Source organism: Anastrepha obliqua, chromosome 5 (assembly GCF_027943255.1).
Source record: "Anastrepha obliqua isolate idAnaObli1 chromosome 5, idAnaObli1_1.0, whole genome shotgun sequence".
Taxonomy (NCBI): Eukaryota; Metazoa; Arthropoda; class Insecta; order Diptera; family Tephritidae; genus Anastrepha; species Anastrepha obliqua.
The window spans coordinates 127,143,501-127,287,679 of record NC_072896.1 but is presented as its reverse complement, the minus strand read 5'-3'; the positions used below and the strand labels follow the sequence as shown (position 1 = coordinate 127,287,679).

General features: G+C 37.9%; 2 protein-coding genes across 2 annotated transcripts; one reads left to right on the top strand and one right to left on the bottom strand.

Annotated features, from left to right (window-relative positions):
* The first annotated feature begins 35,399 nt into the window (after positions 1–35,399).
* LOC129248981 (uncharacterized) lies at positions 35,400–134,924 on the top strand. The gene is made up of 4 exons (XM_054888583.1): positions 35,400–36,309; positions 77,932–80,232; positions 110,976–111,035; positions 131,494–134,924. The coding sequence occupies exons 1-4, from the start codon at positions 35,400–35,402 to the stop codon at positions 133,059–133,061; spliced, it is 4,839 nt and encodes a 1,612-aa protein (XP_054744558.1). The 3' UTR covers positions 133,062–134,924.
* On the bottom strand, positions 58,458–60,548 carry LOC129248483 (endothelin-converting enzyme 1). The gene has a single exon (XM_054888042.1). It carries the CDS (start codon positions 60,546–60,548, stop codon positions 58,458–58,460), a length of 2,091 nt encoding a protein of 696 aa, XP_054744017.1.
* Positions 134,925–144,179: the final 9,255 nt, after the last annotated feature.

Genomic DNA, 144,179 nt, shown 5'->3' with positions numbered 1-144,179 from the left:
ATTAAAACCAAAGGGAAGTTCAATTGTGGAGCTTTAAACCAACTTTGCTGTTCATTTTGGTAAATTGAAAGTAGAATTTTACTAAAAATTCAGATATAGGAGAACAAATTAAATTGAAGGTACGAGGGGCGCCTTTTATATTTCGTGATTTGGCAACCCTGGTGTTGCAATCTGGCAACTGATAGCTGTATCGCAAAGTTTGACCTTTTTTGGCTTTTACGTACTCAGAACGTTTTGAAATACCAGCGCTATTTGTGTTGTTCACAGTAACTTAAAGATTCATCTCGGTCCAAAAATGGAATTAAATCGTGAACATTTTCGTGCGATTATTTTTTACAACTTTCGACGTGGATTAACTCAGCAACATTGCATGCATGAACTTAATTCATTTTTTGGCGATGAAGCTCCATCAAGGACCAGTGTTTATCGATGGTATGGTGAATTCAATCGTGGTCGTAGTTCACTCCAAGACGAATATCGTGAAGGTCGTCCAAAATCAATTGTTGTTCCGAAAACCATTGATGCTGTGCGCGAACTGATATTGCAAGATCGTCATGTGACCTATCGTGAGATTGAGACAATCTTAGGCATTAGTGGGACCAGCATACATTCAATATTGCATAAATATTTGACTGTCAAAAAAATTTGTTCGCGTTGGATCCGACACAATTTGTCAATCGCTCAAAAAAAGGCTCGTGTCGATTGGTCGAAACACGTTTATGACATCGTGACAGGTGATGAATTATGGATTTACGTGTATGAGCCCGAAAGTAAACAGCAGTCGACTGTATGGGTGTTTCAAGATGAGCCAAATCCAACAAAAGTTGTTCGCGCACGAAGCAGTTCCAAGCAAATGGTCGCCTGTTTTTTCGAAAAAACTGGACATGTCGCAACCGTACCACCAGAACAAAGCAGAACAGTAAATTCTGAGTGGTACACAACCATTTGTTTGCCAGTTGTCTTCCAAGAAATTAGGAAAACTAATCGCCAAAGACGGATCACTCTTCACCAGGACAATGCGAGCTCTCACACATCGGCTCAAACAACTGCATTTTTGAGCACCCAAAACATCAAATTAATGGGTCATCCGAGGTATAGCCCTGACTTGGCACCGAATGACTTCTTTTTATTCCCGTACGTAAAAAACAAACTGAGAGGTCAACGTTTTTCGACACCTGAAGAAGCGGTTGCGGCATTCAGAATGCATGTTTTGGAGGTACCTCATTCAGAGTGGCAAAAGTGCTTCGACAACGCATGCAAAAGTGTATAGATCTTCATGGAGAATATTTTGAAAAACAATAAAGTGATTTTCGATGATTAAAATTTGTTTTTGTTCTCTAATCCCGAAATATAAAAGACATCCCTCGTATATGGATTCATATGAATGTAAGTGCCTATAATAAATTAAATAACATTTTTTTTAAAGCACTGGAAAAATCTAATTTCACACAAAAACTTTATTTGAAGATATCAACAAATCCGATACCAACAGAAAATAGTGCCTTCATCCTTCAAAAGGAATTAATCCCTACAAGAAGAGTAATACGAACCTCCGGGAGTGATTAGTTTTGGCCTGATTCTTTAAGAATTTTTGGCTGTTTCTTTTTTGTTTTGTCCAAAATCGACCGAACGAGCCCAGTAACAAGAAATCGCGGCTTATCGCCCAAATAGAAAAATGTTCATTGGGAGTAACATGTGGCTATCGCTATCTATGCGGAGACCATCCCGATTTTATGAACTCTTCTTCTTGATTGGCGCCATAATCGAATCTACGATTTTGGCCAATTTTAAAAAAGGCGCCAGTCGCTTCTTTCACCAGGTGAAATCAAGTCTTTCTTTACCTGATCTTTCCAACGCAGAGGACGACTTTCTTTTTCTTTTCATCCATTCCGATGACATGAGCCAGCCAACGATGCAGCTGGATCTTAATTAGCAGTTTTATGTCATGTCGGTCTAGGGCTCATACGGCTCATTGTTCCATCGCCTACGATATTCGCCGTCGCCAACGGGCAAAGGTCCAAAAATATTCCGCGGAATCTTTTTCTCAACCACTCCAAGCGTCACTTCATCGGATGTTGTCATCGTCCACGCTTCTGCGCCATCCGTTAGGACGGGTATGACGAGAGCCTTGTAGAGTGTTAGTTTTGTTCGTCGAGAGAGGACTTTCCTACTCAATTGCCTTATTATTCCAAAGTAGCACTTTGTAGTAAGAGAGAGTCTTCGTTGGATTTCAAGGCCGACATTGTAGACCGAGTGTGAGTTCTTCTTTGAATTTTCTTTGAAAATATAAAGAGGTGTTGAGTGTTGATATTTTTTAAGTTGAAGGATCTTGGGTGTTGAGTATTTCCTTTATTTTGTTGAAAAACCAAAGTGGACTCTGTACTCATTATGGGAGTTTGTTTGAAATTGCACTGGTTTATCTCTTTCCGCATGAGGAAAGTCTTTCCAAGTTACCCACTCTTGCCACACTACCTGACGGGGGGCTCGCAACGCATATGTATAAACCAGGAGCTTTACTATACAGATCAACCACCTATCGGCTGCAATACTACTGAACTTTCCGTAGCTTTAAAAAAGCACACAGCATTCAAGCAAAAATTCCGACGGAACTTAGATACCTGCAATAATACATTTTCCTATATTATCTGTTGTAGTTACGCATGTGTATGTATATCATTTCTGCATGAAAATACTATTTCGAATAAATTTTCAACGAGCTTTTCAAAAATCTGGTAATATTTTTCCATAATAATGGACTATTACCAAAAAAAAAAAAACATAAAACTTACGCGTACTTTGCTAGAGGAATTCGAGTTAGCGGGTGTACCTGACGTTTGTTTGTATGCACCCACAGGCGCTCGAAGAGTGCAGGCACTTGCAACACCATAATCCACAACGTGGAAATGATACCTGCGCACTTGGATTTTGTTTTTATGGAGTCGCAATCGAGTTGTAATATTTGTATGTGTGTGTTGATACGAGTAGCATTGTCATAATTGATCGCACCTCAACATTTCTCAATAGCACAAGGTATTCTTTATGTTATGGTTGTTATTGTTGTACTTTTTAATAAAGCAAATATGCCAACAATAAAAACAATTAAATAAGCCAAAGTAAAGGGCTGGGAGTAAGACAAGGCGTAAATTGCAACAGCCTTCTCCTTCGTCTTCCGCATCTGAGGCGAGTTGCGATTTGCGCGTTGCGAGTGGCTCTGTGCTCAGTTCATTGGCAGTGCCTACACCTTATATTCATATTCACACGTACATATGTATGGTATATTTATATCAGAGTTACATGCATAGTTATATTTGTGATTATTTTCATTGTGACTGGAGGATCAGCGGCTGGTGTTTGCTCCTTTACAATTGCAAGCTGCGATGCGGCCAATTGTTGAATTTCAGCACCAACCACCAGTCAACCAGGCAGACAACCAATTTTCCACCACAACGAACGCCACGAGGTGAGAAATGAGATTTTAATCGGACTTGTCTGATTTCAAATGAGCTTTAATGGGGGAACCTATTTAACGCTTTTTATTACTATGCTTTGTTGTCTTTATCGTTTTGTATTGTTGTTATTATGCTTTCCTTTTACTCATAGGTGCATCCTCTACGAGTACTCCCACACCCGTTCACTCACACTATTGGATTCGCTTTGCGCCTTTTCTGCGCAAATTTACATTACACCCCAACTTTCCACTTGTGTGCTATGCATTTGACTTATTTAAAAGGAGAGTCGGTTGAGAGAAAAAAGTTACTTGGAGGTGTTAAAACTCATTCCAGTCTCAAATGATAGTCAATACTTCAAAGTTGGAAAAAAAATTGTTTTACTTTTAAGAGTTTCTAGTGGGTCAATGAGTGTTTTGGGAATTTTTCAGCTATTAAATGTGATCTGTGATAAAAACTAGAACTCTCGCTTTATTTCTTTTCAAAATTTATATTATTTGTAATTGGTGCTTACAACCTGTTTTAGTGTTAAGCCGAGTTCCTCCTACTATGGCGTGTGGCTAAATAGTAAAGTAAAATATTTTTTATGAGTAGCTTTTACATGACAGAATTACACTCGGAGGATTGTCTTTGCCTGCCGAGGGGCGATGGCTCGCTATTATTAGAAAACACTTTTTTCAAATTTTGGTGTCTTATGTACGTAGACCCCAACTTACGCACTTCCGAATATGAATTTTTTTTAGATTTCAACTTCAGATTTCATAATTATTGGAAATTTACAAGTTTTCCAATTTTTAAGTTTCAAACTCAACAATTCATACCAGAACGAAGTTAGGTAGTCACTTCCCAAGCACAAACGTGAAGTAACGGAACATAATGCAGATCATATTTTTGGTTTTCAATAACCAAAAGGAGCCAAAACTATTTTAGCAAAGCAGTCGCGCTCGTCCTCTTTGACTTAACTCATCGCCAGCATACGCAATGCAAAACCGCCAAGTGAATCTCCACAATTGTCTTCCATCATTTCATTCATGGTTGCATTACTAACCATCATTACTTGTGCATCGCTCGCATTGAGTACTCGTTTATGTGTGCGATTGGTAGTGCCAGCATCCCGGCTGGGACCGCACACTTAGTTGCCGTTGCCGTTGCCATTGCCATTAACGCTTTAATAATAACTATATGCTTGTTGAACGCAAATCACGATAAGCACAGAAACCCGCTGCTAAGCGACGAAACCGTAATAGCCACCCATATTCCGCATAGTGTCCTCCGGCACTTGAGCTCCGGGCACTGATAGCAGTCCATTGAAGAGGCATTCACGCAACCAACGAGAGTAACAGCCACAAAAAATAAAAGCAATGGGCCTAAAAACGTTTCAAATGGAGCTAAATAGCCGCGTGTGGCTGTCCAATATGGTACATCTGCCAGGGTGTGAAGTGCAGAGTGCGCGCGTACCATTACCTGCACAGGCCTACAAATTCGCATATGCTTACTTATCTACATAAGTAGGTGCCTAAGTGAAGCCCGTTTTGTTTAGGCCCAGATAAGCGTGTGCACATGCGCGTGTTGCCAAATGCATGAAACGCGTACAAAAGCGAAAATATCCGCAATTATCAACACGCAGCGCAAATATCCCTAGGCTTTGACTTCCAGTTGCGCTTCGTTGCAGCACACATTCCCTTTTTTGCATACACATATGTAGATATTCATAGGTAGCTCGCCACTACAGATATTTAGTGTACATACATACACACACCCATACATACATCAAAACATGCCTGCATAACATAAATTTTCGCCAGCGAAGAAGTCTCCCACCGCTGACTTTTTGGCACTTGGTGTTTTCCTTGTGCAAAAACCAGGGCAATAAACATACATACGTGCGCATGCATACCTATAGTATACATATTGAGACAAATACGTTGTGTGAGCTTTTGTTATCTGTTGTGCTTCTGTGTTGATCAGTTTGCATTCTTTCGAGTTTTCTCGCCAGCGATGAAACGATTTTTTTTTTATATTTGTTTATTTATTTTCAACTAATAATATTAAGTACTACAATAAACAATAGTATTAGTATAGTAATGATGTGTCGTACAATGTCTCTAGACGAGCTCTCAAGTACGTATGTATATCATATGATGTCGAGTAACTTTTCCTTAGTATTGAAATTAATTTTGTTTTAACTTAGAAGTTATTAAAATATTTTATATCCTTGATGCAGGGAAAAAGGGAACAAAAACGATGCATACATTAATGTTTATAATAAAAGGCTCAAAAGTAGTAAAAGAAGGTAGTCAGACTAGAAAGGTGGTATGAGTTAGTGTTGCGTGTCATTTGTTAACCACCAGCAGTTTTTAATGGTAAGGGTGGATTCGATTTTGTCCCAGCTTAAAATATATGTATCATAACGTTTATTATTTGCATTAAGTGTTTTTGATGTGATTATTTTATTGTTCGCTCTTCTGAATATGTGATATATTATTGGCGTGTGGTTTTCGTTTTGTATAAAGCCTTTTTTGTCGAGGTATAAGAAGGATTCGGGAGGTGGAAATCTATTAGAAATAGCTAGTGAAAAATAATCGTCGCTTTCGTAGTAAAACGCTCTTATTAATATGCTATTGGTATTGTATAGGCAACGCCGGATATGTTTTCTTATTAAATTTATAATATGATAATCAATTCTGGGCACTTTCGCTGTGTTATAAAGCTTTGAGTTCGAGATGTACCTATTTGGTATAGTTACTATTTTGTGATCAGTATAAGGAAGTACATGATCGTAGTATTCTTCTCTCAAGCTTCCTTAGTCGTTCCATATATGAGGGTGAAATGTTGTACCAAATTTAGCAACCATATGTGAGTATCGAGCTTGATACATTAATATTTTGACTTTCTTGTGTAGTAGTTTCGATGAACACATTTTTTTATAGATATGGAAAGCTCTTGCGGTCTTCTCGACTTGGAGGTTAATGTGATCGTTATAGTATAAAAATTGATCAAGGTGGATACCGATATATTTGACTCTCTCAGTGGTTTGAATAGGGATTCTGGTTTCGTTAGATATTATATTTAGATTTTTCCATTTTTTTCTGATATTTGAGTTGTATCTTTTTATGGGTGGACCAAACAAAATGATTTTGCATTTCTTGGTATTTATTTTAAGATGCCAGTGTGTTGTAAAATCTTCTACAATATTGTATTTCAGTTCCAGATTTCTGTTAATATCCTCTATTGATCTGTCTGGATGGTAAATGACAATATCATCAGCAAAGGCTATGATGTTGTCTATTTTATGCAGCAAGTCAAGTATAAAGAGATTGAAAAGAACTGGGGCATTTACTGTCCCTTGTTGCAAACTATTTGCTATATTAAATTCGCGCTTACTTTTCATATTATTTATATGTACTGAACATTTTTTTATTGACAGCATATTATAAATGAGAATGGCGAGGTGAACCGGGAATTTATAGCCTATGAGTTTAGACATCAGGCCTTCGATCCACACTTTGTCGAAAGCTTTTTCAATGTCTAAGAAGCAAGCTCCTGTGACATGTTTTTTATTTCAGCTCCAGTTAATTTCGGAGGCCAAATGGTTAATTGCATCTATATTTAAAACCAAATTGCTTAGAATTCACTAAGTTGTTGGTTTTAGTGACTCTATTTATATTTATGTTGATTACGACCTCAAAAACTTTACTAATGTTTGGTAACAAGCTATTTGATCGGAGATTTTTCAAACAGTTTTTGTCTTTTTTTGGTATCACGATCAGTTTAGCCGTTTAGCTGTTTTCCAAATAGGAGGAAATAGGCATTATTCAACATGTTGTTGAATAGTGTGCAATATTCTGAAATTAGTTCTTGGGATAAGTTTTTCACAATGATGTTAGGTATTTGGTCTAAGCCTGAGGACAGTTTACTTTTATGATTGGAAAATATATCTGAGAGATCATCGAAACGAATAAAGAAGTTGCCTGTTTGTTGTGCGGTTAAATTATTGGCTTGTGTGATGGCATCAAATCTTGTTTTGGTTGCTCGAAAGCTGTTGAATAAAGTTTTTGTTTCTAAAAACTTATTGAAGCATTCTTGCACCAGTAAGTGAACGAGATTGTCAGGTTTGCACTGTTTTGAAGAATGAATTGCTTCAAAATGAAGCCCACTATATCGGGTACATCTTCACTATTTTTGATGCAGTAGTTGCCTGTTGTAAAATTTTTTTCTAATATAGCAGATTGCAATCGAGGCCAGCTTTTTGAAGTATATCTGATGAGTTAAAAGGAACATTTATGTGACTAATTGAGTTGTCGTTTATTAGAAAAGTTCGTTTAATTACTGAAAATTTTGAGGGGTCAGTATTCTTAAGGGAAATAAGTGTGTGTTCGAGTTGATTATTAAATTGAATCTTTATATAGTCATTAATTAATTTTTTGATAAGTTTTAGTTTTGTTTTTTCTTGTTGGGGAAAGTTAGGAGGGAGGTATATTTGTAGACGGCTGTGTTTTTTGATGTTAGTAAGAATTCTACTTTTTTCTTTCAGTAGTGTTTTTATGATAGGTAGGTTTACAAGAGTATTGGTAGGATTTTTTGTCTTAACTTTTGGTACATTTTTTTCTACAGCTGCTAAAATAATTTTATTTAGCTTAAGCAAGTGAAGATCAATTTCGGAATTAGTTAAGTTTCTCTTGTTTGGTGCCAAAATCTCTTTCTGAAGCTGTGTGTTCAAAGTATTTCGAAATTTTTTCCAATTGGTTTTTTTATAGTCCAATGTTCTTTGGATTGGATTGCCTGCCAAGTTAAGATAGAATGTGCCATCGCTACGGGTAGCGTTGATTTCGATGGCGCAATGGTCGCTATCATAGTCGATGCATTTTAAACAGTTAATTATATCATTGACCTTCTGAATATCTATTCTATGATCAGCAATACAAATATCTAGGAAGGAGTGGGTCCTTTCATAAGACGGGGTAAAGCCAATCTTTTAAAGCGTTGCCTTTAGTATTGTTTTGCGTGTTTCCCCAGTCCGAGTGCTTACTATTAAGGTCGCCTGCTAATATGTAGTAATGATCTGGGTTTTGAAGGTCAAGAGCTTCAAATATTACATTAAGTTCTGATTTGAATGCATCGTTGTTGTTTCCTGATGGATAATAAGCTGCAATTAGATACATGATATTATTCGAGGGCATATGCATTTTAATTATACAAGCTTCTAAATAAGAGAAGGAGTCTACTCTATAATTAGAAACTTTGGCAAATTTCATATTTTCTTTAATTAAAATCGCAGTTCCTCCACCTGTCGTTCTACTAGATCTATCTCTCCTTATTAAATTATATCCATTAAATTTTAGCATGTGCTTTGCGTTTAGTTTGGTTTCGTTCAGCAAAACTATGTCTGGATTGTTATCTGTTAAGAACTTACTTAATTCTATTCTTCTATTTATATTAATAATTGAGTTAACATTAATGGAAATTATTTTTAAATGCGATTGCGAATTCATACTGAGTCTACTAGACTACATATTTCATCGATTCGTGCAGTTTGTATTTCGAGCTGCTTCTGAAGAGCCATAATTTGCCTACTTAGAGATAACATTGTATTTTTTAATTCTAGCAGTATTAAACTTTGATTGTTAGTAGGACTATTTGCCCCAATATTTCCTTTAATTACGTCGGCATAGGTAAAATTAGGGGTAGTGAATTTTCCAGTGGTGCTTGCCTTAGCAGCAATGAGGTTATGTTTTCTTAATCTAATTTTCTGCTGCAGTTCTTTGTATCGGTCGCAGCCTTTGTAAGATGCTGGGTGCCCAAACTTCTTGCATAAGACACATTACACATTTTCCCTCTCCGTCAAGGTTCCGCTTGAGGAAGAACAGTCTTCGGTTTTATGTGTTCCGCTACATTTGACACATCTTGGTGGTGGGTTACAATTAGCTGCACTATGGAAGAAGCTTTTGGCAATTCCTGCATTGAGTTATCTCAGGCCTACGTAAGTTTTCCCATTTAATGCAGTTGTATAAAATGGTTTTAATTTGTTTCAATTCGTTAACATTGCTTTCCGCACTTATTTGAACCATAAAAATTGGTAGTTTTATTTTTTGTTGTGTTGAGTTTTTAGTAGTGAATTGTGTTACTTTGAGGATTTCAAGGTTATCGTGTTGATAGTTGCAAAGTTCACTCAAAATGTCTTTGGTGTGGGTGTTACTGTTTAGTCTTTTAATTAATATAGTTTTTGGTTTCAAAAATTTAGGCGTATATGAGTAGAATTTCACTTTAGATTTTTCTAAGTATCCTCGAACTCTTTCATAGTCGGCGATGTTTTTTAGGTAAAGTGCTAATTTGTTTTGTTTATATTCTTTAATTGTGAATTGTGTTATCCTTAAACCATCTTATATTAGTTCTATAATTTTTTGGATTCTATATCAAATGTATTTATAGGGGGAATATTTTTACTATTTTATTTGTGTTTGACATTTGTGTTTGTTTTTATTTCACTGTCATTGTTTATATTAGTAGAGGCAACTGGATTTGTAATTGACTTTGCACTTGTTGGTGTAACGGTGGTATTATTTGGTGTATCACCAGTTTTTATTTGTTCACTTATTTCGTTGTTTAGATTGTTGGTATGCAAGTACTGCTCAAATTTTTCTATCACTTCATTACACTCTTCTAGTTCATTGTCTAGAATAGCATAGTAATTGTTTTTGCTATGTTTTGACATTGTGTCCTCTATCACGTTGTCATTTTTTCTTTTTCTATTAAAGTCACTGCTTGCAGAGTTTTTAGCATTTTTAAATGCAAATTCAAGCGCATTGCGCTCACACATCATTTATGAAACCACTGACGAATGGTTTTAATCCACATCTAGCACTCCCGAAAACAAATTAATCGAATTAATCTTATGCTTAGAAATTCGCACGGGCTAATTGAATATTTTTCTCAGCAGTACGTGTTGATCATGAGACCGCATTCGGCAAAAAACTCTGAAAAATTCAGCGATGAAACGAGTTTATGTTTTTGTGCCTGCCTTAAATTTATATAATCAGCAGAGCTAATTAGACTATATGTAAAGTACCTCTACATGAGTCAAGGCAAAAGATATAGAATTTTCTTATTAATAATATCCAGTGGCTTGTATTTTAAATGGATTCTGTTTTTCTGAAATTTCCACATAACAACTAGCACTTATCCAGATTTTTTTAATGCATTTTATTAGGCTTGATGAAATTTTTTTTTCGAGATGCACTGTGAATGGTCTATAATTATATTTAAAAAAAATCGGGAACCACTCTAAACGAAATTCTTTAACTATTAGCTTTTCAGCGGAAAATACCACCACACAGGTAAAAGTATTTATAAAGGGTGGTTAAGTTTCAAAGGCCGATGTTGATTTTGAATAAAATACAATTTTTTTAGGAAATTATTGTCGTTCCTCTTTATTATGATAATATTGGTATGGTTCAATTACGTATGGAACATGTATGGCCTCGGCGGCATACCTCAATCCGATGGTCCAAATTTTCGATGACGCTGAGGCATACTTGAGGTTCTATGCCGTTAATGTGCCGAATTCTCTTCCTTTAGCTCTTGAATTGTTGCTGGCTTATCGACGTATATCTTTTCTTTCAAATAACCCGAAATATCGGCCCTAGAAATTTAACCACCCTTTATAACATTGACTACCAATACCGATTGTATCAACATTTCAGGTGGACGGCATCTCCGATCTAAAAAGTGGACACACTGGAGTGTGAGTTCCCCACAAAATGGTTGATGGGTTGTAGTTTATTATTTCTAACATTTGAAAGTATACAGTTAGCTGTATTTTAGCAAAGCCGATTTTACTCTTCGAATTCATACAGCAAGTCCTCGGAAGTTGATGCGCACCGAGTTTATACAGATTTAAAAAATTAATTGGGTGAAATTTACCCAAGTGCGTAGTTCGCGTACTATTTTTGCATATACAGTCAATGTCAAAAGAAAGTGAACCCCATATATTAACAAGTCTAGGACACTATCATCGTCATCAAAATCAATTATTTCACCACCTCGTTTTCGCTAAATGCCGACTTCTAGACCACATTGCCATTATTGCTCTAAACGAAAATCACTCCTTATAGAAATGGAATCAAAAAAGGGAAAAATTCTCCTCTAACAAAACTGAGCTAAATATATGTACGTACATATTTTCAGCGTCAAAGGAAAGTGTGCACCAAGTTTTGACTATTTATTTATAAATTTTAATTATTTTATACAAAAATGTAGTTCTTAGTATTACAAAAACATATAACAAATTTTATGAATTTGCTTTTTTTCGTTTTCTTACTACTATATTTTTAGTTTATATGGTCTTTGAAGTCCAAGATAGTTTTCCGATATTTTTCTTTTCTTTAAAACGCAAAGTCTATTTTTGCTAAACATTTTTTTATGTGAATAAAATCCAAGCATGTTAGTTGAATTCAATTAAACATTTCATTTTAAATTTCTTTTATCTAAATTCTTAAAAAACAAAATGTAAATAAAAACTTTAACTCTCTTTGTAGAAAAATGTTTATGAATTGGGGTGAAACCTTTACCTCGTTTATTGGCGCGTAAACCTTTTTTGAGTGTTTGACCAAACTCCTCCTCCTATTAGTGGCGTGTGACTTGATGATGTTCCACAAATGGAGGGGTCTACAGTTTCAAGCCGACTCCCAACGGCAAATATTTTTTATGAGGAGATTTTTCATGGTAGAAATACACTCGGAGGTTTGCCATTGCCTGCCGCGATTTGAAAAAACTTTTTCTTCATTTTGGTGTTTCACCGAGATTAGAACCTACGTTCTGTCTGAACTCCGAATGGTAGTCACGCACTTACCCTACGGCTGCGGCGGCCGCTTGCGTCAAAAAATAGGTATGTATACCGAATGTTATTCTTTATAGGGTTGTTATAATACATTATCACCCAAGCCCCGATATCGAATACTGATGGCCGACATTAGAAGAATATGGCACAGAAGCGGAAATCAATAGGCCTTAATTCAAAAAAACCGGTATGAGTGGGTTTTTACTGAGCAGGCAATCTTCAGGCAGACATATATGCCATCGAGATATTTGTGAGGGAATGTTTTCGTAGGAAAATGAGAGGAACCCCCATTTACATGCTTTCCGATAGTCAAGCGGCTTTGATGGCCTTCTATTAACCATAATCACCTCAAAAATAGTAAATGACTGCCTGAACCTTCTTAACGCACTAGGAAACTTCAAAACAATATTATTGGGTTCCTCGACATGAGGGATATGAGGGAAATGAAACTGCTGATCATTTAGCAAAATAGAGACAAGCATGTGTTGAATTGGTTGAATTGATAGAGCACTTCGTTCATTTTCCCGTCAGCATAATCGGTCTAGTAAGCAACCAATTCGTGCCTTATTGATCGTTTCCGAACTAATTTTACTTTTCTCGATTCAAAACCAACCACAAGGCAAAGAAATGTGCGCTCCGAAGGGAATATTGCTGGTGTAGCGCGAAGTGTTGAAGAAGACGCGGACAGTCGATTTGTCGTCGTTGTCAGCTTGTTGGCCTTTGGCGTTCGACCACGTGGAACATTTTACGTAAGAATAAAAATAGTCCAAAATTGAATCATGTAACTCGTAGCTAGTCTTATTTAAAGATGGCATTAGCAGATGCTTTTATTGGCCAGGCACTCATTATATTATTAAATATGTTTGCCTTAATAAGAAACCCAGAAAATGTGCTTATCCTCCAGACTGCCCTTAGTGGAATTGCTTCTTAGTGTACTCGAACATATTCATGCATCTCTTTAAATAAAAAAAAATGTTTTCAAGCCACTTACTCTTAACCGCGTGATATACTACAATCGTAACATTATATCTCTAATATTGCCCTGGTATCTGTGGCTGATATCAAAGACCTTGAAATCATTTTTGGCTTTAATTTTTCATTCTCAAGTCTTATCAATTATATTGTCTGAAAATCATACTCGATATAGGGCTTTGTTAGACGTAACAGTTCAACTTTCTCAGACCCTTACATAAAGAAATTTCTGCTTAGCGCGTTTGTTCGATCTTGGTTGGAATATGCTTCGCTTATTTGGAGCCCTTTTTAACGAGTTTGCCATTACAAACGGGTACAAATGATATTTTTTAAATATGTTCTAAGATTTAAATTTTTCGGTCCCATTTCCCTCTTATAGTTCCCGCTTGTTATTAATTGGATTAAAGTCGCTTGAGTGTAGAAAGTCAATTCTATCGATTTCTTTTGTGTTTCATTTAGTTCAAGGTGACTTTCTTATTCCGGCGAGAACTTTACGAAGCTCCAACCCTTTTTATCTCAAGATATTCAAATCGAATTCCGAGTCCAATGCATCTATTGCTCGGCTCTGTGCGAATTTAATGAGATCTCGAATGCACTAAGTCAATAGTCAGTAAGAACTTTTGTGATTTTTGACTAAATTAAATAATAAATAAGGAAATAAAGAATAAATAAAAAAGGCTGCCTTTCCAACAATATTTCTGTTTTGTGTTATCATTTTAAGTTCCAATATAAATAGCGGAAAATTGGCTCTAAAATGACATTTTTGACAAATAATAAATTTATGAAGAAACGCTAATAATACAACAGGGCTATAATACAGTGTTGCAATTATGTTCGCAGATGTTTCGTGTTAATATTTCAGAACTACGTATTTCGCTACGGCGGAAGCAAAGTTCTACACCTTCTACTAGTGCAGGTATTTGTTAAATACGATTTCCATGATTTCCAAATTAAAGCATAAAACTCAAAATTTATAATAACAAATTCCGAACCTGACCGATCGAGCTTATTCTGCTCTTTCATTTGAATTGTAAGCCCTTGACACTTTTTCTTCCACAATTTCGTTTCCACTCACTCAGTTATTGTTCGAATCCTGGGCAGCACTTGCCAACCTAATTGGAAATATATACCCATGTAGGCTTACATCCAAACATACATATGTATGCTTATGTATTACGAGGAGGGATTTGGGAGGTTCGAATCCCTAGAGTATTAGCAATAGAAAGCAACAACTAAGCCAGAATGGAATAAAGAAAGAAGTTTGCGATGGAGTTTGAATGCATGAAGAAGCTTTGAAAGATATTTTTGCATGGATAACAGCTGCGCTAACAGAATGGAGCACACATACAGATTCAGCGGGGCACACACACTTCGGAAGCAATTTTAATGGCATTCTTGCATGCAAACTCTTATGTGCCATATGCACACTCACATACACACACTCACGCACACATAAACACTTGCATGGCTGTGCACTTTACATCCTGATAAAGAGGAGAAATTTTATGAAAGTTTATTTGCTTCTTTCAACTTAGGAAAAAATACTTTTCTTGTCAACTCGAGTGTGAGAAGCGCACAAATACGAACACCATTTGTCACGCAGGACTATGTATGTGCATATGTATGTATGCAAAATTTCTATACAGACATTTATGTGTTGGTACTTAGTTCGTATGTTTCGAATGTGCATATGACTAGCACAATAGCCCTATGTGCAGGTGCGTATGTATGTGCGTATGCAATTTTTACGAAGCACCTATTGTTATTATAACACATACTTTCTATATCTCCCTCCACTGCCTGCTTACTTATTTAAGTACGTACATAAAAACTCTTTTTTAAACATACATACATACGTACATACATACACACTTACTATATTGCATGTAATGGGCTGGACATAACCAAATGCTTTCAAATTCAAAATTATTCTTCTCTTTTCAATCTAAAATGCTCTCTCCTTCTACTTTTATGAATAGGGGAGCAGACTAAAAAACTCACAACGACGTGCATAAAATTATAGTATAGTATACCGGCGAGAGCTATGCCCTGCTCCTGCGTAGGACATGCGCTCAAAACTGTCCAATAAAATTACGTTGCTCTCAAAATTTCATAACGCAATGTAAATAATTCTCCCTAACCACGCCGTTAAAGGAGGAGTTTTCTTTCAAAAATTTACATGCAATTCTTAGTCATAAATGGAAATGGGAAATACTCGTACAACGACAACTTTTTAAGCACATAACGGAACTGCAATCTTTGTGAGGTGGAAAAAACGCATACACACGAGGGAGCTTACACAAGCATACACTTGCAATAGTACCTAATAACCTATGTGTGTGTATGTATGTACTTGTAGAATGAAATTCATAAATTTTAAATGAAAGAAATATTGAAAAATGCAATTACAAAAATGAAAAAAAAAGAAAGAACGACGTTGGAAAATTTCACATCGTCGGTGAAATGCAAAAATGATATTAATTTTTAGTTAGGCACTACATATTTTAGAATAAAATAGGTAAACTCAGCACGCACTGTGCTATGCCAACTGCCCTCATGTAAGTGAAGTTTTTTGGTATGCAATTATAACCGTAAATATTTATTTAGAAGGAAGTGCTCAAAACGTACTCACTGGCTGGGTTAGAATGGCGACGAAGAGGCTCAAAGTCCATCTATAGTACTTTCGTTCCCCTACTGCTCTGATAGCTAGACGCTAATCGATGCGCTTCTCGGTGGAACAGTTTGTTAAGAGTCAGCTTGAAAGCCACAAGACATCTGAAATAAGCATTTGACATATTAAATAGCCATCCATGTAGGTAACATATAACGAATTCAAGCAATATTGCTTCGCCATATTTTTTCAGACCTTTGACTTGATCTGACAGCACTGCGCTACGTTCTTCATTTTACCTTTGAGCTAGTCACCTTAGCTACCTGATTTATCTTATCTGAACCAATCATTTTGCAACATCCGACAGCAGGAGTTCATTAGAGGCCACTTTTAATACAGAAGTTGAAATTTACTATTGTTTAGGTCTTTTTGTATATCGAAAAAGCGAATTCTGGTAAATGAATGTCACATAGCAGAAAATTTAAAAGAACGTACGTGTTTTAATTTGAATTTATGAATTGGCAGAATTCTCTCATCACTATATAATTTCTCTTTCTCCCTGGCTCAGTAAACACCTAAATGATTTAAACCGAGTCCAACAAAGCACGCCACTCATTTCTTTCATACTCTAACTGAAAACGACGTAGGAGACCAAAGTCTCCTTTTCCACTTGATGTAACAGGCGTCTGTAATCTGTTACATCTACATATTCTAAGTATCGCACCCTAAATACAAAAGGGTCACAACTCAAAATTTTCCACACTCGAGCTTGACTTGTTTACAGTAGCACAGAAAATAAACTATTTGACATATCACGCTGAAATTTGCCATGTAAGCTTATAACAGTCCTACCAAAAAACAAAAAATTTATTTTTGCCATATGTCATCCGCGGGCCGTTTTATTGATAACGTCTCGTTCATATTTGAGCAGAAGTACATTTTGAGTTGTGACCCTTTTGTATTTAGGGTGCGATATATCTATTATGGTCATGTTACTTAAAGTTCAAATATTCATCGTTGCACCGTCTGCGATGCGCGCCATCAGGAAGACGTGGAGTAGTTAGTGCATTTTCTTTGAGTAGGAGCGAAACCAATTAATTTTTGGAGCTCGACAAAATTCAATTAATTCTTCGTCGACGGTATTTAAGGATCGAGAAATGTGAGCCTTTACAGATGTGGATCGTTTTGTTGGCAAGAACAAGTACTGAGTGGCTATGACAATCTTTCTATATAACATTAGACCCATACTTTTGCATGAACACGTTTGTGGGTCTTGGTTATTCTATTCATATGTTGGGGTTTCGAATTGGACGTACATTTGAAGTGTTGAAGAATTGGTAGCAGTAGTGGTCAACATTTGTTCATGCAGAGGCACCTTCTTTATTAAGGACCAGACAAACCTGGTACATCATGTCTTCAAATCCTAGTTCAAACAACTTTTACCATGACACTTGTTTTAACCACAAATGTAGATGAAAAACTGAAAAAAGGTAGACTCGGAACTTTGTCATTGCCTGCTGAAGGCAATTATAAGCTTCTTCTATACGGAAACTAGTTACGTAGACGGTGCAGCAGAAGGGAATAAATATAATCTCTTTCTAATTACCATAACAAGGAAGGTGAGCCTTGTTATTCAACAATTACGCCCATATTCCATGCCAAATTTCATCGAATTATATTAATTTTTGGTTCGAGGTTTCGAGCGCACGGCCAGATAGACAGACATGGTTACATCGATTTCTCTTATCATTCAAACAGTTTGGATATCTTTCTCGATTACTTTATGTATAAAAATATGAATAAATAAATATTTACATATTAGTAAGCTCAAGCATGTACAGGGTGACTCGTCTAATAAAACTGAATTTGAAATATGGACTATGCCAAGAGCAAGGATTGAAAGAGTAATGGAAAGTGATGTCGTTGGTCTGAGTTGGCTCGTGCGGAAAAGTCAAGATCTTTGTGAACCAAACAGGAAATTAGCGACATTTCTCCTAAATCTTAGCAGAAAGGACCTGAGAGTACTGGTGGGTGTAATCACAGGGCACAACGCCTATGGTCGGCATATGGCTACCATTGAAATCATTGGCGATCCAATATGCCTATCCTGTTGTAAAAATGAGGACACTGCAGAGCATTTTCTCCGTAGCTTCCCGGCGTTTTCTAAAATCAGACTTAGGCTGATGAGACCTAATCAGACTAAGGCTACTAAGTATAGATAAAGTTTATACTCTTCCTCTTCCGGACCTCGCGGAAGACTGACCTCAAATTAATTTTTCCATCTTACCATCCATAGAGAAAGTGATTGGACTTGTCCAACTCCACACAAATCTAATCTATTCTAGGACCACTACGCCCAAGGCAAAAAGTCGAAACAAGTCACCAACAAAAAAAGTGTTCTGCTCATGGATTCAATACAGTGTAGAATGTAACAGCAAAGTTGGGATTACAAAGATTCTGTAATCTTATCTGAAAATCTGTAATTCAAGGAAATCGCTAGTCGGACCAGCATACACATGAGCACTTATGCCACGTCCAGGAACTTAGGATTAGAAAAAATACTTTTTGGAACTATTTACTGACGTATAATTATAACTATTTTAATTCCATCTTCGAAATTCTCGAATCTAAAAAATGTGAAGCACTTCAGCTTTGTGATATGGCAGATCACAAAAAATATTTAATCGTCTTCTCCTTACGTTTTTATTTCATGTAGCTGGTCCACCCTGTATATTATATGGTGCATCTTTGAACGGGAAAAATCATTAAAAAAATAAGAAAAATAAAAAAAATCTATATCTTCAAACATAACTAAATAAATGTGAAATAAAGTTTTGCAACCACCACTTAACGGCCAAGTATTGAAGTTCGCATTTCATTTGCATGCCCAAGGATACATACTCAAATTCATAGGCATGTCTGTATGTGTGCTGTACGTTTGTGTATAATTACTCACTTAAGCTTATCCACAAGAACTATACAGCCCATGCAAAATTGGAGTTAAAGGACCCAAACTTATTTCCTATCTGCGTGTGTGTGTGCATGCGTGTGCCAGTGGTGAAATGCTCATTGTATAGACATGTAACAACACATTTATGTTCACATACATACATAAATATCCGTACAATTTATAGTATAGAAAATACAATATATGTAGAGCTATGAAAACAAAACTGCGACGACTAACAGCAGTCGTGATTTGATGTTGGTAATCAATGAATTAAAGCGATAGTGGCATCGGCGAAGACTTACAGCTACCCGGAAAAGCAACGAATTTTACCAAAAACAGTGGACGCACAAGCGAGCAAAGGAAACTACAAGTAGAAGTTGCTTTAAGATGTTTTATGTTTTACACCAGAAACAGACCGCGACCACAACAAAAGCACAAAAGTATAGAATCGATGAAGTAAAAATAAGAAGAAATTAAGAAGAACTGCGCTAATGCGAGGCAAAATAGGAAAAACAGAAGCGAAGAGGGTGTAAATAGTGCGACGACGACAACTTTAATGAGCAGAAATTAGCAAAGAATAAAGCTGCAACAATGTTTACAACGGCAGCATTGACAACGGCAACAGCAACAGCTAAGGTGGTGGCGGTGGCCTGTGGCTTTGCCGCTAGTGTGGAAGTCGCAATGAAACTCGAGACACTTTTGAAGCTATGTGTGCTGGACGCAATGCAAAAAGCAAATACCAGATGCATTCCCGACGACAGCGAGAGAGTGAGAGAGAGAGAGAGTTAACATGATGATTTTCTCGGCTTCGGTGCGGTGTTAACTCGAACGGTGGGATGCTGGGGGCCGCTGAGAGCCAAATGAATTACACAAAAAACTGACGACTCACAGAATTCTCACAAACTATGTGTCGATTGGTTGGTGGGCAGGTTTTGTTAGAAGGCACAGTGATGAGAATCTACGCTTCAGAAGTTAACTTTTAAAAACGCAGTTTTTAATAATAAAATATGTGAAAATAAATTTTCAACCAACGTCTTCTCCTGACACTCAACGCGCTCTCGTTCATTTACTGCCTGCAATGCTGACGATACTGGTGATTTTCAGCGATTCGAACTGCTGCTTCAGCGCATCAAAACAACACTTCGCTTGGAGTCTTTGCTCCACTGTCATGCGCCATACGTTGTGTGCTCCCGCGCAGCTCAGCTCGCGCTGATTGGCTGCACTGCCGGTTGGAGGCATTGTTTATCACATTGAAAGCATTGGCGTTGGTGGTGTGCTCTCACAGTTGGGGAGGAAAGTGAAATAGCCGCAGTCGCTTGCAGGTGCGCGCACATATAAATACATCCGTACATAATACGAGCCCACATAGTGCAAGCGTGTGTGTGACAGCTGCCGTTCACACATTTCCCCAGTTTGATGAGCGCGTAAACCATTTTGAATAATTAGACTTTGGTCATGTTTTTGCAATGCCGATAATGAGAGCGTTTATGGGCTTGTGGTTGTGCTCTCGAAAGCGTGTGGAACGTATCTTCGTAAGCTGCACTCTTTGTTCTTTTCGCTTCTACATCATTTATATTGCTTCTAGACTTGGCGTTTTGTTTTGCTGTTGTTTTTTGTTGTACGTTGTTGCTTTGCCGTTTGGCACCAGCGTTGCCTGTCGTGTACATTGCAGTGTTTTTTGCAACATTGCAGTCGCGATTTTGTGTTGCATACATTTAGTTTGTTTGTTAAACCGATTCGATACGATTTTATATGGTACGGTTTATTGAATTTATTAACTATTCTGCAAATTTGAACTCGAAAGCGTTACTTTGCCGGTAGAAAAGTGCATACAATGAGTACGTAGAATCTTGATTAGGTCGTATGGTCGTAGTGCGTTTGAAGTAGTGAGCGGCACTCAATAACTGCTGATAGTCATTCAAAAAAGCCGCAGAAAACTGGAGAAATAAAATACGAAAAACAAAAAATATACTGTTTTATTATTCTTACTTTATATTGGAAAAGCAAAACCCAAAAACATTCCTTTTAATTGTTTTAATCCGTATCTTAACAAATTTGTAAAATAATTCAAAAGGATCAACTAATTCGTCATTTATTTTTTTTTTCTTAATTTAGTCAAGTAAGGACCTTAGCAATCTTATTTATTTCCACCTATGCGTGTATTTTTACAGCATTTTCTCACAACTGACAAATGTTGGTAGTTACATACATATTTATTTATGCATGTATGTATGCGTATAACTACGTTTCTGAAGTTCAATTGCTTCACCACCTCACAGAGATGCACTTTTGCCGTACTCTTTAAGAGCTCAAAAGCAGAAGAAATCTGTTACATTTAAGTACTACAGAAGTTACCTGCTGAGCATCTTGTATCTGTATGGCACAGCCGCATATATCTGGGTTCAAATCTCACGGCACGTATTGGGCATCAAAATGTTGGTAAATGTTTTCTCTAAAAGCTTTTAGGCAGGGAATTGCTCACTTTTAAATGCATTCTGCCATCAAAACTATTCTATTAAAAATCATCCAAAAATAAAATAAAATCATCGTAAATCAAAAAAATATAAGGTTATCAGAAAAGTCTTGCGGTATTTTTATTGAATTTTCAATTGTTCATAAAATTGGTTATTTATATTTTATATTTATTCATAAAATCGGTTTATTTCTGACAACCTTATATATATTTTCGTTTTTTTCCTGTTAATTAAAAAAAGGAAAAAGAAATCCATTATTTTTTCGGTAGGCGGCTGTAGTGTCGATGCCTCGCAAAGTAACGATCAAACAATTTAAAGGTTTTGCTCGTTGTCAAGGTACCGTTTCGCACTAAAAAAATAGTTTGCTGTTTTTTGTTTGTTCCATTCAGTTGTTAATTACAGCCAATTACCGCAATTATGTTTCGTCGATTCGGATCGGACATATTTGATGTTAAAGAAAATGCCACAGAAATAGTCGAAATTGACGGGTATGTTAGTAGACGTAGCATCGCCCAGGACCTAAGGACCTATCATAAAAAAGTTTTAAGCATTTGCGCAAACATTTTACGCACAAATTATGGATTTCTTTTCCCTAAAATAATATTTTCATAGTAAAACTGGACATATGTACATAGATTTGACAATTGCAATGTAAATAAGAGTGCCTAAGTAAAAAATATATTTTCGTCCTGCTTCTGTTCCTGTTATTTTTAATGATCAAAATGCTAAATTTGACATAACTATGAAAGTTTTGTTGGTTTGTTCGGTTTTAAATAACGAAAAAAATTAATTATCTTAGACCTTCAACTATTTTAAGGGATAGTTATGGCGGCTGCCGTAGCTAAATGCGTTAGTGCGTGACTACCATTCGGGAGGTCATAGGTTTGAATCTTTGTGCATGAAACAGCAAAACGATCGAGTGTATTTCTGCCATGAAAAAGCTCCTCATAAAAAATCATCTACCCTTGGGGTGTGACATTAAACTATAGGACGTTTCATTTGTTAAACAATATCAAGACGCACCCCACAAATAGGATATATTGGTTATAAAGCCACTAGCTTCATGTTGAAAGGAGCCTGACCAAAATTCATAGTAAAGCCAATGCTACAGTTATGCTTTTTATACTCCAATTCATCAAAAATTTATCTCAACTCACGAATTCATGCAGAATGGTGTCTTCTCTAATGTTTGGCACTACGTATAATAAAGCTATTCTAATACTATTGCTCTCATATGACAGCAGTAAACAAAGAAAAATTATTAGGTTGCTCCTTTAAAAACCGCTCCGAAATTTGAGATTTCAATGTAAGTGGAAGTGTTTCCCGATTTTAATTTATCTGGCCAGTTTATACTTACATACACTACCTTCCCCCCTTTCTGAAAGCGCAACTGAATGAGGAACTAGCTCTGGAAACGTAGTCGATATGGAAACACTCAGCCTCATACAGAACTGCCAAAATTATGCTAAGAACTTGGAATACGAAAACTACAAACTTTATTTCATCACTTTCTAAAAAAGACTCCAAAATATTGGTTGGAGTACTGAAGAGGCAATGTCTTACCCGCAACCAATATGGGATTAGTTCAGAGCTATGCGTGAAACGAATGCTAGGAGTGCTTCGGAACACCCACATTTCCTGTGCCCTGTTCTTTGTAGGACTGGACAAATGTGCCTAGGACCAACATATACCCTATATTTTTCATCCTTGAGAGATATTGCTGAACGGCTTGTTAAAACTCGCGCACAGGTGCATTAAGAATTACATACAAAAAAAAATTCTACTCCAAATACGTAGCAATGACAAAACAAGGGACCGTAAAGGTTTAAGTCAGATCTTTTTACAGATCTGCCAGCACTACCTAACCTAACCTATGAGCAAATAAAACCGGGTTGGATTAGGTACGAAAATTAGTACGCGAGGCGTTTATTACCACTTCTATTTGGAATTGCAATTACGTGGTATGTGCAACTAAGAATTGAGCTGCTATGAAAAGTGTCGATATGTGACATTTAATATTAAAATATTTTTTTATTAAGTTTTAAGTTTTTTTGCCTAGTACAACTAGTTGCAAAATATTAAAAAAATACTATGGAAATAAATGAACTACATAGTTTTCTTTTGCTTTAACTGACCAGGCCTTAAGCCTTAAGCCAGGTGCTTAAGCCATCTTTTCCATTTATTTGTGTCAACAATCATAGACATCGATAAGACAAAATATATGCTGACGACAAGAAGAACAGTGGATCCAGACATTATAACACTGAATATTGCAAATAATCCCTTGCAAAGAGTTGATAAAATAAAGTATTTGGGAATAATAATTGATGATAAGCTAAAATTCGATGAGCACTTGAAATATACAGAGGCGAAACTAGGTAAAAAGATAGGTATTATGTTCCGCTCATGTAAATTTATCAGCAAGAAATACAAAATTATGGTGTATAGATCAATGATTGAGCCTCACTTCATTTACTGTCCGACAATTCTATTTACGTTCACCGACACTCAAATCTCGAATCTACAAAAGAAACAAAATAAAGCGATGCGTTTTATTTTAAGAAAACGATACGACACGCCAATTCTAGAAATGCTTAGAGAATTGAATTGGCTCAGTGTGAAACAACTAGTGACATACTACACTTTGAAATTCATACATAATATAAAATTAGGCAATCTACCTGGATATCTAAGTAATAGAATGATATACAACAGTGAAATTCACAACTACCAAACAAGGAACAGAAATAATTTTCACGTCCCAATAGCCAGAAATGAATTGGACAGGAGGAGCTTATACTGTAGAGGAGTTAGAGCATATAATGAATTACCTGTACACTTAAAAAACTGTGAGAGTCCAGAAATATTTAAGAAACTTTTATATGAGTATTCTAAGCTTTCCATAGCATTTAGATAGTTAGAAATATATAATTGAAATTTATTGTGCCAATAATACCCATCTTATATACTTGAAGTTTGTTCAGTATATACTTTATATCTTTTAGTAGTTTTAATGTAATTTTGCCAATATTATCTAGGTCTATAAGACCGTAATAAATAAATAAATAAATAAATAAAATCTCGTTTCTGGTAAATAGTCGTGACGGCATACGCATATATATATACCACCATATATATATATATATATATAAATATATATATAAATATATATATATATATATATATATATATAAATATATATATATATATATATATATATATAATTGGCGCGTACACCCTTTTTGGGTGTTGGGCCGAGCTCCTCCTCCTATTTGTGGCGTGCATCTCGATGTTGTTCCACAAATGGAGGGATCTACAGTTTCAAGCCGACTCCGAACGGCAGATATTTTTATGAGGAGCTTTTTCATGGCAGAAATACACTCGTAGGTTTGCCATTGCCTGCCGAGGGGCGACCGCTATTAGAAAAATGTTTTTCTTAATTTTGGTGTTTCACCGAGATTCGAACCTACGTCCTCTCTGTGAATACCGAATGGTAGTCACGCACCTACCCATTCGACTACGGCGGCCGCCGTTACGCCGTTACGGCATACGCATAAGCCAATACATATTTCTATATTTTAATTCAAGCTTCGCATGCCCAAGTACTTTGCTGTATTTGAGTACGGAATTTGTGTCCCATTTCTGTATATATGTAGGATGGAATTGTATTTTGTTGTATGTAAAGTTTACATGCGCAGCCTTTGTGTCGTCAAGTCCATTAAAACGTTTTGAACTTCAATTTTTGTCAAATCTCTCACGTTTTTAAAACGGTTCTGATGTGTTTAAAAATTATTACTATTTTTATTTTTTTCTTGTTCACGCCACTCGGGAGCATAGGGCCTCGACAAGACTCTTCCATTGTACACGAATCTGTGCTGTTATTTGTGCGCCGTCCCATATGGTGTCGACGTCTGCTAGCTCGCGCAAAATCGACCTTCTCCAAGTACTCTTTGGCCGAGCGCGACCTCTTCTCCCTTGCGGGTTCCAGTCAAGTGCCATTCTCATGATGCTATCTGGTGGTTTTCTAAGCGTGTGAACTATCCATTGCCACTTTCTGCATTTGATTTGCCATAGGATGGGTCCCTCATTCACTCATTCACATCTCCGCAGCGCAGTTTTGCTGATGGTGTTCAGCAAAATTTTATTATCTAAATCCAATTATATTTATTTCTTTGCAACTTTCTATAAACACCTACTATTCAATACTCTTTTTATATTTTTGCGAATTTGACTATCAAATAAAATAAAAAATAAAAATGGCTTATTAGTATCTTTCCGTATATACCAGTATACTACTTGTGCAACGCTTCTAAAAGCTGAATACGAATCGTTAATAAAAAATATAAAAAATAAAAAATTTCATTTGATGGCTGCTCTAACTTAGAAGATGGTGCCTACATCTACTCTTCGCATATGCCATATATCTATACATATGTACATATGTACGTATGTGTGCGTATATGATATTTGCTCATAGCACTGTATGTATGTATGTGCATGTATAAGTGTGTGTGTAACATAAATTCTGATTGCAAGCACACATACAGCGGCACATTTGTGTGTGAAGGAGCACATATTCGCAATTGAAATTTTTTAGTGCTTTGCTGTCACTTTCATTAAATTCTCGAATGCTGTCAATACCACTGAGTTGTTGCTGTTGTTGTTCCCGTAGCTTCATATTGTATTGTTGCTGCTTCAGCAAAGGCCATTAAAAGTATTGCGCTGCTACATTGCTTGTCCTTCTCAAAGCGATCCTCTCCCAGCATTTTTTCCACGTAGCAAAGCCTTCTCTCCCACAGTTTTTACTTTTAGCCAACAAATTGCTCCCCACAATAATACAAAAAAAAAAAACAGAAAAAAACGTTGCAAAATATAAAACGATTGGAAACTGAAAAGTACTCGATACAAGCAGCAGAAAAACAAAGAATGAACAGCAAAACCAAAATCCTCCCATTGCTTCATTGTTCCATAGCAAATTGGGCCGGTGCCGGAGTCGCGTTGTGCGGCTGCCTCATTTTTTCAACGGCCAACCGGCTGTAGTGGGTTAGTGTGGGCTTTTTCATGATTATTGTTGTTGTGTACGTTGATTTTCGCAGGCGACTGTGCACAAAGTCGTCGCGTTTTTTGTTCTTTCGCCTTGTTGGTCAGTCGAGTGTCGGAAGTCAATCAAAAAGCGCGATGTCACATACAATTTCTTAGGCGATGGTGAATTGATGAGCGCGAAATGAGCGCGAAACGCACTTTGATTCATTTGAAAATGCCGCATACGCGAGTTTAAACGGCGGCGTGCCAAGCAGAAGCCGCAGACGCGAAATAAAAACAAACAAAAATAAAAGCAAGCAGAAAGAAACTAACAACTGAATACTTAACTGCAGTTCGGATAAATCGGCAAGGATTACCGAGATACCAGCATTCCTGCACACAGCCATACATGCTTAGGCTATTACATATATGTATGTGTGTGCGTTCATAACATTCGATAAGTTTTCATTTGATTTTTTGTGAAAATCAGACCATTGATATGGAAGTAACGCGGCGGTAATGTTTTATCGGTACACTTCACAACTACTTGCACAATTTACATACACACATATACGCGTGTTTGAGTGTTCGCGCCACTTAGGAATTGTGAAGAAAAATTTAGTGAGTGCTAATCTTCATTCGGGACGTATTTGTTTGTGTTAAAGCCTATAACAGTGAACAGCATTGCCGACGGTATTTGCAGTGGAAAATGTATATAAACATTTGGAAGTCTTACACGGCGTATACGTATAATATCCGCCTAAGTCAGTGAATGGTGGAGAAATTACGGGAACTTGTGGAATTTTCGCAAATTTATAAATTTTGGAAAGAAAGGTAAGTTTTCATTTATTTTTTTGTGGCTCTGAAAAGTATTTTAAAAGAGCTTTCACTTGAATGGAAATGTTTGTTTCGTTTTTCACATTACACTCTGCTCTATTTGGGAGCCTTCGTGAAATTTGTGTAAATAAAATTTAAATAAAAAATAGTTTAAAAAAACTAAAAAACACGCTTTTATTGCTAATCGAACTAAAAAGTAGAAAATAAATTTTAATGACAAAGGGACCTATAATGAAGTAATAGCAAATCGAACGAGCGTGGGATGCATTTTGCTTCACTTTCATAACCCTCTGTACATACATAGGTAGTTGCCAATAGAATGATTATAATATTTACTATATCAAGCATCCCACGCTTTTAACTCTAATTTGAATTACTCTATTTGTATCTTAATTTTTGTTATAATTCTGTTCTGAGGTAGTTGACTATGACTGATATATATACTATTACACAACCGCACACTAAATGCAAACCTCAATGGTTGTGTGGAAACTAAAAATTCCCAATTTTTGTTTAAAAAAATACCCAATTCATGTTTCTACCGGTGTGGCAATATTAGCAAATGTTATAAAAAATGCACATTTTTCAGCGCTCTCACGAGAAAAAGAGTTTCCCATCTAGTCATCTATGTTGTGTGTTCCGAGTCGATCAGATTTTTAGAAGCCAGTGAAAATTAAGCTCAAAGATTCCGTTACATACATACAACCCGAGCTAATAAAAGTGTGTTAATTATTCTATTTGTATCTTCATTTTTGTTATAATTTTGTTCTGAGGTAGTTGACTATGACTGATCGTTCGATTTGCTATTACTTCATTATAGGTCTCTTTGTCATTAAAATTTATTTTCTATTATACTTTTTAGTTCGATTAGCAAAAAAGCGTGTTTTTTAGTTTCTTTAAACTATTTTTTTTATTATGAATGAAAATTATTGTTATCATTGCAGTCAGTGAATAAATGATTCCATATATTCGTGTTATATTTAATTCCTTTCTTATCGACTGTGATAAAGAAGTAATCGGGATGAAGAACTTATTTCGTGGAGGGAGCCTGAGAAACTGATTTACAAGAATAAATAAAGATTTTTATTTTACAATCAAATTCACCTTACTTTTTGCCCACAGTAAAAAAAAGAAAATATTAATCCTGGCAATTCTAATAAGGATAATGGAAAACTTTGATCAAATTATTGCATTGTCATCGCTCCTTGATAGGTGTGCAAAATTTCAAGTCGATCAGATTTTTAGAAGCCAGTGAAAATTAAGCTCAAAAATTCCGTTACATACATACATACATACATACATACATACATACATGCATACATACAACCCGACCTAATAAAAGTGTGTTAAAAAATATTCTTCAAGAAACTTTTATGAATTAGAAATAAAGAATGCAATGCATTTCACCATTTTTTTTTAAGATCTAGTGCCATAAAGAACAGCAGAACTTCCAATTTAGATAATGTGCATATGAGCATAGTAGTTACTTTGTTTTTGCTTGACAAATGAAAATTTTATTTTAGAACATATTTGTACGCAAGATATAATAACATTACCGACGTATACTTGTACTTATGTCAATTTAAGGCAAAACAGATATATGTACTCTATTATTTGAATGAAAAACTTAGCCCTATCTTCCTAGGTAGTTCACTAGACACGTATATTTTTTTAATTTTTTTCTTACGCATAGGGAAGTTTTTGTTTCTTTGAAAATTATAACAATCCTGCGTTATTCTTGTGAAATTAATTATTAGGAGCGCAACTTAGTTGCTGTTGTTTGTCAATAGATGCCGCCAGCAGTGTGTGCTAGTCGATTCTAACATAACCTAAGCTTAGATATTTGGTAAACAAACTGCTTCGACACATTAGTGATTTTGTTTTGCTATCACATACTTTTGGTTTTGTGAAAATGTCTGATTTTGTGCCAAATAATCGTCATTTGCGGGAAGCGTTGATTTTCCTCTTTCATTCGAAAAAACGACGGCTAAAGCGCATTGAGAGCTACAAAAAGTTTATGGAGATGCTGCTTTAAGTGAAACAACGTGCCGAGATTGGCTCCATCGCTTCAAAGACGGTGATTTTAATGTTGACGACCGTCCGCGTGAAGGAAGGCCAAAAACCTTCCAAGACTCTGAATTGGAGGCATTGCTCAATGAGGATCCGTGTCAAACGCAAGAAGAGCTTGCTTCAGTATTAGAAGTTACCCGCCAACCCATTTCCAAGCGATTGCATGCTTAGGAAATGATTCAGAAAGAAGGGACTTGGGTTTCTTATGAGTTAAAACCAAGGGATGTTGAATGTCGTTTGTCGCCTGTAAACAACTGCTCCAGCGGCAAAAAAGGAAGGGGTTTCTTCATCGCATCGTGACGGCCCGGTCATTCTTCTATGCCGTCGCCTCGGCCGAATATTCACGCTGCGAAGGTATGAATTTGGTGGGACCAAAATGATGTTATTTATTATGAACTGTTAAAACCAAGCGAAACCAACACTGGGGATCGGTATCGACTTCAATTGATGCGATTGAGCCGAGCACTGCACGAGAAACGGCCGCAATAAGCGGAGAGGCGTGAAAGTGGTTCTACAGCATGACAACGCTCGGCCTCACGTTGCCAAACCCGTTAAAACCTACCTGGAAACACTGTAATGGGAAATCCTACCTCAACCGCCATATTCTCCAGATATTACGCCGTCCGATTATCACCTGTTCCGATCGATGCCACATGGTCTAGCTGACCGGCATATGAAGACATCAAAAAAGGGCTTGGTTCGTGGATAGCCTCAAAAGATGAACAGTTTTACCGCGACGGTATACGAGATCTACCATAAATATGGGAAAAAGTAGTAGCCAGCGATGAACAATACTTTCAATGATTCGCTTGAAACCATTTTCTCAGAAAAAAGTTGTACTTTCATCAAAAAAACAGCGAGAACTTAGTTACACACCTAGTATTAAAATGAAACAAAAACAGAAGTTTACTTTCCATTGGGGAAACTAGTGTGAAAAAACTCGACAACGTTGATTTGAATGAACTCAAATGAAAGTTTCTACTCTCTCAAAATATTTCTTTTATACAAGTATGTAAGTATATATGTATTATGTTGTATAATATTTTCTCTTTATTAATTCATTTTAGCATTATTGTATGTATATTGATGCCACAAAGCAGTTTAACTCAGTTCGTCACAATCTCATCGAAAATGAGCTTCAAACAAGACCTCGATTTGCCTTTCTTAAGCTATACTTTTACGAGTACCTGTGTCTATCGGCAGAACTCATTTTTTATATTTTTTCACTGGTCTATGTTAAATACTCGTCGCAATTCGGATTGTTTTTGAGCGCACTAAGAATTCGTAAGTGGAAAATTTTAACTTCTAATTAGAACCAACTTTTCCAATCGCACTTGCTCTCACTCCCGTCACCACTCCTTAATTAATGCTTACATCTTTTTTGGTTATTCAGCAGGGCTCCCGCTCCGATTTGTGGTGCGCGTCCCGATATTTTTCCACAAATGGAGGATCCTACAATTGTATGCCGCCTTTGAATGCCAAATGGTATTTTATGAGAATCTTTTTCTTGCCACAGATACACTTGAAGGTTTGTCATTGCCAGCAGAGCGGGCGGCCGCTACTAGAAAAAGCATTTCTTCCATTTTGGTGCTTCGTGCCCACAGCCGGTTTCCAACATTTGTACTACTGACCACTAAATGTTTTGGCTACGGCGAGCGCTGATCGATCCTTGCCTTGTGAGATATTATGATGAATTTATGTTTCATCCACATTTACAAGACACCTTCTTCACAGCTTGTGGGTATCCTCAGCTTCTTACACCCAAAAATTTAGGCAGAACCTAAATCTGTAATCCATGTGATAAGCCTGTAATCTCTTTAAATTAAGGCACCTTCATGTCATACCGTGGATTTTATTTTCATTTTTGTTATGGTAAATTCAGCTGGACGACCAGAGAGTTCTGCGCCACTTGGGCTGGTACAACTGCATTGACATCGAGCAAACCAGTCCCCACTGAACCATTACAACCTTCCCTTTTTTAATTGATGGTGAAGAACAATAATATATATTTTCCATGCTTTAGACTGTTTTACGAAAAAATAAGACACGCCACTCACTTTTTCCGTTGTCTGTACGTTGGTGTGCGTTGTGAAAGATGCTTCTTGGCAGCAAGAACACTTTGAATACCACGAACTGTAGTCAATAATAAATGAGTTTTTATAGATTCGATTTTTTGTATAGATTTATTGGTGGTTTGCACTTCGGTTTTACGGTATTTTGTGCCCTCTACTCACTATAGTACCACATCCGAACCCAGTTCTCTTATTAAATTCAAGATAGAGCTGGGTTGGATTGAGCGTATGTGCCTTTTCTCCTGCTGCAAATGGCAAAAATGACTTAACCATCTTCGCGCTATAACGCTGCATTCAAGTAAAAGGTGCATTGGAGTCTCCAGAAACGACAAGCGTCAGTGGACCATATCCCGATCATGTGCAGATGATTGCGCAGTCCGCAATGGCCTGTGAGAATACCCTTGAGCATTCTCAGTTTATCCTTGGAGAGAGTTATGAGATTTTTAAACCTCTTTTGGTTGTACCCCGCCCCCCCCCAGTAAGGACTTTGCTTGACGTATCTCCATAGTTTGGTGCCAGCTAATCTCCTTTAGTCTTAGCTCTTCACTCTTAAGCTGCTTAAGCTGTTCCACACAAAGGAAGAGCTCGGGTCCTATTAACGACGAGGTCGCAGCCCCTCTTACCAATGCGTCCGCTAATTCGTTCCCCGTTATTCCCCTGTGTTCTAGGACCCAAATTAGCCGGATACGATTGTACATACCTAACAGATACAGTACACACCTAAGTATAGATTGGAACAAAACTAAATTACCATTGGGTCAAAGAAAAATAAACTCAACTTATAGTCGAATCGTAATTGTGGGTTCGGCTGCGCGGGCATTGATCGTATCCTACTGGTGGGGTGCACAGACATTTTATATTGTATGCATTAAGGCTTTTGACATTTGGTATTTTGACTTTTCGAAATTATTCGGACTGGGCATACGAATTTACAAAAAAATTAAAATGAAACATTGAACTCTCATTGCGAGTTAGTCCGCATATTTATATGTATTTCCGCTCATCTCTCAAACTCACGAGTGAGCGCACACCGAATAGCATTTCGATTTTTACTGACAAGAATTAGATTAATTGCTTAACCTGCTTAAGTTATACGATTTGTTCGGAAACCACAATGCTTAAAACGCGTAGCTTGGCGTTCCAGCTTTATTTCGTTCAGAAAATCACTCCAAAATATAAGCAAAAACTTGTTTATGAAATGCGCTACAAATTCTGGGCTCAACATTCATCTTCTCCTTCATAGTTCTTCTGCTTGTGATTTGTGTCATTTCGCTCCACCGTACCACATTAGCGTCGGTAAAAGTACAAAAGCTTTTCGTGCGGTTGTCTTAATGGGCGGCAATTGCTTTTGACATGCAAACAACATCAGTATCCAAGTGATAACATCGAAATGTACAAAGTTATCATTTTCCGTTCCGTCGTCAGTTGCTCGCTCGTATTTTAATGTATTTTGCATGCATTACAAACACAAACAAAAGGAGAAAACAAACCGTATCAGCGCCTTAATTTGCGTTTGTTCTTGGAACAAAATTTAAATGATACAAACTGATAGGCGGCTAGTGCATTTTTCTATGGGAGCGGAGCAAGTATCACAAGTAAGTAACAAGTATCTACTACTCGTAGATACATAAATTTTTGCGTGCACACTCATGCTTACATACATGCCGATGCATATTTGTGCCAATTGTTTATAAAAACTTGGATGGTAATTTTAGTTGTCTGATTTGCGAAAATTATTTCATTTGGCTGGGTCAGCGGAAGCACTACAAGAGGGGGAGGGGAGTGAGAGTAAGATTTCTAGGGAACTATTTCCAGATAGCGATGTATTTGTATGTAATATTATATCTATAAGTAATTCGTAGTAGATATTCGCTCTCAATACATATTAGGGAAAATTTTCGAAAATTATGAGGAAATGTTTGGTTTAATTTTGATTTTGATTTTTGATCGAGTCCAATGAAATAGACAATTTAAGAGTCGATTCTTAATTTAAAACTAAAAACTAGAAGTGTTTCTGTATTTCCTCAATTTGAAGTTGAGCAAAAAACCTAAAAATAAAAACAGAAAGATTTTCAAAGTTATTTGTATCTGTAGCACAATAAAATTAATTTGATCAAATTTTAATATAATTTCATTTAATTTCAACGCCTATGGTTGAATTTAGGATACCAATTATAGTTACTGTATATTTATTTCAGAATTTACCATTTGGGGGCGCGTAGGTTCGAAGCTTAGTGAAGGAAACCTCAAGATTATAGATATTATAATGTATTATAAAATTATTTTTGCCATGAAAAAGCTCTTAGTAAAAAATCATTTGCCGTTCGGAGTCGGCTTGAAACTGTAGGTCCCTCCATTTGTAAAACAACATCAAGACACACAACACAAACAGGAAGAGAAGCTTGGCCAAACACCTAAAATAAGTGTACGCGCCAACTATTTGTTTATTTATTTTTTATTTGTAGGTATAATGATTTCACCAGCTGGTGCGAATGATGAATTCAAAGGAATCAATCAAATAACTGCATATGTGTGGATTTTTGAAAAACATGACTCCAATACTTTCTGTCAAGCACTAAATTTTTTCCATAACGCTCCAGCTAATTTTCCTTGGTGAATGGTTGAAAAGATTCGGAGGTTCTGGGCCGATATCAAGAGGCATTCGCGTATTCTCAGGCTGTTTCCTTGCATTCCGGTTACCAATGACTCCTACAACTCGGTGGATTTACACCTTGACAAACCTCAAATTTCCACTTAGAAAGGACCTGGAAAATGGTTTAGTATTTTATGAAAATGAAGTCAGTATATATACCGACGGTTCTAATCTCGACCATTAAATGGAAGTTGGTCTCTATTCGGATACCATCAGTATATTTTTCCGCTCACCTGTTCATTGCAACGTATTCCAAGCTGAAGTTTTGGCGACTAAAGGCCTTTTAGCGCTAAACAAAGACGCAACACAGTCAGAAATATCTACATATATTCCAATAGTCATACAGCTCTGAAATCGCCTCAATCATGGAAGCACTCTTCGAAAACAGTAGTAGAGTTTTGTGAACAATAAAAAATAACTGCACAGTTCTTCTCTATAACTCTACTCAGGGTGCTTATTCAATTATATGTATCTAAATAGTCGTATATTTATATGTATAGTGCAACTCCCATAGCCCAGCCCTATTTTAATCAAAATTTAAAATCTTGTAATTATCAAAATTTCATATCCACTTATGTAAAAAACGAATTTACTTTTGTGTAATTTTTAGTAGCACAAGTTGAAAAGGCAAATTTACCTACCAGTAAAAAGGTACAGATATTTAGTTTAATCTTGCGCTGGGCATCATTTTGGGCTTATTTTGACTGGCCATGACAAAAGCAGCAGATTGAGTAGCATTTGTGGATTTGTAAAAATATTTCAAACAGCAGTTTAACACCAATTACAATTACAATTATCTGCGAGGCGCGCTACAAATCGTAGAAATTCACCTGCTCAGTGATCTTTTCATCTCTGTGCGTTACAAAGGCAGTCCACTTAACAAATTAAGCTTTCATCAACTCGTTAAAGCCGAGAAGAAAATTATCAGCATTCATTTATGGTGAATTTCGTTCTTTTTTTTACTTTGTTTTTCAGTGAAACAAATGCGAGTTGGGCATAACAATAACAAAATCTCGCAAACAAATCACCATCGGTGCATGGGTCAACATAATAATCTAAAAGCGCATCTGTACGCCAAACCAAAGCAACGAAAATGGTCAGTCTTGTATGTGAGTAGCTAAGCAGCTAAGCAGTTAAGCTGTTGAGCTGTTGATCGGTTGCGCGGCCAAGGGACCCAGCAGCAACAGACAGTTGCGCGCAAAGCGAAAAAACCCATAAATCAAAATAAAGCGATCGTTGACGAACCACAGCGCCACTGCTTCGTTTCTCTATTACTCGTACGTCACTTCTCGGCTGCGTGCTTGACTTCTTTAGCGACGCACGCACTGCCAGCGGCATCGTCACTTTTCACACAAGGCAACGCAACGCAACGCAACACAATACAACACGACACAACAACACACAACAACACAAAAAACAAATAATCAACTAGAGTTGGAAACGCAACAACATTCAAATGCCACTACTGTTGGCAATTCCCGGTCCAGAGCGTACGCTGCCTCTAATGGCAGTGGCGACAAGTGCCGCCATAATGCCCGAAGTTGAGGTGGCAACATCGCCAGCACAAATCGACTCGATGATGGCTGAAACAACACCCAGTGCTCTCAATCATACCTTACCAATCAAACAGCAATCAAATACAGACATTTCAGCAAACGCACCGACAGTAACAGCTAAAGCAATAACAGCAACAACAGCAGCAACAGCAATAGCTAGCGCAATGCTTACGGCAATGGGTCCAGCGAGTGCGATGATAAGAACAGCAGCAACTACAGGTGTTAATAGCCAAATTACAGTTAAGAGCTGTGGCGTTTCCTCGCCACATCATCACTCAACAGATGGCGTTGTTAGCAGCAATTATGTAGTAAATGAAATTGCCACCGGCAGCAGCAAGGCCAGCGAAGCCGTCATATCCAGTGCCTTGATTGCGCTTGGCGGCTGTTATGACGGCGTGTCCGACACTCTATCAAATCAACACCGACACCGGCATTTGAATGGCGATAGCCACCAAGGCGGCAACGGCAGCACCAACAGCAGCAGCAACGGCGACAAAGTTAATTGTTGCGCTTCGGGCCGATTCTCTCCTCCGCCCACCAACAGTGATAAGCGAATTGCCACTCCGGCTACCGTTTTGAATGGTTATTCTTCGCCCACTCGCCACCAAGAGAATGAATCATCAATTAGCGCTGATAGAGTGACGACAGCGCCGTTGCAATATTATCCGCAAATTCACGTCAAACAGGAATTCCTTCAAACAGACGACTATCGAGATGAAGCAGAGGCTGCGGCTGCGGCTGTGGCCAAAGGAGAAGAGGAGGCAAATGATAACGACGAGAACGCAACACAGGCAGCTCCACTCAGACAAGGTATGGTAATATGTTTAGTTGGATGGCATGTTTTTAAGTGTGTGTGTGTCTGTGTATTTTACTGTGGAGATGCACTTTATATCGTCGCTAAACGTTAGAAACAAAACATGGCACCGAAACTTTAATCAAAAGATTTCATATCTCCTATTTTTTCAAAGTAAACAAAACTGATAGAATGAAGATAATCAATAATAAGAACAATTTAAAAAAAATTTCGAAACCCACAATTATTTAATGACACTAGTCACTTAGCAGAATTAATTTTAAGTAAAATGATGCTCGAATTCCCTTTTTTTAATTTTTTTACAATAAAATTTTGTTTAGGACAGATTTTTTCTCTATTTTTGTTTTCATTAATAGCTGAGACTATATTCAGTAATCGCTAAAAGTTTCATAGTAGGAATTTAAACAACTTTTCGAGTTATATTAATGAAAAAATAAGAAAAACTCTGAGAGAGATGTTTTTTGGAAAATCACAAAAAAAAATCTGTGCCCAATTAATTACAGCAAAAAAAAATTTTTTTCAAAGATATATTTCACCCAAATAATGAATAACAATGTTAGAAAGAACCGAAACTCTTACTTTCACCTTAAAAAAAAACCTAAAAGAAATTGTTCAACATTAAATAAATAAATTTAAAAATGTTAAAAAGCCAAAAATAATTTACTCTTAAAAATACTAAAATAAATTTTTTTACATAGAATGAATTAAAAAAAACATCAAAAATATATTTGACGCAAAAAGATTATAAAAGTGTTAAAAAGAACCGAAAATATTTTACTTCAAAAAAGTCTAAAACAAAAATTTTTACGTACAATAAACTAAACAAACTTTCAGAAGTATATTTGAGCCAAAACATTTATAAAAATATTAAAAAGAACCGATAATATTTCATTTTCAAAAAACCTAAAACAAAATTTTCAACATTGAATAAATTTGCAAAAACACTTTTTTCAAAATTAATTTCACCAAAAAAAAAGTATAAAAACGTTAAAAAGGACCAAAAATATTTCGGTTTAAAAAAAATTATATTTACATTTTTTTTAATTTGTTCTGTTACTTCTTATTATTCTCAAGCCTACAAATAAACCAATTTTCAGAAAAATGTACGACAATATTCAAAACACATGGATGAGCTTATATAGAATCGCTCTTATGTACGATAATATGAGAAATTTAAAAAGATTTAGAACAAAATATTGTTTTTAAGAATAATGATCAGTGGTCATTGGAGGATGGTTCCATGAGTAAAAGTCCACGCAAGTGGGGAAAGTTACTGATCGCCATTCACTTGGGAGTGGCCAGGACGATTCTTCTGCATATGGTTCAAGCAGCTCACAACGTCCGGGATTAGCCCACGTATCCTCTGGGTAGCTTCCGAACACCCGTTCGGGAGTGAGCTAACGTGAGAAGGCGAAGCATTCCAGGATAGCTGGTTGTGCGCTGGGCTTACGACCCGCCACTTAAAAATCCCCCCAATGAAAAGAACTGCAAAGCCTCGGATGAGAACTGCCTTTATTGATGACGAGCCCTGCAAACGAAATAAGGAATATGATTTGAGGGCATGCACCCGGAATGTCCGATCCCTTAATGGGGAAGGTGCCTCTTCCCGGCTGGTTGATGTTCTCGTGAGAGTAAAGGTTGACATCACTGCCATCCAAGAGATGCGATGGACGGGGCAAGGTAAGAAAACCATAGGACCTTGCGACGTCTACTACAGCTGCCATGTAAAGGAGCGCAAATTCGGCGTCGGATTTGTTGTGGGAGAGAGACTTCATCGCCAAGTATTATCGCTCACTCCGGTGAACGAGCGTCTTGCAATAATCCGCATCAAAGCGCGGTTTTTTAACATCTCGCTAATTTGCGCCCACGCCCCGACGGAAGAGAAGGACGATACGACCAAAGACTCCTTCTATGAGCGCTTGGAACTTCCTATGAGCGCTGCCCCCGCCACGACATAAAAATCGTGCTAGGCGACCTCAACGCCAGGGTGGGCAAGGAGGGAATTTTTGGTCCCACAGTCGAAAAATTCAGCCTGCACAACGAAACATCCGGTAACGGACAGAGGCTGATCGACTTCGCCGGGGCCCGAAACATGGTAGTCTCCACCACCAGATTCCAGCATAAAAAGATACGCCAAGCTACCTGGCTGTCTCCTGATCGAAAAACGCGAAACCAGATCGATCATGTTGTGATAGATGGAAGACACGCTTCTAGTTTATTAGATGTACGTATGATCCGAGGACCCAACATCGACTCGGATCATTACCTTATTGCAGCCAAACTGCGCGCCCGCCTCTGTGCAGCAAAAAACGTACATCTACCTACGCAAAGAATGTTCAACATCGAAATGCTGCAACAGACAGCCAGAAGATTCGCCACTTGACTCTCACTCCTGCTCTCAGAGAGCACTGCCCAACAAACCGGCATGCACGAGCAATGGAGCAACATTTCTCGTTCCCTACGTACCGCCGCCGAAGAAGAAATCGGATACCGGCGAGCCCGAAAAAAGAGTTGGTACGACGAGGAATGTCATGCTGCCGCTGAAAGAAAGGATGCCGCCTATAGAGCCACGCTGCGATCGGGCGCGACGCGAGCCATGTGGGATCACTACAGAGAGCTAAAAAAGGAAGAGAGACGTATTATCGGAAAGAAGAAACGAGAGGCCGAAATACGTGAGTGCGAAGAGCTTGAGATGCTGGCCAACAGGAACAACGCCCGAAAATTCTGTCAGAAAGTTCGGCGGCTTACAGAAGGTTTCAAGACAGGGGTATTTTCCTGTAAGAACAAAGACGGCGAACTGGTGACTGACGTACAGAGCAATCTTAAATTATGGAGGGAACACTTCTCGAACCTGTTAAACGGTGACAGCTGCGCATGTCATAGAGAATGTGAAGATCCCGATACCCCAATCGTTGACGACGGAATTGTCGTTCTGTTACCCGACCATGACGAGGTGAGAATAGCAATATCGCGGCTAAAGAACAACAAAGCCGCAGGCGCCGACGGAGCTGGTAAGGTGCATGCATCAGCTTCTATGCAAAATATGGTCGGATGAAAGCATGCCTGCCGATTGGAATTTAAGTGTGCTCTGCCCAATCCATAAGAAGGGCGATCCTGCAATCTGTGTCAAAATAATTATCGCCTATAAGGTTCTAGCGAGCGTATTGTGTGAAAGGCTGAAGCCCACCGTCAACCAACTGATTGGACCTTATCAGTGTGGCTTTAGACCTGGAAAGTCTACCATCGACCAAATATTTAAAATACGCCAAATATTGGAAAATACCCATGAAAGGAGAATCGACCACACCATCTTTTCGTCGATTTCAAAGCTGCATTCGACAGTACGGACAGCAGCGCCATCAGAATTGGGAAGGACCTCTCCGAGCCGTTTTATACCAAATGAGGTTTCAGACAGGGTGACTCGCTGTCGTGTGACTTCTTTAACCTGATGTTGGAGAGCATCGTACGAGCCGCAGAACTTAATCGCTCAGGCACAATATTTTATAAGAGCGTACAATTGTTGGTGTATGCCGATGATGTCGATATCATCGGCCTTAACAACCGCGCTGTTAGTTCTGCCTTCTCCAAACTGGATAAAGAGGCAAAGCGAATGGGTTTGGTGGTGAAAGAGGACAAAAGGAAGTACCTCCTGTCTTCAAACAAACAGTCGGCGCACTCGCGTATCGGCACCCACGTCACTTACTTTACTTACTTAGGTGGCCATAACAACCCGTTACCGAGTTACGGCCGACCTCACTAGCTCTCTCCAGGCGCCTCTGCTCCGCGCGCGCCTTCTCCAATTCTGTATACCAAGCGAGCATAGGGTTTCCTCCACTTGGTCTTTCCACCGGAGCAATGGTCTTCCTCTTCGTCGGCTCCCTTGGACTTCGCCCTCAAACACCTTCCTTGCTGGAGCTTCTTCATCCATACGCACGACATGCCCTAGCCAACGCAGGCGTTGGATGGCGATGCGTTGAACTACGTCAATTTCGGCGTAGAGCTCATACAGCTCGTGGTTCATTCTTGAACGGTAGTCTTCGCCAACGCGCACAGGACCGAAGATCTTACGAAGAACTTTTCTCTCGAACACCCCAAGAGCGGCTGCATCGCTTTGTGACACTACCCATGCCTCTGCGCCATAAAGCAACACGTGTATGATGAGCGTCTTCTAAAGTGTTAGTTTGGTCATGCGAGAGAGGGCTCGACTACTCAATTGCTTACTTAGCCCATAGTAACACCTATTAGCAAGAGTGATTCTCCGTTTGATCTCCAGGCTGATATCGTTGTTGCTGTTAACGGCAGTGCCAAGATAAACAAACTCTGGCACAACTTCGAAAGTATAGTTGTCCGCAATGACGTGCGTTCCTACACGCCGTGTGTTCCGCGTTGTAGACAACATATACTTCGTTTTACCCTCGTTCACTGCCAGACCCACTCGTGATGATTCCTTCTCGATAGCAGAAAACGCAGCCGTGACATCTCGCTTACAGCGGCCGATAATGTCAATGTCATCAGCGTACGCAAGGAGCTGGACACATTTGTAAAAAATAGTGCCATTACGATGCACATCTGCTTTTCGGAGCACCGCTTCCATCACGAAGTTGAAGAGGTTGCATGACAGTGGATCGCCTTGTCTGAAACCTCGAAATACTGAATGGCTCGGAGAGGTTATTTCCTACCTTGACGGAGCTGGTTGTGTTGCTCAACGTCATTCTGCAAAGCCGTATGAGCTTCGCTGGTATACCGAACTCAGACATGGTGGCGTACAGGCAATCCCTTATCGGGCTATCGAACGCAGCTTTATAGTCGACAAAGAGATGATGGGTGTCGACTTGCTTTTCATGGGTCTTTTCCAGGATTTGGCGTAATGTGAAAATCTGGTCGATGGTGGACTTACCATTTCTGAAGCCGCACTGATAAGGCCCGATCAGTGTGTTGGCAAACGGCTTAAGTCTTCCACATAGGACGCTAGACAGGACCTTGTAGGCGATGGTTAGAAGACTGATGCCCCGGTAGTTGGTGCAGATCGTCGGGTCACCCTTCTTCAGTACAGGACAAAGGACACTGAGATTCCAATCGTCGGGCATGCTTTCTGCTAGCCATATTTTGCAGATGAGCTGATGCATGCTCCCTATCAGCACATCGCCGCCAGTCTTGAACAATTCAGCGGGCAAGCCGTCAGCGCCAGCCGCTTTGTTATTCTTGAGCCGCTGAATGGCAACTCTGACTTCGGCATGACTAGGTGGTGGAACGTCCAAATTATCGTCGATTGGCGGTATCGGGTCATCTTCTACTGGGTCGGAATTGTGTGCGTCATCGCCAGCAAGTAAATTGCAGAAGTGTTCCCTCCATATGCTCAGTGTGGACTGTGTATCCATAACCAGATTTCCGTTTTTATCTTTGCAGGCTGATGCTCCGGTCTTGAAACCTTGTGTCAGACGCTTGACTTGTTGGTAGAATTTTCGAGCATCATTCCTGCCCCAGTACTCCTCTAGCAGCTCACGCTCACGCTTCTCCTGTTCTCGTTTCTTGCGTCTGAAGAGGCGCCTCTCTTCCGATCTCTTTTCCCTGTAGTTATCTCGCACGGCCCGCGTTGCAGCTGACTGCAGAGTTCTTTTGTAAGCTGCATTCTTCGCTGCAGTAGCTTCGCGACACTCTTCGTCGTACCATTGGTTTTGTTTAGGTGGGCGTTGAAACCCAATGGTTTTTTCAGCGGCAGCTCGCATAGAGCGGGATATATGTGCCCAAAGTCCGCCTGCGTCTGCAGGTAGAGAATCGTGGAGGAGCAACTCCGAGAGGTGAGCGGAATAAGTTTCGGCGGTCCGTTGTGATAGCAGCTTAGCGACGTCTAGCTTTCGTTGCGTAGTGGGGCGCACGTTCTTCGCATTGCATAACCGCATGCGTATCTTGGCTGCGACAAGATAGTGGTCAGAGTCGATGTTCACTCCACGGAACGTTCGCACATCCTGCACACATGAAGCATGCCTTCCGTCGATCACAACATGATCAATTTGGTTGCACGTTCTTTGATCAGGGGACAGCCAGGTGGCCTTATGGATGTTGAGGTGTTGGAATCTGGTGCTACTAACTACCATGTTTCGCGCCGCAGCGAAGTCGATCAACCTTAGACCATTGTTCGATGAGGTCTCGTGGAGGCTGAACTGACCGACGGTGGGATTGAAGACAGATTCTCGCCCAACCTTTGCGTTGAAGTCCCCGAGTACGATCTTCACGTCGTGGGCTGGGAGCGGTCATATACTTGCTCGAGTCTCGCATAGAAATTGTCTTTGATGGCATCGTCCTTTTCCTCCGTTGGGGCGTGCGCGCAAATCAGGCTTATGTTGAAGAACCGTGCCTTGATACGGATTGTGGCTAGCCTATCGCTCACAGGTGTGAACCTAGAGACGTGGAACCGAAGCCTCCCGCTTACAACAAATCCGCATCCTAATTCGCGCCGCTCCGCATGGCAGCTGTAGTAGATATCGCAGCCTGCTTGCTTAGAGCAGCCTTGTCCTGTCCATCTTATCTCCTGGATGGCGGTGATATCAGCCTTAATTTTTTCGAGGGCTTCCGCCAACTGGATAGAGGCACCTTCCCTATTTGGGGTTCGGACATTCCAGGTGCATATCCGTAAATCGTAGTCCGGTTTTCGTTTGCGATGGTCGTCAACGTTGAGGGGTTCATTATCCGAGGCTATTGCGGTCTTCACTGGTTGTGTTTTGTTTTCCGTGGCGGGTCCCAAACCCACCGCACAACCCAAATTTAATGTCTTGGGGGGGCATTCGTCTCACACATTCGTTCACTGCCCGGCGGGTGCTCAGCAGCTATCCAGGATGGCCAAGAAAAGACAGGATCAAATCCAGGGGGCTGTGTGTCGACTTGGATAAAGCAAGTGACAAGGATAGGTCCCTGGAGTTTGCCATGTTAAACCCAGTCAAGGCCGTTGCCTTGTATTGCTAAATCCCATACATCCCACGTCACTGTAGACAGTTATAATTTCGAGGTTGTAAAAGACTTCGTTTATTTAGGAACCAGCATTAACACCGATAACAATGTCAGCCTTGAAATCCAACGTGGAATCTCTCTTGCCAACAAGTGCTACTTTGGACTAAGTAGGCAACTGAGCAGTAAAGTCCTCTCTCGACGAACAAAACTCTCTACAAGACTCTCATCATGCCCGTCCTAACGTATGGCGCAGAAGCGTGGACGATGACAACATCCGATGAAGCGACGCTTGGAGTGTTCGAGAGAAAGATTCTGCGTAAGATTTTTGGACCTTTGCCCGTTGGCAACGGCGAATATCGCAGACGATGGAACGATGAGCTGTATGAGCCTTACGACGACATAGACATAGCGCAGCGAATAAAGATCCAGCGGCTCCGTTGACTGGGTCATGTCGTCCGAATGGATACAAACGCTCCGGCTTTGAAAGTATTCGATGCGGTACCAGCTGGTGGTAGCAGAGGAAGAGGGTGGCCGCCTCTGCGTTGGAGAGATCAGGTGGAAAAGGTCTTGGCTGCACTTGGTGTGTCCAATTGGCACCGGTTAGCACGAGAAAGAAACGACTGGCGCGCTTTGTTAAACTCGGCCAAAATCGCGTAAGCAGTTATCGCGCCAATTAAGAAGAAGAAGATCAGTGGTTACAAGTGTCCTATTGAAAGGAACATTTCCAAATATAAGAACTCAGCATTAATCCTGCTTATATCGCTCCATTAATGCATTTGGAGCAAAAAGTCAATCCTTAATACATTAACTACTCTTTTTTTTTCTTTTAATATCTACTTTGCAGACTAACCTGCAGGAGTTGTGGAGATGAAGAAGTCGGTACAACACCTCCTCTGTGAATGCCCTGCACAGAAGCCGTGCCAAATGCTGGTATCAAAATGGGCTGTAGGGCCACCGAGTGTCTAGCCTATTTAATATCTACTCGTACATGAGTTCGAGTTCAATAATTCACCTTATTCCAAATTCTGGTTATGGAAATTCTGTTGAAGAAAATTACAAAGGCAAATTAACAGCAGTGTTTGAGGCAAGTCAGGTTGCATTGCCCGCCACTAAATTCTAGATTGATGGAAAAACCCAATAGCACAGTGCACAATTAAATGTAAATGACCCGACATATATGCGTCGCTGTTGCTGTGTTACCATAATATTATAATTTGCAAATGCCATTATGCTAAATCATCTGCACTAATGTGAATCCGTAATTTACTATACATTTTCATATCGAAAAATCATATGGAAAAATAAAATAGAAGTTGTAGTACTCATAAGCCCTTACCGTAGAATAAATAAAAAAAATTTAAAAAAAATAAAAAAATCTAATATTAAAAATAAGAGGGATTCCTTCCTCTCCCTGTGCTCCCAGCTGGTACCGCATCGAATACTATCAAAGCCGGAGCGTTTATATCCCTTTGGACGGCATAACCCAGCCTACGACACTCGCCGTCGCCAACGTGCAAAGATCTGAAAATTTTCCGTACAATCTTTCTCTCAAACACTCCAAGCGTCGCTTCATCGGATGTTGTCATCGTCTACGCTTCTGCGCCATACGTTAGGACGGGCATGATGAGAGCCTTACAAAGTGTTATTTAGTAAATAATAATCGCTACCCATATAATTCAGAGTTCCTTAAGTTTAAGTAAAAATCACTTGCACTCACTCATATGTATTTAAGTCAAAAGTGAATAATATCCCAGCTATTGATGCCATACCAACAAATGTCTATGAATTTATCCAATCAATACTTATTTGCAACACCTCTAAAAGCCGTGACAATAATAACACCAATAAACATATGCTCGAAGGATAAGTGTGTGGTAGTGGTAGTACAACGGCAATGAAGATCAAGGCAATAAAAAATTCATCATAACAAAGGAACGTTCAAATTTCAATAATCGATGGAAAACAAGATGTTTCCTCAATCGCCAATCGTTCTACACACATTTCGTATGATTCTGTGCGTATGTGTGTATGTGTGTAAGTTCGACAAAAAAGCCATTTATATGAACCACTAAAGACTTGTGAGCCAACACTCGTGTCATTTTTTAGGAAATTGTTCTTCACGTACGTACTTATCCAGAAATCCCTGCGCTTCTCAGACACATTTGCACGCTCCATCCGCTTCGGCTTGTTTTTTACCCTGCCAATATGTACGTACAAGCACAAGTTAACATATGCACCCCTTTAATTTGTGGGCTCGAACAGCCTTTTCAGGCAACACGAAGTGTTTGACAACCCTTTCAATCTTCATAAATGTTGCCAATGTTGTTGCGACATTAACTCCTTCTGCCCCTTCTGTTTATCTAATACGCGCACACACAAGCAAACACCCATGCCCTACTAGATGAACTGAGGCGATTTTATTGGTCTCCATCAACAACAAAATTAAGCTTTTGTTGACACTACCCGCACTCGGTGAATGCTCCTGGCACGGTCCGGCATTTCCTTTGGTTGCCTCGGCGCAGTGTTTATCAAAATGCTGGTATCATCTGTGTCGGCATTAGATTTGGGAAATCTCTGACTTGGGGCTGCAAAGAAACAGGTCGTTTATTTGCCACCAAGTTTGTTGCACAGCTAACGACAAGTGAAATTGAAATCTTTTAAACGCATAAAAAATTGAAAATCTCATAAGCACTGCTCCTTGGGCAAATGGCGCAAGAGCTGGCCACTTTTTTATTTCATGAACACGTAAGGAAGTAAAAGGGTTAAGTTGTTTATGAGAGTGTGGAGAACGACCCGTTTATCTACATACATACTCATATGCTTTTATACACACATACACATATACATATATATTTCTGCCGGAATAAGCGGCGCGTGGTCGGATTGTGCAATCTGTTGCTATGAAAAGTTGTTAACAGTTTGTAAATACCTCGTTTTTCACTTTAACACTTACTTTGGCAATTTACGATTTCGCACACAAATGTACCAAATCTATGTAAAGATGTATGTGTGTGGGTGTAGATACTTGGGAGGTCAATGTGCGTAAACCCATTTAGCTATGTGACAATTTAGCAGAAAAAACAGGTATCGGGTGTAGATATCAGTTGAAAACAGAAGTTGCATGCAGCTGGTCCCACTTCTTAAGTCTTTCCTTTAAAATTGTTGGCTAAATGCCCATTTAAATAGCAAAAGCGTAAAGAAATCTAAATTTTTAAAATCAATAAAAAATCCATGGAACACTAAACCTGTCATTTCAAACGCTCATAGAAGTCGGCAAGTTAGCCAGCTTTTATGTAAAAAAATGTTAATTTTACTTCCTGGTAGGTTCGTTCCTTGGGACTGTGGTGGAATTTAATGTACGAAAAAGTGTTCAGAGTTAATCTTAGCAAGATTCTCCTAGCTAAGAGGAATAACAAGTTTATGTTAGACCGCGAACTGACAGCCAGCAAGCAAATTTGGAGAATTCTATATGACAAAAATATGCCGATGAAACTAAAATAGAAAATTTGTAAAACTGTTGTCCGACCTGCAATGTCGTATACTCCGTTAAGCAAGATGCAGCGTTGGTCATTTGGCGTAACAAAACTGGACAAATAAAGCAATAAACACATTAGAGGTAGCTGGCCTGTAGCTGCTTTTATTGAAAAATTGAGGAAAAATCGCTTGCGCTATTAAGATCAGATTATCATGGAACAAAGAAATTGGTAACTCAGCCGCTTCCAACAAAGAGCGAGCACCGCCGGGCTCGAACAGACTTTTCAGGCAACACGAAGTGTTTGACAACCCTTTCAATCTTCATAAATGTTGCCAATGTTGTTGCGACATTAACTCCTTCTGCCCCTTCTGTTTATCTAATACGCGCACACACAAGCAAACACCCATGCCCTACTAGATGAACTGAGGCGATTTTATTGGTCTCCATCAACAACAAAATTAAGCTTTTGTTGACACTACCCGCACTCGGTGAATGCTCCTGGCACGGTCCGGCATTTCCTTTGGTTGCCTCGGCGCAGTGTTTATCAAAATGCTGGTATCATCTGTGTCGGCATTATATTTGGGAAATCTCTGACTTGGGGCATTAAAAATGATATGCGGCGAAACGATATCAACGAAGGGACAACCCAACACTTTGTACCTTAGAGATCGCTTACGAAAAGGGCTGACCCCAACTGGCGAGACAGAAGAAGAAATAGTCAAATATTACTAATGCGATCTTGAGTCAAGTGTACATATTCACATGTTTACTGGGTTGCTTTAGACGTTACGTGGAGTTTAATGAACTTTAGTGAAATATATTAAAGAAATACAAAAACGACCTATCTCGATAGCAGCAAGGGATTAAAGTTTCCTGCAAAAATTGTGCACTAATTTTATTGGTATATGTCTCTGAAGACTGAAAAATTGTTTGCTTAACCCACTGTAAAAAAATTTAAATAAATAATTTATTGAAATTTCTTTTGGGTATTGACTACTACGTATGAGTACTAACGTTTCAAACTATGTAGATTGATTGAGACCCTAAACAACAACTCTTATAATGTTGAGTGCCAAATGAAAGTCAATCACTCCACTTATGACCTCGAAAACGAAAGAGAGTGGAGGGATAGTCTTTTTAAGATTGCAACAATTTTAAATCGACCAAAAAATGTGTCGCTTTCACTAGGAAAGTTTAAATGGGAAACTTGTATTTTTGTTTAAACACAATAGTATTGTAGTATTTTATAAGCCAAATACGAGAATTGTTTTAAAAATCCGTGCAAAAATAAAAACCACTTATTGTTTAGCTTAAACCTTTTTTTTATTCTTCGACATAGCTTCCGTTTAGGCTTATACATTTCGTCCAACGCCATTCTAGTTTGTTTTGTTTGTTGATCCCTTCCGAATAATAGGATTTGACCAGTAGTGCCATCTCCCTCCCTCTCTTTGCATGGACCTTTCAAATCACCCTCAGATCTGCATTTTAATACAGATATTTTTCGAAAGATAAAAAATTCACCATGGAGCATTCTATAACAGATGTTGATAACGAGCGGAATATTATTGGTATCAAAATGAATTCAGAGCTGAAAGTTGCTGCTTGTACGCAGTCGCTACATTTGTGTTCGTTTAAGCCGTCAGTCACTACTGGTAATATTACTGATTATGCGTCGAAAAATGCTTACATAAATGAATTATTATGCTACAGATTAATAAAAATAATGCAGATCCCAAATCTTTTAACGAGGTAAATTTCAAGCTTGGTATTCCGGATTCGTCATCTGATCTGTAGCAAGTTGGTGTGATAACGCCCCACTTTTGTTTTTTTTTCGAAAGAGGAAAACCAATAAAAAGCCCAATAGCTAATGTAGTCAGCCAAACTCGCAAAAAGTACTTAAGGACATATTTTCAAAATCCTTCTGGTCTCATCCTCTGTAAAGCGCTTCACTTCGCAATTGGACTGCGATGTCTTCGTAGTAAAGGAATCTTGGGTAAATAAAGGCTTTTTTGATTTGGAGTTTTTTGACTCCAAGTTTTTTTGCGGAGCTTAGTTGGGTGGATCTGCTATATTCCATCATCAGTGTTCTTTAACGGAAAATCTGCGTGTTCTACGCATGACTTAGCTAACTCATTTAATGTTTTTTTAAATCGAACTAAGTTTCTGATGACGATGTTTACCACAATAACTTTATATATATATATGTATAATTGGTGCGTACTCCCTTTTTGGGTATTTGGCCGAGCTCCTTCTCCTATTTGTAGTGTGCCTCTCGATGTTGTTCCACAATTGGAGGGACCAACAGTTTCAAGCCGATTTCGAACGGCAGATATTTTTATGAGGAACTTTTCCATGGCAGAAATACACTCGGAGGTTTGCCATTGCGTGCCGAAAGACGACCGCTATTAGGAAAAAATGTTTTCTTCATTTTGGTCTTTCACTGAGACTCGAACCTACGTTCTCACTCAGAAATCCGAATGGTAGTCACGCTACGGCTACGGCGGCCGATAAGGATAACTCCTTTATTCAAAAGCGACAGTTTAAACAAATTTCAGCATCTATCGCACTTGATTTTTCTTTGCCTAGAACATTACGGACATTCTGAAAACGAAGTATAATTGTTAATTAGTCTGTAAGAAATTATTGTTTCATAGATTAAATATGCAAAAAACAATTCCAATAACTTCTCTATTTTTTACAAACTTATGCTATTTTTTGTGTGCCTTACTTTGAGTTCGGCAGTATACGAGTATTTTTCGAAAAGGGTTCTACTTGTATCTGAATGCCGCAATGACCTTTTGGCCTAAAATTTCTTTGCGGTTCTTTGTTTTTTTTTTTGTTTCTATTCTCCAAAACTACATACAAAGGTAGTAATCGTTTTATGTAATTAATACGCATATATGTATGTTTATATATATACGAAAGTGCTGTGCGGCACTGATCAGTTCATATGTAAATTAATGATCTACCAGTGAAGCGGAAATGTTTTGGTCGCATGCAATCCACTGTTGTTTTGGTGTTTCAACGCTGCTGATGCGGCAATAGGAAATTTTTAAAAGTTATAATCATGAAATTTAATGTAAAACAATCAGATTGGTGAGGAAATGCAGAAACGAGAAAGAAAAAATCAAAATACGAACAAACACACATACACACATGACAAAGCTTTGCCTAGTAAATGAACAGAAAAACGCAAGCAAGCTGATATAAAAGCTGACCACAAAATGAGTAGCACGCCACCGGAAATTAAAGTAATTTCAAAGCCAAATGCTGATATCTTTGCATGAAAGAAAACTTTTCAAGAAATGCGTGCCGCGCTGAGACAAAAGAGATGTGCATGTGTATGTGTGCACATATTTAGTTGTGTGTATTTGTAATTCAATAAAATCGTAGCACTAATTTGCAAATAACTATTCTATTTATGGCCAAAATACTCTGGAGTATGTGTGTGTGTGTAACTGTGACTATTCACACAGGCTGAAGAGAATTTTCATTTTCAAACAAGATTTATTCATCAAATTACAAAGAGCACCTCAGGGAAAGATCTTCCAATATCAGTCTACTTGACTCCAGACTCATCTGCCGATTCCATACAGCAAAGCCAATGAATACAAATGAAATAAATGAATTTTTAGTTGAAATCCAAATAATGCTATCCGAAAACGCGCGAACTCCTATTAATTTGAAGAGAAAAAATCCATTCGGTAAACTTTCACAACCCGATTTTTGTCTCGCTGCAGCAATGTCCCATTCACAAAACTCAATTATGCTTATGTACTTATGGAAGTACAGGTGCGGAATGCACAAAACTAATGTAAACACACTCAAATGTATTATATGTATGCGTATATGAGTATATGTGTGTGCGCGTAAACCGTTCGTATCAATATTATTTACCGCAGCCGAAGGAAGATAAAAGAAAAGCAATTATTATAATTGCAGGCGATATGCAGGCAACTAATTGAAGCAGCATCTTCTGGTAGCCGAAGTGCAATCAAAACACAATAAGAAAATCTCAATAAGCGCACTCACATATGTGTGCATGTATGTATGTAGGTATGTAGGTAGGCAAGTGGAGCAGAAATATCTGTGAATGCAGCGCATTGTTCCGCTTAATTATCTTCAAAAATTAAAGAAATGCAACGACCAACGACCACAACAACGTCAGCAACGCTACAGCGACGCAACGGCGGAACGGCGCAGGCGCAGCCACTGCCGCTCCGTCTTTAGCGGATAATGTAAGAAAACATACACCATCACAACCAGCACAAATGGGGGCTCGCAGGCTGAGGCTGTCGGCACAAGTGCATTGCCAAAGGAATGTATTTCTGTATATATGTATGTATGTATGTATGCATGTATGTAGTTGAGTCCGTCAGTATCCATCCTCCTGTCACTGTCAATACGAACTCATTTGTCTTCGAATCTGCTGCTGCTGTTGCTGCTGTCGCCATTGTCTGCTTAATGGATTCACCGACAAGACAGTGCAAGTTGCGGCGCAGCGTGAGGCTTTGCTGCAAAATTTGAATGCCTCACTTCGCTATTCTATTCAGTGAATTATGTGCATTTGTTTGTAGCCATTATACATACAGCCACTCACACAAGTGTACCCAAGTATTTGTATATCTTTTGTGCGCGAATACAAATCTTCCGCTCTGCTCATTTAGAATGCATTTACAGTTGCAACGAAACGTCAATCAAAATCTGCTGCCACTGCACCTGAGCCTTCTTCAATTCATTTATCTTCTTACCGTTTCTCCATTTCCTATATTTTCTCATCATTTTGATTTGTTCACTAAAACTTTTGTGTAAAAAATTTGAATGTTTTTTTTAGAAATTAGATCCTAATTTTCCGCCGTCTTCGATTAAGGTACCCTTTGAGATTTTCATTATACTTTATTTACATACCTACAAACATATTTACATATATACATACAAAAGCAATTATCAGTTTTATGCTTAGGCAAATATATTTTTATTTTGTATAGAAATATTAAGTAATTGATGCTCGGATATACGAGTATACTTGTGCATGTACCTACCTGTGTAACTAAATTTTATTTTGATTAATGCGGCGTGAATTGAAATGTTACACGGAGCCTTCACAAGATATTTTTCCTTTTGCACCAGCAGCTATTTTACGCAGAACCTGCTTATTTCAAATGTCAAAGTGAGAATCTTATCACGGTTTTTGTTTCGTGTAGCGAGAGTGGTGAATGTGCACGGATGATAGATTTACACCATTGTGGATGGTGAGAGGTGTTTATGAGCACTAAAATTTACTTTTAGGTGCTCAACATCAAGGCGAGTAACGCAAATTGGTTAAGAAGTTGGTCAACGCCTAACGACGGATGCACCCGCAATTATATATATAACTTATTTGTTTCTTATTCAATTTTAATAATTTTTTGAGAAAAATATCGTTTGTTCTTCTACAAAAACCATATAAATCCAAGTTTCAAACTTTGTGCAAATTCAAAAAAAACAAAACTCAATGAATTTTTCTTAACTTTTCGCACTCGTTTACACCGCAAATAAGGATGACAAGCTAGACAACCACCTACCTAGTACACACTTCGCCTGAAGTAGAAACAGGTTGACCTAAAATGCCAATAAAAACTGAAAGCGGCGATTTGTTGTCCATTAATAGTACATTAAAAATCCGCATGAATTAAAATCCTAGCTGATCCTTTTTTCTAGATAAGTGGATTTTAGCATTTTCGAAAATTACTAGTACTAGTATGTTTTAATAGTACTACTAGTATGTATATACTAGTATGTTTTAATAGACGAATTCCGGGCGGGAAACGGCAAACACATCAATTTTTCGATACCTGTATAGAAAAGTCAAGATTACAAATTGGCCATTGCTTCGAGAAGTATCACACCTTGGAGCATTACAAAATGTAATAATTGATACTATTTATTACTTGTTTATATATTATAAAATTTATATATATTACATTATCAATTACAAAAACAGTGACTTTTCTTTTCATGCGCATATCATTTACGTATATAAGTATGCTTAATATTTATGAAAAAAATACAGATTGAGTTCGCATTGTTTCATTCTGGGCTGACAGCCACATGGACACGGCGAAAGAAAAAAAATCAGCTGATTTACCGATACCACCTTTAATGAATTCGGCTTGGTCATATTCTATATAATTTTGATATAACGAAGTATACATTTGAAGTAGCCCAAAAATCGATTTGAATTTGGACATTTTTTTTTTTGTTTTGTTTTTTTGTTAGGTGATCCCTTCCGGGAAAAAATTATCAAAAATCAACGAGAGTTTTGAGCTACTTAATAACTGGATAACTACTGGATAACTTTATTGAGCCGAGCAGAGTAACAGCGAGCAGAGAAGTGGCGATTAGAAGACACCTGTTACTATTTTTTGTTGCTATCACTCCGATTGCAGTCGCATAGTGCCGAAGAAAAAGATTTCCATGTTTGCGCTTTCGCCTTCATCTTGGATCGTGTTAGATACTCATTGACTCCCAGAAATTTGAATTAAAAATGCTTCATCAGCTTCGCCGTGCGTTCTTGCAAATTCTTCTATAATAATTCCAAAATACTTTTTTATCAGCGCACTTATTGGCATTTTGAGGCACTAAATTTGGAAAAGAATTGGAAATAGGTGGCACCATTCATCTTTAAGTTTCTCAATTAAACTTAAATATTCCGCATTTTAAAACAGCCTGCACAAATAAATATTAAACCGATGGTGTCTTAATACGTCAATATTTTTATGAGTACCACACTTTAATTGCTTTTTGGTGTTCAAGCCCACATTCCCCCAACCTGACCACAAAATCATCCTATCCTCCTATGGGAAGCGCTTGTGATCCATGCTAATATTAGAAGTACTCTCGCAAGGTTTTTTCTTACACTGCTGTGGGCTTCATATGTATATATGTATTGTGGAATTATGAATATATACAGACCTATTACAGACAGGATATTGTAATTGATCCCCGACATTTGGCAACCTTAGCGCTCATTACGCAATCACATATTTATATAGGCATGTAAATTCTCACAAATGCATTTGTAAATGCTGAAAGGATGAACCGGAAAAGCGTAATTTCTCGAGCGCATGCATCTTATACTTACGGAGGGATCTCAAATCAACCATCATTAATCACTTGTGTACATATTTAGTCGTTCATTTGTGTATAGAAATAGGAAAATAACCGAAATCAATTGGAGTTACTATAAAACAAACAAAAAAAAAAAACAAAAAACATGCACTCACACGAAATACTCAGCGATCGACAAATGATCGATAGAACTGACCACATGACGTATTTTCACACCTCTTCAACGCGAAATTTTAATTACATGCAACATATGAGGCACTCATTCTCATTCAAAGGGGCAGCTATTCAAAGGCGATTACATACGGATGTGTGTGTGTATTGTGTCAATATTAGTGTCGAACCGAAAGCAAAACTTGAGCCGAAAACGAAACTTGAGATGGTTACTTATTTTGTTTCAGCTATAACTGAAATGGCAGATTTTGGTGAAATATTTTCTTTTTCAGTGGATGTAATTACATATTTAAAAGCTCATTGCCAATTACATCATCATTTCGCGCTTTGGTGTGAGCTTTGACCTGCTCCACAAAATCTCTCCATTTGACCCGATCCTTGGCTGATGCCTTCCAGTTGTTGACCTTGAGTTTCCTCATGTCGTCTTCTAGTTCGTCAATCCATCTTGATCTTGGTCTACCTCTTGCTTTAGCTTCAATTATTTTTCGTTGAGCTCACGCAAGTTGTGTCAACAGTCATAAATGAGTGGAATTTAGGAAAGGTGGAGGATTGTTATGGGATTAGTGAGAGCATGCCAAACATACCACTGGTGTGACTGCGCTTTGATGATGTTTCTGACACATTTTGATTTCACCGTCCTTCCAAAAAAAAAAAAGAAACAAAAGCTCTATCTTTAATTTATTGAGGAAGTGTACTTGGATAAGCTTCTGTGAGAGTAGATGGCACACACGGTCGTGATGTCGAAGTGCAAACCTCAATATAATTCATTCATTCAACTGTACTATAAGCTAAATGAGCTCTCCAAGGGGAACAGCAACTAGAGCAATCCTTTGCCTGAGCTGACCGACTGGCCCCGTGGCCGGAACCAAATCCAAATATTCGGTCGAACACTGTTCCAAATATCATTTTGATCAGCAGAAACAAAAAATATTCTTACATAGGTGAACGTAAGCGTATAAGAATGCGTAGATTCGGTTGGGTTGCGCTGGGCCTGCCCATGGCTGTGTTCGAATGCAAACGCGGAGTTGTACAAAAGTTCCCATGGCCAGGACTCAGCGCTTGTGTATGCACTTGTATGCGTATGCTTATGGGCATGCTTGCTTCCGAAAATATGAGCGGCTATGCACCAAGTGCATACAGACATACACACTTACACCCATATATTAGATAGATATACATATGAATTGGTTTGTGCGTATATGGCCATGTTTTGCTTTATGGGCATGCAGTGGATGTGCTGGCCTGCTGCCTGTTGCAAAGGCCCTGCCGCTGCGAAGCATTGTTTCTGGCGTTTCTTCCTCTAATATGTTAAACATCTTCCACAAGCCCAAAAACAAAATGCTAAATTAGATTTTTAATTAAAATAATTTCGTATGCAATTTAGATAATCGCGGGCAGGAGTGCGCGCACACTTAAGCACATACACACACAGACGCCCATATGTACGCAAACAACAAATGTATCTGTGTCCAAATCGCATGCAACGCGGCGTGTTTTCGCTTGCCTGACTCAGTAGTTACAGCACTGCTGCGTGTGATCGGTGGCTATTCCTCACTCTGCTGCTAGTGTTTGCTGTTTTTGTTGTTGTTTTCGCCGTGCAGTCCTCTAAAATGCTTTCGCTTAGTGCTCTTTGTCGTGGTAGGTGATTCTACAATGCCAACACATACATACACATACACATACAAACATACGTATGCACGTATGCTTTACGTTTTTCAGCGAGCGGGCGTAACGTCAGGGCGTTTACTAAAACAACAGCAATAGCAGAAGCAGCAGCTACAAAAACAAAACACCACGAATTGTGCAACAATTTTTTACTCAATTGCCACTAACCACGTAAATATTGCTTCCATACTCCGGATAGATACACTCCATTAACCTGGGCCACGAGATGGATACGCAGGCGGTCGATCGAACAAGCCAAGAATGGCAGCAAGGTCAGGAGAGACTCATTCGTGTAGGCACCAGCGAAGGAAATATTTAAATTGATCATCTCCACTTAATAAAATAAGAAAACTTACTGAACGCTAAGCGTCGATGATTTGGCAGCAGCAGCAGCAGGAGCAAGAGCAGCAGCAGTTATGCATTATAGGGTCTTTTTAATTTTCCTTTTTGAATCGTTACTTCTATTTTGTTTTTGGGTGACTGCCTTTTTGCAAATATCCGCGTCAGTTCTGAACGATTTTCATAATTCACCATTTCATGCCGCAATATTGTGGCAGATGCTGCAGCCATTACTTCGGGACGATACATAGTTACTTGTGCACTCTTCCATTATTGTCCAAGTGCTGGCCGGCCAGCTGCTGCTTGCTCAGCTCCTGCGTCTGCGCCTGCGACATGACTGAAGCTGCGGCCGCGACCGCGACCGCGCTAACGCCCATTTGATCACCGACGATCGGAAAGATCATACAGCTGGTATTGGAGGTTGGCGGTGATTCCCATGGAAGCCATTGACCAACTCAGAGGTTGTGCATGTAATTAAGGTAACATGTTTCAGCTGAGCGAAAAGCTCTCCTTCACTCGACGGGCAGCCACGACATCAGCATTAGCTGCTGGAAATTTCGGTTTACGCTAAAGTCTGGGTGGATGGTATAAATGCAAAATTCGTTCTAATTCATTTACGTATTCTTAATTTAGAGAAAATCTCTACGCTAAGAGGGTGCGACTGCTCGTAATTAGTTTTTGAAATGAATCAAACAAAATTCAGATGAAGTTGAAAGATAATTTTCTAGCGAGTGACCGACATGTAAATGGCCAAACGCACCGCTTCGTTCCTCGAGAGAAAGTGATTAAAAAGTCAAAAAGGCACAAAAGTCACAAAAGACACAAAGGAGTGTTGAAGTCACATCGACTGCCTAAGTAGACCCTTTTGTATTGTACATTTTCGTGCAGGTAGTGCACAACACACTAATCGAGCTATTAAGAATTTTGGCGCCGAAACACATGGGAAGGCCGTAAAATCCGTTAGTTCGGCAGATAAATGCCACTCAGCGTTGCAACCGGATTGCTAGTCTATAAATTACCATTCGCATAAGAGTTCTTTTCCAACGAATATGACAGGTAAAAATACTCGTAAGTGCTTACACACACATACAAATATATAGTAGCTGTGCTCAGTGTGCCAATCTGAAGACTCTTTACTCGACAGACTAGATTCTTAGCCAATCCTACTTCTATTGTTGTTGTTGCTAAAGATTGCGTAGAGGTACTACTTACCCGCTGCTGGAGTGACAATTAATAATGCCAAACCTTTACATTGTTTTCATTTGTTTCCACTCAGTACCTCATGTGATGCCCTCTCACCTGTTTATATTACAATATTAACTTTGACTTTACGTCCATTCTTTCATTATCGCCGAGAACCCCCATTGTCAGATCGAAATCCGTTAAGGTTACAGTTGCTCTGATACATATCTGGGCAATCGGCAATAAAGAACGACATCCATAAGTATATTACATAGTTATTTGTAATGTGCAGTGTTTTGGTTAGAAGCATTTGTCGTTTATATACATACATATGTAAGTATGTTAGCACTTTAAGCACACAAATTTATAAGTTCATTTCCATATTTTAAACATTCACAAATATTTTCGAAATATGTATAGACTCCGCCTCTGGGAAGTGGGTCACTTCCCGCTTAAAAGTATGGAATTCAAAAATATTAGTTTGGTAAAAAGAAATCCATTTTGCCTAGAATTTTTGCGCTGTTTTATGGTCGGCCTTTAACTCCTGGGCAATGCTACGACTACTAACATGTCGGTCAACCGATTATTTCTGCGATTTTATCGACATTATCGATATTTCTTTTAACATTTCAAATGCCTAAATGCAATCGACAAAACCAAAATTGCACGTAATTGGCTGTTACAGCTTCGGCATTTTCGCCTTTATCAAAGAAAAACTGTAAAATGTTCTGAATTCTCTCTTTGTTGACTTCCATGGTTAACACCCTGTAACTCACAACTGCATGGAACAAACAAAAAACAGCAAAAGAATTTATTTAGTATGAAATGCCACTTCGACAACGAGCGTAAACTTTAAATTGCTTGATCGTTACTTACTACAGTCGTCTACCGAAAAAATAATGGATTTATTTTTCCCCGAACTAATATGTGGTTAATTAGAATTTAAAAAGTAAAATTAAACTTGCACCTGAGAAAACCTTGTGCTTATTTTGATCTGATTCGAAGTCCACTTCAATCCTATAAAAATCCTATATAATCCTTGCGGCAACTGCTCCACTTTGCACCCATTTTGCACTAGTTCGCAGGAAGTAACATAATGTAAAATCCTTCGGCAAAAATTAAGACTAGCAGTAATCTATAAAATCAATCAAGTGAAAGCCATTGATTTATATATCCAATCTTACAAACTTTCCCTGCGAAGGTAAAACAAAACAGAAAAATTACAAAATTTTTCCACTTTATTCGTTCTTTTCTCATTCACCATATCACACATTTCTTTAACGGATTCATATCGTAACCCAATTTACATTGGAATGCCTCACTGAACTCTGGCATATTTTGCAGCGTTCCAGTCACACGGAACTCCTCATAAGCATGAACGTCGGTCTTCATGCGTCGAACCTTGCTGACGTCGTCTTTGCCGGTGCACCAGGTCTGTGCAAACTTTAGAAAGAACAATTGCTTATTGGTTAAGTTCAGCCCGGGTATGGATTTCTTGTCCCCATCCAGCTTCCCATAGCTGTTGAGATAGGCGTGATAGGAGATGCGCGTACCCACATTGTCTGCGATGTTATCACCGGAAGTGAGGCTGCCATTTGTTAGCACGCCATGGAATACGAATTTGTTATACTGCGACTCCAGACAGCGGAATCGTTCTTTGAAGTTACGCAAAGATGCGTCCGTCCACCAATTTTGCTTTTTACCATCGTAATTAAATTGGTAACAGTAGGAATCGAAACCGTGAGCCATCTCGTGAGCAATGATATTGCCAATGCCGCTGAACTTGATTGAGGGCGGATATTTGAAGTGATAGAAAGGCGCCTGAGAGATACCAATACCAATGAATACCAGATTTAGAAAATCCGCGTAGTAAGCATTCACATCGCGCGGCGCCATTAGATGCGGTATAATCGCTTTATTCACCGAACGCATACGCACTCTGGCACGATTCTTCTCGACCGTCTGTAAGTTTTTGTACCAATTATCACCAATCTCCACATCTTCATACACTTTGTCAATGACGTCGCGATGGCGCATTTCGTCAGAGAACCCGACTGTGATATCCATAGAGCGTAGTTTCGTTTTCGCATTCGAACGCGTCTGGTCGTCCAGCCAAGTGTACTTCCCCAGCAAATCGTAGAAGGTTTCCTTGATGTGCTTCGCTAGCTGTAGAATATCTGCGCGCCGATCGGCATCGTACACATTATCTATGAACCAAGGCAGTAGCGCATAATTGAAGTATTGTCCTGTTTGCTCGCGACAAGTGCTGTCCACCAGCTTGTCGCTCGTTTCGAACTTCCATATGTAATAAAATTTCGCTAATGTGCGCCACTTCAAGTAGGTTCTTAATGTTTCCAAACTAGTTTTCTGCAAAAAGTTTACAAGCGGGTCAACACTCGCGATGGTGTTTTGTATCATCCAATCATTCTTCGCACTTCCATTGAATGCAACTTCAAAGTAACGCGTCCAGTTCAAGGCGTCATCCTTGTGTTTCAACTTAAACTCACCCAAAGTGAGCTCTTCAGTTTCGTTTCGTCTGTTTGAATGCATTGTGAGATTCTTCTCGAAATCAACGACGAGGTCAAATTCGTCTGTGAATTTCTTCAGCTCATTCTCGTTCTGAATATTAAAATCTCTTGTTAGGTTTTTGATGTCTAAGACGTCGGTGTTACCAAGCACCTTGCCAGATGTGCTCAGCTGCACGCCGAACATTCGTTTTTCGGTGTCGTAGTGTACTTTCAAAGGCAGCAAAGGATACATGCCATAGCGCGATATGAAGTTTACGTTGATCCAATCAAATGTCTCATTTGAATCTTTCTTTTTATCAAAATTCATTGTGAACTCTACCATCTCCAACAGCAATCTATAACCACTGGACATGTTTTTGCTCATACTCACGCAGGATGCAAAAAACGTCTTCGCCTTTGATTCCGCATTATCCAACTTCAGTTCCTGATCGGTTGCATTTTGCAAAAACTTAGTCAGCATCTCATTAACCGAATACTGTATGGCGTTCAGAAATGTATTATTGCGCGATCGCGGAGGTACCAAGTCGGCCTGCATCCAATTGCCGCAAGCATACTCGTAAAAATCTTCGCAAGGATCGACGCTTTGGTTCATGGTAGCCAATGTGAGACGTCCGAATTCTTCTAAAACTTCGTACTCGTTCAGCTGTGTGGGCAGTTGGAAGAGCGGGCTGCCCGTACCATTCAGCTTTGGTTGGCTTTCGGTTCCACCTGATCGTTCAGTGGAGATGCTCATCGCTTGCGCAAAACGTACGGGCCATGGCCAGTCAGCGATTAGCACAACGGTCAGCGTGGCTAATAGACCATAACTTTTTGATGGCATTTTTAAACTTGATATCAATTTCAATACTTGCTATTATTCTATGCGAACTCACAAAGTGCCCTCACGCAACACTGACGCTTCTACACACCACAGAAGCTTAAATAGTTCTGAGCCACCACTCCAGCTTGTGTTTTTGGTTTATATGGATTTCGTTTTTTTTTTATTTTGCCAAAATGATGTTTACATCAGCGCATCGGCTCATTGGCTCAAATGTGTGCGATTGTACGCTGCCGCTGCCCTAAATTCGAATAGAAATAGAATTTATGAAAGTAAGCAGCCATATATTTGTGCATATAAACACACAAATCAAAAATTTTACCTGCTAACGTAAATGAATGTAGATATTTCAGTCGCCGGCACCTTAAACACGAGCCAAGCTTACAATTAACTGTGTAATGACAGCCAAACCTCACCACAAAAAGCTCATTATGGCCTATTTTTCATACTCCCACAAATGGAGGCTTGGGTAGATTTGTGGTGAGCAGGAAAAAAGTCTGACTGTCTATTCAGAATTACCGAAGAGCAACTACCCGTTTTGTTCTTACCAATTAAAATTTCTATTTGGTATAAAAAATAAAGAAGAAAAAATTGGAAACAATTTTTTTACAAATAGAAGCACCCAATAAAGAATGTTTAACATCAAGAGAGTACGTGTAGGAAATTCGCAACAGCTGCTTTGGGTAAAGTAGGTCCATTATAACATGTCTCTGGTTAAGGGAGCATTGATTGCAAACTTGGTTTGAGCATTTGCCAAATAGGAAGGAGTCGTAGACTGCATTTCGGGGCATTAAAATTAAATTTTTTTAGCAGATAAGACCAGTCCACTATCCCTTGAACACCGTTGTAGACAAAAGTTAGTGATAAATTGTGTTTTCAGATTTACTAACCTAATACTAAGTTTCCACCGCAGCCGCTAGCGTGTTCTCTGCCGCTACGTGTTCTTAGCGCAAACACGAAACAAAACACCTGTCAAATCCCATACAAAATTAAAACACAACTCCATACCTAAACCCACTTTTCAAAGCGTGTTTTGTTGGGTTTGCGTCTAAGCCCCCGTTTCCACCAAAAGCAAACACCGTGTTTGCAGGAGTTGTGTTTATGAGAACTGTCAACTGTTTCCACCGAAATGTGTTTGCAAAGTGTATGGTCTTTGGTATGGTAAACAGATTTATGATACATTATTTTGCGGCGACAGCGCAGCGCGATAGCCCAGCGGCTAGCAATGTGGGCTTCCGATCCGAAATCCTTGGTTCGAATCACAAAAAAATTTTTTTTTTTTATACATTTATTTCATTTTGTTTTATGATATGTTTATGAGCAGATTTTTTTCATGGCAGAAATACACTCGGAGGTTTGCCATTGCCTGCCGAGGGGCGACCGCTATTAGAAAAATGTTTTTATTAATTTTGCTTTCACCGAGATTCGAACCAACGACCTCTCTGTGAATTCCGAATGGTGATCATTGTTGCCATGTTTCGATAAGAATGCAATAATAAATGAGGAAAATGAGCAACATTGCCACCACTTAATAATTAAATTAGACGCAAACCCAACAAAACACGCTTTAAATTAGACGCAAACCCACAAAACACGCTTTGAAAGTGAGTTTAGGTATGGAGTTGTGTTTTAATTTTGTATGGGATTTGACAGGAGTTTTGTTTCGTGTTTGCGCTAAGAACACGATAGCGGCAGAGAACACGATAGCGGCTGCGGTGGAAACTTAGTATAATTTAATTATTAAGTGGTGGCAATGTTGCTCATTTTCCTCATTTATTATTGCATTCTTATCGAAATATGGCAACAATGATTGCAATTTGTCTTTGATTGACAGCCGCCGTAGCCGAGTGAGTTGGTGCTAGATCACCATTCGGAATTCACAGAGAGGTCGTCGGTTCGAATCTCGGTGAAAGCAAAATTAATAAAAACATTTTTCTAATAGCGGTCGCCCCCAATTATTATTTTTTTTTTTTTTTAATATTTTTCTTGTGGTAATCGTTAAGTGGTGCGCACAAAATATAAAATAAGTCAAATAAGCCAAATAAATCTACAATCTTTCCTCAGGAATACTGAATCAACTCGTTGCGGATAGTATAACTGGTATTTCTTTTATTTATATATGTAATTTTATTTGTATTTACATCTAAATACATCCTAAAATATACATGTACATTATACACAAATAATGTATCATAAATCTGTTTACCATACCAAAGACCGTACACTTTGCGAACGCATTAAATTGGCAGCAACGCTTAAAATTATTTTATTTTCCCTTAACCTTTTTTTTAAATAATATGTGACCAACTCACTATCAATTATTTTAAAATAAAATGATAAAATCAACATAACAAATTGAATTTTATGCACCATTTTATAATTTTATCAATTTTTATAATTCTCATTTCACAATGTCAACAAAAGACAGTTCAAACACAGTTTCTCCCAAACTTTCGGTGGAAACAGTTGACAGTTCTCCCAAACACAACTCCTGCAAACACGGTGTTTGCTTTTGGTGGAAACGGCATATAAGACGAGATTTGTACGGTGGCATAGAAGTTTCAAAATTCAAGAAAGTCTCAAAATACGGTCAAAGTACTTTACAGAGTAGTCTGAGAAGTCCCTAAATTCCATGAAATTCCCTAAATTGAATGATGGCGCAATAAATGAAGTAATTTGCCTGCAAACGCCATACTTACGCATATTTCACAGTAGGCCAACGCAAAAAATATCGAATTCAAAAATATTCCAAAACATTGTGCGATAAATTATTTTTATTTACAAAAGAAAATTTTTTTTTAAATGGAGGATGTATAAAGTCTTTATTACAAGACGCCTTCACTTTATTATGTTACTCTCTCTTTAGAGAATTTTAGACTTTAGTCTTTGATTTGAGTTTCAGTTTCATTAAAGTTTCAGTGGTCAAAAATAGAAAAGCATGCAAAATTTATTCTCAATTGGATTTTATTTTAATAATCTTTCATCTGATATCTCACGTCGAAATTATGGATATGGAAAGTATTTAAAATCGCATTTAATCGAGTACAGGTAACAACATACAAATACAGAGTCATAATCAAATATGCTCGTATAGGGTTTTCCAATAAGAGCGGGTCGAAGTTGAGTAAAAGAAGTAGCATGTGAGGTACTAACGAAATTTGTTCTTGTTTGAAAGATTTTGTATGTTTTTATTTCTTGAAAATGGCATCAGGGCGTGATCAGAAATTCCTAATATTCAATGACTATTGCATAGCTTCATCTGATATGAGAAATGAAATCGGATTTCAGAAGGTATCACAAGAAACAGTAAAGTATAGCAGGGATATTGGGGGTAAATTCATGTCGCCTCCACGAGGGATAATCATGTTTACATAAGGCCGTTCTTCTTGGAAACGTGGCACAACTGCAACTAGTATATATAAATAAATAAAAATAAATATTTGGCGCGTACATTTCCGTTAGGTGTTTGGCCGAGCTCCTCCTCATATTTGTGTCGTGCGTCTTGATGTTTTCCCACAAATGGAGGGACCCACAGCTTTAAGCCCATTCCGAACGGTAAATGGTTTTTATGAAAAGCTTTTTCATGGCGACCGCTATTAGAAAAAGCTTTTTTCCCTTCATTTTGCTGTTTCATGCACTGAGACTCGAACCTACGCACTCCAGAATGGTTGTCACGCATCAACTCATTCGGCTACGGCGACGGAAAAAAAATTCATTTGATAATTTTACTCGTTTTAAGAAACATTTTACAATAGAATCGCTACTCGCCCTCCATGAAGTCTGTTACGGAAAAATTCAGCCGAAAAGGTTTTTTTGTCGCTGTCTATGAGCTGTGGCAAATTACTTCATTACTTCAGGCGCACTTCGCATGTCCAATTCACGATACTTTAAAGAACGTCGCCTATACTTTATAGAATTCGCATAATTTTGTTTCGCAGACGTTGGATAAATGGGATGTACTTTTAACTACTTTTCACAACATTTAGTCGCTTTCTTTCAAATAGAGGAGGATGCATGTTCTTTGAATCTTAAAATATATAAACCTACTTTTGAAGGTGAAATAATTACAGCCGTAACCGAATGGGTTGGTGCGTGACTACCATTCGGAATTCACAGAGAGAACGTTGCTTCGAATCTCGGTGAAACACCAAAATTAAGAAAAACATTTTTCTAATAGCAGTCGCCCCTCGGCAGGCAATGGCAAACCTCCGAGTGTATTTCTGCCATGAAAAAACTCCTCATAAAAATATTTGCCGTTCGGAGTCGGCTTGGAACTGTAGGTCCCTCCATTTGTGAACAACATCAAGACGCACACCACAAATACGAGGAGGAGCTCGGCCAAACATTCAATAAAGGGTGTACGCGCCAATTATATATATATAATTACAGAAATTCAGTTTCTACCATAAAAATTATATATTGAAAAATTTTGTGATATGCAGCTCATTCCGGGATTTTCAGTAATTTAAAAAGGCAAGGAGGATTGACATTCCTGCTAAAAAGAGGAAGAAATATAGTTTCGGGTTGATGTTTAGGGATTTCTTTTATTGTGTAATGAGTTTTCAAGGCTTGAAAGGTTTCTCTCAGTGCAATTTTTTTATCATGCATGGCCATTTTACTTACCTGAAGTCTTCTACTTAGAAGAACCTTCAACCGATCTGGCATTAATGCTTTTTAAACGGAGAAAGCAACAAAAAGTAGTTTTATAATTAGAATACATCACGAAGTAGAACATTGGTTGAAAATCTATCTAGCTAAAGCAACCCATACTGTTAAGGTAAAATTTCACAAACAAAGAAAAAATATCTCCACTGTCTAAAACAAAGGTAGTGGTATTAAGAAGTATCTAGCTGAGTAATAATACAGTTATCAGTCCACCATGCGGATCACTAGTTTAGCCAATCTTTATCCAGATAATCTGACACTCACTTCAGGCAGCGCGGTGCTTCGCCGCTTCAGTACCTCGCCATGCCCGGAATCTCATGATTATAAAAAGCTTTTTTTAACACCTTATGACTTTCACTTTATTTGCCAAGTTTTTGATATAAACAAATGTTAACATTGGCCTACTATTCTACTATATCAACCTAAGCTCAGATTTGCATGAACCTTTATGAGCTGGCGTACATTTGTATATATTTTATGCTCACTTGATTGATGCCACTCAAGTAATAAATAAAAAAATGTAAAAAAGACATTTGAATATACAAATAATATATAGATACATATGTGCGTATGTATGTATCTACTGATGGTTTCAATCTCGGTATGCAAATGACTCGTTGAGGGAGTGTTCTTGCTAACCCAGACTACTTCTGCTTCTAACATACATACTTACATTTGTTGGGACAGAGAGGCATTTGGCAATTAACCCAAATATGTGTATATGTACGTGTGTATTTATATGTTCCCATTATATTGCCCGCATACAAAATTCACTTACTCTAGTTTACACCTTTGCGACAAATAATTCTACATACACACAAATGTGATTTTCTCCGATATTGACCTGTTTTTACAATACGCAAATCTTTTTAAATGAAATTTGATACTTCATCTAAATAACCTGAACGACTTATTATTGTAAAATTTTTAAGTTTATGTGTTGAAGAGACGCCTTTAGTGAGTAATAAATACAACAAAAATAATAGGGCAATTCAAAATTAAGTGCAAATTACCATGACAATACAGGTATAACAACTAATCGTACCTATATGCTGGTTTGTTGAATAAGTTTTGCGGTTCGATAAGAAATGTTCGAAAGAAATGAAAAACGCTTTCCACGCATGAATTTTTTTGGTCTGGAAAAAGAAGGAAGTCCCTAGGGGAAAATCTGTGAAATAGGGAGGATTGGATTTTAGCCATTGTCGAAATGCTTGTGTGACACGGTGCATTGTCTTGATGGAAAATAATTTTTTCTCTTGCAAACTGGGTGTTTTTTTTTTATTTCAGCTATTCTAAAAGATTACAATAGTATTCAGGGCTTATTGTTTTACTAGTATGCAAATAATCCACAAACAAAATTCATAAAAAAACTGATGCTAAAACCTGCTTCGCCGATTTCTAGACACAAACTTGTTTCGGAGCCGAAGAGCCAGGTTCATACCACTCTCCAGCCTCTTGTTTTGATTTAGGTTCAGAGTGATAGACCCAAGTCTCATTCGACGCACAAAGGCGACTTTACCCTTTCGAAAACTCTCTAATGATGCTGAAAAAGTCGCACTCGAACGTGTTTCTCTTCCATTGTAGCGAATGCAGCTCCTATTGTGCACGGAGCTTTCTGAAACCTACTTCAATCAAAATATTGGTTACACTGTCCAATTAAAGGCCTAGGGCTTCTACTAAATCTCTTTCATTCACTCAAAGATTTTCCAATACGATTTCCTGTATTGGAATCATTTGAAAGCTAAAACTCCAATTAAGGAAGCTTCTAACCAATTTTGTAATAAAGTATACCCCTCAAATCGCAAAGAATTTATACACACCAAATACACCTAAAATTTATTTATAGGTTATGGCAATTTTTTGTCGCGATGTTAAATTAAATTCTATTTCTGTTTTAATTGGAATCATTAGATACAAAATAATCTAACTTAACTATTTTAAACTTTAGAAACGTTCGAATTATTTACTTAACAGCGATAGAAAGCGCATTCCATCTCTGTAAGTGAAACCCCCCAAACAAATATTTTATTTCATGGTTTGGGCACAAAAATAGCATTACTTGCCCTTACACTTAAATTTCTTGTATCGGGGTTTCACTGTATACATTAAAACTACATTTCAACTTTTTCTTTGGGTGAGTTTCTTTCAACAAGGTAAACTTTCATATTACTTGCCCTAATCTCAATTACGAATACAATTTCTTCACATATATCGGTTGTTATTTGTCTGCATGAGCACTATCGAGATCGGTAACTATGGTTTGACAGCTATGGCTCTCTTCAGTACGGTTTGGCAAGCCATCATGAATCGTTTAGCGCCAGAAAAACGCTTACAAATTGGGGAAATTTACTTTGAAAAAAAAAATCTGTTCGCGAAATTCATAGAGCGGAGCGAAAATGTCGATTCGTCGCCGTTCTCAACGAACGGCCTTTCTCCTTCGACTACGTGGAACATATCACGAAAGGATCTTAGCTTGGTTTCTTGGTTGGTGTAGGTGTTGTCTGAGCGACACAGCCCAGACCTAATAGCACAAAAGATGAAATTTTGATAAACCACTTGCAGAATCACTTTTTTTATTAGTCGAACCATCTTGATTTCACTATATAGTAAGTCCGCCTAAGTCGTCCATTTTCTTGTATGCAATTTCTTTCAAGTTGCCCATCGAGAATTCCCCCAGCATTCTATGTCGTAGAGCACCCAGGCTTGGGCGCTCACATAGATAGTGAAAAACTGTTTTGTTGTCGTGCCGGAATTGAAGTCAAATGACCACCCCTAAGCGCTAAGCTTCCTCTTCCATACAAACAAATTTTCGGAAGAAGAGACGTAACACCTCTACGAGTACACAAAATTTGCAGATATTTACAGTCGTACAGGTGAAGAACGAAAACTTATTTAATTTTACTGGATATCGAGTCGTTAGGTAAGTAAACTTTGCATACAATCTCCAATATTGAAATAAAATTATTAAAATGCGTTAGGTACGTGGGACTCTTTTCTTTAATTAGTGCTAAAGGAAGCTCTCCGGGTGTGTATTTTCATCTTACCAAAATCACTCCTTAAGACGTAAAATTCTTAACTGTAAATTTCAATTTATTTCATTCGATATGAACCTTTTTTCAAACCTTTAAAACTGATTACTATGTCGATTTTTTCGGCTCTTCTCAAGAGTCGAGAAAAATCAAGCAAATTCCCTTCTTATTAAGTCACAATCTCTGCATTGACGGAAACTACATACATACGAAAGCAAGACTCCTACATTTGTGCTGTCAATCGCTTGGCGTAGGTACGAGTAAATCTCAATCATGAAGTAACAAAACTCTTTTATTGTAAATAAGAAATAAGAAAAATTCAGTTAAAAAACGAAATTATAATGTCTTACTTTGGTATTCTGTCGTTACATCCTCTTTTTTATTTATATATACTTGTACGAATATATGTGGACGGACATATAAAGTTGGCACAGCTTGCGTTAAGATTCTTTTCGCCTTTTTGTCGTTTGCAACAAAAGGAAAGTACGCGTAAAAGGATACCCTCGCAGTGGCGGTTTCGAAAAGGTGCATCAATTTTTTAAGAGTAAATGTAAGGAAAAGGATTCTTTGATCCGCATTTGCGTTTGCGGTGGCTACAAATTCTTTTATTCATTCGTGCACATGCACACACTCATGTGTAAGTGTATTGCATGGCGGGAATTTTTACAGATGAATCAAATTGAGCCTGAAAAAGGATTTAATTTAAGTTTCAACAATTGCAATTGCTTCTTGCTGCTATTGGCTCAGCTTGCGACGTGGCGTGGCGCAATACCGACTTCACAGCTGAATACGCTTCGAAATAAAGGATATGCGTGCGTACTTTCTTAGGACATCAATTGCCTGCATTCCATCACCACGCATCGGCAATCTAAGTTGTCATTGTTTGAATGCAGCTGCTAACGGCTTGAAACGAAATGAAATGGATTGACCACCATGCCAAATGTTCTCCAATTTTCTCTTACGACGCAACAAATCTTATGAATTAAGCTAAAAAATATCGATGTGCTAAACGAGGTTATTCAAATTAGTCAAATGAATGTTTGGAACTGTCAGACTTATGAAGCAACTCATACAAAAAAGTGCACCGTTATTCAGATAGCAGTCTCCGTTCACCATTTGATAGTTAATAATGGGAATATTTTATAATTATCTTAATCCCCTAAAATATACGATTTATATATAAGTCCGAAAAAGGAAAATCTTAGAGTCTGCCGCAGAAAAATTACAAATGCAGGCTTCGGCTATGGCTACGAAAAATTTGCTTTTACTGAATCCATAGGAACTCAAAAACACTATTGCTAAAATCAAATGGCAAATTTTGTTTTTTCGACATCACTGACTTTTTTGTTTTTGTCGGGACAGATTTGCAAGTGCAGAAACTGGTCCGCCGTCTCATCCTCGTCTCTACATGCTGGGCAAAGTGCACTGTCTCAGAAGCCCACCTTTTCCATGTGATTTGCCCATAGAGGGTGGCCCGTCATCAGTCCAACCAGCCTCCTACAGTCCCTTAGTGGCAGGAGGAACTTCGACAGTCGGCCGGACATGACAGGTAACATCAGTTTTGTCCATCTGCAGCCTCTCTCAGCCTGTCAAGCCTGCTTGTGCGTTACAGTAACCCGTTTGCTAACCGTGGCTTTCCACGTGCCCCGGGACCCAGCATTAGGCTATTATGTCTACCAACATAGTTCAGCCTGGATTTATAAGACTCGACTACCCTTGAAGTGGTTGGGGGCTGCCTAAGGCCATGAGCGCAGTAGACACATATAGATCTGCCTCTCCATCTGTTTTCCACAACAAAGTTCATCACTTCTTGAACAGCATACACCTCCGCTTGAAACACAGATACATGCATTCCAAGAGCAAAGTGCAGTTTTGTCTCGCTGGATTCCACGTAGACCCCAGAGCCGGAGCCGTGTTCGGAAATGCAAAACAACATTTTCTGAGTTTGACCACAATTGAGCCTCTGGCAGCACCACACTGTATCTCTTCTCAAGCACGACTCTGGATGGCATGGAGTCAAGGGGCATGGCAAGGACCATGGGATCGAAGACCATGCCTACTCTGTTGTCCAGTGCCGTACAGGGGGCGTACCAATTCCCATGGTGTTTCAGCCTACAGATGGCCTTTAAGGTCTCTCCTTGGATGAAAACATCAAGTGGTGGTAGAGCACTAATTCCGGGCCTGAAGCGGTTGGAAAATCTCTGGTGCAACAGATGGCCACAGTGCGTTGTAGCCTCGATAAGGTACTCCTTACTCCCACGAGAGAGAGTCTACTCATCCATACCACTGATGCATTGGTGATAATTGGTCTTATCATAGTAGATCCATAGGACCTTGCTAGGAGAAAGATCCCACGTTTTTCCAAAAAACCCCCTTGCACTGCCAGAAGGCTGTCAGTGCATTAGATGTCTTTGTTTCAACGTGTGATTTCCAGAGGAACTTGCCATCGAGGATTACTCCAAGATATTTAATTTCCTTGACAACATCACTGACACGAAATAAACAATTTTCCTTTAGCGTTATTTTGCAATTACTTTCTTTCGAATTCTTTTGAATGTGCGACAATAATATTTTTAAATGCAGATAGGCCGTAAACTTTAAGGATATTTACACATTTAGAGAAAACATTAAGAGGCGCCCTTAATCCTTTGGAAATAGAGGCCACTTTGAATGGAAATTTCATGGTGGCTAAAGTATGTATTTAATTTTAGAACTTTTCAGTTACTGAGTATTTATGCGTATGCTGGAGGTGCTAAACGTAGATAGCTCAAGTGATGAGAAATGGTCGTCAATGCGGAAATACATTTTAAGATAAAGACGGAGATAAATTGGCTTAGGTGATTTGATTTTTTACAATCACATACATGTAAATTTGTTAAAAAAAAAATTTATTAAACTTAGTAATAACTTTTTACTAATTTACCGTGTTTTTATAAATTGGTAAACTAAATCGAAAAAAAATCTATTAAATGGCGCTACGAATGAACTCAGAGATGCCTGTCTATGAATTGCGAATTTACGACTTAGCCATTTGAATTCAGTGATACCTTTTTCGTAGAATCCCAGAAAATTGTGCTACGATGGAATGCAAATGAAATTATATTATGTATATTTTTACTGCATTTTTCTTTCAGTTATCAGTAAAAAACAATTTTTACTGCAATTTTTTCAGTAAGCAGTAAAATTTTCTGGTAATGCAAACTAAATTGCAATATCAGTAAAAATTATATTTACTGCTACTGCAAAGTGTCCATCTATGTACACATTTTAGATGACTAAAGCGACTTAATGAATTTTGATGGTAAATTTTTTTTTTTTTTTTGGAGTATGTTTTATACAACCCTTCTGTGATGAAATCACTAAAAAATAGTGTTAAAATTGTTTTATAAAATATTATCACTCATTCCCCATTCCATTGTTCTATTGAAATTTGTAAATTTGAATTTTTTGCAAACTGCTGCTCGTTCAACTTTTCGGAAATGTTGTCAACCAAGAAAAAACTAAAGGGAAAGTAAAGACTCCCTTTAAGAAAGTAAAGCCTCAACCTCGCTAGGCTCATCTCAAATTACTATCAAATTTTCATTTCATCGGATTGTTTGCTCTGTAAAAAAATTCCAGCACATCAAACATTGCTAAGTACACATGAGAAACATATGTGGATTTGTACTTGCTCGTGTCTAATGTCAATCCCTTCGTCACCAAACCACCTTTGCTTTCGCTTGATCTCATTTGCTGGCAAAAGCATCTGCCGCCGCTTCCTTTCCCTTTTTGCCATCATTCCAACTACAATAACAATACATCTTTAACGGCATTGACACGCGCCTGCATTTGCCTTCCTGTTTGACGATACTTCTCTCTCGCACTCTACATACGACTGCTGCTGTTTTTTATACAAATAAATACGTTTGCAACCCTTTCACTTTTTTACAAATTGCTCGAGCATCTTTTTCTTGCGTCAACCTTCTGCATTCTGCCCTACGCCTTATGGCTTATGGCTTACGGTGTTGGTCGGGAAGAAGAGTTAAACGTTTTCTTATTTGGGTATTTATAATTTTCACACGCGTGTCAGAAGCATGTCCATATCCGATTGCGCGGCAACTCTGGTTGGCGCCTGCGAACGTTTGCCTTCGATTACCACCTTTAAAGGGGTGTCGTATACAGCAAAGGGTGTTAATGTTTCCTAATATTTCCGTAATGTTATGCTTAATAATATAATGCACACATACACACACACACATACATGCATACTTAAGTGAGTGTGCCACACATTCTGCTGAATGCGTTCATATTTATTTACTCACGTTGTACATTGGAATTATGTGGGGGGTGCTGGATATTAAGAAGTGATTTATCATTAGTCGCAAAATTAACTTACTGTGATCACGAGCATTACTTATGAAAGCCGTATTTCACAGCCCCTTCGAAATGATTTTTATGAGTTATCGGGCGATTTGTTCAATGTACGAGTGCAAATGGCCTCCAAAATGGTCCATCAAATAATTAAATATGCAAGTACTTATGAGTCACCCTACAGATAAATGTCACTCGTTTGAAATGAAGAACAAATATTTAGCCATATTTTTGTGATAATCTAACAATAAAAATGGCTGAGCTTTGAGTTAATTGTGCTAGTGCTTTTCACATATACGCAGCTCTACCCTTTCATGTCATTTCCACTCGCTAAATACTAAATAAAAATTCTTCCCCAAGCGGACGATAGTTTTGCATTATCTTTAACAATACCTGGAATATAGATTTCACGATATTAAAGTGGGTATATTGAATGTTTCTATGAAACCAGCGCACGTCATAGGACTGATCTCTAATGGAGGACTCTTCTGCCGCAGGAGAATTACCGAAAGAACTGAAGAAAAGTGTAATCATCAACATCCCTAAGAAAGGCGATCTATCAGAGTGCAAGAACTGGCGAGGGATCACGTTGCTGAGCATGGTTAATAAAATAATCACACAAATAATCAACGTTGAATTTTCGAATGCAATTCAGTCGAGACTAAAAACAGAATAAACAGGCTTTCGACCGGGAGGCTCCTGCGTCAACTACTTTAATAGTCTTCGAGTAATAGTGGAGCAATCGGTAGAGTAGCGCTCCTCCCTCTATATTATCTTTATTGATTTCTAAAAAGCATTCGATACACTTCATCATCAGTGAATTAGAGATGCTTTGGCTTGTATGGGTATTCCATCAAAACTCATTGAGCTTACAGCAACGCATGCTGCCGCTATTTACTCAAAAAAAAACTGAATGGACGTATAAAAGCCACGACGAGGGGTTTTCAGGGCTGTGTGTTATCGCCACTGCTTTTTAATATTATCTTGGACGTCGTTATAAAAAAGGCTTCACTAGAAACAAAATGTATAGCTTGGGGATCACAAGGAGACCTTAATGATCTCGACTATGCCGATGATATTTGCTTATTGTCACACACTTTCGTCGATACGCTCCAGAAATCAGCGCTGATGCAAGAAACAGCAGCAAAGTCGGCCTCAAGATAAATATTGGCAAAACAAAAGTAATGCGTATCAACACGACTTGCATGCACAAATTCCAAATAAATAACATAGAACTTGAAGAAGTCGACTCCTTTTGCTATCTTGGTTGTGTAATATCTGCTAACCGTGGCTCAAGTGAAGACATTGGTAACCGCAAAACAAAGCTAAGCAAGCTTTCGGCTCTTCTCTACGGCTGCGAAACTTAGAATTCAACATCTGCGGACATGCAAGCCCTACAAACTTTATAGAGATCCAGTATCAATTCCATAAAGCCAATGTGGATTTCGTTACTATTTATATTGAGAGAATTTACTATGAATGCTAGAGTGGTTTTTTTGGTTTTGAATTGCTCAAATCTGTCAGCAAATTAAATTTTCAATTTTTTTATGTGTGCTGAAGTAATTCGTGTAAACAGTAGCACTGGTTTTGTCGCGAAATTGAAAATAAAGTAATTTACCGCTCTGAATATCTTCTGCAAAAATAATTCATTTTTCTTCAAAACAAACCACCCTTTCCTTACAGTTTTAGATTCGGCGATTTCGCTGTCACATCCACCATAAATAAAAATTTTTGCAACCATTTGTCGTTCTCTAATTCAGGATGATTATTGTCTTTTTCAATTTATTTCATTCAAGCACATCTTAGCACTTTATTGTGAAGAAGGAGGTCGGAATACTGAGTCTCCATTTCGGTAAATAATTCTCTACAGTCAGCGAGTGCAGTCAGAGAGGCAGAATCGGTGCTTAATCCTCGTTCGTTGATTCAGAACGACTTGGAAATGTTTTTTTTTCGTGACGAAATAAAAAATATTTGCTTATGGAACTAAAGAGCCGTAACTTCACATCCAAAGAGCCGTATGTGGCGTGCGAGCCGCAGATTGCCTGGCATCTTTTTTTTTTGCGAAGTTGACATAAATACCGCCAACATAAACGGCATGCACGATTCATACTACTTGCTAAGGCACACCTCATTTGGGACCACGCGCAGTCAGTATTTTAGAGAACTCGACTTGCGAAACAGTACACCTACGCACTAAATCCTTAACTCCGACCTCTGTAGTTTTATTTTGCTCTTCGGTGCTGCCATAGGCATTGCTTCGCAGAGCCAAGCTGGACCATTTATGTCTCTTCACGTATACATTGGCATACTCTCCATTGTTTGGTTGTCTCCTTTCTGTGTTGCGCTGCCATTCTTTCTTCCGCAGCTCTTCTAACGCACTCGCGAACCAGTCTTTCATTTTGACCCACACCAACCTCGATGGCAACATGTGCTTTACTATTTTGTTTACTGTATGTAGTCGTCCTTTCGGACACATTTTTCGAGCAGAAGAAGATATGTTCCTTTTTCCATTTTCTCTGCAACTGCCGTAGAACGCGCACTCCATTGCGTCATCGTGGCCAAATCTATGAAGGCACTTTCTGAAGCAGCCATGTCGCGTCAGGAATTGTGTCAGGTAGAAATCCGTTTGACCATGTCTTCGCTCGACCCATGCTTGTACGCTACCGATAAGTCTGTGTCCGCCACCCTTTTGTCGCTAAGTCTCAGCGATTTTGCCACAGGCAACTCGAATGGCGCTTACCCTCGAAACTATTTCCATCTCCTTGGAGTAGGATTTCTGACACCTATCGTCATCGCAATGTCATCTGCGTATCCAAATAATTGCACTTCCTTTGTTAGTGGGAGTCGCAATACACCATCGTAAAGCACGTTCGATAGTATCGGATCCAGTACGGATACCTGCGATATTTCGGCCATCACCACGTAGCTTTTCGGCCCTTTAATTGTATCGTCCAGCAGTAATCTCTCCGACAGGAACCCTGGTGCACATTTATGTGATTAGCTAATATAAAGGTCAGAATGCAAGCAAAAACTCACATAAAGGGTGTTTTTTTAGAGGTTAGGTTTTCAAGATGAAATAAAACGTATATAATTTAATGTTATGGCCAAGAATTTAGCTTTATTATAAAGATAAGGGTTTGCCATTATGTTTTAAAAATGATTTCGGGCAAGTGGCCGCCGCGGCTGGCTCGAATAAATTCCAGCCGAGAGGCCCAATTTTCGACCACTTTTTGCAGCAATTGGGGCCGTATGTAAGCAATAACGCGCCGAATATTCTCTTCCAAGACGTCAATCGTCTCGGGCTTATCTGCGTAGACAAGCGACTTCACATAGCCCCACAAGAAATAGTCCAGCGGTGTTATATCGCACGATCTTGGAGGCCACGCCACAGGTCCACGGCGCGAGATAATGCGCTCACCAAAAGTTTCCTTCAATAAATCGATTGTTGCGTTGGCTGTATGGCATGTAGCGCCGTCTTGTTGGAACCAAAGGTCGTCCACATCAACATCGTCCAATTCAGGCACGAAAAAGTCATTAATCATGGCTCTAGAGCGCTCTCCATTGACTGTAACATTATGGCCGGCCTCATTTTTAAAGAAATATGGACCAATGATTCCCTCTGCCCATAGAGCACACCAAACAGTGACTTTTTGAGGATGTAACGGCGTCTCAGCAATGGCTTGTGGATTATGTTCACTCCAAATGCGACAATTTTGCTTATTGACATACCCATTCAACCAAAAGTGAGCTTCATCGCTGAACAAAATTTTCTTCGATGCGTCGCGCGAACCGAACCATTATTTTCGTAATAAATTTGCACGATTTGCAAACGTTGTTCAGGTGTAAGTCTATTCATTATGAAGTGGCAAACCAAACTAAGCATAAATCAAGCGACAGCTGTCAAAAAGACCATCTACGAAAAAAGTAGTGCCAACTTGAAAACCTAACCTCTAAAAAAAACACCCTTTACATATTTAGATGCTTTTGTAATTAAATTTTCTCTACAGAAATAAAATAGTGGATTTTTTCACAAGAGAACACCCAAAAACATAGCAAGAAACAGGAATACAGGGTTGGCCATATTAAACTGACCCATGTGATTATTAAAAATATATGGAAAAAGAAACATTTTTTTGTGTTTCATTGTGAAAAACATTTAATTTAGTTCAAGGAGACTCGTTTACATCACTCTTTGAATATGATATCGCGCAAGTGGTCGCCCTTAGCACGTATTTGGATATGTACAGGGTTGGCCATCTTAAACTGACCCATGTGATTATTAAAAAATATGGAAAAAGAAACATTTTTTTGTGTTTCATTGTGAAAAACATTTAATTTAGTTCAAGGAGATTCGTTTACATCACTTTTTGAATATGATATCGCGCAAGTGGTCGCCCTTAGCTCGTATAGCGTAATGTGCCCGTTTTTCGGCGTTTTCCATAGTTTTGGCCAGCGTCTCGGCCGATATGGCGGCTATTTCCCGTCGGATATGTCTTTGGCTTGTTGACGTAAACCTTAGATTTCAAATTACAGTAAAAAGTTATAGGGTTACTCAATGGGTCAGTTTAATATGGCCAACCCTGTACATGCATATATTTATGTATGTATGTAGGAGTACACAATATTACTTATAGAGTATGGAATATATGCAAGAAAGACATTTCAAACGACGAGTATTTACATACTTATATAGATGAATGTAGCTACTAACTTTTCTAACTCACTAACAGTGCACTATTTTTGCCAGATTGTTGTTTGATAAATTAATCAATGTCAAAAAGTGGGATGACGGCGTAAAATTAACGGCAAAAATATAACGATAATTCGATGATGTTGTCATTTTCGCTTCAGTCATAATTCATCGTGCATATGAATGTGTCTGTATGTATGTGTGTATGCACATAAATAGGTAAGCATAAATAGTTAATGATGAAGCCAGTGCCTGCCTCTGAAAGGGTTAAAAAATATTGTGCATGCATGCATACATACGCACATACACATGCACGAGTATGTAGCAAATAAATTTTGCGCAAAAACCCGAAAAAAGAGTAGCCCCAGTAGGGTGAAATCTCATCACTTTTCCATACACATCGAAAGGGGTGTGGCAAGTGTAGACATTAATGCATTGCATTATGAGATTACTAATGGGCGTTTTCGTCAATTCATAATATGTATATATATGTGTGTATGAGTACAAAAATCAAATATGTATGTATGTATGTATTAGAAAAACAATTGATCATGGATGCCAATGCCAAGTCACTTACTTACCCCTACAAGTTGTCACATATTTATTGTAATCCTTGCTGAAACAAAACTTATTTATTATGACTGTATTCCAGACGATGCGCCAACAACAATGCTTAGTGAGACAACGAGTTTTTTGGTCCACTGCCCTTGGCATTTACCATCATTCAGTAACGGCACAACTTCGGGAGCGGCGACTACAATGAAATCAAGCTTAAACTTGCGGAAACAAGATGGCCAGTACGACAACGTTTATGGCTTACCATTAGCCGAGAAACGTGAGGACGCTCCCGAAGTCACTAAGAGCTTTGATAAGGCGCTAACCCAGGCAGAGCAAATTCCATTCCAGTTGGAGCACTTGGAGTTTATCAAATCGGAATTACTCGAAAAATTCACAATGAATTCAAAACTCTTTTCTCAAATAGCACAAAACAACCATATGAGTCGTCCATTACCGGCCACTAGAAACCCACATCCTTCACTTTCACTCAGCGATCACTCATCGAAATGCAAACGAAGTGGAAGTTACGAGAGTAAAAAACTGGAAGATATGTATTTGTATAATAAAACACTGCTGCAACAGGCTCAAGCTTCAGGCGCGCTTTTTGTTGATGCTATGGCACCCACTCAGCGGCAACAGGTGGCCCCAGCTTGGAGTTCAAGCTTAGCAGCGACGCTAATAACTCATAATAGAATGCCAAACGAAAGTACAAACAATGTTATGTCAGACACATGGAGAAGCGAGTTAAGCTTGCCGCCAGCACTGCCTGTGAACAGCTTCGACGCTCAGACCAATCGTACAGCAACTGAGCATTCAAGCACGACGAACTTCAATGAACCTTTACAAGCCCTACCGAATATTCATATCGCACCACCACAATCACCTTTGGGACAACAACAGTCCCAGCCGTTTATGCAACCAACGACGCTACCTCAATGCATATTTCAGTTGTCCCAGCCCCCGACATCTTCCAATCTACCCAAGATTCCAAGTTTCTCGGACACTCCAATACTGTCAACCGACACTTTCTCTCGTTCAATACCACAGGTCAGCGTAGGAACCATTGTTAGCCACTCATATGACGATAATTATCAAACGCATAATAAAAATCAAAACCGAAGCCGACAAGAACACAAAGAACAACAGCAGCAACGACCTTTTGTCAAATTCTCAGTTTCAGCCGTCGATTCTCTGCAGTTATATAAATCCATATCAGAACACCTAACGCCACTGCACGAGAGAATGCTGCAAAGCAACAGCATGCAAGGCAACTTGCCACACACTCTTGCCCCAACCATGGACAACATAACAGCAACAGTGGCGTCAACAGAAGTTAAAGCAGCGGCAACGTCAATCGCAGCCGAAACAAAAACACAAACAGCAACAATGGGAACACTAATTAATGCGCTTCAACCTTCATTCATTTCGCTGCCCTACACATCAACAACTTCAGTCTTCGCCCACCGGAAGCCCCTCACTCTGCCAGCACAGTCCTATAAATACCCCAAAGAACGAAATGTGGATAGAATACCACCTCACGAGACGTCTGCATCGGCGTTACCGTTATACGTTAGAAAGTCATTAACCCAGAATACTAACAACATTCATGGCAAAGCATCTAACGACCAAACGGCGAGACTTTCACACTTCTCCGCACTCCACACCCACCAGAAAGTCCAAAGCAAGCAGAAACAAAAGCAAAGACAAAAACAAAAACAAAAGCAAAAACCCAAACAAAAACAAAACTATCAACATCAGGAGCGCGTAACTTACACATCCTTAGGATATACAAGCAATGGAGAGCAGTTATTCGTGCGGCACTTTCACGAGAGAGATCGTCTCATACGAGAGCATCAATTAAAGTATCGTCTGTATAACACCTTCAGTTCGGATAGTGATGAAAGGAATGGCGATGGTGGTGACGGTGACGGACGTGGTTGGCAAACAACTTCACATCACGAAGAGACGACAGCGCGTCTGGGATCATCCGGAATCCTTGAAAGTGTGAAGGTGGCAACAACAAAGGTCCCGTACGCGTCTGCAACTGCTGCTACTTTTGCGGCTGGTGATGCTGCGAATGGCATTGCCTTTGTTAATAACACTCACACTAATTCTAATTGGAATGGTGTCTGCGATGGTGTTGATGACATTGTGCCGCAAGTGGAGCAAGCAAAGCGGACGACAATGCCAGGAGGCTTGATGGTTGGTGTTGGCGTTGGCATGGGAGTAGATGACGTTGATACCGTGAGGGATGATTTGGCGCACATCGAGGAAATGACCACACAAGACAACGAAGAAATCTCAGCGCCAGCAGACATCTCCCCCAATGCGAAGGAAAAATGCAAGCACAACCCAAAAGTGACGAAACAAAGAAATGGAAATGTGGAAATTACAGGTAAGCAATGAATACGAAATATTATATTGGGAGACAATACGAGTAGAAAATTTCTTTGGCTTGAACTCAGAATTGCGAAATAAATCAAATTTAAGGGAGTTCGAAGTGAGCAATATTTTTTTATTCGCTTATGTGAAGTGTTATAATTTGCTGTGAATAACATTTGCGTTTCGTAACAAGAAATTCAGGAAAGGTATTATATACGAGTAGATGTGTATGTGTTTATATGTAAATTCAGGCCAACAAGTTGTGGCTAAACTAGATGCGTTGGCGGGTAAAGACTTTTTGAGAGCCATATGCGAGTAGAATCTTGGTAACGTTTCGACAACGTTTCGTTTCTTTAACAAGTAATAAGGGGGAATTCCAAAACAGTTTTATGCAGACCAACTGTCTCTTTTATAACCAAGCTCTAAAAGATCGCAATGTCCAATATGAGCCACTACGGCGGGGAATTAAGAAGAAATTAGAAAACTGGGTTACCCAAATTCAACATTTTCATCCTTTATCCTTGGAGAAAACCTCTTTAGTTTGTATTTTTTCCCTTGACGTAGCCCCATGTTTGGCGCCAGCTCTTCACTCCTAAACTTCTCCTTGATGATGTGTTGTCCCATAGCAAGGAGGGACTCGGGCCCATTAATGAGGAGGCAGCAGCCTCTCAAGGCAATGCGTCCGCTACTTCGCTCCCCATATATACCCTTGCGTCCTCGGACCCAAATTAGCCGAATGGGATTGTGAGTCACAAAAAAATCCGGTTCCCGATACACTCAAGGGCCTTGGGTGCCGCCTGACTGTCGCTCAGAATATAAATTTGCTCATTCCGGAAAATCTCCTTTTAGTTAATCTCTGCATATAGACAAATGGCACACACCTCCGCTTTGAAGATGCTTGGAAAACTACCCATCGTCACAGAACGCTTTAGTGATATCGTCTGTGGGTAGGTGGATAAGTGGGAGCTGCAGAATCTGTATTTCTATGTTCTTAGATAGCATCACTTTTCCTTTACCGAAGCCTTCCCAAGTAATATTTAACGGGGTATGCTTGGCTGATTGCTAAATAGCTATATGAGCGGTGTCTTCTCGAGCATCATGGATCAGCACCTTTTAACCGTTTTTTGCATTCGAAGTAATTTTTCATTTAGTTCGAAATAATGCAAAACTTCTGATTTGCTTCGATCAATTTCGCCTCGTGAATACATTTTTGTGCTCCACGTTCACCCATCAAGTCCACCCTAAATTTTAATCCACTTTTCTCCTTGAACAACATGTTGCGATTTTCGGAAAAGCACTTGCCCATCCACGTCAATGGGTGAGTTGGGTCAGGTGTCCCCATTCATGTAAGAAGGACTGGTGTAAGTGTGTGTATGTCGGCACGTTCTGAGCTAATCAAACTCCATTACATGTGGAAAATATGAATTTACATCGTGCATAAACAACATGCGTAAACAATTCCAACCATTTTAATGCCCCTCAGCCATTTTTATTTAATGGAATTTAAAACCACTTTGGTTGCGGGTACCCCAAAGTATTTTATTGAGTAATAACACAGAAACAACACAAAAAAGTCACCACCCGCCTGCAGCATTTATCTGCAACCAAAGTGAGTATTGTAACCTTTGACATGGCTCGGCTTTAAAGTCCCAATAACAACACACTAATACACATATTCGTGGCATTTGACAGCAACATCATCATGGAGATGGCATGGCCACAACAACCACCTTGAAGCGAGCTGCGAATGTTCACAACTTTAGAATACTCGCCTCGATGGGATTTACGATTTACGAGTATACAACTAACTGACGGCGGTCACCCATCACTCGCAAGAGGAGCGGAGCGGAGAGTCCGAAGGTATTGTGGTATTGTGTGACCGCCAGTACATGTTTGCAGATGTGTTTGTGAGTGTATGAGTGCAGTGGAAATCTTGGGGGAGGTTGCTTTGTTAATAGGACAAAGGTGGCGGTGAAAAATTTCAAATCCAATAAAAACACTTTAAAAGGTATAAAGAATGAAATCATAAATTCCACCCATAAGTAAATGCGTAGAAATTGGATTTATTCACTTGCCTCGGTGATACGCTTGGTTTTAAAATGGGGTGTTTGAGTACGAAAAAAGTCTAGAACAAAAATTTGGCTTACACGGATTTCATAAAAAAATATATTCATACATACACACAAATATTTGTGCAAACATCAATTTGTCGTGTACTTTGAATTTCGAAAACAAATTATTTTTTTGGTTATATAGAAATATATCATGACAGAAATATGTATATCGGATGACATAAATATGTACGTATCCGTCATAAATATGTATATGCCAGAAATATGTATAAGTATACATAAATGTGTATATAATTAAACATTTTTAACCAATAAATTATGAAAACCCAGAACTTTCCATATTTGACTCGTTCCAAAAAAAATTTTTTCTACATTACGTCTATTGTTTATTTTAAGGCCGAATTACACATTTCAAACGGTTTTAATCAAAAAACGCATTAAGGGTTAGTGAATCTCGCCTTGCAGTTGATGCAGGAACGTGTGAGAAAAATTTCATAAAAATACGTTAAATTTCAGCAAAATTGCAAAAATTTTATTTTCTCTAATCTGAGACCGTTTTAACAGACAGCTGAGCTCGACACATTTTTTACCTACACTGCACCGCTATCAACACTAAAAAGTACGGTGGCATTTTAAACCGCTTTCATCTTTTTTGTAACGCATTTTCATTTTTTTTTTTATTTTTTTTTTTTTCTCAAAAAATCTATATGAAATGTCGCAAATTTTTCAGAGAAAACAGTAAATTTAAAGTGTGGGGTAGTGCCTCTCATTTTTTACATCTATTGATTTGTTTTTTATGCTGTTTTTCCTCTGGCGCAGTTACGTCTTCTCCTCTGTTTGTTTTTTAAGGGTGGAAACAACCCTCTGCCGTGTAACCCTCCATAAGCCGTCGATGATCTTGCGTAATCTTTGTTATGTGTCTCTTTTGCTTTTGTTCTCACTTCAAGCCACGATCGCTGATTGCATTACAATTGTCGATTTTTACCCTTGAATTTTGTTGAAAAAATGCCAGCAATTTTTTATGCGCAAAACGAAACTTGAAGAAAAGAAATAAAATAAGATGCAACGGGGAGACATTAGTTGGTTTTGAAATTTTCTTTACTGCTTAGCAGAAATCAATAAATGGTAATAAATAATCAATTCAATATGGCAAGTTGTGAAAAGAGGAAGTAAAGGGATTCGATAAGGGACTTAAATCCTATTTTTTGGGCATTCGAATACCTTGTTTCCGTTATATTTTCTAATTTTTCTTTTTTATTATTATTTGTTTTTTTTTGTGAAATACAGCAGCTTTTTTGCGCAGAACATTGCGCAAAGGTTTCACTACAAAGGTACTCTTTTTTATTAGACGCGCTTGTTTATTAATCTGTGTAGAACACAGAAACTCCAGTAAATTCATACTTGTATATACATACGTACATACGTACATATATAGTAAGTATATAATAGTATATAAATTGCGATTATTTGAGCGGGAATTAGTTTAACGGATTGCGATGATGCCAGGTGTGGAGCACCTCGGGTAGTGGACTGATTATGTTTGCGTGTATATATAAAAGTGATCAAAACATAATACTTACATATGTACATATATACATACACATGCATATGCACCTATGTCACTATGTACTTGCAAGTGCGAAATCAAATTTTAAAACTTGGTAAGGCAGTTCTCCTCTGTGAAATAAATGTCGTCTTATTTTGTAACTAAATATCTGCTAAACGAACACACAAAGAAAATGGGAGGTGAAGCATAAGCATTGAAATTTAAGTTTTTCTAGAAAATAAAAATTAAGAATACTGCCCTAATTCTCCTCCAGATTCCATTATTTTAATATTAGTAACTTAAAAAAATAGAAATTTGGGTTTTAGCGCTGCAAATTTCCTACTCAGGATTGCATTAATACTTATATGCAGACAAAAGCATTACTCAAAAAGCTTAAAGAATTTTTAGAGGGGAGATTCTGCAAAGAAAAGCCTGAAAATATTATTTCAATTGACTAAAATGTATTAAATTTTTAAAATTTAGACAAAAAATTATTTTAACTTGCTTTTCCAAGTGATTGAGTTCAAATATTTAAAGAGAAAAAAATTGTACGAAAAACAATCTTGGACTCATTCAAATTTGTCGCTTGGTTTCTTTCAATACAGTTAAAAAAACAAAATATTATGAGAACCAAAAGTTGACAAAATGTACTTCAAATCTAGTCAGGTACTCGGACATTTGTTTCGCTTCCTCCTGAGCTCATTACTATATCTTCGAAAATATCTCAAATTAGTCTACAAATTCTGCTACATAGTTTCCGATACCTTAAGGCAAGATATAATAAATAAATATGTCTTTTGGCCCTTCTAAAACAACCGCCCTTAAAAACTAAAAGAACAAACTAGGGCTGCTTGCAACCATCCTTACTGCCTACTGTGAAGTTATCTGCACAATCTCGAGTTAAGCTCGACCAACTCTATCACTCTTGCGACTCGGCCCCAGAGATATCAATACAACTGCTCATCGAGTGATGAAACCTTATAAAAAAAGGTAAACATTTAAATTTTATTAAATGAGAATAAAAAAACATTCACTGTTCTAACTTACTTACTTCCGGCTGTCCTGATCTCCTCGTGGAGCATAAGGAGTGTACCAGAACCGCATATCGCAAAATTCGTGATTTTTTGGTGGAAATAATCGGCTGAATTTTCAAGAAGCTGGTTCTGTCGAGGATAGTAAATGGCATGGCAACGAAAAAGTAGACGTTCTGTTGAGAATATTACTGATGTGGCCAAAGTGTTGCAGAACAACCTTCAACATCGATATCTCGACGCTCTCGGCAATTAGGCATTCATTCATCGGCTGGACTTACATAAGAATTTGCAGAAGAATCGAAGCTAATAGATGATTAATAACGTAGAAATTTTGTGAATTGGTTCTTTGAACATGATGCCGATTTCTCACGCAAAATCATCTTTAGTGACGGAAACATTAGCATATCTGGGGAGAAGAAAATCGTAGAGTAATTTCGGAAAAATCATTACATTTCGTGTGAATAGAGATAGGAGTACCATTTCAGCCAACAGGTAGCCATTTCAGATTAAAAAAAAGCACATAACTTTATTATAAATATAGCCTCAATTGAGAGGCACCAAAAATATGTGTTGAAAGAGCGCTCTCTCTCCCTTTGGCATAACTCTAGAACTCATAACTAAGACGCAAAAGGCTTTTTAAGGAAGAACGAAAATTCATTTTTTTGTTCATTTTCTGAGATGATATTTCACTCTTCAAAATCTTTACACAAATTCGATTTTTTCTTTACTTAAATTTTTTACTTCCCCAATTAATTTTCTACCTGATGATTGGTATTGGAAAATGCGAGTTGGTTTTCGAGTTTTTTTATTGAAGAACTTGGATATGCATATGAGAAAACATGAAATCAAAGCTTCTAGTTTAGAAAGTTGCGGGTGTATATACATGTATACATACATATGTATGTATATGCTTACACAAATTTTAGAGTAGGTGACCACGCACCAGAGCCTAAGCTGTACATCAAATATCTTGGAGTAATGATTGACCACAGGTTGAACTTTAAGCAGCACCTAACATTCACCAGGGGTAAAGCAGCGAAGGCTATTACCAACCGAAAAACTGAACGGGAGCGAAGCATTCGTACGTGGCAGCAAGAATGGAAGAACTCTATGAACGGGCGAGGGATGTATCAATTGATTTCAAATATCTCCAAATGGATCGACATTGGCAGATAGACTTCTTCTGATCCAAGTATTTAGTGAACATAAGCGCTTTAAGTCTTTAAATCATGCAAGATTTAAGCATGACAACGACCCGTCCTCGTAGATTTAAGCCCTTTTTGTGACAACTTAGTGTATGTGTTCTTTGTCTGCCCTCGTTTTGAATTCGAGAGGTAAGAGTTGAGCATTAAGGTTGGGAGGCCACTAATGTTTAATAACCTCATGGATATTATGCTTGGCTCAGAAGAACATTGGTCCGCAGTCAGTAATATGGCAAACATAGTATTCACCAAACTGCGTCGCGCTGAACAACTGCGCAGATCCTCATGAAGAGGAAATAGGCCGCTTCCCTTCTCGTGAAGTATTACGTATTTAACGTTTGTCCTGCGGTGGGTGGGGAACGGAGCTAGGGTGGGCTGTTTGTGGGTGAGTCGAAAGACAAATGTCAAACTTTTTGGCTTCTGATGTTTTGTGCCTCCCTCAAAAACCAATAAAATGAAACGAAAACGAAAACGAAAAAAACACATTTGTATGTAGAAAACTTGTTTAAATTTTAGTTGTCATTAAATCATTTAAAGTTTTTTTTAGATGAAAATTTAACAACAACTAATTGAGCCGTTTTCTCACGCACTTTTTTACATTTTGCTGACTTTGAAAGTGGTATAAGTCGTTCTGAAAACATTAAAAGTATAAATTTTTGTTAATCACACTTAAAAAATGATTGCATTATAAATTTAAATCAATTTTATATTTAAAAAACATAAAATCAGCGCTTTAACATATTCCAATATTTTTCAAACCATTCAAATGCAACCCCTTAAATATCTCCATATAATATAAAACGGACTTACACCACTTTCAAAGAAAACGACTCAATTTCAGAACCCACCGCTGAGCTTCTCATAGCACCACAATCGAACTTTACTTATCGAGAAAAATTTTTGCTTTCTGAATAACAAATTTGAAATGTGGAAATAAAAATGCTGCTACTAATATAGAAATTATTTGCAAACGCATGCCACTTTACTTTCGTATGCTACACAAATGCATATACATACTAACAGGCATGAATAAACATTGATGTACTTACTATACCTATACATATATACATACATACATTTGTATTTACAGACATCCCCATTGCCAGGAAATAAAGCTTATATATGCATGTCTATATGTACTTACGTGTATGTGCTCCTAATAATGTTTGAATAAATATATGTTAGACAGACATATGCACACACATACATATGTATTAATATTTACATTTGCACGAATGGACCAGTAAGCAGTGCTCAACAATTCCAATTCGTCTCCCCTTATACGATTTATGGTGATTTCCTAGTATTTATTTAAATTCGCTGAAGTTCACTTTCGTTCGATTCATTGTGTGGCGTGCATGTAAACCTTCCGATTCCATGCGCACCCTATGCCCGCAAGGCCATGCAAAAATCTCCCTTTTGGCGCTGCACTGCCTCCTCAAATGCTGAATGTGTCCATTCATTTGCGTTCGCTTCGTTTGTTTTCTTGATTAATTTCCACACGATGCAAACACTCACACACATACCTTACATACGCCCATGAACACGAAATATGTACGGTTATGTGCATGTACACACGTAGAACAATTTACAACCATACCCGCACTTGCTAGAGGTCAATGCAATTCTAATCTCGTGCGTACGAAGACTTTTGCTCTGCATTGTCCTGACGAGGCTTTCAAACCACGAACGTATGTATGTATGCATGTGTGCATGTTTCTATATATGTATGTATGTATATACGTATATGGTATATATTTTGTACTCTATGTAAGTTTGTGTGCATGAAATCATGTTTGATCGCGTGTGCTTATTTGCCATCACGCGTGGGTATGTGTGTAGGTGAGTGCGTCTGTGTGCACCAAGCACACTGTCTGGCATGCGTCTGTTTTTGGCAATAATCAAGTTGCACGTTACTAAGACCTCACCCCTCCTTTCGTCCTAGCGCTTAGTGAGTTTTGTGACAACTTTAATCAGCAACCAAATGCGGAGTTTGCTGAACTTTCTCAACGAATTTACCTCAATTCATTAAAAGAGGGTGGACAGGACGCCAAAAACAATTTGCCTACATGAAAGGAAATGTAAATTTGCCGATTTTGGACGTGTCTACTCAATTGCCCAGCCCACAGGCGGAACATGCACATACAGACATACATCCAAGCAAAAGGGTCTCAGTTTTCAAAGTTCAAGTAACTAACTAATAGCCAGTAAGAAATACATATAAAAAAGTATATGTATGTCACATGTATGTATGTAAAAATATTAGATATGTATGTAAAAGTAAAATTTATATTCGATGCAGTAAATAAAATTTAAGTTACTAGCTGCGTCAGTTGTGCAAACTTTTATGTTGGTGGTTTAATGCGCTCGATCATTTTTTGTGTACCAAATTTAGAATGTAATCGACAGTGAAGTACCCGAGTAGTTATTTGAACACTTCTTAAAAATTTAAAGAACGTTAAATGCATGGAAACATGCATTCATACTTACATATATACGTACACCTCGTTTTCTACCAGTTAAATCAAATATGTTGAGTTCCATTGCAATAATTAAACTATTCATTTATTCATAGCTTTGGTTTAGGAGTCTATTTTAAAGAAATTGGAAAAAAATAAACTAAGTTGTTTTATAAAACGTCACTCATATATAAAAACATATGGGTACTTCCGTCATGTCGAACGTCACCATCGTACACATTCAAAGAGAAAAAAACCGTCATCTAAAACTTTTCTTTTGTTTTTAACATTAAATTTAACTTATAGCCCTTAATTTGTCCCTAATTGGTGCCAAAGTTGATTTTGGGCAATTTTTTGCTTTCAGGATAATTGCGAAAAAACCAATGCATTCGCACAGGACAAAATAGAAGTGGTTTTCGGGGCCTACAATTCAAACGCCGATATCAGCGAACCTGAGGCAATTTTAAGAATGTTGGACGCTGATGTCTCTCAAAAATTCCTTTTGATTTTACACCAAAATTATTCATACTTTCTTAATAAATTAATTTTATGGTTCATTCACTGACGCACGGGATATTTCTCTCCAAGATGACGACATCAATTATTTCTGTAATTATTTTTGCGAAATTAGTAGATATATTATATATATACATAAGTACAAGTAAGCTTAGCAAAAATAATTTTAAGTCAGCAGAGTTTATTCAATATACTTATTTTCACATAAAAACTATAAATTTAACAAAAATACAAATTATGAATAAAGTGCTTTTTCGAAGGAGCTTTTCGTGGCATGTTTTTAAATGAAGTTGGCATCAGGAATAGCATCAGTTTTTTTCAGAATAGGTAGTCCTATCTGCTTTTATTTCTTGAACACTGCTATTGCCAATGCTTGCGTGTATTTGTAGGGCTCGTTTTCCATTTGTTTTGCATTTCACCCTTGCGATGTCGCACGTGGCCAAATTTACGCCCCAATTTAGGTACCAAGATCACAAATACTCCTATTTTTCAGCAAAACTTTTTTATTTTAATTGTACAAAAAATCTCTGTTTATGCTCAATATTTGATGAGCTTTCTGCATGTGAGTACTTTCGAGGTACTGATAACAAAGATGCTTTTTTAATGTCGCAGTGGGCATCGAATTATGCATTAAAGCAAAGCAAAAACTCAGTTATATGAATCCTGTAGTACCTTATACATTTTTTTTACTCTTGGTACCGTCAGAAAGATTTTAGAGCGCAAAGAAAAAGTTGAGTCTACACGGCTTCGCATTCGAATATCTCGAAATGGGTTACGAATACACAATAATAATATTGTAATAAAATAACTCACAATGAAAAAATATATTTAGTTCTGATTGTTTCCCTATGAAAAATATGTTAAAGCTATGTAATTCAACTATGTAATCAAGAGAGGGGCAGGAATCAATGGGCCCAAGTTCAAAAAATCGATTCCGATGGGATCCTACCCAACAATATTCCAGGCAGAAATACATGCCATTGAAATATGTGTGAGAGAATGCCTTAGAAGGAAAATGAGAGGTACTCACATCTACATACTTTCAGATAGCCAAGCGGCTTTAAAAGCCCTTCTATCAACAACCATCACCTCTAAATTGGTAAACGATTGCCTAAACCTCCTAAACACTTTAGGAAACCTCAACACAGTAACACTATGTTGGATTCCGGGACATGAAGGACATGAGGGAAATGAAATGGCTGACGACCTTGCAAAACAAGGAGCAAATATGCAACTTACTGGTCCTGAGCCTTTCTGTGGACTGACAAAAGGCCACATTAATGAATTCCTTAGGAAATGGGAGGAAAGAAAACTTGCCGCACACTGGCTAAACTGTGCCGGTCAGCGTCAAGCCAAACTATTCCTAAGTCCCAACAAAGGAATATCTGACAAACTTCTCTCACTAAACAGAGTAGATCTGCGTCTTTTAACCGGATACCTTACAGGTCACTGCAGCCTGAGGTACCATCTAAACAATATTGGTCTATCCGAGACCAATGTCTGCCGCTTCTGCGAAATGGACATAGAAAGCTCAGAACATGTGCTTTGTGAATGTCCTGCGTTGGGCAGACAAAGACTTCACCACCTTGGTGGTATCGTAGTATCTCCATGCAATCTTTGGAACAACAAACCCAAAACTGTGCTAAAATTTCTAAAAAGCCTAAAACTCTAGGGTTACAAAATAGGCCTTTCACAATAGATCAGCTCTGGTCGCAGTGCGTAATGGCCTTCTAATAATAATAATGTAATCAAGAGTTCATGACTTGAGGTGCCTGACCTCAACCATATTTTTCCCACATATACACGCATACGTACACACTTCCATACTTACTTACATACATAAATGATTGCATTAAGTTCCAGTTAAATGGTTGTGTGATTTTCACTGAATCTGTGGTTGGCCACGATATTCAGGTGCTTATGTAAATGACTTCTTCAATCGATGCAATTACTAAAATTAAGTACAATGACTTATTAATCAATACTTACAAGAAATACTCGTATAGCTGGACATTTTGTGTGGGCAGCGAGATGAAATGTTTGACAACTTTGACCGTTTCACATGATCCAGCCAAAAGTAAATATAATATTTCAGAGGTGAATACCTCATAACCTCATTACATACTTACACACACATACATGCAGATATGTATGAGTGAATTAAAGAGCTCAGCTGAATTTGCATGAAATTTTGGAAAGTGAGTCTACTAAGAGTACGTCAGATCCTAAAATTTCAAAGTTCAGTGTAACATGCAGTTATGACAACGCTATTATGTAGGCGGTCAATCTTATATATAAAAGTTAATATTTGTTTGTTTGTTTGTCTTTTAAAAGCTGTCAATCCAACCATCGGCTTGCAATGAAACTTCGTCAACTTATTGCTTGCAATAATATGGAATAGAATAGAGCGCGTTCAAAAAATTTTTCTTAAACAGGCACTACGTTCCCTATGATTTGAGTCCCCTGTTCCATCTTATAATTCTCTTCTTCTTCTTAATTAGCGCGATAACCGCTAACGCGATTTTGGCCGAGTTTAACAAAGCGCGCCAGTCGTTTCTTTCTCGTGCTAACCGGCGCCAATTGGACACACCAAGTGAAGCCAAGTCCTTTTCCACCTGATCTTTCCAACGCAGAGGAGGCCTTCCTCTTCCTCTGCTACCACCAGCTGGTACCGCATCGAATACTTTCAAAGCCGGAGCGTTTGTATCCATTCGGACGACATGACCCAGCCAACGAAGCCGCTGGATCTTTATTCGCTGCGCTATGTCTATGTCGTCGTAAAGCTCATACAGCTCATCGTTCCATCGTCTACGATATTCGCCGTTGCCAACGTGCAAAGGTCCAAAAATCTTACGCAGAATCTTTCTCTCGAACACTCCAAGCGTCGCTTCATCGGATGTTGTCATCGTCCAAGCTTCTGCGCCATACGTTAGGACGGGCATGATGAGAGTCTTGTAGAGTGTTAGTTTTGTTCGTCGAGAGAGGACTTTACTGCTCAATTGCCTACTTAGTCCAAAGTAGCACTTGTTGGCAAGAAAGATTCTACGTTGGATTTCAAGGCTGACATTGTTATCGGTGTTAATGCTGGTTCCTAAATACACGAAGTCTTTTACAACCTCAAAATTATAACTGTCAACAGTGACATGGGTGCCGATACGCGAGTGCGCCGACTGTTTGTTTGAAGACAGGAGGTACTTCGTTTTGTCCTCGTTCATCACCAAACCCATTCGCTTTGCCTCTTTATCCAGTTTGGAGAAGGCAGAACTAACAGCGCGGTTATTAAGGCCGATGATGTCAATATCATCGGCATACGCCAGCAATTGTACGCTCTTATAAAAAACTGTGCCATCAGGTTAAAGAAGTCACACGACAACGAGTGACCCTGTCTGAAACCTCATTTGGTATCAAACGGCTCGGAGAGGTCCTTCCCAATTCTGACGGCGCTGCTGGTGTTGAGCAACGTCATCTTACATAGCCGTATTAGTTTTGCGGGGATACCAAATTCAGACATAGCGGCATACAGGTAACTACTTTCCGTACTGTCGAATGCAGCTTTGAAGTCGACGAAAAGATGGTGTGTGTCGATTCTCCTTTCATCGGTCTTTTCCAAGATTTGGCGTATTGTGAATATTTGGTCGATGGTAGACTTTCCAGGTCTGAAGCCACACTGATAAGGTCCAATCAGTTGGTTGACGGTGGGCTTCAGCCTTTCACCAATACGCTCGCTAGAACCTTATAGGCGATATTTAGAAGGCTAATCCCGCGGTAATTGGCACAAATTGCAGGATCGCCCTTCTTATGGATTGGGCAGAGCACACTTAAATTCCAATCGGCAGGCATGCTTTCATCCGACCATATTCTGCATAGGAGCTGATGCATGCTCCGTACCAGCTCCTCGCCGCCATGTTTGAATAGCTAAGCCGGCAGTCCGTCGGCGCCCGCGGCTTTGTTGTTCTTTAGCCGTGATATTGCTATTCTCACCTCGTCATGGTCGGGTAACAGAACGACAATTCCGTCGTCAACGATTGGGGTATCGGGATCTTCACATTCTCTATGACATGCGCAGCTGTCACCGTTTAACAGGTTCGAGAAGTGTTCCCTCCATAATTTAAGATTGCTCTGTACGTCAGTCACCAGATCGCCGTCTTCGTTCTTACAGGACAACGCCCCGGTCTTAAAACCTTCTGTAAGCCGCCGAACTTTCTGGTAAAATTTTCGGGCGTTGTTCCTATTGGCCAGCATCTCAAGCTCCTCGCCTCTCGTTTCTTCTGTCGGATAATACGTCTCTCTTCCTTTTTCAGCTCTCTGTAGTGATCCCACATGACTCGCGTTGCGCCCGATCGCAGCGTGGCTCTATAGGCGGCATCCTTTCTTTCAGCGGCAGCATGACATTCCTCGTCGTACCAACTCTTTTTTCGGGCTCGCCGGTATCCGATTTCTTCTTCGGCGGCGGTACGTAGGGAACGAGAAATGTTGCTCCATTGCTCGCGCATGCCGCTTTGTTAGGCAGTGCTCTCCGAGAGCAGGAGTGAGAGTCGAGTAGCGAATCTTCTGGCTGTCTGTTGTGATTGCAGCTTTTCGATGTCGAACATTCTTTGCGTAGGTAGATGTACGTTTTTTGCTGCACAGAGGCCGGTGCGCAGCTTGGCTGCAACAAGGTAATGATCCGAGTCGATGTTGGGTCCTCGGATCGTGCGTACATCTAATACACTAGAAGCGTGTCTTCCATCTATCACAACATGATCAATCTGGTTTCGCGTTTTTCGATCAGGAGACAGCCAGGTAGCTTGGTGTATCTTTTTATGCTGGAATCTGGTGCTGCAGACTACCATGTTTCAGGCCCCGGCGAAGTCGATCAGCCTCTGTCCGTTACCGGATGTTTCGTTGTGCTGGCTGAATTTTCCGACTGTGGGACCAAAAATTCCCTCCTTGCCCACCCTGGCGTTGAAGTCGCCAAGCACGATTTTTATGTCGTGGCGAGGGCAGCGCTCATAGGAACGTTCCAAGCGCTCATAGAAGGAATCTTTGGTCGCATCGTCCTTCTCTTCCGTCGGGGCGTGGGCGCAAATTAGCGAGATGTTAAAAACCGCGCTTTGATGCGGATTATTGCGAGACGCTCGTCCACCGGAGTGAACGACAGTACTTGGCGACGAAGTCTCTCTCCCACAACAAATCCGACACCGAATTTGCGCTCCTTTACATGGCAGCTGTAGTAGACGTCGCAAGGTCCTATGGTTTTCTTACCTTGCCCTGTCCATCGCATCTCTTGGATGGCAGTGATGTCAACCTTTACTCTCACGAGGACATCAACCAGCCGAGCAGAGGCACCTTCCCCATTAAGGGACGGGACATTCCAGGTGCATGCCCTCAAATCATATTCCTTATTTCGTTTTCAGGGGTCGTCATCAGTGTTGGAAGTTCTCATCCGAGGCTTTGTGTATGTTTTCATTGGGGGAGGTTTTTAAGTGGCGGGTCCCAAACCCAGGGCACAACCAGCTATCCTGGAATGCTTCGCCTTCTCACGTTAGCTCACTCCCGAACGGGTGTTCGGAAGCTACCCAGAGGATACGTGGGCTAATCCCGGCCGTTGTGAGCTGCTTGAACCATATGTAGAAGAATCGTCCTGGCCACTCCCAAGTGAATGGCGATCAGTAACTTTCCCCACTTGCGTGGACTTCTGCACATGGAACCATCCTCCACATGGAAGGACTTCTACACATGGAACCATCCTCCTCTTATAATTCTCAGTTAAGGGGAAAGTCTTTTCACTTTCGCTTTTTTTAGTCTTGTTAATGACATCGTCGACTGTCCAGTTCTAATTAAGCCTTCACAATTCTTACCATTTTTATGGGCACAACTTTAAGACTAGACTTGCACCCACTGCTCGTGCACTTCGAGACTATAATTCATTATTGGATTACAGCCTGCCTGATTTCGTTTTATCTATATCTAATTTGGTCTAATTTGACTTTATATTGATTATTAATATTTTAGTTGCCAAATTCGGCTTCTTTTTCTTTACAACCTTGTTTGCATTTAAGGTAAATTGTACTGAGGATTATAAAAATAAATAAATAAATAAATTGCTGGAAGGATATAGGCATAGCAAAATTTATTTCAAATACTAACCATTTTTTTAATATTACATATTTTCTGAACCTTTCGTGCCTGAATACAAAAATTTGAGACATGGGCATAAAGTTTTAATGTCTTAACAATTCAGAAAAGTGGGCGGCATTGGTAAAGAGAGCACAAAAAAATGTATTCATTTTTACTAAAGACGGAGAACCAAAAAAATATTGCATATCCTACGATAAAACACTTATTAATAATTCCCATCTCTCTCATTAATAAATAATTAGATATCAAAAAGTGTACTCTCTATATGTTATAACTAAACTCTTTCAATAACATTGGTTTTTCTGCGGTAGCGACGCTCCGGTTAATAGTCAATAATAAAGTAAATAATATCTACTTTGGAAATTATTATAATACTGGATCCTGGATGCAAAAAATTAGTTATCCTAGTTACTAATTAATAATTACACCGGTTTACACTTTTTTTGCGCACCCAATGTCCCAAACTGTTTGCATTACATTGCCAGAAGGTCTATTGGAATCCATCCGCTTATGACTAATACCTAATGCAAATGTGTGATGATGACAATAATGATATGATACTGTCCCGCAGGCCAATGTTATTCGGAGAGCAGTTGTTCTTCGAACCTTAGCCAAAGTCTTACGTCTTCGTGTCTTCGTGTTGTTTTGAGGCCATCAGGCCAAATTTCACTGTCGTATAGCAACATCGATTAGGTAGTTGCCATAAGTAGTTTCCTTTTCCTGGCTATTGGTCCACCAATGTTTGGCATCACCCTCGTAAGCATGGCTTGACTATTTTGGCTGATTTCTCCGCTGCATGTTTAATTAATGCGATTGGGGATGTGTCTACTTATCCACAACTAATGCGATATTTAGAAAATGCTGATATTTTAAATCAAATGAACAAAGTAAAAAATTTTTCATATTTCATTCTACAAGTATTTGCAGTGGCAAATCGCATTCCCAAGCCCCAAAAATGAAAGTATACTTATATCAGTTGAGAAAAATCAATAAAGGACACCTTTCCTCCCAGTATAGGGCAACTTTAATTATTTAAGCATCCGAAAGTATATGAAAGGGCCACCGCTGCAATAACAAAAAATTCACAATTGCAGATTTTACATTTTATTACTATGAAAAACGACTCAATTACTTTGATACTTTATGCGTAAGCCACACCCATTCTCATAAATGCGAACGCATACATGCATATGTAAATCTACATACACAAATGCACACATACACACATATGCATGATTGGGGAGTCAAGTTGCTGGCATCCATACGTACGTGTGCATGCGTGTTCATATGTATGTAGTTGCAATTGGGGCTAGGCACATTCCGACAAACGTGCATCCATCCCTGCCAACGGCTGCTGCAAGACATCATGAACGCCATGAACAGCATGAACGGCACTTCACTAACAAGGCCGTACTCCTTATGCTAATCATGGCACTGCAAACGGCATCGAAATGTGCTATGCCGTGCCGTGTTGTGTGCTGAGTGAAAGAGAAAAAGTTACTTTTACGCACAAGCACACACATAAGCATATTTGCATCGATTTGCAATAAGCTGAGTTTACGCCAGAGAGCGAAAGGGGAGCACGAAAGAATTCCAATTAGAATGCAGGCGCGCAACAACAAAGTTGCAGTAACATCAAATACATTCCACAAAAGAACATATATTTGTATGTAAGCTGCTCATGCACTCAGCAGTGCAACAGAGCAAGAGCGATCAGGAGAGGAAGAGAGAAAGAGAGAGAGAGCGAGCGCGAGAACAAGAATGCGGAGAAATATGTGCTGAGTGTAGATTTCCATCAGCGCACTCATAATCCGAGTGATTTGGGTTCGAGCGTGAAGCATAACAATGTAGCCAGAGAAAGGACAAATAATAAGGCAATAGAGAAGGCGATGAAAGATGCATGTGTGTGTGTGTGATACGTAAAGTCAGGATTCTGGCAAGCATAAGTACGCAGATTTATGTATGGTAAGTGCACCAACACTATTGCAGGCGCATTTTATGCATGAAGACAGAGTTGCAAATGCGTTGATTGCACTCGGTCGAGAACATACAAATGAGAATCTACTCAATAGCCTTGGTGGCTACGTTCTTCATTGCCTCGGCAGCAAGCGGGTTTTAGATTTTCATTATTTACATTTACAAAATTGGAAATCGTAAAGGCAATCGACTCGTACGCTTTTGTGTGGCTTCAAGAAGGTGGCTCGCCAAGCTAAAGCAACTCACACACATCCGTATTTACTGGCATGTGTAGATTTGTATGAATGAGTACGAGAAAGTGTGGTGCGGTGCGGTGCGGTGGCCAACTGTCATCTGTGCTGCGATTCAGTTGCATTTCTATTGCGCACACAGCAAGATACTTCCAAGAGAGCCGGCCTCATTTCGTGATAACTAAACGATTGCCAATTGCATTCGTCCTTAGCGGGCAGCGACAATAAATCGCGAATTACGACTACACTTTGAAAACATAAAACTAATTTGCATATGCAAAATATAAATTTAATTTAATTTTACAAAGCATAAAAAAAAGTGTCTCCTTTACAAATGAACAAAGTCAGTGTTTGGAAATTTGTGGAATTGTGCAAAAGTAGTTTTTGTTTCACGCTTTAAAATATGATGGTGATACAGCAACAATCACTTTGGAGTGCAGGAACACAATCGGCGACTTCGCCCACCGTAGCCAAGGAGCAGCAGTCAACTAATGAACTGCAAATACAACAACATCTGGTGGATAACGAAAGTGCGAAATTGTGTAATGAAAGGATTTTTATCAAAACTGAACCCACAGAGTTGATGCCACGGAGTATTGAGGATAATGCACCCACAGTTGGACATCGGCCAAGTATGTACCGTAGCAAAGACGAAGAATGTTGAGTTAAAAGTATTTAATAAAATATAAAAATAGAGAATTGAAAAGTGATTCGAGTACTCGTAATTTCAAACGGAATTCGATTTTAATTTTAATAAATTAATTTAATTTTAATAGAAGTGATTATTGAAATGCGACTGTGCACCTACTAATCCGATGCTCACCGATTGCGTTTAAATGTCTTGCAATCAGCGTACAATTCGAGGGCATCGTTTTCCTAAACATTTTTGTTTGGGAGTTTGCTTGTGTAGTGGCCACTGGCGTATAAAACCTCAGACCCTAACATTTCTATAGTGATAAACCTATCCAATCGCTTTGTGCATAGAACTAAGAACTCTGAATGAAACCCATAAACTGTTGCAAAGCCATTTACTAGGCGTCCAAACTCGCATGTGAGTTTAGCGTAAAATGTTGCTGTTGTAGCTTAACTCAACCATTATATAAGTAGTGGTCTACTGGACAAAAATGGTGAAGCAATTCAGTAAAACGGGCAGCGTACGGCTCAGTTAATTTGCAAGAAAATCAGAAAAAATAAAAATAACACTTTTTTCTGATTTTCTTTTCTTTAGTTCTGATTTCCATACGAATTAACTGAGCCGTACAGAAAAGTATAATTTTTTTTTTTTATATTATTTTTATTAATAATTTTAGTCTAACATTTTATTTTGATTTATAAATGGCCTCAAAATAACGGACAACATATAAGAACAGAATTATCCAGACTTGGAAAAAGTATGTTAGAAACAAATATTTTTTATTAATTTTATTTAAATAATCTGCAGAACAAATTACCTTATAGACTAGACAAAAATGTAAAAAAAAACCAAATTTTAGCAGCCAATATGAAACTATAAAAGCAACTAAATTCAAAATATTTACAGAATTAGATTTAGAAAAGCAAAATCAGGCAGGCTGGAATTGGATAGTGAATTATAGTCTCGAAGTGCGTGAGCAATGGACACATTACTCGCAAATTTAATCTTAAAGCAGTCGACAGTGTCTTAACAATACTGAAAATAAACGAAAAAGAAATCACTGTCCTTCTCTTTTCTAGAGATTCGAAATTAAGTAGAAGATTAAAGTAGCTTTAACCGAGAATTGTTGGATGTAAAGTCTAAAATAAGCGGAAGACATAACTTGAAGTTGAAAGACTCACAGAAACGCTATAAATTGGGTTCCATCATTTCGCCATATTCAGAAAAAGTTTAATTTGTTGACATTTTATTTATTTCTTTTTAATTATTTAAGTTCATGATTACAGGAACCGTACATACTGATACATATAGCATATTTCTTTATATGTATTTAAGTCTTAGAATACAAGATATTCTTACAGACCACACAGCTAACATTGATCTAAGTGTTAGCCTCATTGAAATTAGGACAATATTAAACACAGGAGATAAGATAAAACACTAGTGTTGTAGCGCAGAGAAAAACGTACGCAAATATTTAAGTAGGAGTAGATACCTTTAAACGGCCATATTTTCCCTGATTTTCATTCAAATTATTTAAAGTGAAGAAGTCAATATATCTTTTTCAAAATAGGCATACAGTTTATACATTAAAATAATATAAATTTTTTTTTATTTTAATCATTTAAAATAAAGGAAGGTCGCAGCGGAGCTTCTCAATCGGCGGGCATTGTAGCATCGGCGTCAGTGACCTGAATACAAAAAACCAAAAAGTTTTTTGTTTATTATTGTCATAATTTTTATATGAATTAAAAAAAATGGAAAAACAATTCGCGGAATAAAACGCTTAAAAAAAACGAATTTTCCTAATATTTTTGCTTCGAAAAAATTATTTTTTTTGAAAATTTTTCGAAACGCAAAGAATAGAGTCGTCACGGTTGACGATCTATAATATAAGAAATACTTAAATTTACGTTCTAAAATTTTTTTGACATATTCTTAAAGGATTACATTAACATTTTATGAAAAAAAATTTTACAGGTATCTGTCCCCTTAATGACAAATGAGCACGCAAAATGGGTATCTTCTATCCTCAAGTGTAGGCAGGCTAATTAGTTGGCAACGAGAATAGTCTAGATTAGATTTGTTGAGGTTGGACAAGTCCAAGCAAAGTCAGGAAGACCATTGTAATACACCCGGTTGGATTGCAGTGAAAGCAATAGGTTGTAGGATGGTTACAGTATGGATGGTAAGTCGAAAAATTGGTTTGAGGTTACTCTTTGAATTCATTGATGAATAATAAGAAGGTAGTGGTAGAGAAAAATTTAGTGAGCAGCGTGGAAATTTTAGAATTTGTTTTTTCAACTGGCTCAAAGCGGTTAGTTAGAATTTTAGTGTAAGGCCTCCAAATAAACACTGTATACTCCAGTCTTGACCTCACCAATGCACAATGCAGAGATTTAAGTGTAGGGGCTCATAAACGCCTAACAGTTTCGGTGGATAAAAGCTAACAACGAATTTGAGCAAGAAAGAATATAATCGACATGACTATTATAGGGTTATTCAATAGGTGCGCTTTAACTTTTTTCCGATAGGGAGGGCGAACGACGCAATATTTTTTTATTTTTCGCTTGTCATTGTAAACTTCATTAGTATACATTTCATCATGGAACGCTACACACTTGAGCAACGATTGCAAATCGTGCAAAATTTTTAAGAAAATAATCGTTCTGTTGCTGCTACTTTAAGAGCATTACGGCCATTTTACGGTCCATTTAACAAGCCGTCCCGTTTTGGGGTTATGTGAAGTCATTGGTCTACAGTAACAAGCCGGCGACGATTTGTGAGCTCAGAGCCAATATTGAACGCGAAATTGCTGGAATTTCGGCCGATTTATGCAAAAGCGTGGTCGAGAATTGGGTTCAACGATTGGACTTCGTAAAACGTGCACGCGGTGGTCATGCAAAAGAAATCGAATTTCACACTTAAATGTATATGTTCAAACTCGATAATAAAAAAAAAATTAGTTAAAAATGTCAAACCGTTTGTGTTTTATTCAAAAAAGTTCAAAAGTTGAAGCGCTCTTACTGAAAAACCCTTTATAAGTCTGCTTGGCATCAAATACAACACCAAGATTCTTCATTTTGGTCACAGATTGTAAGACAGCTGCCGCAATACTATAAGAAGTCTACAAAGCTATCATATGTCTACTGTAAGTTACATGAAAGCATTTATTGGTATTAAGCGCCAACTGATTTATGCAGCACCATCAATTGACCCTATGTATGTCGGATTGCAAACTGGCTTTAGCCTGTGATGGGTGCAAATATTTTAATGTCATCAGCGTAAAGCTGGAAATTGGCAAATTTGAAGCATTTTGAATTTATATTTTATTTTGACTGTAGTTCTGAACGCCATCTAATTATATAAGAAATACTAAAACGAAGGCTACTTGTGGCAGAATACCTGTTGCAAGCCTGGATTAAAATATACGGTCTTTCGCACATTCGAGCATAGTGAAAATCTCATTGGGGTGCATAGATAAATACTATAGACGATTTTTGGAACATCTAAAACTTGATTAAATACATACATTATATATACAGAACAAAGAAGATATATTTTTATATGCAATGAATGCTATATCATCCACAGCTTAGCAGTAGCTTAACTCTTCCAACCGCGACGCGAAATTCTATAGCACACATTCATAAAATATATAAAAAACATAGTTTTATTTATACAAAATTATTCAAATGCATTACTTTACTTTATCAAGACTAACCCGTATTTGCAAGCAGTCAAAAAAATTAAGAATTAAATGCCGAATAAATGAAATTGTAAACAAAAAACTCAGCTTATGGGGGTCGAGCAAAATGCCGGCCTAAATAAAAAAAAATTTTAAATAATATGAAAAATTCCTCTGAATCCATTAGCCTTTGCACAGTAATTTTGTATGCTAGAACTCAACAAGTTTCCCCGTAACTTCCAGTGTAGCTCTTTGAGTGGCGTCGGTGCAAAATATGAACCAGCAATCATTTCATTTCCCATGCACTTTGCAAAGGTTCAAAATTTAGACTATTTGCTCAGAATGGATGAGTAATTATAAAATTTTTATTTATGGTTTTTATTATATATATTTTATTATTTAGAAATAATATATTTTCTTTTCTCTTTCATTCTCTTTTTATAAATTAAATAGTTTTTTTTTTTGTGGAGGGGTATAGTTTTCTTTAAGTTTATTTTATTAAAAATGTAACAAACAAAATTGAAATTTACTTAAAGGTTTTTTTTTGTCGGGGATTTCTGTGCTTTTTCGGAGAAACCTTCGAAAAAAAAATTTATTTTTTTTATTAACCTTTTTGTACGTTTTTTTTAAGTTTTCTTTCTTTAACTTAAATTATATATCGCTAAAACTTAAAAAAATATTCGGTTAAACTTTAAACAAAAATATAGCTTTTTCTTATTAAGATTTTTGTGCGCTTTACTAAAATTTTTTTATATTAATTTTTTGCGGGGGTTTTCTGTGTTTTTCGGTAAAATTATAAAAATTTTCGGTAAAACCTTAAAAAATATTTCTTTGTTGTTATTAACTTTTTTTGAATTTTTCTAAAGTTTACTTTTTTTTAATTAAATGTAAAACATCAAATCAATATTTTCTTGTTTTTTTTTTGGTTTTTGGTAATAAAAATTAAAAAAAAAATTCAGGGTAAAAAATTCAAATTTTAGTGTCGTTCAAAGAGATGCGTGCATTTATATTAACTTAACAAAACAAATTTTTTATTTTCCAATTTTTTCGAAAAATTGTTCATAATGTATTAAATCTCCATACAGCATAAATTTTGTTGGCCACCTGCACCGCTTTCCAACCTTGAGATGTGCTTGCCAAGAAGCCGTTCTGTAATAAAGGAAAGCCCTTGCCAAATTAGCTTCTGTTTTTATTTATTTTTTTTTTAGTATAAACTGATTTTTCTCAATAAAATGTCAATACTTCTGTGCCCTACAAACCATTTTTGTTTGTCTTTGTTAATAATTTCCAGATCCACATACATTGCTTCTTATTGTCAGTTTGAGTATAGGTCCCTAAAGTTTTTTGTGTCACTGTACATATATTTATACTGCATAAATACATAAAGACTTCTCTAACAAAAAAATTTTTGTGATCCGCAAACATCTACACATTTAAGATTTTCGGCTTCAATAAGGCTGTGTGCATTATTATACGGCTCCTTTTGATTTGATAAGGATACAAAATTCATAATGAGTCCGATCCTCCCAAATCCTGCGTAGTAAAATAGCAGTAAAAAACACACTCACGCAAAGACAAAAAAGGTCCAAACGACAACCCACTGAGCGTCTAATCATAAATAACTATTTGTCCAATGCAGATGTACAGCGCAGATATTCAAATAATGCACTCTAATGCTTTGATCTCTGAAGAATGATTGCAAAATACTTACCTTTTCTACCTGTTCCCTAAGGAGACAACAAGTACGGACTTTAAGAAAAGTGCCTCACACATAACTACAGACCTGCGTGTATATGTATGTATGTGTAAGACTGTATGTGAGAGTATGAGAATACTTCTAATGGCACTGCATGCTGCCTCACCTCAGATGCTTTGCATGCGGACCAAAATTAAGGCAAAAGGTCTGCAGCCTGCAGTTTCCCACAATTTTGAATATTTTTGTTTCTTGTACTTTTTTGTGGGGGAACAGATACAAAGCAAAATTCCAGCTGATTCCAGCATTTATGGCAGGAAAAAAATTAATGTTCTTATTGCATACACCAGAGTTGGTGCTCGCATTGGTGTTGGTGTTGATTGTGTTTTTGCGACTGAAAGTGGTCAACTAGGCAGGATTATCTTTTCCGACTATGGGCGCGCACAATGCAAATTTCTGTAATTGCTGCTAAGTAGTGGACACAGTTCTCACATTTTTGTCTAAAACTGTATGGGCAAAGCGCCGGAGTGCAGAAGAATGTAAGAATGTACGGATGGAGATCAATTGACTTTTTAAGCTAAGGTCAATGCTTTGTTGAAGGAGTTTTTAAAAGCAATAACCCTTAGTGGAGTGCAAAGAGCGCAACAACAAATCACCTTTTTTATTCTCTAATGCTCCAGCGCCTTATGCGGAAGCAAATTACTATGGGCAGCTATGTACATACACATACACGTATGTAAATATACGCTTATGTATGTTCGCATATTTTAGCAAAACACTTAAACACGTAGATAGACACATGCACATGTGTATGTGTGTATGTGAGTAGTATATGAAATTCGTGCATGCACATGTAGGCACGTATCCTCAGAGCACTTGTAATCTGTATATGAATGGGCAAAGCAACTCTCCCTTGATAATAGATTAACCAACCAAAATACCAAATGAAATACGCAAAAAACAGCAGATTGTTTTCACTTTTGTGCCTTCACTACTGCTATGCATACGTGTTGTTGTTGGCTCTCTTTTTAGCCAGTAATCTGTATATTTATATTTCGAAAAGGACAGTGGACATTATCCCTGTATGCATATATTGTCGTAAAAATATAGGTACCATGCCAACTATGGTCCACTGCTCCACTACAACACCACTGCTCGGCATTGTCCTTTTTTGTTTACACCCGAGGGAGCTATAAATTTAATATCCACTCTTTGCTAAATAAGAGCAAATGCCAAAAAATGTGCTTTTCTCTTTTTTATCACGCTCAAATGCAGAGGATGCCGCAGCGGATAACTGCAGCTTATACTTGTGCCCCTTGTACCCGCTACAGCCCGCCTACTTCACTTCTTTCGCCCGCTTCGACCACACCACCCCTGCTGGACAGGCGTTTGCTGGATCACACCAGCGCTACTTTGTTTCTTCACTGTTATTTTGCAAATATAATGCGCACTCAAATAAGGTTATTTATGACAGTAATGCATAAAGGATACGGACATTCCTAAAGACATTGGGCATATGTATGTTTATACACATGTGTGTACGAGTATAACTAGCATGCAAACATTTATGCACACATGCATATAAGCATACGGACCTAAGCGCTGAAGTAGGCGAATAGGTGTGAGCTTGCGTACGGCCAAGACAATCTACATACATACACACATACAAACTACATACATATGTACACACACACATACATAGCGCAAGGAAATGGAGATTTAACTAAATGCGGTGGTGATGAAATTGTAAGCACGTCGCACAGTGACATCTACGATTTTTTATGCTTATAACGATGTATGTACATATGTGTCTGTGCGTACCTACATTTAAATGTATGCATGTATTTATATACATATGTGCTTACATATGACACGTAAGAGTAGCATTCCTTTTAATATTACTCTAAACACAGGAAAAAAACGTCGAAATTCTAGTCTCATAATGTGGACTCTCTATTCCAAACTAAAACTGTTTGTTCTGAGGGTATCTCGCAACTCGCTGAAGAACCCACTTTAAAATATACAAGTAAATATGCATATCTATAAAGATTGAGGTAATCACGATTCATATCTTTTAATGCGCGAGCAATGTCTAACTATACTTACCCTAGCCACAATTAATTCGCACCTCTACGATTACCTCTCATACATCCCGTTGCAAAATGTTAAGCACACAAACGTTTTTTTACAAAAATCTAGTTCATACTATAACAAAAACCATACAACGCAAAGTTTCAAACTTAGTAAAAAAATTTTTAATTTTTTAAAAACTTGTAATTTTTTACCAGAATCTTTAGAATTCGGTGTATGCAGTTTTATATTCCATTGAATTTTAGTGCAAAGTGCAACTTTTAAGTGACTACAAATGTGGTCGTTTTTAGATTATTTTCACATCATAACAACTATTGGCAATCGAACGCCCTTTTTTGCTGCTAAACATGTACAACGCATGCCTAAAAGAAGGAATTTTTCCATAAATATGTAAAAAATAAAAACTAGTACCAATCAATAAGGGAAAGGGAGACCCAACATTAGCGTCCGTTTATAGACCGTTATGTATGCTGGATAGCGCAGGAAAACTCTTTGAGAAACTGATAAAGCATAGGCTTAGCGAAGCCGTAGAAAACAGCGGCGGCCTCTCCGACAGGCAGTATGGTTTTAGAAGTGGCAGATCTACCTTAGGAGCCATCCAAGGTGTAATAGCTAGCGTAGAACATGCCCAGGCAGGTAATCGATACTCCAAACGCTTAGTATTACTAGCCACACTGGATATTAGAAATGATTTCAACAGTTTAAGTTGGGACGACGTAATTGAAACCTTAAGTGTAAAATTCAAGATCCCGAATAATCTATTGAAGATTATTCGCAGCTATTTAAGTAATCGTAATGCCAAAATAAGCGGCATATTAAGTAAGCTCATGGCAACCCTTGGAGGTCCAACGCAGAACAAGCGAACACTTTTAATGGACTCGACGAACTCGATTCTCTTATACGGATGCGAAATATGGGCAGATTCGCTAAGGGTGTAATGCCGGCGGAAAATTCTGCGATCTGTACAACGCACCTGTGCGGTGTTAGTTATCAGCGGAACCATCCCTATAGATATTCTAGCACAAGAGCGCAAACGGAGATGGGAGGCAAAAACACAGGAATCCCAGTACCACGTTTCTCCGATATTAGAGTTCAAACGCTCACACTTTGGCAGGCAAGATGGAACTCTGAACGATATGGCAGATGGACAGCGAGACTAATACCCGACCTAAGAAAGTGGGTAGAAAGAAAGCACGGTGAGGTTAACTATTACCTCACACAGTTTTTGTCCGGACATGGGTCCTTTCGCAAGTATTTGTGGCGAATGGGAAAAGTGAGCCAACCAAACTGCATACATGGAGATACTGAGTATTATGATGCGGAGCACACCTTCTTTAAATGCGAGAGGTGGAAAGTAGAGAGAACAGGTCTGCAACGAGCTATTGGTGTATTTACACCTGAAGAAATTATCGAGAAAATGATGATAGACGAAGAAAAATGGAATGCCGTCAAAAATTTTGTGGAAGATATTATCCGAAAAAAGAAGCGCGAAATGGAAAGTAATGCTGAAGAGCATTGAGCATAGGTTTCTCAAAACAGGCGACCCTGGACACATGGTGAGTAAGTAAGTGTCCTTCTTAGGACGCCGTCTTGACCCTCTACCTCGAAGCAATGCGGAAGCAGTCCCGGGGTGGAGGGAAAAATCCAAGAGAAGAGGATGGATATTTTTAGTGGAATCACCACACACGTAGTAGCGACGGTTACTATATGGTGCGAAGGCATTTTTAACCCAACCTCACCGCCACAAAAAAAAAATAATAAAGGGAGGCTCATTCTTTTCCAGGCCTACAAAAAAAATTTTTGAGAAGGGGAAAAAACCTAAGTCCGGCAGATGGTATGTAAAATATATAAAAAACCTATCGAAAGATATTAATATTCTATATGAGCGATTCTAAAGGGTCCGCCATATAACTTTACGGAATTAAAAATGCTATAAAAAAGAAACTACTCAATATTTTTCCAAACTGCTTTTTTTATTTTGAAGTACAATCCTTCCGGTTAATGATGGAACACAACTGGACCAATTTGGACTTTGTACGGCGTCATACCAAGGTCTTTACGCAAAATTCGTCTCAATGATGTCTCCGAAATGTCCAATTGTTGAGAACGACGGTGAACTGATGTTCCTGGTGATTCACGAACACTCTCGGCCACAGCAGCAATATTTTCGGGTGTACGCACGGTTTTTGGTCGGTCACGCGTTGGTTTGTCAATAAGCAACCCAGTTTCTCTTACTTTTTTCGCAAAGTAACGCACATACGCTTCATTCGGTGCTTTTCTTCTTCCCATTGCCGTACGTAATTTTCGTTTACATTCTGCAACATTACCATGATATTCAAAGTAATGTCGCAATATTTCCCAGCGTTCTTTGAGCGTATACACAGCCATTTTCGTTCAGCGGAAGAATAAAACTAATTTTCTGTCAAATCAGATGACAGCTAAGTGTTACCATTCTTCAAATAATACCTAGTTCAAATCCGTAACAATAGACGACGGGCCCTGTATATCAAGTGATTCAATAAACAAAATTGCTTTAAATTTTTCTGAAATTAGGCTGGAAGAAATAAATTGAAAGAATTTGCAAAAATATAATTTTTTGATGTGTTCAAAATTTTGGTAGAGAGTTCTTAAAAGTATAAAACCTTTGATTAGCTTTTTTTTTTTTTGTAAATTTTTGAAGATAGAATATATTTTTAAACAAATTAGTTAGAACGTCTCCTTATTGACATTTTTTATGATAAAATATATAATACTTAAAAAATAAAAAATCTCTAAAAAACAAACTAAATTCAAATAAAGAATTTTTTTTGAGCAACCCCCTTATATTCTTATTTTAAGTAATTTTGCTTAGCAATCCCTGAAAGTTTCATAGATCCCCCTAACTTTTGAAATTATGTTCAAAATATGTACAATGTACTGAATCTCAGATATTGTATTAGTGAAAAAAATAAATCGAGAAATTTGGTAAGTAATTAAAAATAGAAATAAAAATAGAAAGAACCAAAAATATTTCTCTTGAAAAACCACTCTACCAGAATTTTCCACATTGATAAATCTCAAAACTTCTAAATTGTTTTGAAAAAAATTTCAGTTTACTTCTTCACGCCAATAAATAAAACTAATTTGATCAAAATGATTGGATCACATGACATGGAAACGCTCATATTCTACATTTTAACCTAACTTATCTAAGACGTAAATACATTTCGATGTCCTCATGAGAGCCGCATTCTTGTCTGAGGCAGATGTACCAAAAAACTTTTATATTTAAAATATTTATCTGCTATATGAAATGAGAAAACCCCGTAGAAGTAAAAAAATTTAAGAAACAAAAACAATAGTTTTTTTTTAATTCTACCCTTTAGTTTATAAAAATCGTATAAATTAAAGGTGGAGAAAACTCCCTTCAAATCCGCTAGACACTCGAAGATCTGTGAATTGATTGCTATATCTTCGGAAATATCTCAAATTAGTATCTGCAAATTTGGGTAATTTTATTATTCGACCCCGATACGATTTAAGGAAAAAATATATATTTTTTACCTCGTAAACAGGACCCCTTCAACTGAAACATGTCGTTCGTTTGCTAGGAGATCGTTAGGTATTTTTCATGCTGCGTAAAGTGGTATTTATTGCTAGTGCTACTCCTCATTAACCGAAATTGAGTATTATATTTTACTTAAAAAGGGCTGAAGAAGTAGGTAGAAGTGGCAGTCGGTCTTTAAACCAACTCACTTAGAAAGTTGCCGATCCATTGCGATATTAGAAAGGCATAGTAAACTAAACTCTAAATCGGTTTTTCATTTTTTTGTTTTTTTTTACCTTTATGTCTTTCTATATATTCAAAAAGATGTAACAGTGCGCTAAAACCCATAATTGTTTCGATAATAAAGTCTCTAATCTCGATAGTAGGTAGTTACACCCTTATGGTTTGTTCAAGAAGTTAGAAAAACCTTGGATTTACCGCGTCCAGGTACACTCAAATGCGATTGCCTCCAGTATAGAACTTCATAAAAATACTTGAGCAGCAAAGCGAGGTAAAAAAGCACTGCCATTTACCTAAAATAAAATTATTTTTTGAAAGTTCTAGTCTTCATTGTGCATTTCAATGCTTTGGCTAACGGAGGTTGGTCATCTTCCTTTATAATTTCATCTGCAAAAGGGTGCGTCTTGTAACAGATGAACTATGAACCACGAATAAATAAATGAATAAGAGCCTCATCTACACCAAAGCACCCTCGGATGGATTATATCAGCTGCGAGTTCTCGCCTTATAAATACAATTTTAATGTGTTTTTGTCTTGAAATTGCAGATTTATCTAACCACTTACATACACTCATACATACATACGTGTCTACATACCTAAACACCTTCCCTTATCACTTCACTTTTATAGAACTTTTGTGTGTTTTGCATTCAATTTACTTTTTTATTCGCAAAATGATGTATACGCGCGCGTGTGTGTGAATGCATTATGCCTGTTTGTATATATATGTACATGTGTGTATATAGAGTAGTGAGTGCAAACTAAATGTAGGAATACCAAATTCACCCCATAAAAGTAAAGAATTACTAATGGACATTTTATGCCCATTTGAAACAAAAACAAAACCAGATGCACCACACCAAGTGGAATGAGGTCAGAGCGAAAAGTTTTACGAAGAAAAAAGAAATCCTCCTTGCCACACGAAACGGAATAAATGTATAAAAACATTGCAGGCAACATTCAAATTGACAAGTTAAGAAGACGTGCCATTTGCATTAAGTTTCGAATGGACGAAATTGTCGTAAACTGGGCGAAATAGGAGCAGCAACAACAACAGCGCAATGGCAAGCAGCCAAGAGGTCATCAACTTGAGTGAAGAACGAAAAATAGCAACAGCTCCATCATCAGCACCAGCATTAGATTCAGCTATAGCCGCACACACCACCATCACCATGGCCAACAACAACATAATCAGAATGGCACTTGCTTACACCCCCACAAGGATTTCTTTCAAACTCAATTCGCATACGCAGAGACACATCTGCAGACTTGTGCTGCATTTATTTGCTTAGGATATTTGGTCTTTTGGACGAAAGGCGAATGGTGAGCAGTGAGCGGCGCGATGTAAGCGGTGAAAAGTGGTCGGTGGATAACGAAAGGGCATTGATCGGCCACCGCAAGCACTCAAGCGGTCCAACGGCGCACTGTGTTGTGGGTTTTAATGAAGAGGGAAATAAGGATAATCAATAATTTGCAAAGAATATTTTGAATTGAGCTCTTGGACGGGGAGGGGGACTAGTCAAACTCTTGCCACTTAACAGTTAAATGGGCTTTGGATAGCAAATAAATAAGACATCATATGAATATACTTGCACAATACATGCATGCATACATACATACATACACACATACATATACATATATGCACATGTCGCATACTTCTATACTTTTATCGTAATACTCGTATCTATGCATTTTTACATTTGGGTACTTTTTTCTCTTAACAGATGCATTCACTGGACACATGCGAACCTCGCCCTCGGCTTCACCTTTGCGTCCTGCATCGAGTAAGTAACCAAAATAGTTAGTTTTTTTCACAATTCAAGAAATGTACGCGCTCGTGCCTGTCTAGCATACCTCTTTAAACATGTGGGCACTCGTATGAGCACACATACATACAGATATGAATGCGAATAATAATATAATCATACACACATACATATGTGGATAAACATACGCGTGCTTGTTTCGCTGCTTAATCCGTTGCCTCAATTCTTTCAACATGCATCTTCCATCCATCAATCCTCCTTTCGTTAATTTCCACATAAGCGCACGCACACACAAACAGCTTTCCTGGGTGCCCGCAACATGACGACGAGGCTACTGCCATTAAGGATGTGCGACAAATGTGGCGGCGATCCCTTGCTCACGGAGACACGTACACAAAGCACGTGAATACAAAAATTTATTATCGATTTGAAGTGAGAAGTTTATTAGAGTTCGTTGGAACAACTATACAACTGCAGTCGAAGAAGTAGTAGAGGGGAAAGAAATTCGTTTCGCTGTTGTCGACATTGCAACATTCGAATTTGTTATTTTGGTTTTCACTTTTAAAAAGGATGCAAAGGCACAGCTCCGACTCGTGCCAATGTCGTAATTGTGTTGCCCATATCCTGCAGGATAGGTTACGAACGCCAAATGCCCACAAATTTACCTAGTCGCCTACATACATACATACATATGTATATATGCAAGCGCGTGTGTGTAAGTGGTTGGGGGAATTTAAAAACTGCACACACTTCTGTCTGAAGCCAGGTACGAGCAGAGCCAATGCAAAAAACATTTGCATTCATTTGATGGAAAACCGAGGGCAATGAAGGAGAGGCACTTCTCCTTAACAAAATTCCAAAACTTCATTGGTTTAAGGCTATATAATTTTCATTATTTAAAAATTATGTATTTAAGATGAAGATCATCAGAAAACTAGCAAATTTAAATCGCCGTTAATATATAAGTATTAGCCAGTGATCAGTATCTCTTTTGCAATGAACTTTTTAAGATTCGTTGTTAGGAAAAATGATTTATGTTCAATGGAAATAAGTTTAGAAAAAATCATTATTTTATAATAATATTTAGAAGGCGATCGCTCTAACTCAATATGTATGGAGATGGCATATAGACAGCAAGTAGCGGACTAGATCCCCCTATTACGTTTCCACGGCTGTCAGTTCTACGTTATCGGAACTACCCGGATTTATATCCGGCCAAGGACTGTTCCTCCAGCAGCAGCCCCCGTAATTTTTTGGCAAAAATTACATTTGTTTGAAAGCACTTAATGAGTATTAGTAAGACAGCGTTCATATAGGGAAACATTTTTTGCTTCAACTCGTTACTTAAGGTGCTCGTATTCAGTCAACACCTTTGTGCTCTCGTTCCTCTCAATGGTGTTTTGATTGTAAACCAAAAACTAAACAATTGCAAGTTACGTTTATGCACCCGGCGGCCAACACCAAAAGAAAATTCGCAAAGTAGATGCAACAAAAGTCTCCCTGTATGGATGCGGTCTAATGAAATAGAGTTGGCAGTCTTGAACGAGAGTTGGCAGCATTGAAAATAATGAGTCATACCAGTTTTTTAGTCACTGGGGAATGCTGTATGAATAACGAAATTAGAGTAGTAGAGTACAAGGTGGCGCAAAATTAATCATCCTCTTGGTTTTTGATTAACGTTTTTATTAAATAAAAGAAATGATTTTGAGTCATAGACATCTTTCAAACTTCCGATAAAGTGATTAATTTTGTGCCACCTTATAGTAGTAAAAGTAGTAGTAGTAGTAGTAGCATCTAGATCAAAAAACTCTTAAAATATATGCATACATATGTATATGTATGTATGTATGTATGCAGAAAACAATGAATGAATGCAACGAATCGAAAGAATGAAAAACTGCAGATTTACCAAAATGAGCATTCCTCTATGAAAATGAAAAATATGTATAATACTCAGAAATTATTATAATAATTCATTTCATGGAATATCGTAACAGAAATCATTTCCACTAAAAGTTAAATATGCACAATTACCCGTTACAAAATATGCATGACTTGCACTTTCAAATTCATCTCCTTTGTCGCACTGCATAGATGCTCGACAATCGTTGTGATAAATATTTTATATGCCCCTCTGCACATGTCCAAATAATGTCATATAAAATATCTATTTAAAAATTTCCGAAAAGCATCATGGACAATGGCAGAAAGTATTGTGCACAGCCGTGCATATAACTGCGTTTATTTACATACAAAAGTTGCCTTTCGCACCAAACTTGACCCAGAGGCAACCCCGACACGGATACATCGCATTGCGTTGGTAATCACAATTACAATTTGTCACATGTAAAAACCATGGCATGATGTGCAGCTACATCAGCGGGGTGAGGTTATTTCAATAGTTCAAATAACATTTCAAACATTCGGCAAAAGTACAATGGCAATAATTCGGCGAAATTAAAATTCCAGACACCCCTATTACACCCCTGCAGCAGTGGTCATCATCCGCTGCCCACTCAACTACATTTTTACATATATATATGCATGCAGGCATATAGGGGCTGATGCCATAGCAACCCGGCATTAAAGCGGACTGTCTCTAACTTTCAAGGAACTGGTCCATTTTGGCAGCTTACGAATCATTTCAAATTCCCACACTTGAAAATAAGTAGGTTTACTTCTACGTAAATGAAATAATTGTTATTTATTTTTATTACTTTTATTTATAATTGGCGCGTACACTATTTCTGGGTGTTTGGCCGAGCTCCTCCTCCTATTTGTGGTATGCGTCTTGATGTTGTTGCACAAATGGAGGGACCTACAGTTTCAAGCCGACTCCGAACGGCAGATATTTTTTATGAGGAAGTTTTTCATAGCAGAAATACACTCGGAGGTTTGCCATTGCCTGCCGAGGGGCGACCGCTATTAGAAAAAACGTTTCCTTCTTTTTTGGTGTTTCACTGAGATTCGAACCTACGATCTCTGTGAATACCGAATGGTAGTCATGCACCAAACCATTCGGCTACGGCGGCCAATAAAACAACTTAAGTAGAATTTGCACATTTTTCTGTCAGGCACTAAATTGTAGCTTAGGTAAGAGCTATGGCTACTATACCGAATCAATTAATCATTTATAGCTGAGTCTTGGGTAACCATCTTATAAAATTTCACTGGAACACTAAATTTTTCTCTGATAAATCATAATTTATTGACCTCAAAGCAAAGCCTCTTAAAGTCACAAAAGTTGTTTTGCCTAGAAGTCCACATATATCAAATATTTTTAATATCTATGGTCCAGTAAATAATATTTTAAGAAAATATAAAACAAACATAGCATCTGTCAGAAGCACTAATCAACTCTCGATACCTTTTTTTACATATGAGTGGCTTTGTGCATTCAGTCTTTGACTTTTACAACTGCTCTACTACACACCCATTTTATACTAGTTTTTATATAATCACAAAATATGTAGATAAAACTAGTCCTCTTATGAAACTATTCGCTTTTTCACTAGGGAGTTGATTGTGTCTATAAACTTGCAAATTTGTGGGCATAGGTATATCTATGTAAGTATGTAAGTATACATGTTTCTCTTAGCCTCAACCATCGGGTTGGATCTATGCAAAACTCATACAATCATACAACTGCCAGAATTTCATGTTTTTCAACACAAAAACTGATTTTTCCCCTGATAAGCACTCATCCCTATGTGCAAGCGTGCGTGCGTATGTGCGTCTGTATGCCTGTGTGTATATGCGCCTTTGGGTATATGCATTTAAAACTAACCCCTAATGATATTCCATCCATTATCTTCCATGCACAGTACAAATTACCAGATATTTCAATGATTACGCATATTTTGTTGAAGGTTTTAAAGGTTATGTAAATTTGTCGCCATCTGACCTCTCGCTGTACGCAAATGACGAGAGTGCTTTGTCACGGTGATACTAATGTAGTGACAGCAGTGGCAATTAAAATTAAACGGCATTTTAATCATATCGCACCACCTTTTCGGTTTGCATAACAAACGTCAACTCGATTGTTGCCTATTTGCAGGGGCTTTCAAGGCATTGTTGTAGTGTCCTTATTAGTACGCACACACACACTCACACTTGTACGCATAAGCAAACATTCAAATTAGTTAAGCAAAAAAGGGTTGTCTTCCGTCTATTTTTTATGTGCCTCATGCACTACAAGCACAATCGGATATGCATATAGGCAAATCATTGGCGGAATCACTGGATCCAATAAACAGTGAAAAGAGTGAAGTGTAACCCTTCTTGTATGCAAAACACTCCGAAGCGAGAAACGAGGGTCGGTGGAATCAACTGTTGCGCATTTCACAAAAAACGCATGCAAAGCAACTGCCACTGCCACTTCCACTTCCGCTGCCTACCCGCTTACCCTTTTGCAGAGCCAATTGAAACTCATTAATGCACCCTTTCGCGTTTTTACTCGAGTACTCTTCATTTTTTATTTTTTCACTTCTTGTGCACCTTTTTTCAATAGGTGCGTTTATTTGCCTATCATATATTCAAATTATGGTGTGAATATTAATTTAAGTGTGTGCGCTTATAAGCGATTTATGAGAGAATTAAAGGGTGCTGCAGTGCTGTTGTGCTGCGGTGTTACTGTAATGACGGTGTTTACCTTTTTATTGAAAGCCAACATTTTGGGAGTTGCGTGAAATTAATTGAGGTTTTATAGTTGTTGGCGCGTGTCGAAGTGATTTGTCTTTTGTTGTTGCGCACTCATAACTATACTTTAAAATCTTTGGGATTCGGTGGCATTAACTTATTAGGGATTTCGTTTTTGTACTGAAGGAATACCAAATGAGCATTGAAAAGAGTCAATTGAAGGTGTTTACATTTTAATGAAGTACTCAAATGGATATCATTTTTTTGAATGAGGTATTGTCAATTAAAATTTTGAATAAATAGTCAATAGAATAAAAGCCTCTTGTTTAGATTGAAGATAACAGTTGTTTACACTATATCTTACACAATAAATTTTTGTTATATTTCTATATTAACACAATAAACTTTCGTCAAATAAAAAGTAAAAACATTCACACCTTCTTTTTGTTTTTGTTTGATGTAGCGTATTGATAACGGTAACCATATCTAACTGCACAAAAAGTGATCAAATAATTGGCGCATTCTTTTGTGTTCGCTCCATTTCGTTTAGTTCTATTTGTTTATGCAGCAGTTGGACGTTTTTTTTCATTCAAGACGATACTGAGGCTATGGTTGGTAATATTGTGATTTGTGAGATTTAAACTAAACAAACTAATGAAATCGAAGAGCCGCATGTTAAATTGTGAAAGTGCAAATTAATACCTCCAAATTCAGTTTTTTGTGGCAAGACTGTGTGTGTGTGTGTGTAATTTCTTGTGTTTTGTAGTTTATATTGCTTTCACCTACTCGTCACAAATAAGTAGTTCTCTCCATTTTGTTTGTTAATCCATGGAGCCTGAAGACACAGCGAGTTTGGAAGGCACAAACTTGTATTCTATCATCCTTGGGTGGTATCGGTAAAAGAGCTGATTTGTTTTTTTTTTCATGCGGCTGTCAGTTCAAAACGAAAGAAGGTGAACTCATTCTTTGTTTTCTACTTTACTGTGACAATCAAAATTACAAAACGTCGTCCGCTTGGAAAAACTTTGAAAATATTGACCCCAATAAACAAACGAAAAAATCCAGTAAAGCTTGAACCGCCAATAACCAAAACGCGCAAATCGCATGATGTTATTTGGTGTTTTATTTATTTATTTTTTGTCAAATCAATAGAGAATTGTTCTTACTGAATACATAGTTCTTACTGACAGAAAGTCAAATTACAATAAACGGTTTAATTTGGAAGAAAAACATTGTTTAGATAAAAAAGTAAAATTCAATAGAATTAAATATGTGTTTGGTTTCATGAAGAGAGCGAACAATAGGAGCATCGCAGGCATAATTTGTTCTAAACCTATTCAAATGGAACGGATATTTGTTACGTAAAGATCTGGTGGGGACCGAAAAGTTAATCATTTCTGAAAGAGAGGAGCAGTCAATTTCAGCATTGATAGCATTAAACAAAAAAGGCAGCGACAAAATCGATCTTCTACTAGTTCTAGTTGTTTAACGTTTATTAGAAGTAAGCGGGATTTATATGGTAGGACAGGATCAGAGAAACTCAGGGCAGAGAGCGCGTACTTAACCCATCTTCTACCGGTAATAGATTCTGTGTAGATAATAGCGTGAAATTTTGTATGGTTGGTATTAAAGGACTCCTGATCATCTTTACAAATTTTCAGACCGATAAGTCTTCCGGATGCACCAGGACAGACTGTTGCGAAAACGCAACGCTGGTAATAGTTGGGTATTTTTTGAATTCTCTTTATTAATATAGTTGTATTTTGTTAAGTTTACAATGTAATAGTTTTGCAATATTTAAAAAACAACATTATTTTTTCTTATTTCCTAAATCTGTATGGTATTCATCAAAACATTTTGGATGTAATCTCAAATTACATTTTTTACATTCATAAACAGTTTGTGAGTGACACATAGCACATCTTTTACGTTTGTTGCCTGCAGGTTTCCATACGACATGATCACGAACATTTATGCGAGGTAAATGGACTGGTCTCTCTGCTTCTTCGATGAGAAGAAACTTCTTCACAATATAAAAGTAAAGATTCTGCAATTTCAGTTTTGAAAGAAATTTGAGACATGTGGCGAGTTCCTTCTGCCTTACAAATCAGGCAATGAATTTTCCATGCGTTAACAGTGGTACTATTGACTGAATTAGTCCATAACGGCCACCACCATTTTTTTCCACGAATACCAACGCGATAGTTAGCTACGGCATTATCATGTGTTGATTGTAGCCATGAATAAGTCCAGGTTGTTCAACAGATACTTTTTTCTTCTCGGCTTTGCACCAACGTTGTGAGACAGCTAGTGGGTCGACAGACTTGAAATTAGAAATGACTGTTACTTCTGCATTATCTTGCCAACGAGCAACAAATAATTTATTATTTATCTCGGAACAGTAGTCGTATTGGTGTTTTTTCAGTTTTTTTCCAGTGCTTAGCAATTTCTCTGCACCTCTAAGTTGATTTGATCTTACAGTTCCTGTTGTGTTTTTCACTCAACAAACAAAACAAATAGTATGAGGAAAAAAATTATCAAAATATATGGCATGGTTATATGCATTTCGCACGTTTTCTAACAATGATAGAACAACAGAAGCGCCTAAGCCTACATTCTTGTCATAAGGTACACTCGATCCTCTATATGGTGCTACTGCATATAAATAACCGCTGCCTGAACAAAGAGCCCAATACTTGAAACCAAATCGAATTGGTTTGTTACGAATAAACATTTTGCACGAATGTCGACCAAAATATGGTATCATTTGTTCATCAATTGACAGAAACGTTTCAAAAACTCCAAACTGCATGCACTTACGATTCATTGCATCAATAAGTGGACGAACTTTAGCAAATCTGTCTGTGGCATCAATGCCATAATTGTCCATTAGATGAAATATTCTTTTGATCAACTGGAAGTTATTACGTGATAAAGCTTGCTTTACTATAGGTATACCAAGTGTAATCCAATAATGTGTTTTGCCACCTGAAAGAAAAATTTTATGAGCCAAAAATTATCATAGGAATAAAATATTCAGACTCACTCATAGAATCAACAATATTGCTTTTTAAAGATTCCACACCTGATTCGTCGGGGGGTCCAAATTTAAAATCAATTCGTTTGGTTTTTTTCCAGTTTGGTGTACCGAAATCTTTTTCTGCTGTGTACCTAGTTGTTTTTGCAGAACAGGATGGTCCATCATCAGGTATTCCAACTAAGCATGACGGCGGCGACGCAAAATCTTCCACATCTGATTCATGTTCGACCTCCAACTCTCCACAAACATCCGTCATAGGTGGTACCTCTGTTATCATCTCATTATCGTCAATAAGTTCTTCGTCACTTACAGCATCAACATCTACTGGTGGAATATATACGACAGAAGTTATTTTTTTCGAAATAGGCTTAACAATTTTCATTCGTTTAGCTGAAACTACTTCGCCTTCATCCTCACTGCTCGAAGGAGGATTCTATTTCCCCAATGGTTAAAAAACGTCGACGATCCCGTACTCTTCAATAAAGAATTAAGTAAGGGAACAAAATTTTGAAATAAGAGCACATTAGTCTTACCAAAACGATAAAAGCTTTCAACGAAATATTATACTTCTAAATGTATTTTTACTTGCACAAATAAAAATAATAGTAAAGCGTTTTTCAATAGGTGCGCTTCAACTTTTTTCCGATAGGGAGGGCGAACGACGCAATATTTTTTATTTTTCGCTTGTCATTTGTAAACTTCATTAGTATACATTTCATCATGGAACGCTACACACTTGAGCAACGATTGCAAATCGTGCAAATTTTTTATGAAAATAATCGTTCTGTTGCTGCTACTTTAAGAGCATTACAGCCATTTTACGATGAAGCTCACTTTTGGCTCAATGGCTTTGTCAACACGCAAAATATGCATTACTGGGCAGAAAGCAATCCACACGTGATTCATGAGGCACCGTTGCATCCCGAAAAAATCACTGTTTGGTGCAGTTTACATGCGGGCGGCGTAATTGGCCCATATTTTTTCGTTGACGAGAACGATCGCCACGTTACTGTGAATGGAAATCGATACCGCGACATGATAAACGATTATTCTTGGCCGCAATTGAATGGTATGGACTTAGACGACATGTGGTTTCAACAGGACGGGGACACAAGCCACACAGCACACGCTACAATTGATTTGTGGAAGAGTAAGTTCGATGAGCGCATTATTTCCAGAAATGGACCAGTCGAATGGCCGCCGCGCTCGTGTGATTTGACACCTCAAGACTATTTTCTTTGGGGTTATGTGAAGTCATTGGTTTACAGTAACAAGCCCTCGACGATTTGTGAGCTCAGAGCCAATATTGAACGCGAAATTGCTGGAATTTCGGCCGATTTATGCAAAAGAGTGGTCGAAAATTGGGTTCAACGATTGGACTTCGTAAAACGTGCACGCGGTGGTCATGCAAAAGAAATCGAATTTCATACTTAAATGTATATGTTCAAACTCGATAATAAAAAAAAAATTAGTTAAAAAAGTCAAACCGTTTGTGTTTTATTCAAAAAAAAAGTTGAAGCGCTCTTACTGAAAAACGCTTTACTTATGGTACAAATTGCCATATGAAAATGACATAAACATCAATTTTCCCGCCAAAAATAATGTCATCAAAACGTTGAAGTCATATGAGTCGTTTCAACCAGCGTTGCGTTTTCGCAACACCTGTTTTTAAGAGTTTTTTTTGCAAGAAAACTTCAGCTGCATTAGCAGCTGGTATGATAATGTTATTATTTCATATCTTATTTTTAAGAAACTAGTAGAAAACGTAAAAAAAAAAATACCAGTCTAACGGTTAGACGCGATAGAAGTGAAACCTTCCGTAAAACAAACTGAGAGAGAATGAGATGAAGGCAGCATTAGGAGCGGGATAATTATAGGTTCATTATAATATTGCTATAAAGTTCATATTTTATTCATCCTCAATGTTTTCAATTTCAACAAATGATATGAGTGGCTTATGATAGCTTAAATATGATACAAATGCTTTGGTTTCGATGTTGTCAACATATCTTTGAAATACCGTGTCAATTGTTGTTTTTTTCTGTCGATATTCACGACACTCTTCTGCATTATTTTTCGGCATAATTGTGGTAAACATTTAAAAATGAAAATATTTACGAATATAAAAATACGGACGCAATACAGCACACGCGGTTGCTATTATGAGCGCCGTAGCGCGTATATTACACAAACGTACTAACATACACACAAACATTCGTAGGACGCTTGGTTTGAATTTTTTATACATATGTATGTATGTATGCTATACTATGGCCTAGCCTATGTACGTTTATACATATTTGTGTTCTGAACTTCCAGCAAAACAATGCTTATTAATATACACATATGCATCTACATACAACCGCACACACAGGCCACTCACTTTATTCCTGTAAATGCGTATGTCGTCCAAAGCTAAAATTCTATGCCTAGCGACTACAAGAACAAAATGCATTAATAGGCGCAGGCGTAGCGGCCATCATCCTAGTTGCCATAGCGCTGAACAGTCGCGGCGGCGCCGAACAGTTTCAACTATTGTACTGTGCAACAAAAACTCATCATCAAAAAATTGATTTATAAATTCGAGCTCATAGTTCTAAGAGCAAGTACTTTCATTCATAAAACGAGCCGCCCATATGCTAATTTTCTCCACAATTCGAAAATAGTCAATATTGGAATATTTCGCGTAGAATTATTTGCCAATATTCAATTTTTGTCAAGTCGAGTGCCCGCGGCTCCGTAAATATGTTTGCACCCATATATGTATGTAGATATACATATGTTTCTAAATGCTCGACAACCGCAGCTGCCTGTTCAAGGTTACTGTACATTAAGCCGGGTCGATTTGTGGGAAGGCAAAAAAATCGCCCATTGCTCTGTGAAAATCATATTCTAGGGATCAGAATAAGAAATTTTGCCGAAGGAACCATACCTCTAAAACGATTTCTGATGTCCCCCAATATGGGTCGAACTTTTTAGTTTCTTTTCTATAACTCACATTCATTCATTTACATATGTTCTGACTAAATAAATTTCTTAAGAGAAAAAATAGATAATATTATAAATAAATAAAAATAAAGAAAAAACATAACCATTTAGCTGATTTTTTCATGTAAAGGCCAAAAATGGTGATATTTTGAAATTGGGGGACATCAGAATTCGTTTTAGAGGTATGGTTCCTTCGGCAAAGTTTCTTATTTTGATCCCTAGAATACGATTTTCATAGAGCAATGAGCGGTTTTTAAATCGACCCGCCCTACTGTACATGCAATGCTGTGCCTATGAATTTGCGCTGTGGCTATGAATGCGCGCTGGATTTCTTGAGAAATTTTACCGTATGTTTTGCTGTGGCGAGGCACATATGTACATACACACAACATATATACATATATCCGCATATATATATTACATACATATATAAATTCACAAATTTAAATTTGCTTATGCCATCCTTCTGTGTGCCTGGTAATGAAGCATTTTCTATACATACATACATATATATACGTATATCTTTTTTCTTCTTCTTTTTGGTGTCGCTTTTTCGTTTCACTTTTTCTCAAATCACTCCCAACGATTCTAAAGAAGTTTTCACTTCAAAAAACTATTTTTAGATCTCAAACAGTTTTATGAAAAAGTTATTATTTTGCACACTTTTTTCTACACTTGACCTGATTTGGAGCAAATCCGCACACAAAAAATCTTAGATTATAAAGTCAAAAGTCCAAATTACAAATAAAATATAACATTTTAGCGCCAAAACCAACGCCAACAACACACGCCACATTCCAATGTAGAACGAACAAATGCTGTAAATAGTAACTCATTTAAGAATATACGTGACTTGAAAGCTAGAGCTATTCCTTCTTATAAAGCCAAGAATGGAGTACGCTTTAGATGGAATAAAGTCTATATGATGAGGAAATGTAAAACGTGCATCAAAAACAACCCCTAGAGATCTTTAATTCCTTCAACAGATTGAAGTACATCATCGCCGGTGTTATAACAAATACGAATGATGTCAGTTATTTTGGAAAAAGTGAGTTTGAAACAGAAGTCCACGTAAAAATCCCCTCAATGAAAACACGAACAAAGCCTCGGATGAGAACTTCTTATACTGATGACGACCCCTGCAAACGAACTAAGGACTATAATTTGAAGGCATGCACCTGGAATGTCCGGTTCCTTAATGAGGAAGGTGCCTCTGCCCGACTGGTTGATGTCCTAATAAGAGTAAAGGCAGACATCACTGCGATGGACGGGGCAAGGCAAGAAATACATAGGACCTTGCGGTGTCGACCAAAGCTGCCCTGTAAAGGAGCGCAAATTCGGTGTTGGTTTACACCAGCCGTAGAAAATAATAACGGCCACTTTCTGTGTTCAGCTGATTGTAGAAAATAATACTAAAAAATAATAAACTATATAAGGTTTGAATGCACTTTTTCTTAATCTAAATTATACCTTCTTTCAAACATATATATATTCCATGGCCTGTATTTATAAGCCAGAGGCTTACGATGGGTTTCAATTATTTACATACATATGTATGTGAGAAAAAATTGTAGGAGTATGAGTGAATAGTGATTAGCGCAAATGTAGGTAAAATTGGAACATTGCTAGCATTCAATTCCATGGAGCAATTAAAAGGAATCATAACAAATCGATATGCATAGCCTTGATCAATGCTCGCCACAGCAACAATCGTCTATTCATCGGCAGCTGCTCGATAGCAGAAATGCTTTGTCACTGCGTCATATTCTACATGAAGCGTTACTCAAATTTCCAAACGTATTCATAATTTTACAAAAAAACAAAATGAATTTCCTCATTTTTTTATTCTCAAATCCTTAAACGTGCATATGTATGTACAAATGCAATGTTAAATGGTTAAATGGTTTTGTGTGTGTCATGTCAGGAGGGAAGGACTTTGATGTAAAATCGTGACATGCGTTTTTTAACAAAAATCTCTATAACTTCCGGTATGATTGATTAATCGCGCAAATAATTGATTTCATACCCAACACATACGAATGAACAAAACTGTGTGTATGTATGTGTGACTGTTTGAGTGCATTTTTAAGCTGATCTAGTAAATTATTTTAAGGTATTTGTATTCATGCGGTCGCCGGCAAATACGCGCCTTTATGATTTGGCTTTGGTTTTGTTTTTATTTGTATTCTGTTTTGGTTGTGTGATTTTTAAGCGTATTTTAGAAATTAGGGTTAGCAAATAGGGTTAACGGCAACTGCAGTAATTAACAAGTTATGATTGATGTCAACTAAAACCAAACCGCGGAGTTTTTCTAGACAGACACACACAGGCAAAAGATTAAATTAAAAGACAAATGAAATCCTTTTAAAGCGCGGGTCGAACTACGCGCCTTTGTGTTTTTTCGCTTTTTGTTTTTTTTTTTCGGACACAGCGTGGATGAATTTCTCGTAGCAAATAACAAATACAAGTTTTCGTATATCTGCAATACGTATATGGAGGTATATGTACAGCTGTATGTATAAAATGCGTAAAAGGTCGCTGAACAATACTTAAAAATTAGCAACTAAGTTTTGATACATTTTTAATTTATGGCCGATTATTGACTATAAAGTTACATCTACACGAACCCACAACCATTTTTCCATCACATCCGTTCATAGACTTTGTGGTCAATTATCAAAAAAAAAGTATCTCTCGGGTCACATTAGGTTTATCAGTGTCCTGATTTGGTATTGTTTCATTTTTAGTATAGCAACACAGATAATTTTATTTTCATTTTTTGTAAAACGTATTTTTTTAGTTCGGAAGCTTCTGATGCAAACTACCCCTTAAAAACTAAAATGTGGCTTCGCATGGATTTGCTGCTAAAAACTAATTCTATGATTGCACCAACGATTGTTTCAAATTTAAAATGAGGGGTACACATTTGATTGGTCTGTGTGCAGGCGCTACAAAAAATCATCCCTTCTCACCCATTACCACTTCAGACGAAAGGTTGTAGAAGGGGGTTTCGTATACATACACACATTCGCATGTGTAAATAATGCTCATGCCTTTGTATTGCCGTCCTGCTTTCAAAACGCATTGCTTTAAATTAGGACATTTCATTAACATCTTCGTTTGGGTTTTGTCGCATCGAGTGCGAAATGTCCTCGGGGGGTTTCAATTGCAGTCACTTACGTCCACACTGGGTGCATTAAGTCTGCGAAATCATTTTCAATCTTTGTGCCTTTGAAGGCGTTACGGGGAGAGTAGTAGCTGTGGAAAAGGGGTGCAACTCATGCGAATATTGCTACCTTTGTAGTTATTGACAAAATGAAAGTTAAAGAAGTATTTCGTTTTTTTATTTCTGTTTCGCAATTGTAAAAGACAAAGTTGTTTTGGTACAGCATTTCATTTTCATTTTTTCTCATACAAACACAAAATCTTATTGACTGCATCAACATTTCGCTTTAACCAAAAATCAGTTCATTATTTTCAATACAGGGGGATTCAAGAAGTTCGAAGTGCGCAAAATTTATTTTGTAATTTTTTTTCCTTGCTCACTTCGCTCGGGAGCATAGGGCCTCGATCAGACGTATACCGTTCTTACACAATAAATTTTTGTTATATTTCTATATTAACACAATAAACTTTCGTCAAATAAAAAGTAAAAATATTCACACCTTCTTTTTGTTTTTGTTTGATGTAGCGTATTGATAACGGTAACCATATCTAACTGCACAAAAAGTGATCAAATAATTGGCGCATTCTTTTGTGTTCGACCTGCAAAAAAAACACCCGAAACATTTACTTACAGTCGCTCCATTTCGTTTAGTTCTATTTGTTTATGCAGCAGGTGGACGTTTTTTTTTCATTCAAGACGATACTGAGGCTATGGTTGGTAATATTGTGATTTGTGAGATTTAAACTAAACAAACTAATGAAAACGAAGAGCCGCATGTTAAATTGTGAAAGTGCAAATTAATACCTCCAAATTCAGTTTTTTGTGGCAAGACTGTGTGTGTGTGTGTGTAATTTCTTGTGTTTTGTAGTTTATATTGCTTTCACCTACTCGTCACAAATAAGTAATTCTCTCCATTTTGTTTGTTAATCCATGGAGCCTGAAGACACAGCGAGTTTGGAAGGCACAAACTTGTATTCTATCATCCTTGGGTGGTATCGGTAAAAGAGCTGATTTGTTTTTTTTTTCATGCGGCTGTCAGTTCAAAACGAAAGAAGGTGAACTCATTCTTTGTTTTCTACTTTACTGTGACAATCAAAATTACAAAACGTCGTCCGCTTGGAAAAACTTTGAAAATATTGACCCCAATAAACAAACGAAAAAAACCAGTAAAGCTTGAACCGCCAATAACCAAAACGCGCAAATCGCATGATATTATTTGGTATTTTATTTATTTATTTTTTGTCAAATCAATAGAGAATTGTTCTTACTGAATACATAGTTCTTACTGACAGAAAGTCAAATTACAATAACAACGGTTTAATTTGGAAGAAAAACATTGTTTAGATAAAAAAGTAAAATTCAATAGAATTGCATATTTCATTGGTTTCATGAAGAGAGCGAACAATAGGAGCATCGCAGGCATAATTTGTTCTAAACCTATTCAAATGGAATGGATATTTGTTACGTAAAGATCTGGTGGGGACCGAAAAGTTAATAATTTCTGAAAGAGAGGAGCAGTTCAATTCCCCGTTCTGGGCTGTTGTTTTTGCGCCATCTCATGTGGTGTCGGCATCTGCAAACTCGCGCAACATCGACCTTCTCCAAATATTCTTATGCCGAGCGCCTCTGTGTGAAGGTGTTAGAGACCAGCCATTTTTCACTTCCGTACGAAAGTACTCACTTCACACTTAAGCTGAATATTCGCTGTTTAGAACGCCTAGAGATTTGCGAACTCGCCAATTCGCCCGAGTGTTACCTTTGCTTTTTTTTTAGCCTGCAATTTACATCTTCATTTGCTCTGCCCCTGCCCTGATAGTGTAGCCGAGGTAGCAGAAGTTTTTTCACAAATTCCCCTGGACATCCGTCAACTATTAAATGTCTTACTTTATTGTGGTTCACTCGCATAGCTTTGGTCTGATGTTGAGATGTTGACCTCCAGTCCGACAGTGCGTGCCAGCGAGACTAGTCTGTCCACCCTCGCTTGCATGTCAGTGAGTTTGTGAGAGAGAAGGCAGATGCCATCGGTGTAGTCCAGGTCCTTATGTATGACACACAAATCCATTAAATGCCCACCAGTAGTTCGAGTTGTATATCACTTATAACGCACATGATTTCATTCTTCAGAAATCGTCTCTGGCTTATTGGCATAGGCCACACTTCTCATGTAGCTTCAAAGGAAGAGGCTGCAGAGAGAGACGTGTATCAAATCGCAAGATTTCGGCGGACATTTGATCTCAACCTTTCGTGACGCTCTATGCTCCAAATAAGAGTAATGAGATAATGCACCCTGGGAGCCTAAGGCCATTATTTTATGCTAGTCGCACCGTCCTGTTGGAACCACATATTGCCAAGTCCATTTCACCTAATTCAGGGCATACGAAATTTGTTATCATGTCCCGATGACGTTCCACGTTCATGGTATATACCGTTACTGGTATAAATGGTATATATATTTCGAAGAAATACGGACCGATGACTTCGCCAGCTCAAAAGCCACACCAAACAGTGACTCATGGGTGCGTAGCTCTCCTTTAAGCGTTGTTCAACCGAGTATCGTTTCATGACTAAGTTTGCTAAGTATGACTAAGTAAGTTTGTAGTACCAGTTGTCTGAAAAAAAAATTAACTTATCACAAATTACTGCTATCAAAGATCGGCATTACCCTTGAATCACCCTATATAATCAACTTTGTTTCGTACACCTCACGCAGCGGAAACTGTGACTTTGCTTCGATTTTAAAGACAACAAAAGGAAATCAAAGTCTCTAGAATTTCTGTATGGCAGAAATAATCAAACTCAGCATGAAATGATAACCATTGCACGGTGCATTCGGAGTGGTGTTCTAGCCGATCCACGCTCCAGGTGTCATTTTTGGTACTTCGCAGACACTGAGTGCAACTCGCAAATGAACGCAAAATGCAGATGTCCTGGGTTGGAACTGCAGTTGCGACACTACACACAAAGCAGAAAAGGCAGAAATATTTACATACGTGCGAGTATATACTTCTATATAAATGTATGAAACGATCTACAACAGCCGAGCGATTTATAGGCACATACATTTGTCGCTGAAGTATTTATTTTAGTTACCGATTTGTATGACGTCCTTTATTGCAACTTTCTGTTGAACAAACTAACTTCATTTTGAGTTTGGCTTATACTAAATTATGTAAACGATACGTAGAAAAGAGCTTTTGTTGTTGTGCCCTGATTGTATTTTTTCTTGAATAGATTTGAAGAAGATGAGAACGCCCCATATTTTAAATAAGGAGCCATTAAAAATTAACGTCTTGAAGTATTGAATAATTCCTAGACGATAACTTTTCTTACGTAATCTTTGACCTTTGTCAAGCAGACATATGTACCATTACAAAAAGTGAATTTTCAAGGACAAGTTGCTGCCCAGATCATGACATAATGGTAACATATTTTCGATAAGTCAGCATAAATACCATTCCTACTCCTCTCATTTCCCAGTTTTTTGCGACAGGCGAAAATTTTCCTAGACTTTTTTTCTTTACCTTCTAAAAGAGAGCCAAAGTTATCATCTTTAAAGAAATTTCTTAATTGAGAATCGACGAATACAGTTTGCTTAATCTTAGCTTCACTTAACCTTGAAAATTGCTGGCGAATATATCGAGAATCAGCGAAATGCACGAAGATTGCTTTAATGAAATTTTCCATTAGCCCCAGTTTTATATGCAACGGACTTTCTTTGGAACAACTAAAGTGTCATACTTGACATTTCTTTGATCGGGGTGAAATGATTGACGATTAGGCAAAACCTTTATTTTGTAATGCTCTTTTCTATCACGGCTATCCCATTCGCAAATAAAGCAACAAAATTTCTAACAGCCTAATTACAAACCTAGCAGAAGAGATACGACTTTCAAATCTCCACACATTTGCCATTGGGGCTCGTCATACTTAATCTGTAGCAGCAGAATTCCGTATTTCTACGAAGGCAAAATATAGAATTCCTGTTATTTAAAAAAAACGACTTTTAAGCTTAACGTAGAGTAATCTATGAAAAGTCTCCGTTCGTTCTGTTTACAGGTAATGACTTTGCAGAAAACTAAACGTTCAACCATTTCAATATATCGTGTCAACTCCTGTTGTCTGGTGCGTAAAATTGTTTTATTCACATCATTTTTTCTGAGTTCTGCTTTATACTTTGGCAAGTCTAAGTCCCTTACGAGATCATTTAGCTCAGCTCGCGTTATCCTATGCGGCTGCGATGCTGTACTAAGCACTTCGTATTCTCACTTTGAAGAAATTACTTCGGCATCAATAATTATGATTTTATCTTCGTTGTCGTCAATATTGGGATGTTTCGGAGTCGGGTGAAGATTGCAGTGTGACAGAGAACGCGAAGTCGATGGTATTGGCTTTTTTGAATATATGTGTTGTCAGGCAGAAACGATAATCAATTACATGATTTTTTTATTCTCTCCACTGCATTGGACCTGCGGGACGAAATGATGCTTTTTGCCATTTACCCAATTTCCCAAACCTGTAGCACAAGATTAAAGCAGAAATGAGGAAGCCAGCTTTTATCTTGATGTCCTCCTTGAAGTAGTAAGGATAGGTTTTTTTATTATATGCGAAAAAGAGCTCCTTTGTTTACTAAATAACACCCCGCCACAAATGTAACAGAAATTTTTGGGATTATTTACACAATTTTGAGACATTTTCCTATAAAATATAACTATTTTTAATAATTTCATAACTTTACTCTATCATCATTTCTGAAATTCAAAACAAAGCACTAAAACACAATATTTTTATCATTTTATGACAACTAACCAAGCTAATATCTTTACTATAGGGTTTTCCAATAAGAGGTGTTATTTTGATATTCAAAGAAAAATTCTAATATATTTTTTAATATAAATGATCGGATGTGTATTTCATTATAAAACGAGAAAAGTATGCTGTTAATAGTGGAAAATAACATCAGGCAAATGACCACCACGACCACGCTTACAGGACAATATCCTTTTCATGAAATTTTCCATAACGGAATTGCAAAGTGGCTGCCCTTTTCCTCGATAGCCTTGAATCGACCCTGGGATGTTGGCGTATACCTTTTCTTTCACGTGGCCGCAAAAAAAAAATGTCGCAAGGTGTTAAATCACAAGATCTCGGTAGCCAATTGTGATCACCTCTTCGAGAGATCAATAGTTTCGTTGCTTGTGTGGCACGTAGCGCTGTCTTGTTGAAAATAAACGTTATCCAGATCAATACCATCCAATTTCGGCCATAAAAATCGTTAATCGTCTCTCGATAGCGCAATTCATTCACCAATAACACCTGTTATTGTTCAATGCGGGTAGACTCGTTAAATTCGGAAAATATCGGACTTCTTGCAAAATTAAATAGAAAGTAATTAAAAATATTTAAGATACCGAGTTTAACAAAGTGCGCCATTGGTTTCTTTCTCGTGCTAACCGGCGTCAGTTGGGCACTCCAAATGAAGGCAAATCCTTCCCCGCCTGATTTTTCCAACGCAGGAGAGGCCTTCCCCTTCCTCTGCTACCTCAGCCTTACCGAAAAGATTATTGTTAAGGAAATTAAAAAGTAATTTTTCTAATGCAATATCATGGAATTTACACATGAAAGTCATGTAAACTATACAGTAAGTACATGATCAATAAGACCAGGGAGTTTAAGCATAACAAGGCTCAGAGCTCCCTTGCAGAAATATTTTTGGTTACCATAACATTGTAAATATGTGTGTAACCGGGTATATAGGTATTTAAAAATAATTTAATTTGCTTCACGTACACACAAACTACGAACAGCAACAGACACTCACACAACTCACTGGTAGTAAATGGAAACTTGTTGAAAATTGAAATTCTACCGCATCAAATCGCCAAAGCTTGCGAACAGATCAACCGGCCACCAACCAAAATACAACCAGCGAATGTGCAGCCACAAATACCGATAGCCGAAGCCATCATACCCACACATAAATTGCCAATTATTATACATGAGCGAATTTTCTAAATGCCTTAAAATTAGCCAGCATAAGTCAACCCACACAAGGAATAAATTATTTTCTATTCTTTTTTCCCATTTGGTGTCTGCTATGTTTGGTGCTGCATGTCCACATGAGTATGAAAATATAAAAAACGACCCCTGAAAAGCGTTCACAGTTATCAAAAATCCCACTACACAAACCATTCAAGAACCAGTGGGCTGTGTGGCAGGGCAAGCAAGCGCCACGAGTGCGGCATGCAGGCAGGCAATAGATGGCAAGCACTCATTCGAAAGTTTGAATAAAATTTGCCTCCTCGAAAAATTATTGAAAATTGATGAAAGACACGAACCTTTTTGCGTTGGTCCATTGAGCCAGTGTTAAACATCTTTCCAATATTCAATTTGTGCTATGGTCAAATTGAATTATGCTCCACTTGAAGTTCACAGATAAGGCACAAGTATGTGTGTAAAAGTGTATTTGAGGCTGTGCCCGTTTGCATTGTGGTTTTGGCTGGTGAAGGGGTTGAGTTCAGTTGAGCATTTGTTGAAAGAAATGAGTAACAGTAGCTTCATTGAGTCGGAAAATTGAAAACCAAAATATTTATTTCTTCACATAACTGACTTCTTGTAACTTTCATTCATCCGCTCTTTCTTTGCAGGGGACACTGAAGGCCGCGAAGATGCAGAGTATGGGGAGCAATTGAAGCGATGTGTGCCACCAACGAAGAGCTTGAATAAAAAGCGTCGCCTTGAAGTGGACGCAGAGGTCGATGAAGTACTCAACCTAGCACGTCAATCACCAAAGAAGCCAGCGCGCTCACCACGTCGTTCGGTAACTCCAGATATCAGTAACGCGAGGAGCTCCGAAGACCCGCGTCAGCAGTTGTCAGAGAGTGCCTCCAACATTTTTGCTGCACTCCAGAGCCCGCTGGCACCGCTACTGCTTCAAAATCATCTGGGCATAGCTTCATCAAACCTCGGCACCAATGAGATGCAACAAGCTTTCCAGTTACAGCTACAAAGTTACGTGGAAATGATGCGGCAAGTAACACCTGATAACTTTCAAAGTCCTACGGCGACACATTTTCTACTGCAAAACTCACTGCAAGCGATGGCCCAATTTCAAGCACTGCAACAACTGAAGCAGCATCAACAATTGCAACAAGAACTGCAGCAGCGTTTCGATGGCGATGAGCACCAAACGACGGGACAACTCAAACCTCAGAGCTTGCCTGCGAGAGATTCCAAGTGCTTCTCCACGCCGTTGGCTTCATCGCCATTACGTAGTCCTTCGCTGAGTCCAGTTAGTCGGCATCACTCAAAATCTTACAACCTGACACACGATGAACAAGAAAGCGGTGCCGCAAACTCAACACAACAAACAACACCACCTAACTCGGCTGTGGGACTACAAATGAGCAGTGCCATCTTAACGCCAAACACACCCGGTATGTCTTCCATATTCCCCAATGCGTTACCTGGCGCCGCAATGAGTTTCAGCAGCACGCCGCAGAATTGCAAATCGGTGGGTGCGAATGCAATGCCTGCAGCAGCGCGCACTCTCGATCAATCGCCGGAAGAGACTACAGATTTGGAAGAACTGGAGCAGTTTGCCAAAACCTTTAAGCAACGTCGCATAAAACTAGGATTCACACAAGGCGATGTCGGTCTGGCAATGGGGAAATTGTATGGCAATGATTTCTCACAAACCACCATCTCACGATTTGAAGCACTCAATCTCAGCTTCAAAAATATGTGCAAATTAAAGCCACTGCTGCAAAAATGGTTGGAGGACGCTGACAATACGATCTCAAAGACGGGCGGAGTTTTCTCACTCAACTCCATGACGACAACACTCAGCACACCGGAAAATATAATCGGTCGTCGTCGAAAGAAGCGCACCTCGATAGAGACCAACGTGCGCAGCACGCTCGAAAAGGCATTCATGGTCAACTGCAAACCCACTTCAGAGGATATAAACAATTTGGCAGAGAAGCTGAATATGGACAAAGAAGTGGTGCGCGTTTGGTTTTGCAATCGGCGACAAAAGGAAAAACGCATCAATCCCGCCCTCGACCTGGACAGCCCCACGGGCACACCACTCAGCAGCCACATATTTGGTTTCCCAGCACAAGCACTCAGCATGTCGAATAGCCATGAAGCCTCCTCGATGTGCGGCAGTTCGATGAGCTCCCTATCGCCGCATTGCGGCAGCAAGCAAGAATGATCCTGTGGCTACAGAGATATGACGCGAAAAATGTTGTATCGAGATATGCAAGCAGCCAATCTGCCGTGTCTGCTATACCAGGCGCCGCTAGAGTACGCCGGCCGTGCACAAACGTTCCACGAAAGTCGACGCGACCTGTCAAGGATCTGGCACTTTTGCGAGGAGCCGACTTGCAAAAAAATGTCCACGTTCGAAACGTATTCGCACTGCACGAAGCTGATCTGAACATACTTAAAAAGACGTACTTAAGCTACACACACACACATATGTACATACATATATAGTATATTTTATAGTTGGAATTAGGTATTGTATGAGTAGGTACTTGTAGCATTTAAATAATTTACAAACAACAAAAAACGAAAACAAAAACACTATCTCATGACCATATCAACACAGACAACATACAGAGCCATAATTTAATTATAATTAATTATTTAAACAATAAAAAATTCCAAATGTGTATTTTAAATGTTTATACAATATATAGATAACATACATACATATAAACATGTGCACGTATGTGTGTGCCCATATGTGCAGCTGTATCCAAAAACAATGCACACACATACATACATACATGCACACACAGATAGATATAAATAGCAATAAATACTTGCTGTAAGTAGTTGGTAATAGTTTTTTTCTCATTTCATTTTAGAATGAATTAGCCGAATATGTGGACGAATTGAAAATGTTTTAAGTTTACGTGTAACGAAAATTACGCATTCAAGGTTCCTATATTTATGTACAATTACGTTTCATACATACGAATGGGCTAGTATAGATGTATGTATGTATTTATTCATGTGCATTGCAGCTACAATAAACCCCTCTAACACATGCACTCCACCTTGATGAAAAAGTTCCCGGAATAATTTCAGAAAATGTCACATGCAAGTTTATGCCTCAAAAGTGATATTATCGCCTTCGAAGTACTCCCCATCAGCAGCAACGCACTTATGTCAGCGCGTGATCCCGCGCTCGAAACATTTCTGGAACTTCTGGAACTCTATTTTCGGTATGGCCATCAGAGCCGTCTCTGACTTTTTCAATACTTCTTTTCGGCTTTTAAGGTGTCTAGTTACGTTCCTCGTAGTGGTGTTTGAAAACAGAAAAAATCACAGGGAGCCACAACAGATGAATTCGATGACTGTTGGATGGTATTCAATGCGTTCTTTGTCAAAAATTCTGGGATAATGATGCTACTTTGCGACGATGCGTTATCACAATGCCACATCCACGAACTGTTTTCCCACAAAAACCCTTTATTTTTTGGACGAATAGCTGAATTGCTTGACGTTAACTGTCTGACCTTCTGCCAAAAATTCGTGGTATGCAACGCCTTTTATAATTCCTAATCGTGGTCGACGTGGTTTTTTAGTCTTGGTTCATTCGGAGCTGTCCACTCACTCGTGTCTTGGTTGCGTGTTGTACTCATAAACCCACGTCGTGTCCCCGTAATGATGCGCTTGATAAATGTTGGGTTGAATTCAGCCTTGCAAATCATGTCTTTTGCTCCCTTTTTTGCATAAAATTCAAATAATTGCAACCACAAATAATTAATTACATTGTCCTGAACGGATCCATAAGTAATGTTTATGTCCTATTGCAGATCTTTAATGGTTAATGTGCGGTTATTATTCAACTTTTCTTTCATTTTATTATTGCTTTCATCTGCTTTCGATGTGGATGCCCTGCCACTACGTTCGTCACTGCCCATGCTCTCGATCTCTTCTGAAACATTCATACCACTCGTAAACGATTGCCTTCTTTGGAGTATCATTTCCGAAACAGTTTTCCAACTTGTAATTTCTAAAGATTTTGTACCATTGAACCCATTTTTAACGCAAAATCTAATACAAATTTGTTTAAATCCATTTTCAAAATTGCAAAAAAATCGAAATGGCTATCAAATTTTGGTAGGAATGTTAATCACAGATTTGGCAACCTAACAAAAAAAAACCAGAACAAATACAGAATCAAATCAGCCTCACCTGGCGATTGTTCCGAGAACTTTTTGATCAAGATGGAATTTTGTATTTATTTAATTCGCTTGAGTTATTCATTTCTTACATTTAAAGAATTTTTGGAATTTTCTGCTTATGCGCACAAAATGCCATTTATTTTAGGGCAAAATGTTAGCAATAGTAAAACGATTTTAAATTGAACGGTTCGCCCCAAAAATATCCTCCCATGTGAAATTCAAAAATTGATTGACAAATTCAAAATAAAACGTCTAGCTGGGTAAAATTATTCATTTTCCACGCCATTAAAATGCAACCACGTGGCTGTTCATACTATAATTCTGTTTTTAAATTTCTGATTTGAGTTCTATGACTGAACATGTTCTGCACGAATTAGTTCACCGTCCCGTATTCTACCGTGCCACACATATTTTCTGCCAGATTTTTGTCTTCATACGTACTCCTCTTCAAAATTTGCGTGCATCAGTTGAAACTCTGTAAATCAAACCGTTTCTCAATTGAGAAAGTATTTGAGTTGTTTGCAAGAAGTCAATATCCTTTTCCTTCTTTTAATAACTCGAATAACTTTTTGGTTCGAGTTATAAAGTTTCGATTGTATTTCTGAATAGCGGCGTAGAGCTGCAACAATTTGTTATTTTTTTTGTATTTTTTATCCCAAAATTATGCAATTTCAAGCCTTTGCTTTTACAATTTTTTTTTATACAGTCCTGATTAAAATACCAAAATTATTAAAAATTGTAATTATCCTTCGACAATTACTTCCGATGTATCTTTAATTTACACATATTTTGTTTTTCACTTTTTCTCAACCTTCCAAATGGGTGTTTTGCGTTAGATGTTGTATTAATGCGTGAATCAATTTCAGGTCAACACTTTTAAACTTAATTCAAACTCTTACATGTAACTCCATACATATTTACTTAGAATGTATTAAATTATATACTAAATGTAGATTTATAGTAAAGTAATTAAATTCGTATATAAAGTCGAGATATCAATAAATGAAAACAAGTAATGAATTTAATAAAAAAATTCTGTGGTGTGATTATTATTCGAAATGACTTTTGTGTCTCTATAATTCATTTTCATTTGTTATGTTCTATGGCGCATTTGGCGTTGGCTGATTGTAGTGTGATTTTAGGCTGTTTTGCTCGAATTTTATGCCACCTCCGAATGTCAGGGAAATGTTCACACAGATTTTCAAAAGAGCAAGTGCTTACGAAGATTTGGAGCTCTATGTCGCAGTTCGTGCAATAAATATTGGAAAAAATCTACCTTTACTTCAGTGCAAATTCTAAAGAAAAACTACTCAAAAGCATAGAAATGAAAACTTTTCATAAAAAAGTTAGCAGGCAATACAGTTTTTGTTGTGCTACAAAACGTGGGCTAAATAGAGCGTTAGGTTTGTTAATGTCCAAAAAGACAAAATGGGTCGCGCCAGGTCGCAAGAGGGCGAAGTGTTCTAGTGATGCTCTTCCGAAGCTTATCGAAATTTTGTATTACTGGAATGAACCAAACTTTTGGTTGATGCTTCTATACAATCAGAGTAGATTATTTTTTATTTAAAAGTTTAGTTTTATGTAAATGAATTTTGATTAATACATACACTAATTGTCGCGTGTTTAACCTGGAAGAATAATTGGCCCATCTTAAGGAACGGCTTGTGAAACTAGGTAAATTCAATTATAACGGCATTCAAATACTTTTTGAGGGGCAGATTAAAGAGTTGGGAGGCCCAACAAAAAAACAAACAATTCATTCATTGACTTGGGACGATATGGCACAGCCAATACCAAAAATCGTACATGGACTAACCCATCTAAGAATGGAAAAGTATTTTTTTTGAGCTTTTATGGAGCGAACAAAAGTTTGCAGAAATTATTAAAATCCAACAATTAAGTAAGAAATTCATAGTAAGCTATGCTGTATTTTATTTCTATATGGTTTGGGTTATCACAACTGTTTTCAAACCACGAACTTTTGAATTTAGGATAATCATTTTCCTAAAACCTAAAAAAGCATAAAAAATTTAGGAAGCATTACTAAATTAGAGCTTTGCAAATAAAATTACCATGCAATATAAAGGGTTTTCCAATAAGAGGTATTATTTCCGTAAAATATCAATGGATTCGTTGCTTGTGTGACACGTAGCGCCGTCTTGTTGAAAATAAACGTTGTCCAGATCAATACCATTCCGGCATAAAAAATCGTTAATCATCTCTCGATAGCGCAATCCATTCACCGTAACTGTTGTTCCAGCTACATTTTCGAAAAAGTAAGATCCTATGGCTCCGCCGGACCATAAACCGCACCAAACAGTCACACGTTGAGGATAGAGAGGCTTTTCAACAATAACTCCTGGATTTTCTAAGCCCCAGATCCGACCGAGGTGGAAATGGGCCTCATCACTCAGCATGATTTTTCGATGGAATTCCGGATCATTTTCATGCATTTCAACGACCCAATCAGCAAAGACGCGACGTTGTTGATGATCGGTCGGCTTAAGTTCTTGTGTTAACTGAGCTTTATAAGCCTTAAGACCCAAATTTTTATGCAAAATACGGTGTAATGACGTTTGGGGAATGCTTAATTCCAAAGAACGACGAGGAATTGACAAACCTGGGTTTTCTTCAACACTTTCGGCTACAACAGCAATATTTTCGGCTGTTCTTGAACGACGTGCACGGGTTTTATTCTTAACATCACTAACTTGTCCCAACAGCTCTAATTTTTTCACCAATTTCTGTATTGCGGTCCGACAAGGTGCTTCACGATGACCCAAAAATGTTCGAGTTTTACGAACCGTCTTTGCCAAATTTTCACCATTTTGATAGTGAACTTTAATAATTTCAGTGCGTTGTTTAAGCGTGTTTGATAGTGAATTTTAATAATTTCAGTGCGTTGTTTAAGCGTGTATCGTTCCATTTTTATTAATAGCGCAGTTTCTACTTGTCAAATATCAAAAAATGACAGCTTCAAAAGTGACATATACCGAAATACCTGTTATTGGAAACCCCTTTAGTACCCCCCGCATTCGGCAACGTTCGACATCTGGCTCTCTCCTACTTGAGTGAGCATATATATGTATGCATATGCGCATATGTATATAAATTCCCATATTTGTACGAGTATTTGCATATACCTTCTTCCTGTGTGCATGGTAATGAACCATTTCTCTGTTGAGAATAGGACGATGATAGGAAAATTAGGAAATGAAAGGGGGCGTTTCGATTGTAATGTGTCTTGAAAAAGGCTAATCAATGATGTTGTCTCTTAGTGTTATTGACTTATTAACGTCTGACGCACAATCGAAATTGAACATGTCTTTCATGAATTTGATAAATGTTTCGTAATTTTTCACGTTTGTGTAAATATAACTTGATCAATTCCATTGCGATTCCATTTACCCCTTCTCTATATCCATACAAAATATCTATCAAACAAACAAAATTAAAATTTTGTTTTGAAAATTGCAACCATTACATCAGTATTTTCTTATGACGTTGTCACGTTAAACTATCGTCAGTAAACCGACTTTACAGACAACCTCTTTTTTATTGAATCATGTCACAATGCAACATTGACTTAATTTTAAGAGTTTGAGAACTCAATAAATGGGTACCTCGCCAAAATATGCGGCATTATGAAATTCAAAATTCCAAAAATCGATTATTTTATAAATGAAATAGTTTTTTTTAAATATTTTTCCCTCAGACGACAAAATGGTTTCCGCTAAAAAGGTATCCATAAAAATGTTTATAAATCTTATCAACATAAAAAAATTAAAATACTTCCTAATTGGCCAAACTCACTTATATTTTATTGCTTTAGCTTGATATTTTGGCAGAAGTGGTAAAATATAACAAATTTCATAATTTCAATGGAAAAACAGTTCCCAAACTTCTCCTTCATGCTGTGTAAAAAATGTTATATAAAATTCTTTTATTTCAAGACTAAAACATAATTCTAGTTTTTACAGACCTCGTAAAGCTAATATGAGTAAAAGATTTAAATAAATAAATTAAAAAAAGAGATTGGAAATTCACGAAATTCATCCTTTGACACCGTAAAGTCAAGCAGAATAGAACTCGAGATCTCATTGAATCTTCTTGGTGCGCGGGCAATAGTAGCATTACCTGAATAATTCGCGTTAAGTGACTTAAGATGAAATGGGTAAGTCTTGCGTAGAGATCTAGTAGGGATATAAAAGCAACTACTCCTTAATAGAGCTGAGCAATCATTTTCTTCTTTAGTTACACTAAAAACTAAAGACAGTGTGAGTATAGAGCTTCTATTCTCCATAGACTTTAAGTTAATTAAAATCAAACGAGATTTATCAGAAGGGATAGGATTTGAAAATTTTAGCGATCTGAGCGCATATTTAAGGAACACTTTCCGTACACGTTCAATTCTCTCAATTGCATTGGCCTCCAGATAAATCTTGCATATTCTAATCCAGAGCGAACAAAGGAAGGAAAAAGTAATTGGAGAGCGTAAGGGTCCCAGAACTTCGAGCTGATACGCCATATAAGGCCTAAGGTTGTATAAGAAGTGGATACAACAAAGTTGTTGTGGCTAAGCCATACAAAATGGGAGTCAAAGATCACACCTGAATCTTTGAATTCATGAACAGATTGATGTTAAGTATTAGCAATACGATTAGATGATTGAAAAACATTTTGAGTTTTGGTGAAAGTAACTTGATATTTAAGGAGATGCCAGAGTTACTGCACCAGCGAACGAGTATCTCATAAATAAAAATATGTCTTTTTCTTAGGGAGACATAGTAACTTGAAAACTTTGAAGCCGTTTCTCTAAAGCAAATGAGCGATATCTGCTGATTATTTTTAGGTAACTCATACGCCCAGTTGGTCATGTAACAACGCCGTTAAATCTTTTCATAAAATTAAAATGAGCAAATTTCAAAAAATCTACAATTTCTTTACTCCAGCCTGAAGTAAAAATCCCTAATTCTAGTCTCTCAAAAACAACTTTAATAAACTGTTTCCACATTTGGTCTGTTGGAATCCGTGTTGTATAGTCAGCATGAGTCACAATTTTTTATCCATATATATATACATATAATTGGCGCTTACACTCTTTTTTGGGTGTTTGGCCGAGCACCTCCTCCTATTTGTGGCATGCGTCTTGATGTTGTTCCACAAATGGAGGGGCCTATAGTTTTAAACCGACTCCGAACGGCACATATTTTTTATGAGTAGCTTTTTCGTGGCAGAAATACACTCGGAGGTTTGCCATTGCCTGCCGAGGGGCGACCACTATTAGAAAAAAGTTTTTCTTAATTTTGGTGTTTCATCGAGATTCGAACCTACATACTTTCTCTCTGTGAATTCCGAATGGTAGTCACGCACCAACCCATTCGGCTACGGTGGCCGCCTACCATACTACAAAAGCCATAATAACTTATAATTACACACTATTTTACTGACCCTAGTAGGCATACATATATTTTTTTGTTATACATTTATCACTACAAGGCGCTAAATTTTGAGGCAGATTCATTGTTAGTCTCACTTTCTCGCCAAATCCCCAGGAGCAAAAAATTACACCCACACTTGAGTACTCAACATATGAACACATATACACATATAAACACATGCGTATGGGTATGCCCACTTCTTTGTAGGTATGCGGTTTTTCGTTCTACATTCAATTAGTTTAAATTAAATGAAATTCGCACGGCAAAATTTTCCGTTTTTGAAACATTGCCGCACCCAATCATTAAAATGGAATTGAAAATATTTCTTTTTTTATCGAAACGCGCATCCACAACTACAAAGCAACACATTTGATCCTCTTTCGAAAATAGGTTTTTTGATCTAAGTGCCCTCTTAACTTTAATCTACAATCTCATTTTTCTTATTTAATTTATATTTTGTTAGACGCCTTGAGCATTTACGCACGCATTTAAGGTATGAGCTCAAGTGGCAAGGGGAGGCGGCGGAATCGCATGGTCAAGTGGCTTATAGCAATCAACCAACCATCCGAGCTACAACTACAAAGCCAACACACCCCACTGCCGCTTCCTGTAATTGGGTATAAAAGCACTTTTTTACAATGTATTGTGTTCGGACAGATAAGAGTAGTATTTATGTGCGTGTATGTGTGTGTGTGTTGATATGAGAGTTTGTACGAAGGGACGGTATCTCTAGGCATGCATATGTAAGAGTACATTAGTGTACGTATGTATGTGCATATATTTGGTATGAAACTATCACATACTGTAATTTTACATACTTATGTAAGTCTTTGTATAGGTAAAGTAGGTTGTTTGCATTTATGAACCGATATTTCGTGAGGAACCAAATATGAGACTATTTACTCTATAGAGGAGCAAAGAAGCGTTAATTTTTTAAAATAGTTTAGGAATTTTTCTTAATTACGCCATATAACACAAAAAAATACTGAAAAGGCTTCGACAACCTCTCGGCCCTTTAACCCTCTAACTCCTCTTTAGATTGTCCCTTTTTGTCTTTTTTGCAAGAAATGCTAATAACAGAGGCTTAAAGTGTGGCACAAAAATATTTGCCATAAAATTCTACTATAAGTCTGCTAAGGCGGCCGCCGTAGCCGAATGGGTTGGTGCGTGCGGTCGGTCCTCGGCAGGTAATAAAAAACCTCCGAGTGTATTTCTGCCATGAAAAATCTCCTCATAAAAATATCTGCCGCTCGGAGTCGGCTTGAAACTGTAGGTCCCTCCAAAGGAGGAGCTCGGCCAAACACCCGAAAAGGGTGTACGCGCCAATTATATATATACTAGCTGACCCGACGAACTTTGTTCCGCCCTAGAGGCAATAAAAAAGCAGATTTTTGATTTTGTTAAGTTAATTCTTTTATTAATCAAGTATTTCAATGAAGCTTTAATAGTTTGCACTCTTCAGTTAAGCACCTTGTGATACACGATATTTTTTGTTTTATTATCAGGTACAAGAACAAACAACGCAGATGGTTTTCCGACCCGTGAACATGCCACATATAGTTGACCATGTGAGAAACATTGATTTTCTAGATTCAGACCACAAACTTTCAAGGATTGGCCTTGTGATTTGTTAATGGTCATGGCGAATGCAAGACCATTATCGAAAATTGAAGACTTTTAAACTCAAGCGAAAGATCGGTTGGGTTCATCGGGATCCTCGGAATGAGAACTTCTTCACCTTCGATTTTTCCTTTGAGTATCGTCGTGTAAATCACATTTTTTATTTATTTATTTATTTATTTATTTATTTAATATATGGAAAATAACAATAAATTATTATTTTACAATAAAAAAAGGAGCACTAGCTGCCAGGGCTTACGGCTCACTGCTCTAATAAGACTAATCAATTTTCTCAGATCCGCTCTAATTAAGTAATCTGTCATTTTCTCAATGTTTTCCTGAGAAGGAGTCTTTAGTATTTCCGATGGAAGATGGTTGTTGAAACTTGTGTTTCTGAGATTCATAAAATGCGTGCAGTCGTCCAACAGGTGTTTAACTGTTAATGTTGACAGGGTGCAGTAGGGGCACGGAGGTGGCCTCTCACCAATTAAAATGTGGGAGTGTGTACCGATTGTGTGTCCAATACGGAGTCGGATGAAGGCAGTGATGTCCTTGGTACGGCATATGGCTTGATAGTTGGGTTTAGTGCCAGTTGTATTTAAGCTTGCATAATGGTGTTGCCCTGTTCTCCATGCCTCAGTTCTTTTTGCTTCCAAATATTTATTAATTAGTCCGCAGATGTCCTTCTTAAGCATACAGTCAAATGTGTGCAACGGTTCCATTGCTGCAGCCTTAGCTTTTTGGTCGGCAAGCTCGTTCCCTTTAATACCAACGTGGCCAGGAATCCACATAATTTTGCCTTTATATTGATGCTCAATTAATATGCTGCGTATGCTTGAAATAAGGGGTGATTTGTTTCTTATGTTCATGATGCCTGATATTGTAGACTTGCTATCCGAACAAATGATTGTTTTTTCATTAGTTTTTGATGCAACTATTATGGCATTGTATATTGCTATAGCTTCTGCTGTGTACACAGAACAGTAGTAAGGTAGTTGACCTTTCGTTATTGTTTCACCATCAGCATTCACTACTGCAAACGCGGTGTGGTCTAGAGTTTTTGAACCATCAGTGTAAATCATTTTCCACTCAGGTCTAAATGGTGCAACGTATTCTCCAAACCTACGCTGGTATTCTAATGAACTGGTGTTGGATTTAGGAAATGCTGCTAAACCAAAAAGGACTGAAGACTTTCTCAAATGCCAAGGCGGTGAGCTAATTGGGGGCCTTAATTGTGGTCGTGAGGTTATTCCCAGTTTGTTAGCATATTCCAGTGCTCTTAGTATAGTTGACTTGCGATTTTGCACTTTCCTTGCAGCAAATAGTGATGAGGTGGCCTCATGTAGAATGTTATTGTTGCAATAGAGAAGTTTTGGGATGAGACTCATTGTGGTGTATTCTCTTCTCTCCGGAATATTGGGTTGCCCTGCTTCCACCAATATGTACTGTATCGGAGATGTTGGAAAAGCTCGAATGCTTCTGCGTACGGCCGCGTGGTATGTTGGGAAAATTAACTTTAGATTACTTTTGCGCAGTATCCGTATATTGGCAAACCATAATCGATTTTCGACAAGATGAGAGCCCTAGTAATATTTATCAGATTTGTGGTATGTATAAGACTATGTTTAGATGACAGATACTTTATAATATTCAACCTGGCAGCTAAGTTCTTTTTTAAATCTAAACAGTGTTCCTTAAAAGTAAGACGTTTATCAAAGATAATTCCAAGAAATCGTATGCTGTGAGCATTTACAATATTTATATTATTATAAACTATATTTAAGTTATTACATTTATGCTTTCTACATATATGAAAAGATTTACATTTATTAAGCGAGAGATTCGCTCCTGAGCATATGGACCATCTTGAGATGTCGGTTAGAATATCTGTAAATTTCTTATTGACTAAGTTTAAGTTGCTTATTCTAGAAAATAATAATACATCGTCGGCATAAATAATGTGCGAAATGTTTTTGTATTTGGAAATGATATGGCTAATTTCATCAAACGCAATTGTAAACAAAGTTACCGAAAGTGGAGAACCTTGCGGTATCCCATTCTGCAGAACGT

Coding starts and splice junctions, on each gene's coding strand:
- LOC129248981 (XM_054888583.1), top strand. CDS start 35,400: ATGCCACTACTGTTGGCAATTCCCGGTCCAGAGCGTACGCTGCCTCTA. Junction 36,310..77,931: donor GGCAGCTCCACTCAGACAAG/GTATGGTAATAT, acceptor ACTGTATTCCAG/ACGATGCGCCAACAACAATG. Junction 111,036..131,493: donor ACCTTTGCGTCCTGCATCGA/GTAAGTAACCAA, acceptor CTTTCTTTGCAG/GGGACACTGAAGGCCGCGAA.
- LOC129248483 (XM_054888042.1), bottom strand. CDS start 60,548: ATGCCATCAAAAAGTTATGGTCTATTAGCCACGCTGACCGTTGTGCTA.